At 37.2% G+C, this 144,179-nt stretch overlaps 2 protein-coding genes across 2 annotated transcripts; both read left to right on the top strand.

Moving 5' to 3' along the window:
• The first annotated feature begins 53,203 nt into the window (after positions 1-53,203).
• Positions 53,204-114,298, top strand: LOC140848017 (serine/threonine-protein kinase TAO1-like). The gene is made up of 11 exons (XM_073230073.1): positions 53,204-53,839; positions 80,238-80,444; positions 85,745-85,816; positions 88,423-88,524; positions 89,792-89,837; positions 90,395-90,491; positions 92,016-92,129; positions 94,591-94,682; positions 109,359-109,452; positions 111,002-111,083; positions 113,512-114,298. Exons 2-11 carry the CDS (start codon positions 80,313-80,315, stop codon positions 113,680-113,682), a joined length of 1,002 nt encoding a protein of 333 aa, XP_073086174.1. The 5' UTR covers positions 53,204-53,839; positions 80,238-80,312; the 3' UTR covers positions 113,683-114,298.
• Positions 113,712-137,376, top strand: LOC140845704 (serine/threonine-protein kinase TAO1-like). Its single transcript, XM_073220519.1, has 7 exons — positions 113,712-113,766; positions 115,482-115,685; positions 119,162-119,398; positions 125,214-125,417; positions 127,391-127,630; positions 131,584-131,766; positions 137,050-137,376. Exons 2-7 carry the CDS (start codon positions 115,551-115,553, stop codon positions 137,374-137,376), a joined length of 1,326 nt encoding a protein of 441 aa, XP_073076620.1. The 5' UTR covers positions 113,712-113,766; positions 115,482-115,550.
• The last annotated feature ends 6,803 nt before the right edge of the window (positions 137,377-144,179 follow it).

Genomic DNA, 144,179 nt, shown 5'->3' with positions numbered 1-144,179 from the left:
GATGGACACTTAGGTGGCTTCCATATCTTGGCTATTGTAAATAGTGTTGTGATAAACATAGGGGTGCATATGTCTTTTTGAATCTGGGTTCCTGCATTCTTAGGGTAAATTACTAGGAGTGGAATTCCTGGGTCAAGTGGTATTTCTGTTTTTAGTTTTTTGAGGAATCTCCATACTGCTTTCCACAAAGGTTGAACTAATTCACATTCCCACCAGCAGTGTAGGAGGGTTCCCGTTTCTCCACAACCTCACCAACATTTGTTGTTGTTTGTCTTTTGGATGTTGGCCATCCTAACTGGTGTGAGGTGATACCTCATTGTGGTTTTAAATTGCATTTCTCTGATGATTAGTGATGTGGAGCATCTTTTCATGTGCCTGTTAGCCATCTGAATTTCTTCTTTGGAGAAGTGTCTGTTCAGATCCTCTGCCCATTTTTTAATTGGATTATTTGCTTTTTGTTTGTTGAGGTGCATGAGCTCTTTATATATTTTGGATGTCAACCCTTTATTAGATATGTCATTTATGAATATATTCTCCCATACTGTACAGTGGCTTTTTGTTCTACTGATGGTGTCCTTTGCTGTACAGAAGCTTTTTAGCTTGATATAGTCCTACTTGCTCATTTTTGCTTTTGTTTCCCTTGCCCAGGGAGATATGTTCATGAAGAAGTCACTCAAGATGTTTTTCTTCTAAGAGTTTTATGGTTTCCTGACGTACATTCAGGTCTTTCATCCATTTCGAGTTTACTTTTGTGTATGGGGTTAGACAGTAATCCAGTTTCATTCTCTTACATGTAGTTGTCCAGTTTTGCTAACAGCAGTTGTTGAAGAGGCTGTCATTTTTCCATTGTATATCCATGGTTCCTTTATCGTATATTAGTTGACCATATATGCTTGGGTTAATATCTGGACTCTCTATTTTGTTCCACTGCTCTATGGGTCTGTCTGTTCTTATGCCAGTACCAAATTGTGTTGATTACTGTGGCTTTGTAGTAGAGCTTGAAGTTGGGGAGTGAGATTCCCCCCCCCACCCCCACCCCCACTTTATTTTTCCTTCTCAGGATTGCTTTGGCTATTCTGGGTCTTTTGTCGTTCCATATGAATTTTAGAACTATTTGTTCCAGTTTGTTGAAGAACGCTATTGGTATTTTGATAGGGATTGCACTGAATCTGTAATTGTTTTAGGCAGAATGGCCATTTTGACAATATTAATTCTTACTAGTCAAGAGCATGGGATGAGTTTCCATTTATTAGTGTTCTCTTTAATTTCTCTTAAGAATGTCTTGTCGTTTTCAGGGTGAAGGTCTTTCATTTCCTTAGTTAGGTTTATTCCTAGGTATTTTATTCTTTTTGATGCAGTTGTGAATGGAATTGTTATCCTGATTTCTCTTTCTGCTAATGCATCGTTAGTGTATAGTAACGCAACAGATTTCTGTGTATTAATTTTGTATTCTGCAAGTTTGCTGAATTCAGATATTAGTTCTAATCATTTTGGAGTAGATTCTTTGGGGTTTTTTATGTACAATATCATGTCATCTGCAAACAGTGACAGTTTAATTTTTTCCTTACCAGTCTGGATGCCTTGTATTTCTTTGTTTCATCTGATTGCCATGGCTGGGACCTCCTGTACTATGTTGAATAAAAGCAGGGAGAGTGGTCATTCTTGTCTTGTTCCTGATCTTAGGGTAAAAGCTTTCAGCTTCTCGCTGTTCAGTATGATGTTGGTTGTGGGTTTGTCATATATGACCTTTATTATGTTGAGGTATTTGCCCTCTATACCCATTTTGTTGAGAGTTTTTATCATGAATGAATGTTGAGTTTTGTCGAATACTTTTCAGCATCTATGGAGATGATCATGTGGTTTTTGTCCTTCTTATTGTTGATGTGGTGGATGATGTTGATGGATTTTCGAATGTTCTAACATCTCTGCATCCCTGGGATAAATCCCACTTGGTCATGGTGTATAATCCTTTTGGTGTATTTTTGAATTCGGTTTGCTAATATTTTGTTAAGTATTTTTGAATCTGTGTTCATCAGGGATATTGGTCTGTAGTTTTCCTTTCTTGTGGTGTCTTTGCCTGGTTTTGGTATTAGAGTGCTGCTGGCTTCATAGAATGAATTTGGACGTATTCCCTCTTCTATTTTTTGGAAAACTTTAAGGAGGATGGGTATTATGTCTTCTCTAAATGTCTGATAAAATTCAGTGGTTTTGTGCATGGGTAGTTTTTTGATTACTGACTCAATTTCATTGCTGGTAATTGGTCTGTTTAGATTTTCTGTTTCTTTCTTGGTCAGTCTTGGAAGGTTGTATTTTTCTAGGAAGTTGTCCATTTCTTCTAGGTTATCCAGTTTGTTAGCACATAGAATTTCATAGTATTCTCTAATAATTCTTTGTATTTCTGTGGTGTCTGTCATGTTTTTTCCTTTCTTGTTTCTTCTTCTGTTTATGTGTGTAGATTCTCTTTTTCTTCTAATAAGTCTGGCTGGTGGTTTATCTATTTTGTTTATTTTCTCAAAGAACCAGCTCTTGGTTTCATTGATTTTTTTTTTCTATTGTTTAGTTCTTCTCAATTTTATTTATTTCTTTTCTGATCTTTATTATGTATCCCCTTCTGCTAAGTTTGGGCCTCATTTGTTCTTCTTTGTCCAGTTTCAATAATTGTGACTTTAGACTATTCATTTGGGATTGTTGTTTCTTCTTCAGATAGGCCTGGATTGCTACATACTGTACTCCTAGAACTGACTTTGCTGTGTCCTACAGAAGTTGGGGCATTGGCCTGTTGTTGTCATTTGTCTCCATATATTGCTTGATCTCTGTTTTAGTTTGGTCATTTATCCATTGATTATTTAGGAGCATGTTGTTAAGCCTCCATGTGTTTGTGAACCTTTTTGTTTTCTTTGTACAATTTATTTCTGGTTTTATACCTTTGTGATCTGAGAAGTTGGTTGGTACAATTTCAATCTTTTTGAATTTACTTAGGCTCTTTTTGTGGCCTAGTATATGGTCTAGTCTGGAGAATATTCCATGGGCACTTGAGAAAATGTGTATCCTGCTGCTTTTGGGTGTAGAGTTCTGTAAATATCTGTTAGATTCGTCTGTTCTAGTGTGTTGTTCATTGCCTCTGTATCCTTACTTATTTTCTGTCTGGTTGATCTGTCCTTTGGAGTGAGTGATGTGTTGAAGTCTCCTAGAATAAATGCATTGCATTCTATTTCCTCTTTTAATTCTCTTAGTATTTGTTTCACATATGTAGGTGCTCCTGTGTTGGATGCATATATATTTATAATGGTTATATCCTCTTGTTGGACTGCCCCCTTTATCATTATGTAATGTCCTTCTTTGTCTCTTGTTACTTTCTTTGTTTTGAAGTCTATTTTGTCTGATACTAATACTGCAACACCTGCTTTTTTCTCCCTATTGTTTGTGTGAAATATCTTTTTCCATCCCTTCACTTTTAGTCTGTGTATGTCCTTGGGTTTGATGTGAGTGTCTTCTAGGCAGCATATAGATGGATCTTGCTTTAATATCCACTGTATTACTCTGTATCTTTTGATAGGTGCATTCAGTCCATTTACATTTAGGATGATATTGATAGATATGTACTTATTGCCATTGCAGGCTTTGGATTCATGGTTACCGAAGGTTCAAGGGTAGCATCTTTACTATGTATCTGTCTAAGTTAACTCACTTATTAAGCTATTATAAACACAGTCTGATGATACTTTATTTCTCTCCCTTCTTTTTTTCCTTCTCCTCTTTTTATATGTTAGGTGTTTTATTCTGTACTCTTTTGTGTTTCTGTTGACTGATTTTGTGGATAGGTGACTTCATTTTGCCTTTAGTTAGTATTCTGTTGGTCTGCTTTTTGTGCTGTGCTTTTTTCTCCCGATATGTTAGGTGTTTTATTCTGTACTTTTATGTCTCCCTTGACTGATTTTGTGGATAGGTGACTTCATTTTGCATTTAGTTAGTATTTGGTTGCTCTGCTTTGCATGCTGTGGTTATATTTTCTCTGGTGACATCTATTTAGCCTTAGGAGCCCTTCCGTTTAGAGCAGTCCCTTTAAAATACAATGTAGAGGTGGTTCATGGGAGGTAAATTCCCTCAAGTTTTGCTTATTTAGAAATTGTTTAATCCCTCCTTCAAATGTAAATGATAATCTTGCTGGATACAGTATTCTTGGTTCAAAGCCCTTCTGTTTCATTGCAGTAAATATATCATGCCACTCTCTTCTGGCCTGGAAGGTTTTCTTCTGAGAAGTCTGATGATAGCCTGATAGGTTTTCCTTTGTAAGTCATCTTTTTCCTCTTGTTTGCTGCTTTTAACACTCCATCCTTGTCTTTGCTCTTTGCCATTTTAATTATTATATGTCTTGATATTGTCCTCCTTGGGTCCCTTTTTTTGGGAGATCTGTGTAATTCCATGGTCTGAAAAAATATTTCCTTTTCCAGATTGGGGAAGTTTTCATCAATTATTTCTTCAAAGAGACTCTGTATCCATTTCTCTCACTCTTGTTGTTCTGGTACCCCTATAATGCAAATATTATTCTGTTTTGATTGGTCACACTGTTCTCTTAATATTCTTTCATTCCTAGAGATCCCTTTATCTCTCTGCCTCAGCTTCTCTGTATTCCTGTTCTCTGATTTCTATTCCATTAACAGTCTCTTGCACCTCATCCAGTCTGCTCTTAAATCCTTCCATTGTTTGTTTCATTTGTTATCTCCCTCTGGAATTCATCTCTCAGCTCTTGCACATTTCTATGTAGATCCATCAGCATGCTTATGACTTTTGTTTTGAATTCTTTTTCAGGAAGATTGGTGATTTTGGTTTCACTAGGCCCTCTCTCTGGTGTTTGATGGATTTTGGACTTAACAAGATTCTTCTGCATTTTCATGGTGATACAAGTGATTGCTGGCGAGTGGCACATACATCAGGTGGGAGAACAAAGTCCCTTCCTGCTCATTGGTTTCCTTGCCCGTCTCTGCTGCCTCTGCCAGTCAATCTCACACAGTGAGCAGCCTCTGTGTTAATACCCTGAGCTACCATTGGCAGGGAGGCCCTCAGGATGGCCAGGGCACTGGCAGTAGTTGCAGGTGAGCAGCATGTGTTTGCTGTGAGAACAGAGCCCCTATGTGCCTTCTGGACTCTGCGCTGGCTTCTTCTGCTTGTGTCAGGCAACTGGGTGCCAGGGGCAGCCTCTGGGTGAGTCCCCTGAGCTGCATGGGCAGGTCGGCTCTTGGGATGGCTTAGGGCACTGGTGGGGGTTGTAGGTGAGCAGTGCATGTTTGCCATGAGGATAATGTCCCTTTGTCCCTTCCAGATTCTGCGTCAGTCTCTCCTGTCTGTGCTGGGCAGCTGCGCCTGGCTGTCAGTCTCTGGGTCTGGCCTGGTTAGCTTTGTGCTGGGAGAAGACTCTGTGTAGTTGCTGTGGGTGGGGCTACTCCTTGGCTCCTCCACAGCAATGGCCAGGCAGCGGGTTTGGTTTCAGTGCTGGAAGGGAGCAATGAATGGCAGGCTGCTTATTGCAGTGATGGGCTTCAGAGCTGCATTGCCACCCAGGGGGTTAGGGTGCCTGAATTCCTTAAAGTTTCCAGCCTGCTGGGCTGAGTGTGCCCAGACGATTTTGTTCACCTGTTGAACCCTTGTCCCTTTAAGACTTTGAAAGCACCCGTGTTTCTTTTGTCCCAGGGCAACTGGCTGTGGGGACCTGTTTGCTGTCTTAGTCTCAGATTATGATTTTCTCTTCCTCTAATATCCCGTACACCATGCAGTGTGTCTGTGCTCCCAGTACAGATTAATAGGGCTAGTTATTTAGAAGTCCTGTGCTTCCACTCCTTCCCCACTCTTTCTTTTCCTCCTGTCAGTGAGCTGGACTTGGGGGAGTGCTCAGGTCCTGCAGGTTCATGGCTTTGTACCTTACCCTTTTCTGTGAGATGCTGTGTTCTTGCTGATGTAGATGTAGCTAAGCTGTTGTACTGTATCTTCCGGTCTTTTAGGAATAGTTGTATTTGCTTTATTTTCAAAATATGTATGGTTTTGGGAGAGATTTCAGCCACCCTGCTCACACTGCCATCTTGAGAATCCTCCATATATTTTTTCTTGAAAGTAAAATTGTTGGAGTTTTTATATTTAGTACCTCTTCTTCTTTTTTATTAAGGTATTATTAATATATGCTCTTATGACGGTTTCACATGAAAAACAATGTGTTTACTACATTCACCCATATTATTAAGTCCTCCCCACACCCCACTGCAGTTACTCTTCATCAGTGTAGTAAGATGCCACAGAGTCACAGCTTGTCTTCTCTGTGCTACACTGTCTTCCCCATGATTGCCCCCACACCATGTGTACTGATCATAATAAATCCCTAAATCCCCTTCTTCCTCCCTCTCCCCCACCCACCCCATCCCTCCCCTTTGGTAACCGCTAGTTCCTTCTTGGAGTCTGTGAGTTTTTGCTGATTTGTTCCTTCAGTTTTGCTTTGTTGTTATACTCCACAAATGAGGAAAATCATTTGGCACATGTCTTTCTCTGTCTGGCTTATTTCACTGAGCATAATATCTTCCAGCTCCATCCATGTTGTTGCAAATGGTAGGATTTGTTTTCTTCTTATGGCTGAATAATATTCCATTGTGTGTATGTACCACATCTTCTTTATCCATTCATCTACTGATGAACACTTAGGTTGTTTCCATTTCTTGGCTATTGTGTACCTCTTCTAATGTTTTACTAACTAGCTGAGTCCTAGAGTCAGAGTGATCTTGGATTGAACTCTAGTTCTGCTAAACTCCATTCATATGACCTTGGGTAAGGTGCTCTTTCACAGTCTCAGTTTCTTCCTCTGTAAAAGAGTAATATTTTTGTTTTCTGTTCAATAGCATTGTGTGGGGGAAAATCAAGTAAGGATATAGAATATCTAGTAGAATTTTTGGTACATAATAAACCTCATACATGGTACCTATCATCATGGTTAACATAAAAGGTTCTCACGTCACCTTATTTGTTAATTCAGTCCTACAAGGTAGGCAGAGGTGTTGTTACTTCCACTTTTAATGTTTTTAAATGAAGAAAAAGAAAAAGGAAATAAAGAGACTTGCCACGTATTGCATCCCAATTTGGTAGCAGACCTGAGGCTCCAACTTCTCGCTTTGAACTCCAGGCCATCTCACTATACCACTGATCCAACTTGCCCATGAACACCAAAGCCTCAATTCAGGTGAATTTCAAAACCTTCGTTAACAAGGAAGAGATACTGAGTATGGTATTTCACTAACAGATATGAAAGTGTTTTGCAATTTCAACTACTGCCATGTAGTGTGGCCATCTAAATATCACTTTTACGTATATCATTTCTTATGATGAAGAGCTTCAGGAATTTTAGATAATTTACATTTTCAAGATCTCTGAGTCTCTGGCAAAAGGGTTAATTTCAAGAAATTAACCTTTAGTACCAATGCATTATTGAAAAGTGGAAAATAATACAAAACCAGAAGATTCTTTCCTTTTTCATTTCATCAAGTTTGTCCCATAGAGTGAGTCACAGCCAACACTTCTATCCTCTAGGGCTCTAAGTCACCAACCTACAAAAAGGTGTCCATTCTTTCTCTATACCCTGATCCAAAATAAATTTGTGGAGTGTTACTAAGAACCTTTAAACTCCTCAGTATCATCTGTTTGGATATTTGATGCTTTCACCATTCCTAGTTTTATAGTAAATTTTATAACATTTAGTCCTTAGATCATGTGAAATGGCTAAGAATGATTATGTTTTCTCATGGTGAAAGTAGGGCCCTGCTACTAATGGGGTTACTGTAGGGATTCTAAAAAAAGGCAGAGAGAGAGAAATAGGGAACGCTATCCATGTTAATATTGAAAATAGTTCAAATGTAACCATATGTTCTTCCATATTATCACTATGATAGGTGGTACGATTCCTTCCTCTCCTGTGTGTGTGAACTGCAAGCAAACCTTCTTTGGCTTGGTCCCCTGTCAGTCCCTCCTTTCTGTGATACTGTGATTTATAACAAGAAATACATATTTGATCTTTGTCCCCATTCCTGGCACAGAGCTCCTAAAACCCTTAGGATTTCCTAAATGATAAAAGAGATAAAAGTGTCTTGATATTCATAACAAGCACCTTTCTAGCATACCTGAATTTATGTTAATGAGGTGACTTTTGGAAAGCACATAAGCTTGGGGATTGGTTGCTGGGGGAATTAACCACGTGATTAGAGGGTAGGAACTTTCAGTCTTACGTGCTCCTACTCTGCTCCCCCTCACCCCGGAACTCCAGGGTAGAGGGAAGGGCTGGAGGTTGAATGAATTGCCAATGGCCAATGATTTTATCAATCATGCCCACATAATGAAGCCTCCACAAAAACCCCCAGAAACAGCATTGGGAGAGCTTTGGGTTGGTGAACACATGGAGCTCGGGGGAGTGGTGTCCTCTCAGAGAAAGCATGGATGCTCCAAGCCCTACCTCCACTGCTTGGCCTCTACCTTGCCCAGTTCATTGTATCCTTTATAATACTCTTTATAATAAACTGGCAAACATGAGTAAATGTTTTTCTCAGTTCTGTGAGCTGCTTTAACAAATGAATTCAACCCAAGGAGGAGTCCATGGGTAACCTCGGATTTGTAACCACTGGGTCAGAAGCATGGGTGACACCTAGATTCATGACTGGCATCTGAGGTGGGGAAATCTTGTGGTACTGAGCTTTGCATCATGAGAACTGACACCCATGCCAGGTAGTTTGTATCAGAATTTAATTACTTGCTTGATGGTGTTGGAAAAAACATACATATAAGACTTTCACATAGGGGCTTTGAGTTTAAGGGTAGAATAATACAGGTTTAAGAGTAAAAAAAAATAGATACAGAGTCTTGGCCATAGCAACACTCAATAATTGCTGGAAAAGTATATGGATCAGATTTAAAGAAACTGCTCTCAAATACTGGTAAACACACAAATCTTGATATTTCAGTAGCCATTGAATTATCCTAAATCCACGTGTGAATTTTGAATGTCTTTGTTTAGTGCATGTAGCAGATCATACTATTGTTCCACATATTTATTGTACCTCTCTGGGAGATTTTTTATCCCCACTAATTTCTACCTCATTGATGTTGAATTTGGCCATGAAACTTGTCTGGCCAAGCTACATTCCTTGTGTGAGTGGAAGTGATGTGAAACTTCTTGCAGAACTCTCAGAACCATTCATAGTTCAGCCTTCATTCAGCTTAGACCATGGGGTGAACAGAGTTGCTACCAAAGCATCACCAAAATGTAAGGCATGCAAGAAATAAAATTTTGCCTTCATAAAGACTGTCATTTATGCTGACTAATACACTGATAGTAACAATGAAATAAGAACTTGGAATGCTTCCATTTTTTTCCTGGACAGTTTTTTAAAGAAGACCTGAGCTTTCACTTCATCTTCTATCCAGACTGTTGCATAAATGATGAGACCAGTTTAAATTTATGGCCCTCTGAGACTGGGCAGTCACTGAGCTTATTTCATGAACAAATGATTGGCCGTTTGTCTTATTTTCCCTTTTGTATGGATCCACACATGGTGCAGTAGAGTGATGAGAGCCATATTACTCAGGAAATTAAGCCTTATTAATTGGGCTGTGATCTTGACTTTGATTGGGCTTAGAACTTAACAATTAGAAAATAACCTCAATTAGCCTCAAGTTCATCCTCTGTAAGATAAATATTATTATACATTTCCTACCTCAGCTCTTGGCAGAGGCTGTTCCTGTTGCCTGGCATGCTGTTATTTCAGTGCACCCCTGGCCTGGCTGGCTTCTCACGCTCAGGCATCACCTTGAGGTCCCATCCTTGTCTGATTCTGACCACCTTATTTAACCTAGTTCTCCATGCCTCTTCTGGCTTTGATAGCCCTGTTTGGCTTCTTTACAGCACATATTTCATTTGTAAGTATTTTTTGTTTCCTTAGTTTGTCTGTTTTTCCATGGCTTCATGCCTTGAAAATAGATGTTAATTTTATATTGTGTATTACTGTAATCGATGCTCAGACCAGAGTGCGTGTCATAGAGCAGGCACTCAAATATTTTGAATGCATAAAATTAATGACTCATACTTATATCATGCTTAACACCTGTAGGCACTGATCTAAGCATCTTAGGTACATTACCACCTTTATTCTCAAAGCACCCCTATGAGGCAGCAGCTGTTATCCTCATTTTAGAGATGGAAAGAGAAGCCCAGAGATGTTATGTAACTTTCCTGAGATCACAGAGCAGGGTAGTGGCAGAGTCAGGAATTAAATCCAATAAGTTAGGTTCTGGAGCATGTGTGTGCCCATTGAATATATACTCCTTGTTTCACAGGGCATTGTGAATTAACATTGAAGAAAATAAATATGTGAGAGTAGTTTGATTAAAGGCTAATGCAAGTATTATAAAATACAGTTACTTGTAGCCAACTTATATTTAGCTCCTTTACTTCACCCCAGCTAAAAGCAGAAGATGCTATCTAGAGCTCTTCTTTTAACAATTTGATTTTAAACTTTCTGAATCAAAAATAAAAAAGCCAAGGTTTACTTTGAATGAAGTATGGAATTGTATTGATGCTAACACAGAAAGTAGTTTCTGGTAGCCCTGTTCAACATTTTTAAAAAATGAATGCTAGATATGACACAGGATCAATTCATCTAAAATGTTTTTTTGTACATTAAGTGTGTTGGGTTCTAGAAATTCAGAGCTGAGGAAGTGATAGGGTCTAATGTTAAGGAGTTCACAGTTGAAAATGAAATATTCAAGAATAATGCTCTTCTTACTCAAAGTGTGGTCCATGACCAGCATTATCATCATGACCTGGGAACTTATAGGAAATGCATATTTAGGTCTCACCATCCCAGGCCAAGTTAATCAGAGTCTGGATTTTACAAGATTCCTAAGCGAATTGTATGAACACTAGACTTTGACCAGCTCTGAGTTTTAACTGATCTGAGAAGTGGAGTATTAGGACATACATGTAAATTATCATGGAAGCACAGAGATTGTAAAACCAACCCAAGGTGGGAGGTTGTGCATGTGGGTTTGTCCAGAGAAGGCTTCCCAGAGGAGCTACAGTGCGGCTGAGCTTGAAGGATGAAGAGTGATTATCCAGGGAGACTGAAGAGAGAAGTGCATCCTAAAATGAACTGCAGAGCTAGGCCGCTTGGCAGTGGGTGTTCATGGAGTCGTCAGGACTTATGAATAGTTCAGTACATTTGGAGCTCAGGGAGGATGTCTGGTAGGAGCTGAAGAGGAAACAAACAAGGGGCAAATTGTGAGAGTCCCTGAGTTCCATGCTAGGCTACTTGTCCTGATGGCAAGCCATGTTTAAATTGTGTGTGGGTGGAGAATAAGATCAGATATTGATTTTAGAAAGATCACTGGTTGCCATGTGGTAGATGGGTTGGATAGAGGCATACAGAAAGAGAGGATGTTTGTGAAATTTTCACATGACCTAAAGCTGGGTGGAGTAGTTGGTGTAATAGATGACAGAAGCAAAATTCATAATGATTTCACCAGATTTGGAGATTGAATCCAACAGGATGAAATTCAACAGGAAAAAATCATAAAGTTCAGCATTTGAGTTAAAAAAAAATCAGTTGAGAGAGTGCAAGAGGGAGGCAGAATGGTTTTGACATAGTTTGTAAAAACTTCTCTAGAACTTTTGGAGGTTGATGTGGTCGTGATTTAGTTGACCACAAGTTTAATCAGCGCCAGCAGTGTAACAGAGAGCTGAGTCTTTCTCTGGCCTTTGGGAAGTAACTGTTTCTCTTGCCTGACAACCTTCCCTCATTTGTGCCTTTTCCCACCCTCTATTCTACCACTTTCTCAAAAGGCAGATCTATTAGCCTCTGATGGTCAAGGAGCCAGCATAAGTTTACACTTGGACTGGGTGTCAGGAAAGTGGAAGTTTTCCTCATAAAGACTTTCTTATATTTCAAAGTTCTATACAAGCTTGTGAAAATGCATCCTAATAACATGCTGGCTATTGTCTGCCACCACTAGAGAGAGAACAGAGAACCTCATAAGAAATATATTCAATTCTTTCTTACATATCTAGTTCCCAGCATAGTGCCTGACACAGTCCACACTTTAAGACCAATGAGGGAATCAATGAATGGATGAATAATTGGAATGAGTGAACAATGGGAGTTAAGCAGAACATTCATATGAAAGAATTGAAGAGAAACCTGTAGATTTAAATTCCACGTAAGGGTATGGAGAGCAATTGTATCATGACTTAAAGAGAAAGTGTACAACCTGTTAGTGTCTTTTCTGAGAAGTAAATGGTTCATTAGCAACCCTTTAGTTCTTTCTATAATCTCAAATCTTATGTGTACACCCAGGACAATTTCCTTACTGAGCTCCCTTGCAGCCTTGGCTGCCCTTCTCTGGAGCCTTCCTCCCCTGGGATATGGGAGGGACTTGTGTCCCTCCTGGGGATTGTTCCCTCAGAGAGGTCACTAGAGCAATGCCTCCGGAGTCCATTCACCTGGTGTGGTTACAGCTGGGCATCAGATGTCACAACTCCAGGATGGATAAACATGCGGTCTCTGTCTGTTCAGGTTAGAAAGCTGTGAGTGCCCGTCTGGCAGCCAGAATAAGGGACTGTAATGCAAAAATGCATGATGAAGGGTCTGGTTAAGGGATGAGCCCTGCGGTCCATCCTGAGAGTCAGTGGCATTGCTGTCTGAGAGGCCTTCTCTGCACAGCTTTGTATGGAAGACAAAAGAGGCCTGGAACTGTCTGCTCTCCTGTGCGGGGACAGCCATTTCTGTGTTCTACCATCTTGTCTGAAAAGTGCTTTAATACCAATCAGTCTAATTTCTTATGTTTACTTGATAACATAAAATGAAAGTAGGGAAAGTAAATATATTTTATGTGACATTTTAAAAGCCATGCAAGCAAAATCATAGCCAAGCAAGAGATAATCTCCCAGTGGACATGCAGTGAATTCCTGTTGGTACCAAGAACTGGTATAAAATTCCTTAATGTTTAAAATGATACCATTTCTTTATGAGTGTTCTGACAGTAGAGCATCCCTGCCTTTTTTGCATAGAGGATTAAGAGTGAGGCATTTCTTGGCTTTTAGAATAAGCCAAGCCCATAGACACCAGTACCCCGGGAAGATGGGTTAACTTTGTCCTAAATGAGGCTAGAAAAATGTAGAACTACATTTTGGGAGGATGAATAGACATAGCCACAAAATATATTCTCTACACTTTGACATTGGAGATGTCAGGGAGTTTGTTTTCCTTTTTATTTTTCCACTTGGCCTTCATTTCATTATTTTTTTACAGCCTGTTTTTGCTCATTAAAATAGTAAATATAACTGGTCTCAGTTACCGTATTTGCTGTTGGCAGTAGTAGCATCAATTCCCTGTATTGGGTAGTTACTCTGTGTAAGCAATGTGCCGTGAAACTTAAAACAATCTCACATGACCTTACAAAAATCCTACAGTTAGAGTCTGATCAGACTTACATCATCATAGTACCTCAGTGTGAATATTTTCTACCATAATGTCCACTAGTAGCACAGCGACAGGAGTTTGAAATAATGGGTTTTGCTTGCATGTAAGTAGGATGACATATTGGTTCTGAGTCATCTCTGTTTTCTTTAAAGGGACTATGTCAGACAACTGCCTGCTGGCAGTCAGCCTCAGAGCAACTTTGCTTGACTCCCCTTTGTTCTTCCTGGGATGGAAGCCTGAAAACTACATTTCCTAGATTCTCTTGCCAGTTAGGTATCAATAGTCACAGTTTGCCTGAGACTGAAGGTTTCCAGGGATGCCAAAACCTGAGAAGTATTTGTCATATGGGGATGAGTTGGTCACTTTATCTGACAACTGTATTGCCATGTGTTAGTAAGCTGTTGCATGGCATCAGAAGGCCTGAGGAAGATTGATGCTATTTCTACTACTGGTATTGGCATTGACACGTATATGGACTCGGGGTCTTCTGAGCCATAGCAGTATCCTGAGTGTTATTTGGCATGCCAGCTCCTGCAATCTGTAGTGAAAGCAGAGGCTCCCTGCAGTTACAGACATGTGGGTATCATTCACTTTCTTCTTGTATTTCTCAGCCCTTCTAATATTTTATAAATGAACCCCTGTATTAAATTCCTCTCTGCCCAAAATAACTCAGCTGTTTCTGTTTCCCTGATTGAATACTGACTAATAGACAGCCCCAATGAAAGACTTCTCCTGGATGAAGGGGAAGACATGTATAAGGAGGGAAGTGAAATGCTAATCAGAGAAACTGTAGCCAAATAAAATGGATTTCTCCCAGATGGCAGAAAGTCAGGACATAGGAATGATGTAACTTGGAGAAGACATGGAGAACTAGGTTCCAGCACTGTGGCAGCAATCTATTCCAGTCTTCTTAGGTCTCTAACATAAGCTTTGGTTGTCCTGAGATTGACCAGGAATCCAAAGGGTCTTAGACTGATTATTGGGGCCCACTATCAATTAGAGGTGTGAGAGTAAAAAAGGAATATTAGATTTATTCCACATCTCTGCTTCTTCCACAGTTTAGATATCATTTACTCTGACAGGTCAGTGACCTTCTGAATTGCTCCCTGGAAATAGCCTTAACACAGATTCGTCATATGGAACAATGTTTTGACAACATGCCTGTCTCCAATATTGGACTGTCTGCTCCTTAAGAATGCAGTGTTACATCTTCATGGCCAAGTAGTGCCTGCCTGGTCTTCACGCCTATGGTATGCTGTTCAGTGGTTTCCCATTTCGTTCAGAGTAAAATTCCAAATTCTTACCAAAGGGCCCACATGGCGTGACGTCTGACCACTGCTCTAAACTCATCTACTATTTTTACCTTTAATCACTTTGCTTCAGCCACACGGGTCTCATTGGTATTCCTCAACCATGCCAGCCTTGCTTGCTTTTACTGTGTGTTCTGTGCACTTGTTTTGTGTTCTGTGCACTTGTTTTCTTTTTATCTGCCTGAAATACTTTTAAACCAGATGTTGACATTGCTTCTTCCTTACTTCCTTCTGTACAAATGACATCTTTGTAATGGGTGCTCCCTGACCACCCAATATAAAAAGTAATTAAGTAACCAACTCAACCACAATAATAGTTGCCCTGCTAACTCTCCTGGGGCTGTTTCATTTTTCTCCCAGCACTTTTCAGCATTCAACAGAATGGACATTAGTTACTATTGTTTCTTCCTTTTAGTAGCATATATTCTGCCTCTGAATACAGGTAGGAGATAATTATATAGGTTAGCACTTAGGGGTTAAAGGCAGCTAATTTCCAAACTGAATCTTGTTACAGATAAAAGCAATTATAACTAGCCACTTCTAAGTCATTTAGCACACAAATACAGATTCCTGGAAAGGGCAGTTTAACATTAAATTCTAAAGAAATCGTAAGTACTCTTGATTAAACGCAACTTTCCTTGACACACTAATACTCCTGGCCCCTTAGGTTTTACAGAAATGAGGTGGTATATCCATGGATTCATACATGTATTCTTTCATTCATTCCACAGGAATCTAGTGAGTGCATAGTGTGCTGTGGGTACTGTACATGCTGAACAAGAATAGATGCAATTCCTGCCCGTAAGTCTAGTAGGAGAGACTACTGATCAAATCATCACATAGAGAAACAAGAAACTGATGTTCTAAGAAGTACACTGATGGTGAAGTAGGACATGACCCAGAAGTGGGAAAGGTGTCCCTAAGAGAGTGACATTCCAAGAGATGAATAAGAGATAACTAGATTGAAACAAATCTGACAGCCACTCTCTAAGACAGGAAACACTGGCAGAAAACCAACTCATGTGAAATGATTATAAGTTTAATGCTTTAGATATGTGGGGCAGGTTCTGAGCTGTATTATTGGGGGTGAAAATTAGTGCTCAAATGTTTGAAAAAGCATAATGTGTTAACAAAGAACATGATGCTTTGAAAGAGAAAACAGTAGAAGAAGACAAATATTTTTATAAGATTTAGACTATGATGGTTGGAAAAAAATCCAGTTAGAGGGGTGTAATTTAAATCAATGAAATTTGCAAGACTATGGAGCAACAAAATAGACAAGGAATATATGAGAAAATATCAGAATGAATTAGTGTATATACTGTAAATATAGGGTAAAGAAAATGGAAGTGAGATACTTATTAAAAAAAACTCTGGAAGACTTTCACAAAATTAATATATTATGATGCTCTTCTTCAAATGCTTAGCATCTACTTCAGGACTATTAGGAGGGAACACTTCTCAATTTTTGATATTTCTTTCTAGGTAAAGAAAAATCCTTAATGTCACTTATTTATGTCTTCTTTGTATCTCTTCCTCTGCTCCGGAGGACATGGAGTGATTTACATCACCTATAACTTTGTAATGATAAAAGTCACCAATAAGGTAGACTTGGGCTCTAGGATGCTAGTGGAATAGGCTGTCCCAGGGAAGTACTGCTGAGTAGGTCCTTTTGATTTTGGCTACAGAATTAAGAAGCTGTTTGATTCTGATATTAGAGTACATTCTCCAATGACTCCATAGTATTGTGGCTTCTACATAGGCTTTAAAAAATTTCTGTGTCCTGATAATCTGTATAAGAAGGTATGCTATTAATGAGCTTCGTGTGAGACTGCCTCTGTGCTGGACAAAATAAATTGAAAAAAGGTACAGATACCTAGGCATATTCTCAGTATTTATCAGAATTCTGAAAGTTAAGAGAAGCTCCTAAAATTTTCCAGACTAAAACAAATCACTACTTCCAGAGAACATTATTCAGACTAATATGGTTCTCATCAACAATACTGGATACAGAAATTAACAGAGCAATTTATTCAAATTTATGAGAAAAAAATATTTCAGTGTTGGCACTCTTTGCCTATGTTTGAAGCTGGCACTCTTTGCCTGCATGGTTGAAGCTGGCTCACTGTCATTTGCATGGTCTAGTTTATGAGATTTGAAGGAGAAGAGGACGAATGATTTCTTTTCCCTGAATGGATGCAGAAATTGCCAGTATCACTTGTGTTCATATTCCATTAGTGAGAACTTAGTCATAGGGCAACACAAAACTGCAAAAAAGACTAGGAAATAGGTTCTCTATCTGGGAGACATGTGCCTTTAGAAATCTCATTGTGTGCCACTATAGGAAAGGTGGGCAGGACTCTGGGTTCTTCAGGTGAGAGGCTTCTCTTGACACCCTGCTGTAGGCTGAATTCTGCCCAAGAGAGCCAGGGCCTATGGATTAAGGAGAGGACAAGTGTGAATGGGCACTGTGCAAGGTCTGGAAAGGTTAAGGGATAAAGAAACAAGCCAGCACTGTTTCAACATGGGTCTTTCTCAGTTTAGCTGCTTTCTGCAATTTCATCCTTGCTCCTTCTGTATTTGGAGACAGTATTGCTAACACTCCAGTGGTTGGTTATTGCAACATAACATACCTCAGCTACACAGAGGTGACCTTTGGACATTTGTGTCTGACGTCTATGCATCTCAGGAACTTGGGGTGGGGCATGCATAAGAGAGATACATGGAGCCAAACTGACATTCCAGATAGACAGAATTATAACTTCTTTTTATATAGAATATATTTGTATTTGGAAGAGCAATAACTAAAAGCAATGGGGAATAGAAGGGTTATGCTATATATTTATTAAGAAATGACAAACCACCAATTTTGAGGGGAAAATGAGCCAAAACTTAGTATATTCTCTATTTAGTATTTATTTACTGTTCCTCAGCTTGCAACTTTTCTGAATTGGGTAATATATTATAATAAATAGTGATTATGTTAATGATATTTATGTGATTATATTTAATTTATTCTAATAATACTTATGTTAAGTATATTCATTATTATGTTCATATTTATTATGTGTACATACATATAATTTTTAAAATTTTAGACCTACTAAATGTAGGTCTCTTGGGGTTGGTTCTGCCCATTTTTGTTCAGGAAAAAACTCCACATATGATTCTCTGCATTTATGGAATATGACCACAGATACCTCAAAAAAGCTACAAATGGATTAAGGAGTTAAGTATAAAGTAAAATGAAATCATGGAGTAATTAGTAGAAAATAATTTTGAGTAGTTATCAGATCCCTGGTGAGGCAGCATTTTAAGCAATAAAGTAAAATAAAACAGAGGTTATCTGATCCAGTCACAAAACTTTTAAACTTGCAAAGAACAAAAAGCAATACCTTGTAAATTTATGTAAAATTATAAAGGTTTTGGTTCTGCATTACACAAAACATCAATAAAATTGGTTAGCCTAAAAAACAGGATTTTGATGGTTAAATAAAAAACATGTATGAGGAAAAAGCTAACCTTTTCAAAGAATATTGCTTCTTTCTCAATTACTAACTTTACATTTTCCTGTATGGCCCCGGGAGATGGCTGGTTAGCCAGAGACGGGTAAGATTCCTCAAGGGAGGAACAACCTAAGACAGGCACAGTCGCAGGGGGCCATCAGGTGAGAAATTGGGGATCAACAGAGGTGAGGCTTAGAACCTCACACCCCCTGTTTTGAGAGAAATCTGCATTCGTGGATGTTTTGTTGCCGTTGTCTAGCTTGGATTAACACATAGTCTATAGGCACACACCTGATCATCTACATTTGCTCTCTTACAACACTAAACTATGTTTTCTACCTTTATCTTGCACCTACTTACCACTTCAGCATTTTATTTAAAAATAAATAAGTAAATAAGGGAGAAATGTGGGATTCACATATAAATCAAGTATAAAAATCAAACAAATAATCATATCTGACTTGATTGTTTATAGTTCATGATGCGTGATCAAAACCGAAAGTTTCTGTGATATGACTGCCCTTGCACTGTTCACCATGTAAGAACTTATTCACTATGTAAGAACTTGTTCACCATGTAAGAACTTGTTTGTTATGCTTCAGAAGATTGGAGACTGTTGAGAATTAGGCTTGGGGTTGATTAGTGATTGTGCATTGAGTCCCCTATACAGAATTTTATTGTTATTAACAACTATTTAATCAATAAATATGAGAGATGCCCTCTCAAAAACGAAAAACATGTATGAGGAATTTATGAGAGTACATGCAGTTTAAAGATTTCATTAAAAATATGTCATGCTTTTTATTTTTTTAATATAGCTCATGTACTCACACTTTTGAAATGCATACATTGATGCAGCAGTCTGACAAGGGGTTTGGCAATTATATGACAAATCCTGTCCTCTGACCTACTACTATTGAAAAAAGAGTCATGAAAAATTATGGTCTGTCATTTTTAGTAACAAAAACTTAAAACAATTTAATTATCCAATAATAAGAAAGGAGGTTAAATAAAAAAGGATACCTTAACCTTATGAATAGCATACTACCATTAAAAATGAAAATTGTAAATACCATGTAATCATACATAGTAATGCCTCATATAATTTTTATATTACATATCATTTTGTATAAAAATTTCTAGTCAAAGAGTATAAAAACAGTTTGATGTGTATGAGCTAATTATATGGAAACACAGTTATGAGTATACATTAGAATTGGTAGAGGACTTGAATGAGTGCTGAGATGTTTGGATAGTAAGATAGAGGCCGACTTTCCTCCTTAAAGCATTTTATGATTGTTATAATTTTGTTAGAAAGCCAGAAAAATAGCTAGAGATATTTGTTCAATTGTGAATATTAGGACTCTAATTCAGCTACCTTTTTAAAAACAGAAAAAAGAAAAGTCTGTTAAAAAATATAATGAAATCCTAATCTTGGAGCAGGGAGAGGGAATGAGAGTGACAGAAAGAGACTGGGTAAGACTTGTATAGTGAATGTGTAGGGAGGGGCAGAAGGGTTCAAAGGTGAGTGAAGATTTGAGCAGAATGTTGGGAGAATAGGGGCACCATTCACCAGAAATAGGACTTCTTAAAGACTAAGGCCTGGTATAGAGGTAGCTGTGGTGTCTGCTGTGATTTAATGGGCCTTTTCACCTCTCACCATTACAAACCAGTATCTACAAGTATGGTTGCTGCACAAGTTCATTGTTATCCACAGGACTGAACTAAATGTTTCTGCTTTGAAATGTGGTCTAGAAATCCTATCATACATCTGCCAGCAATTACCATGGGAGTTAACTGAAGTGCACACAGCCCATTGGCCCTCACTAGCATTGTTCTCAAACAATAATGTTGAAAAGAGGCACTTGCTAAACTTTCAAGTTATCTATAATCTCTTAGAAAACTGTCATAGTTAGCTTTTCTTCCCTTTTTTGCTAAATATATTATTGCATTTTTGGCCTTTGACTAGAAAGCAGGTCATTGTTGGTGGATGTGTAGCCTTTCAATTTTACATAAAGCAATATCTGAGCAGGGATTTCACTTTCTTGTTTTGGTCTTTGACACTGAGCTGCAAAATGTCATCTTTAGTTACCTAGAAAAAAGCTACTAGCTTAGAAAAGTGAATGTGTTTGTGTCAAGTCTGAGTGGTTGATTTCTTTGGCTGATGCACTAGAAGCGGCAAGAGCAGCCTCCTGCAGGACTGGGGGAAATACCTCTTATTAGCACTATGGCCAAAATGTCCGTGTTCATAGACAAACACTTGTTTACTCAGAAGGAAATGTTAAAAATAGGAGAACTAAAATGTGAAATCAGTTGCTCTAAACAATGTCTCAGGTATTGATTCTCAAAGCATAGCTGGAAACATTACCTAAAGATTAGAAACTGTCTATGTATCCATAGACTGGATATCATATAAAATTTATTGCAGCCAATGATGCTGTCAGAACTATGCTAGTTGGATGTCACAAACTGATTGATAATTTAGTTGTTCTTACAAACCCATTTACCTTGGCTCATTGTACTTGCAACAGGCACATCACAAAATGTGTAACCTAAGCCTGCATAGTGTCATCATTTGGCCAGCCCACTAAAAGCATCATAAAAATACAAGAGAAAAATAATACTAAATTAAGTGGAAGAGCCCCCAAATTTCAGTCTAACAAAAAAGCTTGTGTTTATTATCCATAAATGAGAGGAAGCATTATATTATGGAAATAACAAAGATTTTGGAGGCAGACCTCTATAAACCCCAGTTTCCTGGAAATTTATGTAATAATACCTACTTCATAATATTGCTTTTATAATCAAATGAAATGCAATGAAATGCTTATATTCAATGAAAGTGTGTCAACCATGTGACTTTGGGTAAGGTACTTAACCACTCACTCTGTGCCTCAGTGTTCTCATCTATAAAATGGATTTCATGCTACCTGCCTCAGAGGATTGAATGAGAATTCGTGACTTAAAAAATGGCACACTGTTAGAATAGTACTGTTAATAGTAAGTGCTCAATAAATGTAATTATTGGTCTCATTATTACTTATTTGTGTGCTAATAGGATATTCCACATGAAAAGAAGGACATAAGTTCAGAATGATTTAAGACGTTATGCACATTTTTTTGTTTGGGGATTCAGAGATACAGAGAAATACACAATATGAAAGAAACAAGAGGTGAACAGTTACAGTTTTAGGAATATTTAATAATCATTAAGAGAAAGGTAGTCTGTCTATAGCATCTTACTACACAGATAGGCAGTGACCACAATGGAGGGGAGAGGACTTGATAATATGGGTGAATATTGAAACCACAGTGTTGTTCATGTGAAACCTTCATAAGATTGTATATCAATTATACTTTAATGGAGAAAAAGAAAAAGGTAGTCTATTCAAAATGTTTGTTTAATGCTGAAAACATGCCAACCCCTTCTTTCTTTCTTTTCTTTATTTTATTTTCTTTCTCTCTCCCTTTCTTTCTCTCTCCCTTTCTTTCTCTCTCCCTTTCTTTCTCTCTTTCTTTCTCTCTTTCTCTCTCCCTTTCTTTCTCTCTCCCTTTCTTTCTCTCTCCCTTTCTTTCTCTCTCCCTTTCTTTCTCTCTCCCTTTCTTTCTCTCTCCCTTTCTTTCTCTCTTTCTCTCTCCCTTTCTTTCTCTCTCCCTTTCTTTCTCTCTCCCTTTCTTTCTCTCTCCCTTTTTTTCTCTCTCCCTTTCTTTCTCTCTCCCTTTCTTTCTTTCTCCCTTTCTTTTTCCCTCCCTTTCTTTCTCTCTCTCTTTCTTTCTCTCTTTCTTTCTCTCTTTCTTTCTCTCTTTCTTTCTCTCTTTCTTTCTCTCTTTCTTTCTCTCTGTCTTTCTCTCTGTCTTTCTTTCTTTCTTTCTTTCTTTCTTTCTTTCTTCTTTCCTTCCTTCCTTCCTTCCTTCCTTCCTTCCTTCCTTCCTTCCTTCCTTCCTTCCTTCCTTCCTTCCTTCCTTCCTTCCTTCCTTCCTTCCTTCCTTCCTTCCTTCCTTTTTTATTTCCTTTCTCTTTCCTTCCCTCCTTCCCTACCTCCCTCTTTCTCTTTCTTTCATTGTTTTTTTTCCCTTTCTTTCTTTCGTTCGTTTTTTTTTTTTCATGTTCTTTCTCCCTATTCCTCAAACACATAGGGTGTTTAGTGCCCTTTGCATTCTCTGTTCTCTGCCAAGCCCTTTGGTTCCTGGATGGTAGGCAGATGATCTAAATGTTATCAAAGGCAAGGTTAGAATAAGATGGGTAATGTATGTGTGTCTGAGTCTAGTGAGCCCTGCCCATAATGATTCAGAACAGATCTTTGTGTGTTGTGTTGAATAAGGACAAAATCTGAGAAACGCAATCCTGTATGTAGAAATGTTTTTCTGTTATAAGTCATTCTTATTTTTTAAATACTTGGATTACTCAATGATTTTTTTCCTACTTATAAGGTGGGGTCATATAAACATGAGCCACAGGAAGAGCTTCCAAATGGGCCAAAGAAACAAATTTTACATGGTCACTTCAGTGAGATAAAGGCTTGGCGAAATTCTATGCCTAAGAGTGATAGTTTTATAATTTGTCTTTTATTCAACTTGCTTAACACTCTACCTGTTCTTTAGTTACTTGCATTAATATTATTATTAATGGCAAACTATAAAATCCTACATACCCTAAATGTCCCTACCCTTTCCAGTTTTGGATTCACATGTAGTCACGTTAATATTAACGACCCAAAGTTTCCTAACTTAGTCCACACCACTCAGCTTCCTACCTTAGCATGTAGGATTTACTTATTCTATAGCATGTGGTCAGCAGGCAGGAGCTACTTAATCTTCCTCTTTTATTCAGATTTGATGTGGGCTGCTTGACCCATTGCCACTGCTTTTCATGCCCATGTGGGAATAACAGTGTCTATGTCTGGGGTGCCATCTCTCAGTTTTGAGGCCACCAGTTCTTAGAATGAATGGCAGAGTGGTCCTAGGTCCTAAGCAGGGTGAGAAAGTTGTCTTTTCTTCCACTGTGTAGTAAGATTTGTCAACTTGGTTCCAGGTGTGCATTGTTTGTGACCAGGGTCTTCAACAGAATATCTCACCCATGTGTTGGTCCACACCCTTGTACATACCAGGGAAGAAGGATGGGAGCACAAGGGATTAGAATGGGATGGAAAGTATTCCATACTTCTCATTATCCTTATTTACTCTTCCTCCAACATGGCCCCCTACTCAGATTCCTCCTCTTCCCTTGGTTGTAAAATGAAAGGTTTATGTATTTCAGTGGTTTAAAATAAGATTCTGGGGTGGAGCTCTCTGCACTAGAAATTTGTTTAAATGCTCTGTTATCCTTGCATAAGTATAAAGAGTTTTAATACATAGATACCGGTATATCTCACTATCCACCCGAATCACCAAAGACCAAGAGCAATTCAATAGGTGCCAAGAGCCATTCCTAAAGCCGAGTGCTTGACTGCCTCTTCGCGGCATAAAACTAGATTGCAAACCAAGTTCTGCTCAATCTTATCCCACTATCCAAGTCTAGGCTGGTATGAAGCAGCAATGTGACTCTTTTGAAAAGTGGTACTTTTATGCTTTCTTGCTGTTCTATATCCTCCCAGGGGAAAGTGTTCTTTTATCTTGCCTTAAGCCAATGGAAAGAATTTTAAGGAGATCACTTAGAGTGGTTCATACAGTTGGATTTTGGTGAACTTAAGTATTAATGAGTCAGGCTTAGAAAGTCTTCATGTCTTAAACCGTGACTGCATTGCTCTAAGGGCAGCCTGGAGAGCAAACTGTATTTCCACCATGGAAAGGAACTAACCTGGGATCAACTGTCCAGTTTCACTGCCTGGAGGACCCTTGTGGCCCCAACAGAGGGGAGGAATGCTGGTCCCCAGGACTGCGAGGGGAGTTGTAGCAGCTACTTGAGGGGGGGCACTGACTAGGTCATGGAGACTACAGGTGGAGGTTCCTGGTGGGGGATCTTCAGGGAGCCCTCACAAGTAGCCAATGAAAGAAAGAGCCAGTAATTGCATCTGGCCCGAAAGGGCACCATGGCAGAGGTTCAAGCCCATAAAATAGTGCTCTTCCTCCGTGAGCCTGGTGAGATGGGAAATAGCAGCTATTGGTGTGGGAAGAGGTAGTAACAAAAGCAAGTTGAAATTAACCATATACCTATTTGGGGGGACATTGTTTATTTTCCTGGTTTCTTGTCCCTACCACAACAAAGTTAAAGAGAGAAAAAGTGTGGGCAACTTCAGAGAGGAGGCGTGTCCTGAAAGATTGAGAGAAAGTTTTATTTAAGGCAAAAAGGTGCACACTCAAAGAAGGGAGTGTAGGCTACCCCAGAGGAGTGCTGGAATATTGGGGGTTCCCCCTCTTAAGGATTTTTCAGGAATGTGACAAAGGGCTAGGGGTGTGGACTTGTCAAGTGGTCCCAAGATGTTTTATCTTTGATGAGAGACATTACGTCTCTTCTCTTCTATTACCAGTCCTCCAGGTAATTCTGCAAAATTAACTTAAGACAAGAAATTTACTAATCCAGTTCCTTCCCAGGATAGCAGCTTCCCTCTGGGAGCACATCAATCAAGACTGCCTGCCCTGCCCCCATGGTGGGCTGAGTTAATTTCTGTTTGTTAAAGAATATGTGAAGAATCTTACTTCTTGACTTCCTGGGTTTAAAATGCAATCTTAGCTTTAAGATGGAATCTTTCCTGTTTTTACTATGATGTTTATATCTGGGCTTCTCTGGAAAATTAATCATGATGCTTGTCTCCTGCCCAGGTTGCAAATTACTTGATTAGGGGCTGGAGGAGGAGGAATAAAACAGCACATAAGTTAAAGAACAAGCTGGGCCTTCGTTGTAGCAGGCTAAGGTAAATCTTACAATGGCATGATCTCATTGACACAATGAAGACACGGGCTGTGCTGGGCCCTGCTCATATCGATTTTTCTGTTTAATACACCTGCCTCCCTACCCAGACTCCAGATTTCCAGGCCTGTGGTAGGACTAACTAGGGAGATTGGAGTAATTAAAACTGAGTATCTGTTAGACGGGTGAAAATATTCATGGGTAGGGATACTTTTTAAAATTACCAAGAAACTGGAAACTATGTGATTTCCAGTCCTGTGTCAGGACTAACTGGGGAGGTAGGAGAAGTTAAAATTGATTATCAGTTAGGAGTGGTGAAAATATTCATGGTGGTGCTTTTTAATATCTGCCAGAACAAGTGCACTCACTGGCTGTCTGCAGAGAAAAATTTTATATAGAGTTGTGCTATTAGTCACACTAGCAAAATGTACTATTGAGCACTTGAAATGTGGCTAGTCTGAATTGAGATGTACTATAGGTATAAGACACACAGTGTGTGTCTGCTACCAAAAAATCAGAATGTAAAATATCTCATTATTTTTAAACTGCTTATATTGCTTAGCTTATATTAATATTTTGGATATGTTGGGTTAAATGACATTTATTGTTAGAATGAATTTCACCTCTTTTTACCTATGAAATGTAGATACTTGGAAATTAAAATTACATATGTGGCTCACATTATATCTCTATTGAACAGTGTTGATAAAGAGAAACCCTCTGGGAATTTTACCGTTATGCTTTACATTTGTATACTCTGTAGCACTTTATACATTTCTCTTATGTAATTCTGTGAACTTAATTCTCTTAGCAATCATGTGTGATGTGTAGGGTATATCTTTTTTTTATTTTGATACCATTAATGCACAGTTACAATTACTTGAACAACATTATGGTAACTAGACTCCCCCTATTATCATGTCCCCACCACATACCCCATTACAGTCACTGTCCATCAGTGTAGTAAGATGCTGTAGAATCACTACTTGTCTTCTCTGTATATACTGCCTTTCCTGTGTTCCCCCCTCTGCTACATTATGTGTGCTAATCGTAATGCCCCGTTTCCCCCTTATCCCTCCCTTCCCAGAGTAGGGTATATCTTAACATTCCTAGTTTTTAAATGTGAAAACCGAGTCAGATAATATTAAAGAACTACTAAAAAATCACGTAAGTAGCAAGTGACAGAGCCAAGACAAAAGCTTGACGCATATTTCAAGTCAACCCTTTTTCCTACTATCCTGCTGTCCCATTCTGGCAGGCCCCCGCGCCTAGCCTAAAGTTTTCATTTTCTCCAGGGAAGAGTTCCTGAAGGGAAGGAGTCCAGAGAATTTGAACTTATGAGAAAAGAGGGCCTTCTGTCTAGCTCAGCCTGCTTCTAGGAGAGCACTCACAGAGCTGGACCTTCTAACCCCCTGTTCCCACAACCTGTTAATGATGACCCATTATAAAAGCATTCTGTAGTCATGTGGGTTTGTGAAGCACTGGATTTAAAGTTGATTTCTTTTAACCTCAGGGCATTTAAATGCATTATTAGTCTCTCAAAGGGAGTAAACCTCAGTTCCAAAACTCATTTACACAGATTGTGGTGCTCTGAAATGGGCCATTTTGAAAATCTGCCCAATGATAAAAGGCCGATTCAAGGACAGGTCTGACTTTCGGCTCCTCACCATGTGGGAACCAGTCTCCGGGGTTGAAAGGGGATCTGAAGAAAGAAGTGGCAGATTGTTCCCCAGATGAGATGCATTTGCTACTTTTGGCAACTGTCCAGGACAAAGATGGATGTTTAAAAGTGATTTTTAAACTATAGAAAATTAGAATCAGTTCAATAAATAATTTGTTTAGCATCTTAATAAGATTTAAATACAGAGCCAGATATCTGTTCTTTTAAACCACAAGAACACGTTTTCAGTGCTTGAAAGTATTCCTTGACATTCCAGTGACTTTCTAAATGAAATTCTCATAAAATGGGAAAAGGACATGTAATGACCAAACGTTCAGGGAGAAACTTTGATATTTGAAACTGCTAGGTTTGCCAGTATTCAGGACTTCAGTCGATAATAAGAAATATGGATTTTGTTTTCCAAAGCAACTTTTCATCAATTAAGTGATAAAAATGTACACCAAAAACCCATATTCATTTACTCTTTTAATTCCTTCAGACTAGTCAGAACCAGATACAAAGACCAGACACATTAGTAAGAACTGAACAGGAATCTGTCCAGCAACATTTGTGCTGGCTTGATTTTAGGTGCTGGGGATTTAGTGGTGATAAAATCTACACCTCCGAGGGAGCCTAGAGTGTTGAGAATTCAAGAATGAAAAAGTATTATTGTGTATTTCCAAGTCATTCATTCATTCATTCATTCAATATTAAGAAAAAAGATGAGCACCCCCTTTGGATCAAACACTGTGCTAGGTGCTGTAGATGTGAAGAGAAAGAAGATAAAGCTTCTGTCTACAATATATAGTGCAGAAAGTAGACAAGAAAACAGTTAATTACCAAATCCTTCCAGTCACATTCTTCCCTTGCTCAGTAATTGGACACTATTCAACCATCTGCCCAGCCTGGGATCTTAGGATCCTTGACTAAGACTTTTTCTTATAATCCTCACCCAAACCATCAGCAAATCCCATTATCCTTCCAAAAAATATATTAAAAAAAAATCCAACCTCTTCTAATTATATCCACAACTGTCAGCATGGTTTGAGCCACTATTACCTTTTGTAATCATTTCCTGACTGGTCTGTCAGCTTCCAGTCTTTCCTCCTAGCATCTGTTATCAGAAGGGCAATAGATCATCATCAAAGAATATTATTTCTGTGTTCAAAAGTTTCCCTGTAGTTTGCCTCAAATCATTTATAACAACCTGCTATGTTCATCTGTTATTTGTGTGTTGTCTGTATCCCTCCTCCTGAATGTAGATTTTTAAGAGGAGTGTGTCTATTTTTAATATGTCAGGCACCATTTACTTTATTCTCTTTAGTAAATTATACTGTGTGGTAAATATTTGTATGACGTAAGCAACAGTGGACCACAGATGAGGGTTTGCTCAGTTTGCTTTGGTTTAGGATGGTGGGAAGATCAAGGGAGGTTTAGCAAAGAAATTATAGCTTGTGTAAGATGCTATCCTCTATCTTCTTTCTTGCCCCTTCCGTTACATGACCAACAATAACCTCCTAATTGATAAATGTTTCCTTTTATCCTAAACAGCTTCTTCCTTAAGTCATCTTCCCTGATTTTTCTGTTCATGTATTTCCCCGTGTGCACACCAGGTAGAATGGAATCATAGGTGAGATAAACATGGAGGCCATTAGGACGCAGTAGGGTAAGGGCCATGAGAAGGCAAGTATAAAGAGGGCCTTCTATTTTCTTTTTCCCCTCCTCATCTTCCTTCTGCTTTCTGCCTAAAGTTTTGTGTTTCTCCAATATACTTTGGCCCCATTTCCAGTAGCATTAATTATTCTCATGTATGTAGATTCTGAGTATAAAATATAGCTATGCCATATATCCCTGCTCAGCTCAGTCCATTTCAGCTGCCTGTGCTGAAGATCACAAACCTATAGGCTCTTCTTTCTTGCTTTTAGGTCCTACTCACAAGAGGTTGGAGCTGGAACCATTTTACTTCACTACCCAATTGTGTGGTGTGATGACCACATAGATACCTCACAGTACTTACATTTGCAAACAGATATTAGTGGAGTAAGGCAGGTCATGTAAACGAGTGAAGCAAGCTGGCTATGATTGGAACAAGTAGCAGGACGTATGATGACGTGAAAAACCCCATGGTCAATGACCACAGATTTGGGAGCTATTGTTGCCACAGGAGGAACAGGCCCATGGGTAGACAGGGAGCCTCTTTCCCCTTTTTCTAAGTGGGGGACCTCCGGACCTCTCTCCATGCTGTCATCCACTCCTATGCAAAAATAAGTGACTGATGAAGTTAGTTAAATTTGGAGGAGGACCGGGACGTGACAGCCCAGCCTCTTTCTTGCCCTGTGTCTCTGGCATTTGCCTGTGTGAGAAGGTGCATGCTTTGACTTGCTCCTCCAAATACCAAGTGTTACAGAGTCAGGCCACACATGAGAAGGCCTGCAGCAGTCCAGTGCTGCCTGTGACAGGGGAGGGACCTGACATTTCTTGGAGTTTGTTAATAAGAAGCCTGTTTTTCTGCCCACTAAGGCACATCTTTCATATTAGACTTCGTCAGTAGTAAGTGAGATATTTTTAGTTCATCTGCCCTGATCGTTTTCATTCTTCAATTTATTCATAAACTCAAGTAAGAAAGGAAGAAGTGTTACTTATTGGAGCCCCACAAATTGCATAAGCAGTGTTGTTTGATATTCTACTTTTTTATGAGAAACCAGAAGTTCAAATTTTTTTGTATGAAAATGTCCTGATTCTGAGATGTTGGTAAAGACCCCACATATTAAAAAATCTTAGGTACCAAATGAAATACATCTGTAGGTCAGTTTTTACAACAGGCCACCAGGCTTGCACTTACACTCTACTCCCTATGGTTTGGGGGCAGAGTGAGTACCTGAGTTTCTGTCCCAATCCCTTCTGATGAATCTAGTTCTTATTTGGAGTCCTGGTCTTTACTTCAGCTAACTAGTGTGGATTCCTGATCTTTCAACCACCCAGTCATCCCTCTCTAGCACCTTCTCTGTTATCTAGAGCCTGGACTCTGTGCTCCTCTCCCTCCTTCTCTCCCCAACCATGAACTAGCACTCTTCTTCAATCTTGCCCCCACCCCAGCTTCCAAAAGGTACTGCTCCTTGGAGATCTCAGTAGTCTTGACTCTTCCACCAGCTCTGACCTGCTGGATCAATGACCCTGAAGCCTTAATCACAAAGACTGATACCACTGGCCATCACCACTCCTTTCCTGTGGAAGAAGAAAGCCCTGTTCACGCATATGCCTTTCCATTCCCTGTAATTCCTATCTCCCAATCTACCTCCCATTGAGATGCCAAAATACATGGTATTTTACATATTGTAAAATTTGGGTAAATTCTGTGCCTTGTTTAATCTCCCTTTCCTACTTGGTGAGTGGCCACTGATTTTTAATTGTTTTTCCTCTTTCTCTTATCAAACAGGAATCACTGATACAAGGAATTCTTGGTTTCTCATTCCCATTTCACTTGGCATCTATTATTATTCTTGCTTTCTTTTCCATTCACTGGCTCCGGTGGCAGTGTCTTTCCCTACGTCCTCATTCAGCCAGTTCAATAGCAGCCCGCAGGAAGGATGATCTGAATCAATTTTTTAAATTGTGGACCATTTTCCAAAACTAGTCAGTAAGACAGCATCTCTGTCCTGTGGGATCCCCCATTTAGCTTTCAGGCCAGCTTCTTTGACTTTAATCCAGCCATCTGTTTTACTTGGGCAAAGAGAGTCAATTTTAATGTCTACATGTTTTTCCTTTCATCTATATTTTTGGCACCTTTAGTTCAGTCATTCAAAGTTAACTCCAGAAAGGAAACATTTACTGTCCCTCAGCATCTGTTCAGTCCTGGAGGAGAAAGTCCTGTTTCTCTTCCCATTGCCCTATTTGGCTTTATTCTGGCCATAGCTATTTCGTCATCTCTGCAATCTAGCCTCCTGCCTGACACCTGGACACACTGACTTTTACTTTGAATGAGAATAATAGCTTCAGGGCTGAATTCATGTCAATTTATTTTTTAATATGCTTGAGTTCTGAATCCCAAGGTCCAAGACTTAGAGTTCAGAGGCTGAGATTCCACCTTTGACTCCACCAATCAGGAAATAAGCCACATCATCAAGTTGGACCTCACTTTCCCTTTGAAAAGAGAGGGCTAATCTCTAACAGAGATCCTGAATTCAAATGTCTTTAGATACATACAGATAGAGGAAGGGTGAAACTACCAAACAGAGAAGCTGTCTGCTGTAAAGCAACTGGGCATGACATGACAGATATTTAAAACCAAGAAGCCATGTCCTACCTAAGATATTTACTGGCTCAGGTAAATCTATCTGCAAGTTCCTTGGCTGAAGACTGACTTGACTGATAATTTGCAAGCAATATGATAACAAGCCCTGACATTCTGTTAACCCTAAATCCCTCCATATTACAGTTCTTTCTCTTGAATGATTTTCCCTTAAATAATATTTAAAACAGAATATTAGATATAGTGAGCAGATACATAAATGCACTGGAGGAAGGATATAACAAAATTTTTGTGGCCTGAAAAAAAATACAAATTCTCAAAACTATTCTTTGCTTATAAGAGCCAGAATTTGGAGAAGGCTGGATAGAATGTGCAAAGAGCAATGACTTCAAGGAAGATGAATATCAGCATCTCCTTTACATTGATCTCCCCCATTATTAGAAGCTCTCTGATGATTTGGAGTGGATTTAACTGGCAGAAAATGCCCTAAAAAAGTATAATGAGTCTTCATTGTAGACAAGGTATCAGGCATAGGCCCAAAGATTTTGGGAGTATGCCAGCTATAATGTGCTGAAGTTATTGCTGCACTGAGGTGGAGGTATGCTTGAGGAACAACGCTAAGGAGGGTAGTGTGAGGAACAATGAATACTCTTAAAACCCAAACCTCAAGAATCATATGGTCAGTACAGGAATCTCCACCAAAAATACTACCACAGATATTTTCAGGATAGTGCTGGTTGTCCTCAGCAGCAACTGATGGCAGCAGGCAGCACCAGCTGTAGTGGGCAGACCTCACTCTACAGAGTCTTATTACCTACATTTGAAAGGACAACTAATCCATCACCACTTAAACCACGAAAGTCCAAATGTTCTTGAAAAATTCAGAGGGGAGAATGCCTCCCGGAGAAAAAGAAAGTGATTTTTGTAACAATGTGGGGATCATAGATCTTGAACAAAAAAGTTTACAACCGCAATGCATTGTATCAGTGAACTGATAGCCACAGTAATGGTCTATAACAAACCATCTTGGTATTTCATTAGCACTTAGTAATAAGCATCCTCACAGATTTATGCACTCACTAGAGTTTGGCTGGCTCTGCTAGGCCGCTCTGCTTCTAATGTGGGTGTCTGTGGCAGCTGCGGCAGCTGTGTTCTATGTCTTATCTTTCTTTCAGCATCAGGCCAACTGTCCATGTTTTTTGAATGGTGGTGGTAGAGGTGCCAGAGCAAATATTCAAATGTACAAGTATACTGTAAGCCCTTGCCTCTCTCATGTTTTCTAACATCCTGTTCGCCAAAGACATTACATGGCTGATCTCAAACTGAAGGGGCAGGAAAGCATATTCCTCCTGTAGAGGAATAAAAACTTTTATGGCAAAGACATGAAGAATCAAGTCCAGTAAATGAATCTACAACAGATGTGAACATGTTTCATATCCTGAATTGAGGGAAAGAGTTTATCAGATAATTATAGATTTGGATGAGCTTCAAGGTTTTATATATTGCCTGTGAAATAAAATACATTGCTTTTTGCCATAGTGATATATGGTTGAGAAATATAAAAACGATCTTGTATGAGATGTGTTTATGAGCATATACTCAAACATGCTTATGTTAAATAATAGTTGAATTCTATGCAGAGAATAGCTGATCATCAAAGATCTTTAATATTTAGACCTGTTGCTAGGAAGTGGCTGCACATTCAGAAACTAGATTTTCCAGTCTTTCTTGCATCTAGCTGATGCCAAGTGACTAGTTACTGTCAATGGAAAAGAACAGAAGAGATGTGGCCTGCAGGCCACGTTGATTGAGAGGTGGATGTCCCCTTTCCACCTGCTCTTCTCCACCTGCCTAGTGAAGGCAGAAGATTCTGAGGCCCAATCTGACAACTCAGACTCAGGATGGAATAGCTGTAGGTCTCTGAATCTTGCAGGAGGCCACCTGCCCCACCAGGAATGCTTACATACTATTACATGATTAAGACATGAACCTCCATTGTATTTGTGTTAGGTCTCTAAGTTGGGGTAATGATTTCTTACAGCAACTGAAAAAATTCAAATAGAGAAGACCCTGAAGTTCCCCTTCTCACTGTAAGGAATGTATAGAGAAGGAAAAATGATCAAGTAGAACCTTACAGTATATGTACCATGTTCATGGCTCACAGCTAATGTATTACACTGTTAAATATCTCAGAACTGTAATATGGTTTCATGAGCTACGGAACTGGAGTAGTAAAAGAAGCATAATCTCCATCATCTGCTTCTTTGGGCTGTGTAAATGGGAAATGAATAAAGGGTAGTAAAACCCTGTATTTTGAAATGGTGAGACATAAATAGAGACTATAGACCCATTTTATGCTAGTGAGTAACAGCAAAGTTAAGACCCTTTGCAATAGTATATGTACATGAACTTGAACAAATGAGGTGCCCATTTATCTCTGGAGCAGTGCAAATGTAAACATACACAAATTCAGTAGTTAGAATTGGGCCACTGGAATCCTGAGACATTCTTTCAGGGTGACCGTTCAACCCTAGACAAAGGGTAGGGATGACCATATTATGGAGGGAAGGTTGTGGGTTATAGGGTTGATGGGGAAAGTTTTAGGACTGGGACAGGTTTTTCAAAAGAAGAGTGATACTGTAAAAAATGTTTATAAGTAGCAGGGATGGTGGTAGTGTTGATAGCCAGATATGCTAGGAAGGAACTGTGTTAAAACTACGTGTAGAGCAAGAAAAGTCCTTAAAGTCGTATTTTTGTGCCTTTAGAAAAAAAGAATTCCCACACTTCCTGAGTTGTCCAAAAGCATGCTTTGAGGGAATTAGTGGTTTGTATAGCAAGAATGCAAAAAGAAAATAGCAATCTTTTCCTATTTTTATTAGCCAGAATAGACTCTTGAAGTCAAAAGAGGAGCCCTAAATAAAGTGAATGGACCTTACAAATATATGAAAGATGTATGTCTACATGAAAAATGTGTACCCACAGCCAGGTCACGGAGGGTCCCTCTTAGGCTGAGAGTTTGGAATTGAATAGGAGATGACTCTGATTTTTGCTTCAAATACATATTTTTCTTAGAATGCAATGTAAGAAATATCTCCCATTTACTCTGTTAGTAACAATTTAAAGCTGAGACTGCTAGGGAAGACCTGGAGATTATCTTCTGTTTTCTAACAAATTAACAGCTAATTCAGGTATTTTGCTGTTAACCATTGCCTCTATGTGCTTTGTCTCTGGAAGAAAACCAGACAGTTTGTAGATTAATGAAATGTTCCTCCACTAAATCCAGACCCAGAGGTTTGCTTGTCCTTAGTTCCCAGGACTCAGATGGTTTCAACATTGTGCTTTACAAGTAAGAAGTCACCCAACCTCATAAAAGGGGATGATGCCATGCCAAAAACAATTTAATGGTGGGCCTTCTCATTTCTCTTTGGTCATATCTTTGGCTTGGAAAACTGTTTTGGAACCTTCAGCAGAAACAAGGTGAGGCTGCCTGTGTCAGAAGAGGCCCGTTTCCTAGTAGCAGATTAAATTTTAAAGCAAATAGCCCAATCCATTTTGCAAGAATTGTGGAACTGGTCCTTTGGAAGATACAAGCAAGTTTACTGAATACTAAAGTATAATGCATATATATCTTGCTAGGAGAAAATTACCGAGTATCCAAATTCTTTCAAGTGGTAAAGATACCTCAAGACGAATGCTGGGCATAGAAGCCACAGGGCATAAATCTGCAAAGAAGAAAAAAGCTAACCTTTTCAAAGAATATTGCTTCTCTCTCACTTACCAACTTTACATTTCCCTGTATGGCCCCGGAAGATGGCTGGTTAGCCAGAGACGGATAAGATTCCTCAAGGGAGGAACAACCTAAGACAGGCACAGTCACAGGGGGGCCATCAGGTGAGAAATTGGGGATCAACAGAGGTTAGGCTTAGAACCTCACACCCCCTGTTTTGAGAGAAATCTGCATTCGTGGATGTTTTGTTGCCGTTGTCTAGCTTAGATTAATACTTAGGCTATAGGCACAGACCTGATCATCTACATTTGCCCTCTTACAGCACTAAATTGTTTTCTACCTTTATCTTGCATCTACCTACCACTTCAGCATTTTATTAAAAAAATACAATAAAATAAGGGAGAAATTTGGGATCCACATATAAAACAAGTATAAAAATCAAATGAATAATCATATCTGACTTGATTGTTTATAGTTCATGATGTGTGATCAAAACTGAAAGTTTCTGTGATATGACTGCCCTTGCACTGTTCACCATGTAAGAATTTATTCACTATGTAAGAACTTGTTCACCATGTAAGAACTTGTTCGTTATGCTTCAGAAGATTGGAGACTGTTGAGAATTAGGCTTGGGTTTGATTAGTGATTGTGCATTGAGTCCCCTATACAGAATTTTATTGTTGTTAACAACCATTTGATCAATAAATATGAGAGATGCCCTCTCAAAAAAAAAAAGTGGCAGGCTTGATATGGCCTGTGTTCTAATAGCCTAGGGACCTCATCATTTCACCCCTGTGTTCCTTGAGTTTGGCAAAAATAATGTACATATTGGAAACTCAACAGATGTTACTTTGTTTAAATGATTTAAGATCTCTCCCTTGGATATAGAGTGGCACATCCTCTCTGGAGGATGATTTGGCAATTGCTCTTAAAATTGGACCAAGCAAACGACTTCTAGGAATTTATGGTCCAGCTGTATTCTGTTGAATTGTCTAAGGAATGTAAACAAAGGTTTTCACTGCACCATTGTGGTCATAGCAAAACATTGGAAATCACCTTAATTTCTTTCACTAAGGGAGTAATTAAATAGTTTCTTAATGCTTTGATCAAGGCGTGAAAACCATATCTTATTTGGGGTTTTTAAAGGATGTTGCATAGATATTTCTATGAACATTAGAATTCTGAAAAGCCATCTGAGTGATTGGTAAGGTTCACTATCTTTGGGTTATTGTTGTTGGTCAGGAATATGGAATTATGTTTTTCTGTACATTTCTCCCTAGGCCAATGTATTTTACAGTGTAAAAAAAAAGTTAAATTTCTCTCATGTAGAATTTTGTGCCATATGCTTATCTTCGCTGTTTCATATGAACTTAAAATATCCACACTCTTGGTTTCAGTAAGTCTACAGCTGGCATTCATAACTATTAAAGGTGATAGGAAAATGAATACTAGTATATTTATTTCAACATTATGATGATTAAAAATAAAAACTTTAATGTTCAGGAGTAGGAGAATAGTAAAGAAAGTGTACATCCATAAAAGGGACATTTTGTCACTTAAAATTTTACAATGGGAATCTTGTAATATGGAAAATACTTGTTACTGAAAGAAAATATACAGAATTATAATTATGACATCATCACAACCATATGAAAGAAAAATGTACCCAGAAAACAGAACACAGAAATACATAACGAATCAAAATAGAGGTGCCTTTATTCAGAAATGGATAATTGTGTGATATGTTTCTTCTTCCCTCTTTCACTTTGCTGCTCCTTTCTCTAATAAATGTTCTGTCTCTAGTATGAGCTACAAGATTATACATCCATTACAAGGTTCAGGTCAATGGATATGTTTTTGATAAATGAGAGAGAAAACACTTAGTATATTTTATACCTCATTAATCCACAGCCATAATGAAACAGGGCATTTTGGGTTGAAAGAAGAGTCACTGTGTTTTACTGATGAGTACCATGTTAAAATAAAAAAATAGATCTTACAGTTACTTTCATTTCCTACAAAACCACACTCTTTAGGGGTGTTTGTAAAACTGAGCATGTTTCAATCTCTTCCTCCAAAGTGTGTTTAAGATTTCCCAATTGAAGGGCAGTAGCAATTTATCTTTGAAGCATGAAATTCAAGAGATAGATACCCTAGAGCAGGGGTGGCTCACACTGTGCTCACGGCCTGTTTTTGTGAATGAAGTTTTATTGGGCCAGGGTCTGTTCATTTGTTAAGATATTGTTCATGACTTTTTTGGGGCTTTAATGGCAGAGCCGAGTAGTGTTATGGTCATCAAAACCAAAAATTCTTACTACCTGCCTTTCATAGAAAAATTTTTTCCAACCCCTATTCTAGAGATTTGGAGGGAGGAGTGAAAAAAAGCTCCAAAACAAACTAAACTCAATGCTACAGCGGAACAAAGTAACCCTGAACTCTTCTTTGTCATATACGATTCTGCCCTACCTTAGTTTGGTTAGGTTCTAGCCAGATACTAGAAAATATTTGGAGTCCAAATCAAAGTCATCCTATATAGAAGTAAGAAGAAGTGCAAATGGACAGTCACTGTTAAAAGATGTTTTTAATGATAAAATAACCACTTTCATACATATATAAAATGAACATGGGTTACAGATTTTAATTAACTCATTAGTTAATAAGATGTTATGACCTGTCCAGAGATGAATCCAAAGAGCACACAAATATAATAAACATCAAGAATATTGCAAAATAAAATAACAAACAGATAGAAAACTGGTAAAATTGTTCGTATTCATAGGCAATAATCAATTGCATTCCACTGAATACAGTTTCTACTTCAATGGACAAAAACCTTAGTCTTATACCAGTTCTTTATCATTTATAGGATTGCAAAATAGCTCCAAGATAATGAAAGACTGAGATCATCTGCAAGCTGAGTAAGACAGGATATTCAATAATCTTTTGATTCATTTTATAATTTTCCCCCATTATGTAAAGCTGAATATAAAATGCAACACTCAACCTAATTATATAAATGTGATGTCTTTCTTCAGGAATATGTGTTGAAAGTAGATAAGGCTTCTGATTGTCATATACCTGAGTGGTGGGGGCTTAGCTTAAGCCTGCCTTGTGAACCCTGCTGAAGACCTAGGGAAATATGGAGAACCCAGTCATACCAAAAATCTTATACTCAGGAACAACTGAGGGCTCTCGTGGGAATGAACTCATCCTATGTAAAAATTAAGCTAAGCAAGACTATAACAGAGAGGTAGGCATTGAAGTAGAGGGCTGATCCTGATTATGGGGAAAAAGTCTGTTTCTCTAATTTGTTTCTGGCTTTTTCCAAAATTATATTCACTTTGGCCCTAATGATAGTGTTCTAAGTAAATTAAAACAAGGAATTTAGTATAAAACTTTGTGATATATGAGACCCAAGTTGTTGATGTTGAATGAAGTCTAACACAAAAAGGAAAAAGACACTCTGCCCACTTCAAATTTTCACGTTAAAGATTCCAGTGAATTGATAGCTGAGAAGGTAAAACATGAGGAGAAGAAAATGTCATTGAATAAAGAAGAGCAGTTTGAAGAAACTATCGGACGTTAGATTCCATAGCCATAGCATCCACTAAGTTGTCTAATATTTTAATTGAGGGAATATTGTATGTTGGAAATGCAGAAGAATGTGGAATATGATACTACATGAAATCAAGCTACCCAAATTGTGAAACACACACTATGGTTAGGTTGGACTCTAATATAAAAATTGCAAATTTAAATATTTCTGAAAATCACTCATTTCTTCCCACTTTCATCATAATCATCCTAGACCAAACCACCATCTTCTCCCACTGGGGCTATGAGGACAAGTCTCCTCGGAGTGAAAAGAAGAAATCGCAGTCTAAAAACTGCTTAAAAGTTTCAGTGGCTTCCTATTGACTTATAAGTAAAGTTGTAACGTATTCTAGAAAACCACGCTTCATCTCACCCAGGCTTGCCTCTCTATTCTTAGCTCATACCACTCTCTCTCTCCCTTAATTCACTGTATGCATCTCTTAGTGACTGGGATCTGCCTTCATTTCTCCTTTCTGGATGACTCGTTTCTCTGTTTCATAGTGAGTAGGAGTTAGCCAACAAAAGAATGGGAAAGAATGTGCTAAGCTAACCCCCCACACCCAGGCTAGATTACATGGTCCCATGAAACTACACTTTACTCTGCAATCCAGGTAATGTTTTTATAATTCAGTTTTCAGTGTCTGTCTCTCTAGACTTTAGGTGTGTAAAGACAGGTAGGTATGCATGACATGTAATAGGCAGAAACTAAATAAAATACACATTAATCGAAAGCAAAGGAAATAATTGAGCACCATCTCTTAGAGATATCCACCATTCTCATATCTAATTATTATATCCCTTCCAACCATTCTCTTATGGGGCAATATTCTGTTTGCTTTCACTTAGGTGTGACTTCCCTGCATTGGGTTATGTGAAAGCTCCTTGAATCAGGTCAGGTGTTTGATGGATGCTCTGTAGTAATAAATTCAATTTCTTCATTCTTCAGTACTGTGCCATACCCTCACCCATTTCTGAACTAAAAGAAATGTTGTAAGTCATCCAATCCTAAAATTACAAACTGAGGTCATGCGAGCAGGGATCAGGCTTCCAGATGTGTTTTGTACGTCTCGTACAGTATTTTAAGCACTCCTCAGTCACATGTAAGAATGTAGCCATTTATTCTTCGAAAAATTAGATGAGCTCGTATTGCCCCAGGGCATCAGTGGGGTGACTGGAGAGTAGTGGCGTCCCTTGCCCGGGTGCCTCACTCTGCTGAATACGTGGAACCCACATAGTTACTTTGCGATGCTTCCTCTAACCCTGTCATCTCATTTCACAATAAAGAAGCCATCTCTTTCTGGGGATGGTTTTGGGGATGAGAAGCAGGGTGAGATGACAGCAGAGTAGTGGCAGAGTTGGGACAAAATCCCAACCCATTGCTCTTTCTACATCATACTGTGGGTATCTCCGCTAGGAATCCAGGGCCTTAGAGGGTAGAGTAGGCAGATGCTCCCACTCAAAGTTATCTCACCAGAGAGGTTAGTACGTGTCCCAAGGTCACACTGCTTATAAACAGATGAGACTGATTCATCCTGTGGTTATTTCTGCATCCCACAGAGTACCTAACAGTGCAACATATCATACTTAGGAACTGAATTGAGTTAGATTGAATGGTGCAAACAATAGTATTTTGGAATTGAATTGAGCTAAATCGAATATCCTCTGTGAAGATGTCTTATCACTGAATTTTCTTCCTTCTCTTTTTCATTTAGTGACATTGAATCCAGCTAAAGGCATTAACCAGATGAGCAGGGTTACACATTGTTTTCACAGGAAATCCTCCCTTCCTCCTTTAGTTTACCTAAAAGGATGGGAAGTGGGGAGGGGAGTTTGCCAGTGTATACACACACATGCCGATGTATATATTTACACACCACACATATCCATACACACATATGTCTGTAAAACAATCTGTGCTCACTGCAGAATCTGGCTTTCTGTGAAGTCTTGACTTCTGCTCCCTCACAGCTGTGTTGGCTCAGAGTTTAGAGTGAGACTTGCAAGGCTCCCTGAAGAACAGATGTTTCTAAGCAGTTTCCTTGCTCTCTGTCCTTTTTTTCTGCAGAAAGAGTCACTAAAGGTTACCACCTAGGACCTTGTTCTGGTAGCCCTGCTTTCCCCAAGGAATTCCTCGTGGTTGTAGGAATCATCCACTCAGGAGAGAGTTGGTGTGAAAAATCATACTCCGTAATCTCCCCAGCTTTCCCACAAAAGAGTTGGTAATGTTTTGCTTTTTAATTGCTTATGATCTTCATGTTGACTGCTTTGTCAGGAAAAAGGAGTTGGCAATTTTGGACAATAATTACCGTTGTTGTTTCAAAGTAGCAGTGAAAGAATTGAGTGGCAATCCAAGATACTCTGATTCTTCTGCAGCACCTTGGCCCTGTGACCTCTATATGTGCTATCTGTGTAGACCTGGGTCTGGCTTGGTGAGTTTTGGGAGGTCCACCTTCATTTAAAATGGACTGCGATATGTTACTTAGTGCAGCCCCTGCACGCAGGTGGGATGCAAACACCAGTGAACAAACAAGTGCTCTGATTTCTGTGGTGCTTTTGTTCAGGGGGAGCATCATATATTTGATGTTTTAAATGGCTATGTGTTAAAATAATGAACTAAAAATATATTTAAGGCGGTGTGCTTTAGGAGGGCACAGCTTGGCCTCCCTGGGTTTTATAAACTAGGTGAGTCTCCTTAACATTGCTTGAGACCTTTGGATTCCACCAGCTGAGAACTAGGCATGACTGGAGGGGAGTGGAAGGAAGTACATCAGTTCTGTGTTCACAGCGTGCTGGATTCTGGACGCTCAACCCGCCTCCTTTCTCCACTCCCAAACATCATCTCCTCTGGTCTTTCCTAGGTCAGTAAAACATTTGGAGGGTTCCTTGGTTTCTCTTTCTCTTAGAAACTGTATCAATTCATTAAAAATATCTACTTGGCTTTATCTGCAAATTATAAACAGGGTAACTTCTTAACAACATTTTGATTTATACCTGCCTTTTACCACAGCTCAGGAGAGACTAACAAAGGAATGAGGAGTCACGTGTAGCTTGGAATTATTGCTGTCACATCCTAACTGATCTTGTTCCTAAGTTACCCTCTTAAAACCTATTCTTCAAACAGTAGCCACAGGGAACCTTTAAAAATGTAAGGTAGATCATGCTTTCCTCTATTCTGAATCCTCCAGTGGTTTCACACACCATTCAGTGCAAAAGTCGAAGTCGCGGTTTACAAGGGTATAGGTGATGAGCCCTCATCTCTTCTGTCACCTTACCTCCCAGGTGTCAGAATGACTTCATTCCTCTCTTGCTTAATCTAGGTCAATATTAAAATACCCCCTTATCAGAAAGATTTCGGACCCACTGAGATACACTTGCCCCCGCTTTGCATACCCCCATCCTGCCTTTTTCTATAGCACTTAACACTATGTGACATATGTTCAATTGCCTGTTTCTTGGTTTCTTGTTTTTTTTTTTAAAGAATGGTATTTATTTGTCAAACAAACTACAAGGTATCATGTTGCCTAAATATTTTTTTTCATTTTGTTATTATTAATCTACAATTACGTGAAGAACATTAGTAGACTCCCCCCTTCACCAAGTTCCTCTCACAAACCCCATTAGTCACTGTCCATCAGCATAGTAAGACGCTGTAGACTCAGTACTTGTCTTCTCTATGTTGCACAGCCCTCCCCCTGCCCTCCCCCCACATTATACATGCTAATTGTAAGGCCCCCTTTCTTTTTTGCCACCTTTATCCCTCCCTTCCCACCCATCCTCCCCAGTCCCTTGCCCTTTGGTAACTATTAGTCTGTTCTTGGGCTCTGTGAGTCTGCTGCTGTTCTTTCAGTTTTTCCTTGTTCTTATACTCCACATATGAGTGCAATCATTTGATACTTGTCTTTCTCTGCCTGGCTTATTTCACTGAGCATAATACCCTCTAGCTCCATCCATGTTGTTGCAAGTGGTAGGATTTGTTTTCTTCTTATGGCTGAATAATATTGCATTGTGTATATGCACCACATCTTCTTTATCCATTCATCCACTGATAGGCACTTAGGTTGCTTCCATTTCTTGGCTATTGTAAATAGTGCTGCGATAAACATAGGGGAGTATCTGTCTTTTTCAAGCTGAGCTACTGCATTCTTAGGGTAAGTTCCTAGAAGTGGAATTTCTGGGTCAAACAGTATCTCTATTCTCTATTTTGAGCTTTTTGAGGAACCTCCACATTCTTTCCACAATGGTTGAACAAATTTACTATACAAATGTTTAGTGTAGTATTCCACAATGGTTGTGGAATTCCACAACTGGTTCCACAAATATTCCACAAATGGTTGAACAACTACATCGGCAGTGTAGGAGGGTTCCCCTTTCTCCACAACCTCGCCAACATTTGTTGTTGTTTATCTTTTGGATGGTGGCGATCCTTACTGGTGTGAGGTGATATCTCATTGTGGTTTTAATTTGCATTTCTCTGATGACAAGTGATGTGGATCATCTTTTGAAGTGTCTGTTGGCCATCTGAATTTCTTCTTTGGAGAACTGTCTGTTCAGGTCCTCTGACCTTTTTTTAATTGGATTATTTGCTTTTTGTTTGTTGAGGTGCATGAGCTCTTTTATATATTTTGGATGTCAACCCTTTATCGGATCTGTCATTTATGAATATGTTCTCCCATACTTAGGGTACCGATTTGTTCTATTGATGGTGTCCTTTGCTGTACAGAAGGTTTTCAGCTTGATATAGTCCCACTTGTTCATTTTTGCTTTTGTTTCCCTTGCCCAGGGAGATATGTTCATGAAGAAGTCGCTAATGTTTATGTCCAAGATATTTTTGCCTATGTTTTTTTCTAAGCGTTTTATGGTTTCATGACTTACATTGAGGTCTTTGGTCCATTTTTTTTTTTTTTGAGAGGGCATTCTCTCATTTATTGATACAATGGTTGTTAACAACAATAAAATTCTGTATAGGGGGGTCAATGCTCAATGCACAATCATTAATCCGTCTCAAGCCTAGTTCTCATCAGTCTCCAATCTTCTGAAGCATAACGAACAATTTCTTACATGGTGAACGAATTTTTACATAATGAGTAAGTTCTTACATGGTGAACAGTACAAGGGCATTCATCACAGAAACTTTCGGTTTTGATCATGCATTATGAACTATAAACAATCAGGTCAAATATGAATATTCGTTTGATTTTTATACTTGATTTATATGTGGATCCCACATTTCTCCCTTTATTATTGTTATTATTATTTTTATTTTTAATAAACTGCTGAAGTGGTAGGCAGATGCAAGATAAAGGTAGAAAACAGTTTAGTGTTGTAAGAGAGCAATTGTAGATGATCAGGTGTGTGCCTGTAGACTATGTGCTAATCTGAGAGAGACAAGGGCAATAAAACATCCATGGATGCAGAAGCTTTCTGTCAAAACAGGGGGTGGTGAGGTTCTAAGCTTCACCACTGTTGTTCCCCAATTTCTCACCTGATGGCCCCCCTGCGACTGTGCCTGTCTTAGGTTGTTCCTCCCTTGAGGAATCTTACCCGTCTCTGGCTAACCAGTCATCTTCCGGGACCATACAGGGAGATGTAAAGTTGGTAAGTGAGAGAGAAGCCATATTGTTTGAAAAGGTTAGCTTTTTACTTCTTTGCAGATTTATGCCCTGTGGCTTCTATGCCCAGCACTTGTCTCGAGGTATCTTTACCACCTGGAGGAATTATGATACTCGGTAAATTCGATATGAGGCACGAATTCTATTTAAGGGTTGTAATTAGGAAGGAAGAAGAAAAGCTATAGAGGTAGCATATGGAAGAAAACATGGGAGGATTGATTATTTCTTTGACATATCTTCTTGTAGAGTACCTTAAGTATGTATAGGCTTTAAACTACTAACTAACTTGCGCACACATATTAACATAATAGGAATACGGTGACATAAACAAAGGAAATCTATAATTACCAGCCATCTCCAGTGAAGGCAAGAAAATCAGGTCTTTGGTCCATTTTGAATTAACTTTTATGTATGGTGTTAGACAGTGATCCAGTTTCATTCTCTTACATGCAGCTGTGCAGTTTTGCCTCTTTGTTGTTTTATGTATATTTTATAAGGAGAGGGACTTTCATTCACTGCTTTACACCCAGTTCATTATATAGTGACTGGCTCCTGGTAATGTTCAGTTAACATATATTGAAATGGATGAATAAGTTGGATTGGCTGCATCACTAAGTGGGGAGTCACAGAGGCTATACCTGAGCTTCCTAGAGAATATATAGGATGCCCATCAGCCCAGGTCTGGAAGGTGGTTAAATGGATGAAATTGAGTCCCAGAGGGGTCAAGCTGGTAAAATTACTACCAAATTAAATGACCAATTCAAGGAAAGCAAAGGAGTCAGCAGAATATAGAGGAAACCCAGCCAATACTGAGGTGACTGGCCCTGAGCACTTACTACACATTTGTATTGGTCTCCTAGGGCTGCCATAATGAAGTACCAGGAGTTTCGTGTCTTAAGACAACCAAATGTAGCTTCTCAGACTTCTGGAGGCTGGAAGTCTGAAATCAAAGTGTTGTCAGGGCCACGCTCCCTCTGAATGCTCTGGGGAAGAACTCTCCGTTGTTCTGTTCAGCTTCTGCTGGCACCAGGCATTGCTCGGCCTGTAGCACCGTAATTCCAATTTCCAGCTCTGTCTTCACATGGCCTTCTTCTGTCCATCCCTGTGTGTCCTCTTCTCTTCTTGTAAGAACAAGAGTTGAATTTAGCTCCTACCCTAATCCAGTGTGACCTCATCTTAACTCAATTATTTCTGCAAAGACCCTGTTTCCAAATAAGGTTTCATTCTGAGGTTCTAGGTGGACATAAATTTTGGTGACACTATTTAAGTCCTTATAACACTCAAACCCTTTATTTGGTCTGTATCCCCACACTTCTGAGATAATATTATAGGCGACATTTTACCAACACAGAAACTGAGGCTCAGAGAACTTCAGTAAATTGCCTAAGGCCACATAGCTAGAAAGTAGATTCAAATCTAAATAACTGACTCCACAACCCATCTATTTTCATACTTTGACTATACTGCATTGACTCCAATCCTTACCACAATAATATGTTTGGAATATATTTGATGGTTAGGAAGTACTTATTTTAGTTGCCCTGTATTTAAAACCGTGGAACTGGGCCACTTTGTAAATACAGCCAACACTTGCAACTTCTCACTGCACTTCTACAAGTCACTGAACAAAAGCCCACAGGTCAGGAAGGTGGGAGAGACCCAAACCCAGGATTCTCAGGCCTGAAATCACTGTCCAGGGAAGTGCTCCCTAGGGTTCTGGGACTAAGGAGAGTTAAAGCCGTTCTCCAAAGGGACACTGAGGACTCAGTGCAAGAACAGACTTCAACTTTGGACAGAGTGTAAAGTCAAAGATGGTTATTAGGTGGACTAGGACCACCTTGGGACCTGCTTGAGGCTTGAATGCACACATCAGGAACTACAGCTCCTTACGGCATGGCAATCGTATCTGCTCAGAATGACATAGTCACTGTGGCTGGGTTTGTTAGTAGTAAGAAGACAAGAAAATGATGCCTTATCATGTTTTTTTTCCCATGACTTTTATAAATAATGTGCATTGAGACTACAAGCAAACTTTTTCATGATTTCTCCTGTGAAATACTCCACAACATTCCAGCCTGGGAATATATTTCCTTCTGTGATTTAAATCCTCACCCTGGTTTGCGTTAGCTTTTACCGAACCTCTGGCCTAGAATTTATCATTGGTTGAAAGCCAGCTGGTCAACATGAACATTTAAGAGTTTTGGCCTGTGTTTAGTTTCCCCTTTCTAGGAATTTAAGCACAAAAGGAAACACTTCACACACTTCACTTTTCTGAATTGACATGTCTCTCTCTCCCTGCTGCTTTTCTCTGCTCCCTTACCCCTTCTTCCCCTAGGCTGCCTCCCTCTCCTCCTCTTCTGTTATTTCTTTTCCCTCATCCCTGTCTTTTTCTTTTCTGTCTCTCCTTCCCACCCCTGCCCAAACCATCTTTCTTTATCTTTATCCCCTGTCTCCAGCCTTTCTTTATCATTTTGATACTTGTCAGATCCTTGTGGCCTTATTAAGCTAGGCAATTTGGTTTTTTTTTTCTAATGTCTTAAAAAAATAATTTCCGCCAACTTCCTAGCTTCCAGTGTTCTTTGGTGCCAAGACCGTCCACAGTGTTTACAATGCTGAGAAAATTAATCTCTGCTTTCAGGCAGAAACATGCTCAACTTCCCTCCTAACTCCTCTGGACTTTTGTGTGGGTCCACACCCATCCCTTCTGTCCTCTCCAGTAGTTCAGAGGCAGAGATGTTTATCTCTTTTTAGCTCCCTCAATCATCTCCTCTTTAAGGTTTTTTTCCTTCTACCTAGAAACATTTCTAATTGTCTTGTACGGTAAAAATATCTCTTAATAGAAAAGACCCTTCCTTTCCTTCCTTCCCTTCACTCCCATCCTTGAAGTTGTAGACTTTACTCGCTGTCCTCTCTCTCCCACTTCCCTGTCAGTCCCTTCTACACTAAATACTGATTTCTGCTATCCCTTCCCAACTCACCATTTTTCAAAATTTGCTTTTACAAGATTAATCAAGTATGTGCTATCAATGAATCTGATGGTCTTTGTTTTATGCCTCCAAAGTTACACCACTTGAATATTCTGCAGTTTAATGCTTTTACTGAGGAATCATTTCAACTTTCTTAAAACTCTTTCCTCTCTCAGCTTGCATGACACAACCCTTTCCTGGTTCTTTGAACGCTATACTTCATAATTCCTGTTCTTCCTCAGGTTCCTACAAGTGCTTCAGTTAATCTGTTCCATTCCCTATGCTTTATTTCTGTTGATGCCGTCCTTGATAGCTTGTTTTCTCTTCTTTCCTTTTCTCCCCTCTTTTCTCCACCTGTCTCCTCCCACTAGTTCGTCTCAGGAGCTTCCAGAACTTCAGTTATTACCGTTGCACTTATGTTTCCTAAATACAAATCTGCCCCGATGTCTGGGAACTTTTGGAAACAGAATTTTCATAGACACCATCTGCCACAGTGGCAATAGATTTCGGTTGTGGTTGGTGATGGGAAATGAGGAAGTTATGTACACTTCAGATATACATGTCACTTTCTAGCACACCCAATGAGAGGTGGGTAGGGATGGCAGGGAATTTTCAGGTGGCTGGAGGTATGTGTTATGCAGATTGGGGCAGGAAGCTTAGAATACTGTGTAAAATATCATCTTACATGGACCTGCAGTTTGGTGAAGTTTGGGTAAAATCAGGTCACACTGGAATTTTTACAGATATGTAAATCAGTGCTCTTGGAGGACTTTAGGCGGCATAAAAGCATCCTGGCTGCAAGCGCAGTGCACAGCTCATAAAGTCCTACAAGGAGAGCCGCTCATTTTCCAGCTGGAACTGCTACATCTAGAAGGCTTGAGACCGTACCAAATCTTGGATGGCAGGATTGTATTTTTCCAGGCCGGTTGAGCCTTGTCCACCATTGAGAGGGAGAGAATGTGGCATGGCGCCTCGGGCCTTCCTAGGAAGTCTGTGCCCAGGTGGATTTATCTGACCTGGACATATCTTCAATTCTGATTTTGTCTTTTTGTCAGTTATTTGTTTTCATCATGGTGGTGATTATTCATTTGATTCTGAATTTTTGTTTTATTTTAATTAGTTTGCTCACTGACACTGACTTGTATCACTAAATGCATTCAGACTTGGTGTCTTCTATAGCTACCTAAGTACACATACTTTAACTTATACCTCAAATGATGATGCTGGAAGATGTTTTTCCAGCAAAAGAACCAGGACTTTGCAGTGTCTTACCACTTGCGATGCAATGTTCCTTATGATCTTTTAACTGTAACTGAAATTTTTCTAGTCCAGTGAACTCAAACTTTAGGGTACATCAGAATCACCTGGAGGATCTGTCAAAACATACATTCTTTGGATTCACCCTGGAATTTCTAAGTCAGTGCATCTCAGATAGTATGTGAAAACCTGCACCTCTAGCAGATTCCCAGGCGATGCTTATGCTGCAGGTATTGGGATCCCACTTTAAGGGAAACTGCTTCAGTATATAACGTCCCTTTGAAGATTACTACATATCATTGTTATCTCAAGTACTAGAGATTAAATATTAAAAATTTAAGCAATTTTTCCTTACTTTCTTTTTTCTTTCCTCATTTTTTTTTGTTCTGTTTTCCCCTCTTTCCCTCTGTCATCTCCTGCCTTCCTTCCTCTGTCCCCAGAGAACATTTTCCTGCTGTCCAGATAATGTCGGTTTTGGGTAAGGAGGAATTAGTATCCATTCATTCCTGGTCTTTGGACCCAGAAATAGAAGACTCTTAGAACTCAGATAAATGATGGATCCAAGTGAAATTCTGAGTTTTTTAGATCCCAAATGAGTTAGTTTGCTTTTCAAAGTCCAAGTAACTGCATAATCTATAGGAGGGTTTTTGCAGTTGAGAACATTTACCCTGTTTCAAAACAACTCATTTCTAGGCTGGGAATCTGAACATACTAAAATTCAGAATGGATCTCCCAAGTTGAAGCACATGTATTGACAGGGAACAATTTCTTGAAAATATTACCCTTTGTCATCTATCTGCCAAGTATAGTAAAGCCTTGATTAATTATATGAAACCCACCCTACTGATCCATTAATTGCCTGGATTTTTTTCATAGCATGTGAAGAAAGTCAATCTAAGCAAACAAACTAATTTCAGACACTTATTAAAGATACAAGAAGATGGACTTTGGGGCCTTTTCACGCTAAGTCACGCTCTTACATCTTCTTCATATATAATTTTGGGCAACATAATTCAGAATTACTAATACTCAGACACACCAAATTAAAGCTTCAAGCATTAAAGAAAAAAAAAATGCATTGGAGTTGACTACTAAAGTCAGGAAGGAAGATGACTCATTGTTAGAACAAATAAACAAAAATAAGTGTCTAAAACAAATGGGAAAAGGGTTTTCCAGTTAATCCTTATCCAGGAAATATAATAACTGGAATTTAACATTTGAGAACATTTTGTTTAACTAAATCTTACTCTGTCATATGTCTTTCAGCTGCTTAGATTGAGATTTAGCTCCTAATTTAGGAGCATTGCTAATCTCAAATCCTGAGCGAGGTACTTTCAAATATATTACGCATTCATCCTGAGAAGAATGCTGAGAGGCTTGGTTGCAGCCACTGGATGGCTCTTGGATATATTGCTGCATCTTCTTTCTAGCTTTGGATTTAATACCATTTGTGAAGTATTTTGAATATCAAAAAAGTACTGTTATTGATGACCCTTTATAAAATGTAAAGCACCATAAAATATTGTGTTCTGACCTCCTTGCATTTATGCCATTGTCTAACTGTTTTCTCTTGTGTGAGCTAGACATAGTGACTGGCTTCTAATAAGTAGAGTATGACAAAGTGATAGGATATGCCAAATTAGGTTACAAAAGACTGTTACTTTTGTCATTCTTTCTCTCACTCTGCTCTTCATGCTTACTCACTGTGATGAAGCGAGCTGCTGTGGTGTAAGCTACCCAGGGAAGTGGCCCATGTGGCAAAGGGTGGCAGGCTTCTTCCAGCCAACCCCCAGCCGAGTCCTGAGGCCCTCAGTCACACAACTCATGAGATATTAAATCCTGCCAGCGACCACATGAGGGAGCTTAAAAATTGAGCCTTGATTTGTCTAGCCGCATTGCAGTCTTGGGAGAGACTTGGTATTTGAGGCAAAGAACCCTTGAAATCCACACCCAGATGATTGATCTGCAGAAATTGTGAGATAATAAATGTGTGTTCTTTTAAGCAACTGTGTTCTCAGGTAATTTGTTATGTAGTGGTAGATAACCAGTTACAGAAATGAAAGGTGTTATCTTTTGAAAATTTACATCTCCTTTTTGGAGAATAAGAAGGGACTAGAAAAGGAAATGAGTATTTACTCATTCCGTGGACACTCTGCAATGAAGAAGTGTGCTAGATATTTAAGCATTACTCTCTTAAGTCATATAGTTACATTACTATCCTCATTCTTCAGACAAGGAAACTGAAATACAGCATGTTGAAGTCATTTAATGAAGTTACAGGTGCAGGCAAGTAGCAGGGCCTTGAATTAACATTTGCACTGGGCTCTCAGATCCACATGTTTTCCGCTACATTCTGTGCTGGAGACAAGTGTGTGTTTACCAAATGAGCTGGCATATCTATCATCAATCAGTCATTCTTTCTATCTATCTATCTATCTATCTATCTATCTATCTATCTATCTATCTATCTGTCTGTCTGTCTGTCTGTCTGTCTGTCTGTCTGTCTATCTATCTATCTATCTATCTATCTATCTATCTATATCTATCTAATCTATCTGTCTGTCTATCTATCTATCTATCTATCTATCTATCTATCTATCTATCTATCTATCTATCTATCATCATTTGTTTGTTTATTTACTGTTAGGAGAGCAAGGCAGAGGCTTTTATTTAGAGATAAAGGGAGAGGACAGGGCTCCTGGCTCAGGCCAGGAGAGGACAAGAGAGTCCCAGTGTGGTGCGTTGTCTAGGGGTTTTATAGGCTGTTGAGAGAAGGGCTAGGGATGTACACCTGCTAAGTGGTCCCAAAATATTTATCTTTGAAAAGAGATTAAGTTTCATATTAGTCGTCTGGTTATTTATAAGAAATTTACTACTTTAATTTCCTCCCAGGGTAGGAGCTTCCTGATCTGGGAGCATATAACTCATGAGCTGGGATATTTAATGCAGTAATACAATGCATCTTTTTTTTTCCTTCCACAAAAGGTGGGCTTCTCAATCAGTCATTCTGTCTTTTGTCTGGAACCAGTTTTGACTTGTCTGATGAGCTACTGAAGGCCAATCATGGATCAGTGATCCTCAGGGGTTATACATATACATCCAGGATATGCTTCCCTGCACGGTGCTCTCATTGCTGGTATGTAGTCAGTTATTTCACAATAGCAACTAGAAAAAAGGTTATCCAAGGTTTGGGGGTGAGTTACAAAGAAATATTATCCAATAGAGTAAAAAATGAGCCCCAATTTAAGCCAGAACTCTGATAACTTCCTGGACGGCTTTAAAAATTGTGTACATCTGAAACTGTAGAGGTGGAAGGGGACTCTATTTTCATTTGTTCCTATTCTGAAATTGAGGCAGGGATCTTCTCCCACAACAGTCCTGGAAAGACGTCCTTGAATATTTCTAGTGATATGGAGTTCTCTGCTGAGCCATGATATCATTCAGTTTGTAGCTGTCTCTGATTGGTATGGGATGCCTTCTTTTTCAGAGCAGCACCTGATTTCTCTTACCAAAACTGCCCATTTGGCAGGTCTAAAAACTGGAGAACAGTAGCATAATCCAGAAGTATTAAGATATATATATATATATATATATAAATCGGTCCTGGTCATTTTTGTGTCTTTGAGGAACAATTTATCTCAAAGGTTAAAAGCCTACTTTTTGTAATGAGAGTAATTTGGATTCAAGTCCTTATTTCAAAATTAACTTAGGTAAGTTATTTCTGAAAAGCTATTGAAGGAGACAATTTAGATAATACAAACTTTAACACTCCGTGAAACAGTCTCTTTTTGGGGAACTGCAAAATGGGGTGAAATGCAGGAAGCTTTTTTTAGGATAAAGAATGAAGAACAAGGGAGACAAAAATAGAAAATATCTGATTTGCTGTGGCCACATAGTCAACCTTCTTTGGGGTAAAAAGGCCCCGTGTTGGCTTGGCGTTTGGGGATTAGCTGACTGGATATACTGTGTTTCTGGTCAAGCACAGGGTTTCTTAGGACAGGAGAGTTATCGAAGTGTCAGTTTGCTGGTCTGGTACCCTGGGCAGGGGCAGCTCTATCCTGAGCATAGGAATTTATTTCAACATTTCTAATATCACCATGAATTTCTTTTGTCATCTTTATAATGGGACAATCATAGCCACTCGGTTGGGATGCTATTAATCTTAAATATAATACCAGTAGTCACACATCAGAAGGGATTACTGTAGTGCCAAAAAGTAGTAAATGTTTGATGATATCCATAGTTTACATGAATTCTCTCTGAAACCTTCTGCTTCAGTGGTGGTCGTCTTATAGATCCGTAGGCTGTAATTTGTATTTGATGCCAGTCAGAGAGACTTTTGCTTTAAGATGGAGTGAAAGGGGTTTTGGGTGGGAATAAATTGTGGACTCTAGTGAGGCTGCTGATGCTTTGAGCTTCCCCTTGTGACCAGAGCGCTGTTTCTCAAAGTGGAGCACAGAAGAGCTACACTTCTTAACATAGAGGTTCTTCAACCTTGCCCCCTTCTATAACCTCTACAGTGGTGTATATATACATGTACACACACACACACACACACACACACACATACATATATAAATTTTTGGTCAAAACTAGTAAGCTTTATTTAAACTTCAAAAAATAAAATGACACACAGAGGCAGCTTTAGCTTTGTTCCTCCCAAGGGTCTGATGTAACAACCCAGAGCAGGTACTATTCCTAAAAGTTAAAATACCTTTTTTCCCAATGAAACCATAGGCAAGGAAGGATCCTCAATTCTGGGACATGCCTGGGGTGGGTGGGGGTGGGAAGGAGAACGCCAGAGCCATGTGTGTGTGTGTGTATATATATATTTATATCTTGGTAGAAGACAATGATTTCAACAGACATGCCATAAAAAAATATATATGTATATAATTAATATATATATTTGGTAAACATTTATATATAACATTAGTTTATAAATACAATATATATAATATATATAAGTATATAATATGTGCTTATATATGAATTATATATAAAATATAAATATATATATGGCTAAACACATGAAAAATACTCAACATCAGTATTTATCAGGACAAGACTAACTGAAATTACAGTGAGATACATACTGATTAGAAAGGCTAAAATGAGCAAGGCTAACCAACTACACCAGGGCTGTCATGGAGGTGGAGAACAGGAATTCTCGTATATTGCTGAAGGAAAGATAGTACAAGTAATACTATGGAATACTAACAGTTTCTTAAAAACAGCAATTAACTTTAACAGTTTAACTTACATTTACGTTATGGTGTAGCAAATCAACTTGTAAGTATTGCTGCAAGAGAAGTAAACCATATGTCCACTTTGGCATAAGAATGTTCATAGCAGCTTTACGCATAATATTAAGAGTCCATCATTAGGAAATGGATAAATAAACTGTAGAATATTCATATACTGCTTAGCATAAAAAAAAGAATTTGTGATACACCTCACAACATGATTCTCAAACACAGTTGGCTGAGTGGAAGAAATGATAGGCAAAAACATTTCTTCTTTTCTTCCTTCCTTTTTATGTGACTACACTGAGATGAAATCCTAGAAGGTGAAACACTTGCATGGTGATAGAAACCAGAACGTGGCTGCTGTTGCATGTGAGTGGAAGGAAGGGTGGAATTGGTTGGGAAGGGGCGGGAAGTAAACTTCTGGGATGATGGACACATTCTGTATCTTAATAGAGATTTGGGACATGTGGGTGTCTGCATTTACCAAAACTGACAGAACTATACATTTAGGACCTGTTTATTTTACTTTATGTAATTTCTATCTAAATGTTAAAGATAATGAGTTGGAGTAAATGCAGGTTTGTGTTAGGTTTTGAGAGGGAAGAGGAGTGTGTGTATGGGGAGGGTGCTTATCTTACAAGCATGGGAGAAACATGATGATGATTATACAATAATGCCCAGTTGGGAGAAGAATCAAAAAAGAAGTCACTAAATAAAACATTCCCTTACTTTAAAATTTTCCCCAAATCCCTAAAAGCACAAAATGTTTTCACTAGGAACACATGAAGATAAGAATATTGCTTTTTACTTTGATCTAGATTCTTACTTGGCAATTATCTATGTCAGGTGTAGTAAACATGACCAGATTTCTCTACATTATAGAGATTGTTCAGCAATCATTTGAAAGTTTTAAACATCCCAAATGTTACCACTATAGGCAAGCCCAAGATGTAGGTGTCATCTTACTATCCTGTGACAGAAGAAAAAAATGCAAACTTTTATTTTTTTACCTTTGACATTAATCTGGTCAGTTATGTAGAGATGCAAAAGAAGTTTTGCTCAATCTGCTTTAGTGGACTGTGTAGATGTAACACTGTTGGTTAAAACCCTATGTGTGAAAAAGTTACGTTTTGCTGATCCACTGATTTCTTCTCTTTATAATCCTAAAATGTTGCATTGGCTGTGGGATTGCTGCTGTGCTTGCACTGATGCTGGTGGTTTACCATTAGTGGAAGCATTCAGATGTGTGTGGGTGGACTTGAGAGAGGATGGCAACAGAGAGCAAGTGGTCAGTAAAAGAAAGCCAATATTGTGCAGTAAAAACCCAAGCCCAACTAAAATAGATCTTTCCATGGAGAAAGTGGGTTTTTTGAGCCTCAGCTGTTATGTTTAGTCTGATTCTGCAAGATATCAAGGAACAATGCTTGGATTATATTCGACTGCGATGGGCATTTGTGGCTTTTGTTTTTCTTGCTAAAGAATTTTTTGGTATTTGCTTACTATTACTACAAGCTCAATTAACTGTGAATTCTGGTAGTAGAACCCAAATTCTAGTTGGATAGGAATTTTAAATGGAAAGCAATCAACCAAGACAAATATTAGAATTCAGTAAGAAAGTTCATTTATTTATTGCTGTTTTATTTTTAGTAGCCTGGAGACAGTGATCAATATTATTCATTGTTTGATTATTGTCCATTCATAGCATTATGGAATTTCGACTATGTCTGTACTGGGAAGTTGAAGAAATAGAATTAGAGCTAATTCTGAGTGTATGGGTAGTAAGTATCTCTGCAAAATGCTAACATAAATTCAGTGTTCACTATTTTGCTAGCATTTGATCCTTCCCACAATATTTTCTACATTTTATATACCATGTACATATAAGGAAATGAGAGCTTAATTGATTTATGCCATGTTCTGTATCTAGTATGTGACAGATTTGGGATTTAATTCTAGGATTTGATTTTGAAAACTCATGATATAATAGAAAGCAACCACTGAAAATTGTAGCATGCCAATGATAATTTGCTCATTCAATCTGCACACTCACAAAACAATGATTAGACTCATATAGTTCTCATCAGAGAGTAAGTAGTTGGGCTATAGGAGCTGAAATATGATTCAGTGAAAACATGAATTAACCATGTGTCTAGGTATGTCCTCTTTCCTTCATGGCTATTATTATTATTATTACATCAATTTACCTTCACACAGCTTTTAAAAGTGTCTTCACAAACATAATATTCCTTTTTGAATGTACCAGCAACCATAGGCAGAAAATAGGATAGGCATTATTACTTGCATATGACTGTTCCTGTTTTACAGATGAGGAAACTGAGGTCCAGAGAGCTTCAGTAACTTCCCAAGATCAAATAACTAGTGAGTGGCAGTTAGAGGTGATACAGGTTAGATCCACTGTCCTCTTTCCACTATACCTCGTTGAGAAAGCCACTACATACAAATGCTGTAGCTGTTTCTTATAATCCCCACATTATTGCAGGTTAAGAGAGCTGTTTCAATAATTCCCATATTAATGCAGGTTAAGTAGCTCTAATGAGCTCTCGTCTCCCGAAAATGTTCATTTCTCATTGTCTGTTGTCATTCACAGTGACAAAATGGAACTGCTTTCTTACATTCTTGGATTTGTGGCAGGGAAAGATCATTTTAGTTAAAATACATGTTTATTTGAATATAGTTAGCTTAAAAAATACCCAAACATTTCGCTAAGTCCAGACATTTTTTTGAGGTAATTAAAATGAGTTTATAGTTGTACTTTAAAGAGAGTCAAGGTAGTAGACATCCTGGTAATGAAAATACTCAATGGGAGGTGTCCTTGGCATTGGGAAATTATTTAAAGCTATTTTCATCCCACCATTTCATTTGGTGTTTCTCTATTCAATGGACCGTTTAAAACTGTCAGATTTGTGAAACCCACTAGGGACAGCCCTTAATGAACTCTCAGTCATGTAATTACCATAGCTTGCCAGATAGCACAGTAATTTATTTTCCTTTAAATCCTCAGGTAAGAGGACCCATAATACAAAACCTTTTTCTCTCTCCTGCAAGAACTGCGATTTGTGTCTGAGGCTCATCTTTAATAAAGGTCCTTAGTTACCAACCACCAGCTGAATGAACTGAGCTTCTCCATCATACAAGCCAAATCAACCCCCAAAGCAAAGGTCCTATTTTTTCCTCTGATTTTTTTCTTCACTTTGTAACCTGTCTTGAAGTTCACATCATCATCATCATTATCAAAACCATGTATTGCTGATGGGCTGTACAGTTACAAAGACAGGGAAATAGGAAACAGATTATTTGGAATGTAAAAGAACATTTGGTTGGCAAAACCTCTAATTGGTTTTCCCTGAAACACCGCACCCTCCCCACCCCCTGCTTGTCCTGCCTTTTTCTAGGGAGCATTTATATGTCCTGATTTTGTTGATTAGTTATTCCCAAAAGGAGAACAATTAATGCCAGAGACTTGTTAGAGATGTGGTAGTACATTCAGGAATGAGCGATTTCTTCAATCAAAGAAATTGAAGTCATAGAGAGAGCCAAGGAGGAAGGACACAGGTGAATAATATGAGTTTCAAAGGAATAATCAAAGACCCAGGACAACAAATGGCTTATGCACATAGATCAGATACAGTAGGCACAGTGCTGAGAAAGAATCTAAAATCTTCATAACTTTTGTGGCAGTCACTGTCTTGATTGATTTTTTTTTTCTCCAGGAGGAAATCAACAGATTCTAAACACAAGGATTAATTACTCTAAATAATGTTACTTAATCCTTGGAAATTAGAATGTGCTGTCCTGCTTCCTCTAAAGCAGTGTTTCTTAATCTTGGCCCTATTGACATTTAAATCCAGTTCATTCTTGGTTGTGGGGCCTGTCCTGTGCTCTGTAGAGGGTTCAGTAGCGTCCCTGGTCTCTACCTCCTAGATGCCCACATAGCTGCTCCCCAGCTGTAACAACGAAAAGTGTCCCCAGCATTGCCAAATGTTCCCTTGAAATGCAAAATTACCCCAGTATAGATATAAAGGAAGAAAATACGAATTGCAAATTACACCAGACCATCTATTCTGTGTGTGACTTTGGGCTCTAAGTGGCGTACACCCGTGGTAATAATTGTTGGACAGTGTAATAATTTACCCAATCACTGAACACATGTGTTGTTCAGGAATCTTTGGTTGAAAGCACAAAAACCATCCTATGGCAAACATAAGCAAAAAGAAAACTTAGAAGTTCAGTCTTATGAAATGAATCATAGGATTGAAGAGCAAGCTAAAGAACCAGGTGTCAGAAAGGACAGGAATCAGTGAAACTCCTGTCCTTTATGAAGTTCTTACCTTGTAAGTCACAGGAAATGATGAATTATCTCAGGGATCATGATCAGGAAGTCATCGCCAACCTTATTTTCAGTCTGTTTTTGTCACTGGTTTTGAAATTCCAATTCCAAGAAGAAAGTCTGATGGGCCTAGACAGCGTGGCACAACACCCACTGCCCAGCAAGATGGTACCTTGATTATCAGTACGTGATGACCTTACCTAATGGGGCAAGTTAAGTCCTATCACCCCAACAAGGTGCAAATGTATTCTGGAAAGAAAAAACAACCCAAATCTCCATATGGCATTGTTGGTATTCCCTTCACAAGGTTGGAGAGTAGGTATTAACACTGTTTACAGATAAGGAGATGGACATTCAGTGTGTAAGTAGCTCATACCTGCTCACCAAATTAGTAAATGGCCAAAACAAGATTGAAACCCAGGTCCATTTGCCTCTGACCTCTCTCCTCCTGCCTGCATAGCTGATTGTTTTTTGTATTTGTGGAAGTTGGTAGTCTCCCATTTATTTGATCATTCACAGTCAGTAAGTAGGTGTTTACTGAGGGCCAATGAGACCCAGCTTCATGATATGCAGGGAAAGTACTATGAACAAATTACTGAATAGTTGCAGCTCCACGCAACCTGCATCCTAGTTGGAGAGACAGTTAACCATGAAGAAAGATTGAATGCCTCAACGCATTGGTTTCACTGAACTCACTGGCCACTTGCAAATCTCAGAATATAGTGGACATTCTATGTTCTAATTGGATATTTTTTTAAATAAGGAGTAGTTGATTCAGTTCTCCCATAAAATGTAAATACCACTGCAAAATAAGATCTGATGTTTAAATGAGCTTTCTTTCTTCAAACGATTATCATTTTCTTATTTGTTCTATTTTTAAATTAGATCAGCATAAAAATAATGCATATTCACTCAACATAGTAACCTATGCTTAGTGATAAACATTTGGCAATTCTTAAACAAACAAAAGGTATTACTCGGACAACTGAAATAACATGAGCTTGAAATATGCCAAGAGGTCATATGCATTGAAAAAGATTGGGAAAAACGAGTCTGTATTGTTTACCCCCACCGTTGTTGGAGTAAACTCTGGATGAGCAATTTTTCCTATAAAGAACTGTGGTTTTGCTAGTGGTTTTTATGAATCTGGACAGCATATAATTGATGGTTTTTCAGTTATGAGGAGAATTAGTAATATGTACCCAAACACACTTTATGAGGGTGAGAACATTTAAGCAAATAGAGTAGAAACTTAGGAAATCAGCAATATAATAAAGAGACTAGAGGAAGAGTTTGCCTTCTTAACATTTAACTTATGCACAGTTTCTAGCATGCTTTAGTTTTTTTATAAGACTTGATTTTTTTTAGAGTACTTTTAGGTTCACCAAAAAAATCAAAAGGTACAGAGATTTCCCTTAAACCCAGAGCTTCCACCAATGCATAGCCTCCCCCATTACCAACGTCCTTCACCAAAAGTGTACGTTTGTTACCCTTGTGTAACTTTTATTGACACATTATAATCATCCAAAATCCATAGTTTACATTAATAACTCTTCATGTACCTTATATAGGTTTGGTTAAATGCATAATGACATGTAGCCACCATTATAGCATCAAACAATGTTATTTTCGTTGCCCTAAAAATCCAATGTTCCACCTATTCGTCCTCCCTTCTCAACCTCTGGCAACCCCTGCTTGTTTTACTGTCATCATAGTTTTGCCTTTTCTAGAACATCATATACTTGGATCAAGGGTCATTTGTAGCAGGGCTCAGCCACAATAAGCACTAGATTTGGGAGCAGGGTTAAGCAATCCACATGAATGCCTCTTAGAAGTTCTGAAACATGTTTGCACTTCTACATTTGAGAGACAAGGTCTGTGTCCCCTTCCTTTCAATTTGGGCTGACCTAAGTGACTCACTTGTCCTAGCAAAATGTACCACAAATGACACTGTGTAACTCCCAAAGCTAGGTCAGAGAAAGCTATAGTTTCCACATGGTTGTCTTGGAGCACTCACCTTTGGAACCGTGAAACAGTCTGTAGAAAAAGTCCACCACCCTAAGGCCACGTGCTGTAAGGAAGCTCAAGCAAGAGAGTCCACTTGTAGGTGCCCCAGCTGACAGCCCCAGCTGTGGTCCCACTTGACAGCATCAGCCACCAGGGATGTGAATTACGATACCTCCTGATAATTCCTGCCCCAGTTGTCCGGTCATCCCTGGCCTTGAGTGTCTTCAACTGAGACCCCAGAGATGGTGGAACCCTCTCTGAATTCCTGACCTTAGGAAGCTTGAAGTTAATAAAATGGTTGTTCCATGTCAAACAGTTTAGGGGCAGTTCATTAAGGAACAATACCAATGGGAATGGTTGACAGACTCTCTTCCCTCCTGTTCCTAACTCTTGTGTTAGTGATAGGTTAGGTGCTTAGGGAAGTACTTAAATTATTAGCACATCAAAGGGGGATCAGTGTACTCTTAGCAGTAGATATTCAATAAGCCTTTATTGAACTCCATAGATGCTATAGTGGATCATGGCTGACTTGGGATGTATCAAGTAAAAAGCAAGACTTTAATATTTGGGCCACAATTTCCTTCTCTACCACATATACTTCTGATATTCTCAGGGCTGAAGAATCAGTGCAAATGACCCATCCAGCTCTATTCTAAGGCATCTTTACTTACCCAATATTCCACTTACCATATCGTCATCAGGAATCAGTCCACACCAGTCTCTTCCAGCTTTCACAGCTACATGTTCTTCCACCTCAACCAACTATTCCTTGTCTTTCCATTTGTTTCTCTGTCTGTCCCCTCCTGCCTTCAGTTACTTTACTAGTCAGCCTAGACTTCATGGTTAATCATTGACACAGCTTGAATGCCAACTCTTGCACTCTTTTATTTCTAAAGCACCTGGTTTGCAAAGTAGGACCCTAGATCAACCCACCATCTGCCTTCTCACCTCCTCCAACTGGGCCAGAAAGAAAACTGCAGGAGAAGAAATCACTATATGACATGAATTGGTGCCACTCTAAATGTATGCTTTTTCAACTTCTCCCAAACATTCATCTCAGCCAGTGAGTCCATCATTTCACTATCCTTAGTCATGCTCCATTTCTTTCCCTCCGCAAATGTTCTAAAGTTCACTTCTTTCCTAAACTTAGCACTTGCACTCCCTTCCTTAGATGTCCTCACCTTCTACACCACCACAAAGATGCACAAATCCTCACTTTGATCTCCTTACTTAAAATTTCATGTCATCTTTATCACCCAGCATCAGACAAGGAAATATCCTGTGTGCATGGATCCAGTTTACATTTATAATCTTATCCTATCTCCACTCATGTCCTTTGGGACTAGCTCTGTACCTGATTTCTTTTTCTTCTATATAATAAGTCATTTTAATTCTACTGGCTCTTGCCCCCTGTACTCTAGCTTATCTTATCCCAACAATAATTTCATAAACCTTCCCTTGATTCTGATCCTAATGCATTCTTTTACTCTCCGCAGTTCTTTTATTAATAAGTCACTGATATTCAATTTTATGAAAGTTTCACAGGAGCAGCATTGTGGTTACTACATTCACACCTATTATCAAGTGCCGCTGCCACCCCATCGCAGGCACTGTCCATCAGTGTAGTAAGATGTAAAGAGTCACTACTTCTCCGTGTTATACTGCCTTCTCCTTGACCCCCCTACATTATGTGTGTTGATCATAATACCTTTTAATCCCCATCTGCCTCCCTCCCTACCCATCCTCACCCACCCCTTCCCTTAGGTAACCACTGGTCTATTCTTGGAGTCTGTGAGTCTGCTGCTGTTCTGCTTCTTCAGTTTTGCTTCATTGTTATACTCCACAAATGAGGGAAATCATTTGGCACTTGTCTTTCTCTGCTTGGCTTATTTCCCTGAGCATAATACCCTCTAACTCCATCCATGTTTTTGCAAATGGTAGGCTTTGTCTTCTTCTTATGGCTGAATAGTATTCCATTGTGTATATGTACCACCTCTTCTTTATCCATTCATCTACTGATGGACACTTAGGTTGCTTCCATATCTTGGCTATTATAAATAGTGCTGTGATAAACATAGGGGTGCATATGTCTTTTTGAATCTGGGATCTTGTTTTCTTTGGGTAAATTCCTAGGAGTGGAATTCCTGTGTAAAATGGTATTTCTATTTTTAGTTTTCTGAGGAACCTCCAGGTTGCTTTCCACAATGGCTGAACTAGTTTACAGTCCCACCAACAATGTTGTGCCCCTTTCTCCACATCCTTGCCAGCATTTGTTGTTTCTTGTCTTTTGAATGTTGGGCACCCTAACTGGTGTGAGGTGATATCTAATTGTGGTTTTAATTTGCACTTCCCTGATAATTATCGATGTATAGCATTTTTTCATGTGTCTGCTAGCCATCTGAATTTCTTCTTTGGAGAAGTATCTGTTCAGAACTTCTGCCCATCTTTTAATTGGGTTATTTGCTTTTTGGGTTTTGAGGCATGTGAGCTCTTTATATATTATGAATGTTAACCCCTTGTCAAATAGTTGCTTACAAATATATTCTCTCATACTGCAGGATGCCTTTTTGTTCTAGTGATGGTGTCCTTTGCTGTACAGAAGCTTTTTAGTTTAATGTAGTCCCATTTGTTCATTTTTGCTTTTTTTCCCTTGCCCTCAGGATATGTGTTCAGGAGAAAGTTGCTCATGTTTATGAGCATTCTTTGCCTATGTTTTCTTCTAAGAGTTTTATGGCTTCATGACTTACATTTAGGTCTTTGATCTATTTTGAGTTTACTTTTGTGTATGGAGTTAGGCAGTAATCCGGTTTCATTCTCTTATATATAGCTGTCCAGTTTTGCCAACACCAGTTGTTGAAGAGGCTGTAATTTCTCCAGTGTATATCCATGGCTCCTTTATCATATATTAATTGATCATATATGCTTGGGTTTATATCTGGGCTCTCTATTCTGTTCCATTGATCTATGGATCTGTTCTTGTGCCAGTCTCAAAGTTTCTCGGTTACTGTTGCTTTGTAGTAGAATTTGACATTGGGAAGCATAATCCTTCCAGTTTTATTGTTTCTTCTCAGGATTGCTCTGGCTATTCAGGGTCTTTTGATCCTAGAACTTTCCATTCCCTGTAGATTAAGCTTCTTAGGAATGTCTTCTAACATCACTATCTCTGTTTCACTTACCATTCATTCCTCCACATTCATTCATTCCCATTCATTTACCCTATCCTAAAATATGAACAAATTTCTGTTTACCATATTTGCCCTGTAAACACGTTCAGTTTCTTTATGCCCATTTATATAAACATTCCTTGAAAGAGTTGTTTCCAGTGAGATTCTCATCACCACCATTCCAGTGAAACTTCTTTTGTCAGGTTCGCTAATTACTTCCATGTTGTAAAATCCAGTTGTCAATTTTCAGGCCACAGCCTGATGTCTTGATAGCATCTTACATATTGAAAATCATTCCTTCTCTCCTTCTACATATACTTTGTACATTCAGCCTATAGAGTTCCATGTTTTCTTGGTTTTCCGCCTTTCTATGTCTTCATTCTGGCTTAGTAGTCCTCCTCTCTCATCTATTCTTGCTGTGTTATTGGTCTAAGCTAGTCTCATGGCTTAAGTACCTTCAATAGCCTCTGACTCCCAAGTTTATAGCTCCAGGCTTGGTCTGTCTCACAAACACCAGACTCATATTACAGCCACCCTCCTGAAATGTCCTTTTGAATATCTAGGGTTTATCTCAATCTTAATGTATCCAAAACAGAATTCTGTACTTCCCTCTAAAATCTGCTCCTCCCTGTAGCCTTTTCCATCTCAGATGATGGTCATTCCATTTTTCAAGTTTCTCTGGCTAAAACCACTTGAATCCTTGACTGTTATCTTTCTGTTACACCTGCATATAATTTACAAGGTGATCCTATTGGCTCTACCTTTAAAATATGTTAACAATTCAACCAGTTCTTAACTCCTCCATTCTTACTACCCTACTTTGAGCCAGCCTTACCTCCTGCCTTAGTCGGGTTCTCACTGGTAACCCTGTGTCTGCTTTTGCCTGCCCTGTAGCCTCTGGTTTCATTCCTCTGCTTAAAACTCTGCCCTGGCATCCCAGTTCACTCAGAGTGAAAGCCAGAGATAAGACAATGGCCTGTAAGCATCTACATGACCCTTTACTATCACTTCTTTGACCTTATTTCTCTCAGTCCCCCACGTTCCCACTCCATCCCAACTGCACTGACCTTGTAGTCCTGCAAACTTTTTTGGCATTTTCCAGGGGCTTTGTATGGTATGTTTCTTAGGCCTGGAATAGCCTTCTCTCAGATACTCACATGGCTAACTCTTTAAATTCTTTAGGTCTTTATTCAATGTTCACCTCCTTAATGCGGCCTCATCTGACTACGCTATTGAAAAGATTCTCTACTCTCTTGACATTTCTGGCTTATTTTAAAGGCTCTTATGTTTTCCCCTCAAGTGTTGGAGCATTTCAGGAGTTCATTCTTGCCCTATTTCTTTTCCTCTCTTCATGCAGTTTCCTGATGCCTCCCAATGCACATGTCTAGCCTGAACATCCTTCCTGTGTTTTAATTATATGCTAAGCATATGGAAAGATCCTTAAGGAGAAGATTGAATTAAATATCCTTCTATCTCCTCCCTCCCTTTCATCTGTATTTTCTACTGCTAGACCACTAATATCTATGATTCCTCCCTCTAATCAATTTGTATCTAGCTTATCTAGCTGAAGTCGTCCTTCATAATACAGAGAGCCTCTCCTGAGAAGCACTTGAGGCTGTGCATATCAAATGGGCGTCCTTATCCTTATGGATATGTGGTAATATTGGAGCTACAAAAAGCCAGAGCATGCCCTTGACACATAGTCGTACAGCATACGTTATTCTCAGGTGCTGGTGAAAAAGCAGTCATTAAAATAGTATTTCTATATTAAAACAGACATAGCAGGTGAATATTGTGCCCAACAATCCTCTGAAAGAAAATCTTATTTTCTTAGGAGTACTTCTCTGTAGAATTAAGAATAATGGAAGAAAAATGGGCTTGTGCTGTTATCCTAGCTGGGGTAATGTGCACAGTAACTTGGGATTGCTATAGAACAGTACACCATGGAAACAACATGAATAAATCTCCATGTTGACAGAATTTCAGGTGCCACAATTAGAAATGGGAGAGAAAAATTTAGTCAGAGTTTTTTCCGCAAAATTTAGGACCCAATTCTTCCTCTGGGCATGTACGATTGACACGTAAAAATAAATAGCAATGACATAAAGTCTTAGGAGTAATCCTAGAGCCCTCTTTCTCTTTCTCTTGTCACTCTGCTATACTCTCATCCAATTCCATGTCTTCAGTGTCTTGTCCCTGTCCTCTCCTGTCTACCCCCATTGCTGCAGTTGTCACCCAAGTTTCCTGGATTTTCCCTGAAACACTGCAATCGTCTCCAACCTCTTTTCTCCTTTTCCAGCATCATCTGCTCTAATTTATTCTCCACACTGATCCAAAATAGATTTTCTAAAATGTCAGTCTGACCATGTAGTCCTTCCTCGAAAGATCTCTCTACGTACAGCGTAGATGCAGTCATCAGTGTCACATACGTTTGCTGCGTGATCTTGTCTCTGCTGTCTCCTTCACACCTTCGACCTCAGCCACAGTGCTCTGCTTCGTCCATCTGTTTTGCAGCCGGGCTTCTTCTCATTTGGTTGGCTATTCACATCCTACTCATGCTGTGTAGAGGGTCCTTTCTTCCTCAGTCCTGTCATTTAATTCATACTTTTCAGGGCTCATATCAAGCATCCCCTTTTTGTGACATTAACATCCCAACTGAGTTGCTTTGTACCCTGACAGAATCGCATGTATATCTTTATTACAGTAAATATTGCTCAATTCTATGGTATGTGATTTTATTTGTACTCTCCTGGACTAGAGCTGTCTGTATTTAGGAGCTACAGTTTTCAACTCTGTACTGCTAGAGCTTAGTGCTGTAATAGCCTAATAAATACAGGGGCCAAATATAAAGGCAGGAAGGTAGGAAGAAATAAAGGAAAAAAGAAAAGAAGGAAGTAAAAGAGGTAAGAAGGCGGAAAGGAAGGAGGGAACAAAGGTAGAGAAGAGGGGGGAAAGAACAGGGAAAAGTTTTATTATAGAGATAATCATGAGAGTTAAATAACTGTGTTCTCTGATCTCAGCTTTTCTGCAGATAATTCAGGCTCCTGTCACTTTACTACTGTGGCATAAGGATTTTTATCTGGACAGTAGAGAAGCTGCAAAGAATTCTGTGGCTTCGGTGGTTGTGGTCATTTCTTTGTAAACACGTAGGAGAGGAATGTCAGCCGCTACACTGTTTGAAGTCCCTGGTGGGGGGATGCTGTATTCCACAGTGGCAATTTGGGGGCCACAAAGAATTGTTTGCTGAACTTGATGTTCTGTTTGGCAAGTTTAACACGTACTCTACTTCCACATAATTGAAATTGTTAGGATCACATCATAACACTAGCCTTGCCATTATTACAGAGGGCTTTTTTCATGGTAAGAAGGCATGGGTAGCTTCCTTACAATTATAATTTGGGCTAGCTTCCCTTTTGCTTAGGCTCAAAGTAACAGTGACATGTTTGAGAAATTCATTTCACTTGGATTTTTTTCTGGGTTTGATATTACTAGCTGCACATCTGCTTAAAGGAGAAACATTGGTTCCGCACTTTCAGCTTCTTGCTGTTGGAAATTCAGTCAGCTTATAATCATTTCATTGTCAGAAATATCTTAGTGATATGAAACATGGAGAGGTAACATTATTTCTTCTATTTAGAGTAAGAAAACTTAAAGAAATCCTGAACATTGCCTGGTTCAAGTTCCTCATATTAATTACTTTTAAGGGATCCGGAAAGCAGAGCAGTTCAGTGACCTGCCTGTAGGCACACATTAATTAGCAGAGGAGCTGAGATTAAGTTTCCCAAATTATTGCTCTTTTCAGCTCTTTGTGTTATAGCCAAAGCTTGTTTAAAACACTCAATGTTTTCTTTTTTTCCCAAAATGAGAATATTCCTTTATAATCCAGTGATGAAAATAATGCATGCCCATTGTAGAGAGATGTCAACATACCTAATGAATGATGATTGAAAGAATGAAGCCACTTTTGAAGATGGGTTCTAGTGATGTGAAACAGGGTTCCATCCTTAGCCTTGTTCTGTTTGACATCACTGGCATTATCTTGGATGAAAGCATGGAAGGTGTGCTTATCAAATATGTCAAGATACTAACCTGAGAAAGGGAGGCAATGCTATGGTTTGCTCTAAATGAGAAGTCAATCAATAGGTAATGAGTAACTACAATGAGCCAGGTATAAATTAATCTCCAAAACAGCCCTATAAGGTAGGTATCCTGTATCAGTCATATTCCAGTCAGGAATCAGAACCAGAAAATTACATTAGGTATTTTGATGGGAAGAATATTGGGAATTGGGAGTCTGCAACAGCAAAAAAGGAAACTCTGAGGTCACATAAGAAGCAGCTTCCATCCCTGGCTAGGAGAAAAAGGGAAGAGGTTGGGGTTTTCAGAACCTAGAAACTCAAATGCCGGGTCTTTCAGAGCCAGTATCTCCATCTCTGGGGAGAGGAAGATAACTGGTTGGTACCACTTGCACTCAGGAGCTCACAGGAGTCCCTGCGGAGCTAAGGACTCAGGCCTCTGGGGAGGGGTGCCACCTGGCTGATGTTTATTCCTCAAGGGCTTGGAGGAGAGGCCTCACAGATTTGGGGCTGCTGCTGTTGAGAGAAGGGTTGAATGGGATGGCAAGCTCAAGGAGGAGGTGCTCTCCCCTCTTCCCCCGTCCAGCTCCCCCTAGTGTCCCCTACTGATAAAACCTGTATGAACCCAACAAGCAAAGGAAAAGGAAGCTTTCACAGTCTCATCTGCACAACACAGCATAAAATGTAGAAGGGAAAGGCGTTGTTGTTCACTTGGACTTTCAACACATTTTGGTGCCTACCATGTGCCAGGAATCACCCTTGGCCCTATACTACAGCCTCAGTTTCCTATTTGTGAAATGGGAATAATCATGCCTGCCTCAGGGAAAGATTAAATGATAGAAAATATTTGAGGACTTTGCATGGTGCCTGATAACTATTTCTACTGCAGCACAGTGAAGTCCATCAAGTCCTTGATGTTCATCAAATATTGCTGATACTCAAGATACAGTAGACCTCCATTTAATTCCACCATGATGTTTAAATGCTGTAATTCTGAATTTCACTAAATGGAGAATACACTCTCCAGTCTCTGTGCCTCCATCTCTCCACATTGCTAACATCTTCCTGTTTCACACATTTAATTCTGGCTTTCAGAGGCTTTTGAGATTTGAGGATCTGCTCTAGAAAGTAATTCCATACTTTGTCTCTTCCCTCTCAGGAAACTATTTCCGTTTTTGAACAGTGTTGGTTATCAATTTTTAAAATTCCTTCGTAGTCCATGTATATCCTTTTTAACCAGTGAAAAATTAAGGAATTGCTCCTACTTTCTTCAGTAGAATAAACCAAAATCCATTGAGTAAAAATCCTGTCGGCATAGTTTTTTGTAAATTTAGAGGTAATAAAGAACTTTAGCATTTTACAGTGTATTTAAACATGAATTTTACGTTATTAGATTTGAGTGTGGTAATAGCTCTAGGAACTTTTTTAGAAGTATTCTCTTTTAATCTTTGCCATATTGTCAATTAATATTTAAATGCTGTCTTGTCAGTGGGTTTCAGCCCGGGGCAAATTTGCTATGGATTCAATGTGACCAAAGAAATTGATAGCAAAACATTCTTTGGGGTGAAAGGGTTTATTACCCGGCTTGTTCTCCCGGCAGTACGTCGAGCACTAGCATCTCTGCCTCCACCCAGAGCACTGGGCCGAGCCCTCTATATAGCACAATAATAGCTTATTGCCTAAAGGTGTGGAAGCGGTAGCCTAGCAACAGGCCAGTTACATCATCTGGTGGTTTAAGTTCAGTGAGGATCCTGGCCATAGGAACCCCAACTTCCCCACAATACCCTGTGGTCCAAATATGTCATTCCTACATTGATTTATTTGGGAGCTGATCTCTAAATTCTTGGCCACTGAAATCATGCTAATAAAGGACTGTATTGAAATGTTCTGTTCTTGTATTTTTGAGGGTTTTTGTTAGTTATTTTTATTTAGGAAACATTTTCGAGAACAGTGAACCATAGAATAATCAGGTGACCTGTAGTTTTCATGAAAAATAAAATGCTTCCAGATGGTGTTGGACACATGGAAAAAGATGTGTTATTCAGCCTACCCAAGAATGTTCTTAAAAAGCCAGTTCTGGTTTTTGTAAGGCAGTGTTTCCAAAGTTTCTACCTGTTCCAAGCATAAGGGGGACAGGCTTATAGGGTATGAAGTGGCTAAGTATTGGGAAGAGCTGGGACTAACTAGACACTATTAACATAACAGATTTAGCAGATCTGTGTGAGAAGAATCCTGCTGTTAAAATAGGCTAACCAGTTCATAGATCAAATTGGGGGAACGCAGGTGCAAACCTTGGGTTTGAGAGGTTTATGTCACAATGTGTCTCTATTTACCTTACAGGGTGTCCACAATCTTGAGCCATTTCTTGAGTACCTGAAGCCATCTTGCTTCTGGAACTGTACTGGCCACAATATGCAAATGTAACATTTTAAGAAACAAAATGAAACTCTCATTATCAGGGATTGAAAAAATAGGCAAATCAAATGGTGCAAAATTCTCCAATTGTACATCAAGTCTTGTGCCTTTAGGTCAGTTGACCTGTTCCCATTCCTTAAAGCCCACACTCAGTTCAAGAGTGAGCCCATGGGCACTTGACTTTTTCCTCATTGTCTGTCTGCTAATCATTTGCTTCCTTCCATCTGTCCCAATTTACTGATTCCAGAAGTTTCTGACTTTTTCAATGCCTGTTCTAAAATACATATTTTTTAAATCACAAGATATTCATGGCAAGTATTGGTAGCAAGATGAACATACCTTATACTTTTGTAACATTACAATACTTGGATTGCAGGACTCCTGGAATTCAGGATACTATCTATACAGATAGGATAAGAATGAGAGAAAAAGACTGAAGTAGAAAATATTGAAAGAGATTAATTGAATAAGAGGTTGGCAAATGCTCAAATCAAAGTTGGCAAACACTGAAATTTTTCCAGAGCTCTCTATCAATAGGATTCTTTTTGGCCATAGCCCTGATTTGGGGTCTGTTTGATTAGATGACATTTGTGGGCAGAAAGCACTGCCATGTGCCCCAATCAGCTAGAAATGGTCTGAGATTCTTTGGGCAAGATCAGCCAAGATGCTTTGAAAAATAAATGAGAGAAATGGAAAACAGTTTAACTATCCTTCTGTTAACTCTGGCAGAGGTTGCTTGTTAACCCTGTATACTGCATTACACCCCAAACACCTCATACTTCCTTTAGACTGTTTGTGGAGGAGAGTTTTTGTGTCTAATCATGGCACAGAGAGCTTTTCCACTCTCACCTGGTGACCTACCACTAACCACTTGATCTCTGGATTGATGTGCATTGTGGAAAACTGCAAACGTACTTTTTCTTAATATGCTACTTTACCAGCGTGGTGGCTCTGGTAAGGGAAGCGTGGGGATCGCTGCATGACTGTCAGTGAAAGTGGTTAACAGTGAAGGTTCAGGTTCAAATTCCAGCTCAGCTCTTTTCTAGCTATGAAACCACAGTCAAAGCATGCAGTCTCTTTGGCCCTTAGTTTCCACAGGAAAAAACGTGGACATAATAAAAGCACCTACCTTCTATGTTTGTTGTGAGAAATATGTTGTATGTATTCACGTATGCTTAGGTAACGTACATCGTAGCTGAGGACAGTGATCAGCACAGCGTGAGCACCTGGTAAGTTTCAGGTATTAGAACTTGCTGACCTGTTCTGTGTGTGGCCAGAGCTTGTGAAGCACGTCTGATATGTGTGATCGACTTGCTTATGAATTTGAGGATGGCGTAAGAACTTAACAAAAGAGAAAAAACTTAAATGTCAGTATTATGTATCATCTCTTCCAAAGTGCAAGTCCCATTCCCTCATGTAGTCATGCAGGCCATCGTTGCCCCAGGCCTACTCATCTCAAACTTCGGACTCCTCTCTCTCCAAGTGTCAAATCAGTGATCCCAAGTTCTCTCTTTTTCTGCCTCTCTCTCCACTTAAAATGCAGAGAAAACAAGAAAACAATAACAGAATATCTCCATGCAAGTAAAACTCCAGTTTGCTTTATTAGGTGGATAAGTTTAGCTTCTACACTTCGCAACTCCATGTTAGGTTTCCATAATCTAAAAGCACATTGATGAATTTTCCCAAACCTAACAGGACTTCACTACCCTCAGGAAATGCTGTAATTATCCTAAATGAAAGAAACTGGCAGTTTTTATGATACCTATCATTGATCTTTCATCTCCTTAGAAACTGGAAAATATAAGAAAGAAAAAGAATTTTAAAAATATTAAAATCATCCTTCAAACCTTAGAACACTATTCGTATTTTCCTGGCCTTGAGAGATTATTATGAGCTTTGGAGTTTGAGAGGCCAGAAACTGAAAAACTGGCTCAGTTATTTATGAGTCATGTGTTGTGGGGAAAAATCTTTTCCTCTTACCCTGCCTCAGTTTCTACTTCTGGGGATAGTAATTCTGACTTCACTGGCTTGTTTTGATAACCAAACAATATAAAATGTGTAAGTAATTGCATGCAGTAGATACTCATAATCTTCCCTTTCCTCTGAAAGGGAGAATTGGTTTTATTTTCTGCCCCTCAAATCTACATGTTAGGAAATCATACTTGGATGTGTCTCAAATTTAAATTACATTTATCGTCGGTGTGATTGAACCCAGTTGACATAATGATGGTTTGTTCTGTTAAGAACGTATTAAAAAGAGAAACACTTCAGGGGATCAGACCCAAGATTCATCTAAATAACACTTCTGAATATTTGGATATTCAAGAGCATTCTCATACTCCTTTAGATTCTTTCTGGTGGTTTCCTTTACTTTGACCTCAGTAAAGTTTAGGAGAAATGTCCCATAATACAGGTAATGATCATTAACTGGAATATTCAGTAGAAATTCCATTCTGTACCTTTAATTTACGTCTCTTAATATTCAAAATTTTATTTAATTATAGTTATGTGGCATGTAGCAAAAGTCCTGGAAATCATAAGTGGTTATTGAATGGATTAATTTTATTCAGATACTTCCACAGAACCCCTTCAGTATTAGAACACAGTGGAGAAGAAACGGAGCTCTTGGCAAAAAGAGAACTGAGTTGGCATCCCACCTCTACTGCTCACTGGCTATTGAACAAAGAACCATTTTTGTGGCCTTTCCACGCATTACTTTTTGTGACTATCAATTGGAGGGAATACTAGTGCCTACTTTTCAGGGTTGTTAGGATTATGTGAGCTATGCAGGAAGCAGAGAGCTCTGGGATGTTAAGTGTGTCTCCTCCTCCTCCTCCTCCTCCTCCTCCTCCTCCTCCTCTTCCTTCTTTTTCAGTCATCTTTCCAAATAGAAGGGCCGCGTTGTATATTTTGGCCCATACAATGGGCTCTTTATGTTGCTGATCATTTAAATTCTGATGATTTCTTTCTTGAAGGAAGTGGGTCTGGCCTACATGTGGTATTCCAGAAGAAGTAATAGGGTGAGAGAATTTTATGCAAGGGGTAGAAAATTTCTTGTGCTCTATTATGATCAGCTTCTCTGTTAAAATGTATAATCTTGCCATTCCTTTCAGGGGGGTATCCTGTCACGTTGCGTTGAGTTTAATGAGATCTGTCCTGAAGGTAGACCCTTTTGAGGTTTGCTTTATGAAACACCAACCCCAGCTGTTTTATATTCTGCAGGTGCTATGTAAATGTCAAATATTGATGTTTTACTATCTAGTAAAAGAGATGAAATAAGATTTCTTTGCTGCTTGTTTCATTGGCTGCAAATAAGACTGGGTCATTGTCCTTTTGGTTATTCAGCTGCAAAGTCTCTTGCTTTAAAAAAACACAGTGAAAATAACTGGCAGGAATTATATTGTATTAATGCCAAGAGTTCACCCAGTTAACTTTCAGGTACCAGGACCTATACTAAGGCCTCTGTGGATTGTATCTTCTCATCATCAAAACACCCTATGGGATGAATAGGAATCTTAACTTCATGTAGAGAAAAAGAAACTCTCATGTAAAACATGAAAGGACTTGTTTGGTAGTATGAGCCAGTGGGTGGCTAAGTGGAGATGTGAGTCCACATCGGTTTGATACCAACAGTCATAGGAAATGATGGAGTCTTCAGGGAACTGGAGAGGGTCTGTGGATTATTGTTATTATTATTTGTTTTCTAATAACCTTTACAGGAGGAAATGGGACAAGAGATCATTAAGTTTTCATGGAAACTGATAAAAGGATTGGGCAGGAGATCTTAGCAGAAAAGCACAGGGTGGGAGACTCCATTTCTGAGCCTTTCGTTAGCCTTCATTAAAATATGTGTCCAGGAGACTGGTCAAGGGTCTGTTCTGCAGAGTGACTAGAGCTTGTACGTCTTAATTCTTACCACAAATAAAGAAGGCAGAGTCAAGAAAAGTACGCTCTTTCAATTAAATAATCCATACGAAGTGTTACTATAAATAAATGAAAATAATGATTCTTACATATTAAAAAAACATATATACATAACATGTATCTCTAAACAAGTGTCGTTATGTACTTGAATCCTTTGGAGACAAATGGTTCTCTCAAAGTGGATTATTTGATGAGGGTCTAACAGGATATAGGGAAACCACAAGTTAAGAGTATAATGTCTTTTGGATGGTAACATCAAAGAGTTGTTACCATCTTAAACCAGTAGTCAAAGAAATCTGGAATGAGCCACATGGGGAGGGCTACCTTGGCAAGAGCTGTGGCTTTCAGTTGAGAGATATAGTCAACCCCTTGGCAATCATTCAAGAAAGTGGTTCAGCTGGGGGGACTATGCCCTGATCTCAATTCCCTTCCAGTCCCTGTCGGTGTTCCCATCTGGCGCCAGAGGACGGAGCACCCATCAGTGTTATCCATACAAGGTCACAGAGCAGGGAGGAGAAAATGGAATGCAGGTTTGGAAGGGCATATCAATTCAAGCTGGTCCTTCTACAACTGACTATGGAGTGGCTCGAGAGGATGCTATGGACTGAATGTGTTCCCCCCAAATTCATATGTTGAACCCTAATATCCAATGTGATGGAATTTGAGGTGAGGCCTTTGGGAGCTGGTTAGGTCCTCAGTGTGGAGCCTTCATGACTGGGGTTAATACCATTTTAAAAGAGGCCTCAGAGAGCTCCCTTGCCCCTTCTAGCATGTGAGGTTACAGTGAAAAGATAGCTGTCTGTGTACTAGGAAGCAAGCTCTCACCAGGCACTGAATCTGCCAGCACCTTGGTCTTAGATTTCCCAGTCTCCAGAGCTGTGAGAAATAAATGCTTGTTGTTTATAAGCCACCCATTCTGTGGTATTATGTGATAGCATTAACAAAGACGGGAGTGAACAGCTCCCCTTTAAAGTGAAAATGCACTTATTAGGAATTCTGGTGTATTTTCTTTCCTTTGCCTCCTAGTGCAGAGATTCAGAATAATGGCAAGTTGCTTTTCCTTCTACAACCCTACCTCCTCCCCATCACCAATTCTGTATCCACCCCTACTCTGCCTAATGTGAATTTCTGATACTTATTACCCAAGCTTAGTTGGCCAAGTTGGAATCCTTCCCTGGTATAAGTTGACATCATGTCCATATTTGCAGGGTACATATCACCTACCATTTTTCTTTTTGCTGCACATAGGTATTAATTGAGGTAAAGAAAAATGATTATTAGATAAATCACTTAATAAATGGAGAGAATGTGATTTAACTATGTGGTCAGTCTTTAGGAATGCACTACATAGTAATAATACTATTTCATAGCATTTTAGAGTTTGTAAAGTGCCCTTCATATTACTTTTACTTCACTTCTAAAACATGATGACCCAAACTTAAAGAGGTTAGGTGGCTCTCCTAATATCACAGAGCTACTATGTAGAAGAATGAGGACTTGAAGTTACACACACAAGCAAATACAGAACTGTATCTACTATACCATATTAGTGTACATGGTGTGGACTGAGGATGGCTGAGCATCTTCTTGCAGTCTACAAAATCTCTCACTTTCATGTGTTCACTTACATGTTTCTTTGAGATAAGGTCTTGATGACTCCTATTAAATTGGCCATGCTGTCAGAGAGTGGAGCTGTCTATGGATTATTGTTATTATTATTTGTTTTCTAATAACCTTTACAGGAGGAAATGGGACAAGAGATCATTAAGTTTGCATGGAGGCTGATAAAAGGATTGGGCAGGAGATCTTAGCAGCCATAGGATGACTTTGTACCCAGACATCTTGGGGAGCTTTGATCAATGAAACCAAAGGGGACCGAGTCATCCTCCTTTATCTGGTACCTTTATATTTTAGCACTGAAAGTCCCACATCCCAGGAAAACCCTCAGACCTAGATAAACAGGGATGTTGGTCACCCTACAGCTAAGTTCTCTATACTTCACTATTTGCAGAGCATTACTTTCATGAAGGAATCAGTACTTCTGTGTGCATTTCCCTGGACAAAGCATATCACATGGACTCACATGGACACTCCTCGGTTCAATAACGTAGAAATAACAAGATCATTCCACTGGGACCAGCAAAGGTGCATTTGGCCAAGGGTAATACAATTCACCATGGCTGGTAAATTGTACATCTCATGATCCAACCGAGAGGGAGTAAGGAGAAAGCATGGGAAAAGCCTCAGAGCTCTACCTGTCATGGAGTCCCAGGTTATTAGTCACCTGCATCCTTTACCAGAATTTAGATTTGGTTTTAGAACTGAAAGGGACCACAGAGAACATCTGGTTCAACCCTGTCTTTGGACTGGTAAGGTGTGACTATCACTGTTTTAAAGGTGAGGCATCTAAGGCCCAAGCAGGTGGATCCTTGGGGTGTTCTTGACAGGAAGTGGTAGAGGTAAGGGGATGGCCCAGTCTTTTGGTTTTCTAATCCCTCTTCCTTTTTCTCTATTTACTGTTCCATGGATTTGAATTTGGCTCAATGTCCTTTTGTTACTTTCCAATTTTTATTCAATAGTTTTCACATTTAAAGTGAGGCCAGCAATATCAAATCTCATAAAAGTAAATAGCCCAAATTATAGCATTCCAAGCAAAGCTCTTTTCTTGGCTTCCTTTTCTTAATTATCCTAGAGATTTTACATGTGAAAACATGACATGATTATGTCATTGGGGTCATCTCCTAGTTAGTATAAGACACATTGCCCCCAAGGAAATGATACCAACTATTGCCCTGATATCATAATTGGCCTTGGACATAAAATTAATTATTGAATATTGCATGAATGTTTTGTTTAGCTATCTCACTTTTTATTGAAAAAAATTCTCCAATTGTATTGCCTTGAATTAGATCCAGGGAAGTAATAGGAAACTCAGGTGGTCAGGACAGAAAGCTGTTGTGAATTCCTGAATCTTAATAGGTGAGGAGAGAGAAGAAAGGCCACTCTTCCATCCTCTGGGCTAGATCTTCAAGCCAAAATAAGATGGCATGCTTACATATTTGGCCTTCAATGTCATCCAAGAACCATGGAAGATATTTTCAAAGATAATAGCTAAGAGCTGTATCATTCTTAAAGTATTTCCGTTTTGATCAATTTGGAAGCTAGAGTGACACAGTGGGAATAAATGACAAACTATGTACTAATAACAGCCCCCAAAGTCTTCTGCCTGCTTACATATTACTGGTTCTCATACCCTTCTACCTGCTCTAATTCCAATTCATTCTTTATTTTTCTTAAAACATTCCTTCGCCAAAGAGCCTAATTGGCTCTTGATTTCATTGTACAATAAAAATAGTATCTATTCTGTGTGCGCTTTGAAACCCTCATAGCTTAATCTCACCCTATTCATCTATCCTTTATCTTGGTGTAGGTAAGAAAGTGTGTGTGTGTGTGTGCACGTCTGCGCTTGTTCCTGGTCTCTCTGTATCACTGCCCTCTACACTAGGGGAACATAGCCTTACCTTATTTAGTGAGGTTTTGGAGGGCCTGGCATTTATTGAGCTGAATTCCATGTGTGTTCAAGGCCTCAAAGCCAGCATGGTTCAGGCAGTCTCCAGTCATTACATCTGGGAATAGAGATGTGGAATCCTCCAGCTGCAATCAGAAAGTCCACTAGAGGTGTGCTGAACACCGTCGGCCTCACTGCTCCATGGGCAGTGTTGAACATCGGGTAAACCCCATTAGACAGGGCCCCCTCTGAGGATGTCGCACCGCCCAGTGACAGCTTCCCCGCTCAGCTCAGCCAGCTCTCCACCGTGCGCTGCCCTGCGTCCCATGCCCCCCATGCCCCTGCTGCACCTCCAGCCCCAGACACCTGTACTGTCACTGTGCCTTATTCTTTTTGGCAGCAATGCGCTGAGGGCCGTGCTGTAGGGACTGAGGCCGTGGAAGCCGGTGCCTCCTTAAGGTCTGAGCTTGAGGCCCTACAGTTTGTTATCTGGGTGGAGAGGCAACTCTCTATTTCTTCTTGAGTGAGTTTTGGTATTTTATAAGTACCACTACCAGGTAATTTAGCTATTTCAACTATTTTGTCAAATTTACGAGTTTAGAGTTGTTTATTGTATTTCCTTTTCCTTTTAACGTCTTTAGGAATATAGTGATATGCCTTCTTTTGGGTAATTTGCTCTTGTTTTCTTTGGTTAGCTTGGCAGAGTTCTTTCAGGTTTATTGACTTTTTTTTCCCTGCAAAGAACTAGCTTTCGATTTAATTGATTTTTTTGTCTAGTTTCATTTATTTCCATTCTGTTCTTTAGTATTTCCTTCTATATTTAGCTTTGGTTTTATTTGCTTTTCTCTTTCTAGATTTTTAAGATGGGAGCTTAGATTATTCATTGGAGTTTTCTTTCTACTATGATTTAGTGCTTGAATTTCTGTGTAAGAATCCTGTATATTTTGTTATATTTCTATTTTCACACAATTCATATTTATTTTCTCTTTGCCCTTGAAATGTCTTTATCGACTCATGGGTTACCTCGAGGTGTATTTAATTTCCACACTTGTGGTTCTGGTTTTTTTTAACTGTTTTGTTACTGATTTTAAGTTTATTACCCTGTTATCAGAAAACATTTTGTATGAATTGAAATTTTTTCCCTTCTTAAGTTTAGCTTTATGACCCGGTATATGATCTCACGGCGTATGTCATAATGCACACTTGGGAAAAATGTTCATTCTGTGGCCAGGCTGCATACTGGAATGTCATTAGGACCTGTTGGTTGGTACTGTTGGTCTGTGGTGGTGGTGTTCTAGTTACAGAATTTTCTCTTCAGTTGTATTAATTTTTCCTTCGTGTATTTCGAAGCTCTTTTGTCAGGTGAGTATACATTTAGAATTTGATGAAGTAAATCATAACATTATGTAATGTCCCTCTTTACTCCTTGGAATTTTCCTAGCTCTGAATATTTTGTGTGGTAGTAATATAGCCTTTAGCTTTCTTTTGTTTAATATTTGACATTTCTGTTAATGGAGGTCAGATCCTCTTAGGTTTCCATCATCTTAAGTGTCTCTTTCTCTCTCTCTCTCTCTCTCTCTCTCTCTCTCTCTCTCTCTATTATTTTTGCATTCATTTCTCAAAACTTTTGCTTAGATAAAGGATTTTCTTCTGGTTTGGCAGTTCTTTCCTCACTTGAACTACTATTGAACATGTTTTTTTCTCTCTCTTCAAAATTTTTACAAAATTTTATGTAAAGTAATGCTTGTAAAAAAGGTACTATAATTTGATAATTCAAAGTTCTTAAATAAGGAATTAGGTACATTGATGGCTTTTTGTTTTTCACAGGTGTATAAATTGAATAGGAGCATTTTGTATTGAATTTAGTTCGATCTCCTCATTTTAGGAGTGATAAGTTAAATGACTTTCCTGTGGTCACATATTCTTGGAAGAATTGTAATTGAAGCATTGTTCCAGGGAACTATATTACAGTGCAGAGTGATTGGTAAAAGTGAAGAATATGGTGCAGCCTTGAAAATGTTAGAAAAAGAATATAAACTCGTAGTTTGAATTTTTCTGCAATGTAGTATTAATTTAAAGAAGTGCAAAAGATATGTAAATGTGTTTTATGTAGTTATAAATTTAATAACAGGCATTATCATTGGTTCAGTTGACTTCAGTAAAAATGAGACAGGCTTTAAAAATTCTCTTGTCATTTAAAAAATTTTTGAAATTAATAAAATTAAAAACATTCAAAAATTAAAAAAATATGCTTTGGGCATGGAAAAAACTGGCTAGAGCTTTATTTTCCCTTATGAGTTTAATGAAATCAATTTCAGGAGTTTTTAATTTTAAGTGGTAAATTTGAGGAGATCATGATAACTAACATTTAATGTACTGCTTACTGCTCCTGAGTACTAGTCTACACTTAACATTTATTAACTCGTTTAACCCTCACAGATACTCTAGGAGGTAGGTTATTTCTTTCATTTTATAGACTTGGAAAATGAGGCTACCCAAGTTCATAGTTGGTAAGTAATTCTTGTCAGGATTCCTCTCTAGGCAGTGTCATTCTAGAAACAGGTTCTGAAGCCTCTCATTTATAGCAGCCATTTTTGACATTTGGTAATCTGATACAAAGGAACTGATACCAGAACCACCAGGGAATTCTGTAGTGTATCTATGTACATAATGAAGCAGATTTGATAAGGCCATATTTTAATATGAATCAGGTTATGGAGGAAACATTTATCTATCTATGTTAAATTCATTATTTTCTCCCATTTCATTTTTCTTAGGAATGTCTGTGTTAGACTTGATTAAACTCTGCCAAGTGGTATCTGAAAGGAAAAGAAATCTTACTGAATAAAATCTATTATCTATTTTCTTGCCTTTGAAGGTCATTAATAGATGGGAATCTTCCTGTTGTTAGAAACATATAATGGGTACATTTTGAGTTGAGTTGTTGGGCATGTTTTTAATGGTCTTCCTACTGTATTATCTCTTTTGCTTACGAGCTTATTGCATCAGAGTTAGATAAATCTTTAAGTACTGATACAGAAAGCCTTCCAGTACATACAGATTTATCTAATCTTTAGAAGTGTATGTATAGTATGTACATACATACTATGTATAGTGGGAATCTTTTTTTAAAGCAGCTCAGGTGATTGTGTTGATGAGCTGGGTTTAAGAGTCCTGCACTAGTAGGCAACACTTTTTCAGTGAAATTCCAAGTCTAAGATTATTTTATGTATGTAGTCAGAAAATGATATACTAATTATTCTTAGCAACTTTTGCTTTTCCTTTTTTCTTTTCTATTTCTCTACAATTATTTATGCCAACGTAGCTTCATTCATACCGATTTCCCAAGGATTAGGAGAGCAGCATAATATTAGAATCAGCCAGCTGATTGCCCAGCAGGATGTTATCAACTATCCAAGCACAGAGCCTGAAGGACCCTGAGATTGCAGAGCTCTTCTCCAAAGAAGATCCAGAGAAGCGCTTCACAAATCTCAGAAAAGTTGGCCAAGGAGGCTTTGGAGCAGTGTTCTTTGTGAGTGTTAAAGGCTTAATGTCAGTGACCAGCATTTATTTAATATCCAGTCCTGGCAGAGTAAAAATCAGTAATACAAAAAGACATAGGCAATAGTCTATTTTATAGTCACTTGCATTAGGTGTATATAAAAAGAGATCATTTTATTTATTGAGCTTCTTAGATTATTGAAAAAATTGGAAAGATATTCAGCTTTAATTTCCATGTTGTTTACACTACTTTAGCAGTTTTATGACTTACATTGTTATTGAATCAAATATTGCAAAACACTGACTTACGTAAAGTCCCATACACACATTTCATTATTATTCATTCATTATTTCTTCCTATTAAGAATGCTTTTTTTTTCTCAGCAACAAGTTTTGTATAGGTGTTTAATATTTTGGTAATATTACAGATTTAGCTTTCTCATTTTAATGGGTACCTTAAGAATAAAAGAGAAAATGTGTTCCAAATTCTTAACAGTTTTAACTTTTCACTTAATTCTCATTTGTAAATTAGAGGTAAAAATAAGGTAGTAGAAACTCCCTCTGGAATTTTCTGACCCAAAGACGGCTGCTGTTAACATGTAGATAAACATCCTTGCAGAATCTTTTTGTGTGCACATGCTTTATGTGTGTGTGTGATGTAGGTTATGTTTGTTTGATTTCTGGATTGGACACAGAATAAGGGAAGAGGCACTCAGAAAGCAGGTATTTCATAAACAACCTTTTTTCTGTGTTACAGTTTTGTCTGAATGTAAGCTTCTCCCATTGTTCTCCTTAATACTACTGTGGAGAAATATAGAATAAAAAAGGAAAAAAAATATACAGCCTCTTAGAAATGGGCCCAATAAGAGAACCCTGTTGAAAAAATCCCTGTCATGTAGCCATTCAATGTGTGTCAGTAGTATTTTTTAGTTGGCTAATTTTATTAATATAATTTATATACAGTAAATGCAGATATGTTAAATGTACAGTTTGATGAAATTAGATAAGTTATATGCCATACAACCAACAATTCAAGATACAGAATGGTGATAGTTGTGGGGAATAGAAAGAGGTAGAAAGAGGATAGAATGATAACTTGTTTTACCTCTTTTGATAATAAATATTTAGTATATTTAAAAGTTAAAATTAAGTCATTATGTATAGGGGGGGAGTCACTAATAGGCAAAATGGAACAATGAATCCAACTGTATTTGGGCTATAACCACACTGGAGTAAAAACCAAAACTAATACGAGTAACTTTCATACACAGTATTTTAGCTGTATACCCTCTGTCTGGTTGGGAAGAGGAAAGTGCAAACAAATCTTCAACTCTTCTCCGTAAACTTGTTTCATATTGGTGTGGGTGTGACAGTTCTGAAACTGTGTGTTAAAAGATTGAGCAGTGAATAATTTTGATGTCATTTCGGACTCAGATCCTAACTGAAAAGAATGATAGAAATAGGAAATTGGCAAATGTAAGGAAGAACCACATGGGACTAGATAGGTATTGGATAGGCATTTGTGGCATTAATATGAACTAATTACGTGACGTATATATTTCCTAGCTCTCTCTTCTGTAAGATTCTAGTTGCGTTCATACCCTAGTAGCAACAAGCATACTTAGCACTCAGATCTTGTATTCCTCACTACATGGATCAAGAGCTCTTGCAGTAATGGTTCATTCTACTGGGGGGACAAGGATCATAAAAGATAAGCTTTATAATAACTTGAACCAGAAATGTAAAAAATGCTTTTAAAATGAAAATTAGGACCTTTCAAGAGGATGCTAGTACCAGCTTGAAGATGCTCCCATTGGCCCCATCTGGAACAATTTGAGTATCAATATAGACATCTATTGATTATAACCCATTGAATATAATAGGAATTCCTAATTTCCATGACAGATATAGGATGGATAGATAGATAGAAAGGGAGGGCTTTTCTTTATAATAGAATGCTGACTGATAAATGTGAAGGGAATGGTAGAGTTGGGAAAAACCAGCATTTTGAAATCATCATTGCAAAAATTGTTTGGGGCTAGAATCTTCAGTGGTTGCTAAACCTAGGGGGAAAGTTTGATGAGCAGAATATTTATATAGTTTAAAAGTATCTCTCCACAGATTGCTTGTTAGATACAAAGTAGGAAACAGTGGTCATAACTATATACATTGGAAAGAAACAGTCAAACACCTTGACTGGGTGATGAAAATTTGTAAGCAGTGATGAGCAGACATTGTATGCATCCAGATATGATACCCTGAAAAGGACACAATATTACTCATGTAGTATTTCAGCCAGAGATATGTAACCAGAATCTAATCTTGAAGAAGTTTCAGACAAACACAAATTTAGTAAGATAAGTACTGCTGTGTAGTCTCAAAAAATGCCAGTGTCATAAAGGATAAGGAAGAGTTGAGGAAATTGCTCCAGATTAGAGGAGATGAAGACATGATAAGTAAGCACAACTCGTAATCCTGAAGGGACAGAGAAACATGACTGTGGACATTAAATATTTTTCTGTTGGTTTGTGTGTGTGTGTGTGTGATAGGCAAAAGTAATCTCATCTTAATCTGATTTAATTCTAATGTAATCATCATTACTAATGAGTTTGGATTTTAATAAATTACAGTCACTTTAATTTACTATTTTAAGGTAATACTAGAGCTGCAGATTTTGCAATAATAATAGAGTTTACCCTATAATCTTCACCCAGATCCTTTAAAGTTTACAAGTTTCATAACCATAGAACCTTTATCAAAACTAATAAATCAACATTGATACACTGATACTATTAACTAAACAACACACTTTATTCAGATTTCCCCAGTCTTTGTGCTCTTTTCTGTTCCGGAATCTAGTCCAGGTGACTGCACTGCATTTAGTATACCCACTTTTGAACTTTATCTTGTGCTAATTAGAAATGCAGCTCTTTAGCAGAACAATGAAATTAGACCCTTACCTCATACCATTTGTGAACATTAAAATTATAAAACTCTTAGGGTAAAACTGCATGACCTTGGTTTTGTCAAAGGATTCTTAGAAATGACAACAAAAGCATGAAAAAAAGAAAAACATAGATATTGGATTTGATCAAAATGTAAAAGTTGTATGCTTCAAAACTGTAAAGACAACAATAGAATAGGAGAAATTGTTTGTAAATCATATGTCTGCTAAGGGACTTGTGTCTAGAATATATAAATAACTCTTACAATTCAATAAAAAAAAAGGCAACCCAATTTTTTAACGGGCAAAGGATCTGAACTGACATTTTTCCAAATATGTACAAATGGCCAGAAAGCACATAAAAAGATGCTCAACATCTTTTTATCTTGAAAACATTATACTAAGTGAAAGAAACCAGTCACAAAAGATGATATATTATATGGTTCCAAAGTGTACAGAATGGGCACATCTCCAGAGACACAGAAAGTGGATTAGTTGTCCTTTAGGGCTGAAGGGGTGAGGAATAGGGATAGGAGAGTGATAGCTAAAGGGTGTGGGGTTTCCTTTTTCTTTTTTTTAATAGGGAAAAAATTTGAGGTAAGGTACACATAATATAAAATTTACCATTTTAACCATTTTTAAATGAAACAATTTGGAGTTTCTCTTTAAGGTGATGAAAGCTCTAAAAATGTAGTTATCGGTAAATTGCATGTATCTGTCATATTGATCAGTATTGCCATGCATCTGTCAGTGTACTAAAAGCTATAGAATTACACACATTCAAATGGGTGAAATGTGTGCTATGTAAATTATACCTCATTAAAACTGTTAGAAAAGAATATAGCTGCTTAGATCTATTGACTAAAATCAAGGGGCTCACAAATTGATGAGTACAGAACATTCTGGAAAAATAAATTTATATTCAAGATCTTATGCATATAGATCCACTTCACCCGTTATGTTAGATGGTGCACGTTTTCCTTAACCAGTCTGCTAGTAATTGAAATTGGAAGGTCATTAGTTGTTTCAAGGACCCACTTAAAAGAATATATATATATATATATATATATTTTAAGGAACTCTAGGTATAATTTACATACCTGCTTATCTAATTTTTAACAGCTTTTTTTAGATTTAAGTTACATACTCTCAGTTCACCAATTTTAAGTGTGCATTTCATAGATTTTTAGTAAGTTAGATTTTTGTAGCCATCACCATAATCTAATTTTAAAACATTTTATCTTTGGGAATTCATTAAAGACTGAATTGAAGATGAATTCTTCCACAGATGACTAGAGATGATTAACCCTTCTTACTGAACTCATATGAAATGTTTTGCAGCTATCCTCTTGTGCCTTCTTTATATATCATCTTTTTTTTTAACACATAATGGGAATTTGGCTCTTACTTTCTAAAGAGTTAACTTTTATGTTTCTGTTATGCTTTTATTTTTTTATCAAAATTCCACGCAGTGGTAAATAGTAATGGTGATAGCATTTTAGCTGTCTTGTCTTAATTCTAGTTAATAGTTGTTTACAATAGACATGATTTATCATGTTGAGGAATTACCTTTCCCATGTGGGTTTTCTAAGAGTTTGGTCTTCCCTGCATTAAATACATTTAGAGTTGGGCTCTTTCTGCATTTTCATCATTTATTAAGCATTTATATGTATAAGTATATATTTTTCTTATTTGGTAAGAAAATATGGCAAATTATGAAATGTTTCTCTGTATCAAAATTTTGCATTTCTGTGATAATATATTTTATCCAAATGAAATACTCTTTTAATGCCCTGTAATATTTGGTTCTAAAATTTTATTTAGAGTTCCCTTGTCTACATTTATAAGTCAGATTGGTACCTAATTTTCTATTTTGTGCTGCTTGTGAGGGTTTAGTTGTTCGGTTAGACTGCCTCCATACAATTAATGGGGTAGCTTTCCTTTTTCTCCCCTTTTATCCTGGCAAGTTCCCCTAGTGAAACTGCTCCACTCACAACAATTTTAAAGACAATTAGTATTCTTTTCAACCTTCCACCACTGTTTTACTCAAATTTTCTTCTCTAGATCAATTTTAGTAGTTCTTTCCTAGAGAATTGTCCATTTCATTGAATTTTGACATTTACAGGCCTAGCATAAACTTGTACTAGTTATTTTTTTGTTTGTTTATAGTTTTATTCAAATTTCTATATTTTTCCTCTCAACTAGCTCATTCAAAGATAAACATGCATTACTTTTATTTCTAAAGTACCAGCTCCTTGATAATTTGATACACTTTTTGCTATCCATTTGCTTGTGTTTTTAATGTTCTTTAAAAGCAGTTTTGGTATCTTTTTGGACATGGTAGTTTATAAATGTTAATTTTTACAATGGTCTTCTGTCTTTTTTAGGCACGAGATGTGCACACCAATAACGTGGTGGCTATCAAGAGAATGCCTTATAGTGGAAAGAAGGCTATGGAGGTAGGTGAAATATATATGTTTGTATTGGCATGTTAAAGAAAGCCATACCATTTTTAATTGGGGATAGGTGGGAATTTTTTGAAAAATGTTGAAAAATATACAAATACTAAGGTTTATCTCAGTGAATTTTCTTCCACAGATTCAATGTGCCCATTTAACCTGTACCTATAGCCATAAACAACATTCCTGACATCCCAGAAACCTCCCAACTGTGTCCCTTACTTTTAATCTTTTTAGATATGTGCTGCTGACATGAGTTTAATTTTTTAAATTGTTGTTCAGCAGATTATTCTATAATAGAGGGATTATCATGTCTGAGAAAGTAAACTAGAATAAGGTACATTTGACAGTAAGTATACTGGATATAAATTTTTAATGGTTGAGAAATTATTTAACGGCTGTTTCAAATAATCATCGGCAGCAATATATCTAGTCTGAAAAATAAGGCAGTGAGTAATAATCTGAAAAATAAAACTACTGATACTGTGTTGCATGTACTTTAGTTCATCAGTGTTCTGATTAGTCCTACCTTAATTGCATAAGTTTATAAAATTACTTTCTAAGTCTGTTCTCTTTGTCTTTCTTTAATTCTTTAAAACATTTATTTACTTTTAATTGTGGTAAAGTACAGAAAACAAATTTACCATCTTAACCACTTTAAGTGTAAGTTCAGTGGTGTTAAGGACATTCACATTGCTGTGCAACAATCACCACCATTCATCTCCAGAATTCTTTCATTTTGCAAAAGTGATATTCTACACCCATCAAACAATAACACCTCATTCCCTCCTCCCCGCAGCCCTTGGAAATCACCTCTCCACTTTCTGTCTCTATCAATTTGACTACTTTAGGTATCTCATGTAATTGAAACTATGCACTATTTTTCCTTTTGTGACTGGCTTGTTTCACTTAATATAGTGTCCTCAAAGTTCATCTATGTTGTAGTGGGTCAGAATTACCTTTCTTTTTAAAGCTGTATAATATTCCTGTGTGTGTGTGTGTAAAAACACCACATTTTGTTCATCTACCATCTGTAAATGGACACTTAGTTGCTTCTACCCCTTGGTTATTGTGAATAATGCTGTTATGCACATCAGTATACAAGTATTTCTTTGAGTTCCCACTTTTAAACTTTAGGGTATATGCCCAGAGGTAGAATTGCTAGATCAGTCTTTAATTTTTAAAGGTTTTGGCTTTCTACATTTCTGTAATCTCTGTTTTGTGGTAAATATTGTTTTTTGTGATAATCGTACTTATGGATATAACACTGTTGTGATTGATCACTGTTCCATTATGTCGATACCTAAAAAAACTCTTAGTTTCTAAAACCCCTAAAAAAACCTCCATTTTTTACAAGTTTAATTTAATTTGCCATTCTACAGTATAACTTTAAAACCAGCTTTCATAGCAGACTTGTGTTGGAGTCTGTTTAATCAGTCATGCCCAGAACAAAAAGTTTCACCTAGGGCATTATCTTCTCTCATCTAATATTGTATCCTTCCTGGAAGTTTTTTTTACATTGAAGAATAAAGGTATTAGCTTGGTTTTGTTTTGAGCGTTTGCCTCCCAGAGCACTCAAATTTGAAATATAAAGCCCATAAAACACTTTCTGAAGTTAGTGTTTTACAGCTTACACATTTTACACTGTGAATATCTTGCTCTATTTTCTTGAGGGCTTATGAAATAACATAGGAGATACAGGATCTTAAATTCTAGTGCAAAACATTTTTTAAAGTTCTGTATTCTAGTTCCCCTACCTTTAGAAATATGATACAAGTCAGTGGTAAAGCTTGGAAAAACTGAAACAAGAACAAAAAACAGATTCTAAGTTCCCATCCCACATCTCCTAAGCCTCCAGAGTCTCTGGGTATGGACCCAAGTACCTGTATTTTCAGTTCCCTGATTGCTTCTGACAAGTCACCCTACTTAGGATATGGCCTAAGTTTCTGAAGTTGTCATAGAGTAGCTTTTATTGCTGAAGGTTTATCTGTTACTTACTAGTAGGCGTCAATGGGAAGGCTCTTCGGGAAATCCTGTAGGAAAATGTTTCCATCCTGCTTGGTTTTTCTGTGAACTTCCCTCTGTTATAACCTAAGTGTTCACTAGCATTTTAGAATATGTGCATTTAGAAATTTAGGTAATTACTTGATTTGAGTTTAAACAGCAGAAAAAACTTAACATTTGGTAGACAATGTAAGCCAAAAAACACAACAGCTGAACTTTAAGGTATGTAAATCATACAACAATAAAGCTGCAAAAAAGAAGGGGGAGGTTGAACTTTTGAAGAAAAATCACTCAATATAGTATATAGTTTTCAACAGGCTTGGTGTGTGGTTGTAAAATTTTTATAAGACTCATTGATAATAAATTTTATGAAAATAAAGATATGTCCTACCGGGAATGAATTTTATGTTATTGAGTTGTAAACTATATGAATGTAATTTCTTTCAAATATATTAGTTTGACATTTAAATATTACAAATAAAGCAAAGTTGTATGTTCTTGTTAACTTTTTAATCAAATAATTACTTTTGTACTTATATAGTTTTCTAAGGAAAGGCAACTGTTCCTAATTCTTTCCTTTATTCTTTTTTTTCTCCGCACAGAGATGGCAGGGTATTATTAAGGAAGTCAGGTTGCTAAGAACATTAAAACATCCCAACATTGTAGAATACAAAGGCTGCTATTTACGTGAGCACAGAGCATGGGTAGGTATCTGCTCTCCCCTTGCTGTAATTTTAGTAGGTTTAGTTTATAATTAATTCGGAAATGTCTCAAAATAGTTGTGTAAAGCCATGCTCAAACACCTTGAAATGTTAGTTCATACTGAGAAAAGAGGAGCAGCTTTTCCTGAAACTCTTAGGCAGTAAGAGATAAGAGAACTTTTGCCAGTTGACTACAGAGATTCAGCTGACCGTTACGTGCACGGGAAAATGTTCTGATGTATGTTAGCAGTGTCATTCTTCAAATGCTTTATCAAACATTTGTTGAGAACAATCCTGTGAAAGGATGAAAATCAGCATTTATTTTTGACATAAATATATTGTAAGCTATTTAACCACAAGGATCTTGGTTGGAATATTGGTGGTGAATCCTGGTGAAATCTGAACTGATTGTGAATCTTTGGCTGAATAATACTGAAGGTAGAAAATTGGAACATTTTATTGCAGAAAATTGAAATTAATTTTACCCCATTGTTGAAACTAAGATAAGGTAGTAATCTTACAACGGTTTAGGCATAGTAATTATGTCTTTTCAGAGAAAGGCTGTTTTCTTTAAACAGGAATGACCTTTTATTTTTAATAAGCTACAGCTGATTATCATTTTAGTATACAGAACTTAGATTTATTTAGACTTGTAATGTTTGGTTTAATTTGATGGTGATGGTACTCCTAAATTTGAGGCTGTGGTAAAAGAAAAAACAGTGGCAGAGAGGGTAGGCTGCCTCTCTGTCTTTCAAGTTTCTCCATCTGTAAAACAAGGATGATAATAGGGTCTCCTTCCAGAGGTGGTTATGAGGATTAAATTAGTTAATATATATAAAATACCTGGCACATAAGAGGTGCCCTGTGTTTGCTTTATAGGAAAGATTTAAACTGTAACCTAAACTTTGTATATATAGTAACAGAGTACGATTTTCTGATTCCTAACAATACCAGTATTGCTACTATAAGTTAATATTAATGGAATATGTATACTCCTTTATAGCTTTAGTTAGTAATTATATGAAACACACATCTTCTACAAGCAGTTATATGTCGGCATTATAAAAGATTAATGTAGCATTGGCTTAACTTCATGTATGCATTTAACAAGTTCCAAAATGTATACTTATATTTAAAGGTAATTGATCACTAGAGTTTGTTTCACTTCCAACTATCTTCTCGATCTCCTTGGTGCATTTATTTTATCTCCTATAGAATCTTTTTATTTTAATCGTGTATTTTAATGTTTTTATCATTTTTTCCCCTGTAGCTTGTAATGCAATATTGTTCAGGATCTGTTTCAGATTTGCTGGAATGTAAGTTTCCTTTATTTATTAAGAAAAGAAAGGTATTAGTATAATAAAATGAGAATTCATTCACTAAGAGATTTTTTTAATAATGTTAAAACTTTCCAGAAAGAGTAAAAACCTTTGTCTTTTCTAGAGTCTCAGCGTGGTATGCACTGTCCTCATTAAATTCTATGTTTTAGCATAACAGATGAGTTTTCTTTCATTATGATTTAACAGGCATTTTTCTGCATTCTTTATCATTAAACTTGATTTGTTCCTTCTGTTCAGAATTAAGATATGTAGGAATTTAAAAAGGGAAAGCTGCTCTTTCATTGTTTTTATAATCATGAAATAATTGTTAAATGTTAACTTAGAGGAAAATTGGCTGTGAACTATAATAACTAAGCACAACTGCGCACTTATTAAGTTCAATTGCTTTGCTTTATTATGTTGGAAAGCAAAAAATTCCTTCTTGCTAAATGTTAGTTTTTAAAAATTTGCCCGTATACTAGATATGTGTATATATATTTTAAAATAAAAATGTTCTATAGAATAATTATTTTCAAATAAAATCTTATTTTAAGTTCACAAAATGCCATTACAAGAAATGGAAATAGCAGCAATTATACATGGTGCTCTTCAGGGATTAGCCTACTTACATTCTCGTGCCATGATCCATAGGTAAGTACTTTAAAAATTACCATATATTAATAAGCAAATTTATCAGACCCAGAATTTATTAATCCTGGAAGCTTTGTTGGTTTTAGCTAAATAAAAGTATTCTGGAGTTTTACACACTCATATTTTTTTAGGTTATCCGTGTCTTAAAATGAATATACTAATTTATTTGATCTCTTTGTTGAGAATAATTTTTATCTTTTTCTACACATGGTGCTGGGCTTTCTGAAGTATGTGCACTTTATAGATTTGTGATAGAAATTTAATTATAGAAAAGTCTAATTTGTGAAGCGGAAAAGATGATAGGGATTATGTATTCTCACTTGTTTCATTTTACAGATGAAGAAACTGATGCCCCTATTTGTGACTCACTTCTCAAAGCTGATGAAGCAAGATAGATTAGACTAGAGCTAACCCAGACCTTTTGTCCTCCTGGTGACTCCTAATGCCAGGTTTGTTCCATTGATTCCATGACAGAGACAAGTAAAAGCTACTTAACACTCTATGCTTTTGAGATAATCCTCGATAATCCTTGATAATGGATAGTAATTTAAAGATTAAACCATCATAAACTATATTTTTAGCATTGGTATTGGTTTTGCCTGTTTTTAGAAGGAAGGTAGCATTTTAAAAATTATCTATGTGAACCAGATAATACATAGTAAACTTATATAGTAGAGTCATTGCAAATTAATGGGTTATCAGTTTTTTAGATGAGGGTAGTAAGGTCCAAGAGAAATCCACATGCATAGTAAATAAGAGAATGAAAGAGTTGGAAGCAGAATCTAAGGTCTTCTCAACTTCAAACAATCTTCCATGTTTTAAAAAAACAAATGGAAGAAAATAGATTGACTTAATATTACATCCATTATAATACAATTAGTATGACTTGACAAGTGCTTAGAAATTTTTTTCCTTTTGAATGTTATGGTGCCCATTGGGCATACAATCCTATTATAATTTTCTTAGTTCACATGTACATTGCTGATTTGGAAAAGAGCTTAAAAGTAAATTTGGGATCATTGATATTACCTTACCCATGTGTTTCAGTTTTCATTTCATATTTAAGTAGGAGAACTATGCTAATATTTGGAATGATATGAGTAATTAAAAAAAAACAAATTTGGGGCATCAGGGTATTTTTTCCCCATTTTATTGTTAAGGGTATACTCAGAAATCTTACAGTCATAAGAATGTTCAGCTAAATTTTTAAAACCATTATTTGTACAAATAAACAGGCACTCAAATATCGAGTCTGTGCTATTAATTACCTAATTTTTTTCTTCTGTTTCTACTGCTATTTATCTTCTCTTTTAGAAAATTGTTACTATATACTTACAGGAATTCTGTTTGTATCATTTCTTAGTTTGGATCTTAATTCTCATTATCCCAACTGAGAGATTATCCAAGGCCTTAATTATTCTGATATCTCCTTCCCTATTTTATAAACTTTTATATTATCTTTATCATTTTCAGTGTAATCTTACAAAGGAAAGACAAATAATTTTCTGTGTTCCTTAAACCCAGAGACATCAAAGCAGGAAATATCCTTCTGACACCACGAGGCCGGGTGAAACTTGCTGACTTTGGATTTGCTTCCATGGCCTCTTCTGCCAAGTCTTTTGTGGGGACGCCGCATTGGTAAGCGTAGTCCTATCTGGTATTGATCCTCATAATTGAAATGGGCAGTGTGTGGTTGTACTTTTATCAGGTGCTTTACGTTTCTCCTGGAAATACAGGGCTGCTTTAGATATTACTCTAAGCACTGTAGTTTCAGATACAGATTTGGAGTGCTGCCCTTGTATCTCTTTTTTATTTTTTTCCTTGTATCTCTTATTGTATCATTTGTCCCCTCTATGTTTCTTTCCTGTTATCATCTACATCATGTATTGGGGGTAGGAGTGAAAAAATTTAAATCTTTAAGAAGGCACAAGATAGAAATGCTAAGTGGAAATTTTCTTTAGATTTATACTTACTGTGTGTCATTATCTTCTGAATAAGAGTACCTGAAGACTGGTAGCTGATTAGGAACTTTTGTTTTCATTTTTTATTGCGGAGAATTTTACGTATACAGGGAAATAGACAAAAATATAACAAAGGCTCACACAGCGGTCAGCTCAGCCTAACAGCACCTCCGCAGGGCCTGGCTGCCCTGTGTACTTGACCTTCTTGCCCTCCCTACCCCCTCCAGTTATCTGAAGCGACTTCTAGACATCATCTAATTTTATTCATAAATAATTCCATATTAATGTCAGCAAGTCTGGAGGGAATTATTTTCCACATCTTCAACTTCCATAGATGTCCTCTCTCTGTATATTTTGAGAAATATCTTAGGTCTACTGCATCTTCTTTTCCACCTACCTTTCAAATCTCCCAACTCCCAGTTTGTTAAAGAAAGGCTTCTCACCCATCCTGAAGAGTAGAGTGATGCATTGTTCTAAGAATTAAAAGCCTCAAACCATCCCCAGAGGGACAATCTGAGAACACGTAACATCTAGAATGTATAGCACCTGAAATATTGAAGAGTTAGGACTCCCAAGTTTTGGCAAAGGGCCTTCTGCCTTCACAGTCATCTCTCTTCAGTTCCTTTTACTCCTTGTTCTTTCTTTTCCCCAATTATCTTTCCTCCCATCTTCTTTTCTAGTGAATCACAAATTATCTCATTTATAACTGGAACAGTTGTCATGAGGACACATTAACATGTTATTTACAATGAAAAATGAAGTTTGGCATTTCCTGACAGAAAATAATTCTGATTTGAATGGTTCATGTGACCGTGCAGACTGGGTTTGCTAAATTAGGTTATTATACAGCAGTGTTTTTAATGAATTGAATGAGCAAGGTCCTCAGCTCCAAGTTGTAAATATCTGTAAAGCACATATACAAAATAATGTATATACATATGTGTGCATTATATCCTATGCAACTATTAAGTTTATAAAATTTAGATACCAACTCAAAAATGTATAGGCGGATACATTTTTTAAATAAATTCATTGGAAGTAAGAAAATAAAATGTTTGAAGACCACTGTTCTGTATGACCAAAAATTTCTTATGTAGAACCCTAGTTTAGAGAGAATCTTCTTCCGCTGTATAAAAAAAGGTTTCTTTGGACAAATAATGCTTCTTAATGGTCCCCCTCATTATAAATCAGTGATCAATATTAGATACTAGAAAGGAGCTAGAAAGTTGTGCATTAAAAAGAAAACTACTTTTTTAACTTTGTTGAACTTAGTGGCTCCCCAAGCTTACTTCAACATCTCAACACATTACAAGCCCTCTATTATAGGCAATTGAAAGTTACATATGTATTAATATATAAATGGTATATTAGGAATACAGCACTGTGTACATATTTACATATTTTTACACACAGGAACACACATACACCTGGTGACAATCTTATTGAGCAGTCAGAAACTGTTCTAAATGTTTGTCTGTGCTTAACAAGTAGAAAGGAAGTATAAGCTAAAGCACCAGTGAGAACATTAGAGTCTAGCTGAAGATGCGAATTAGCGTTTCATTTTATAGCCAAGACACCTCCAAAGTTAATAATTGTATGATTTATTTAGTTATGAGTGGCTGTCCTAGCCACTTTTATCACAGAACACTACTCCTATTTGCAAAGAAGACTGACAAACTGCTTATTCATTGTTGCTTATTATGGCAGATATTTTCTCAGCTAAATGTAGTGAGTTTGTTTACTTCAAGAAAACAAGTGCCAGTGATAAAAATTTAAACTTTTGTAATAAGATGCTGAAACCAAAATGTTTGAGAACCGCTGGCATAAAGGATATACAATATTACAATCTGCAAACTTGAATTGATGTAGAATGCAACCCTGCTCTGGGGAGTCTTTCCTCCAGGATGCTGGTACGTGATCATGACAAATGGTGAGAATAAGTCTAACACTGTGTATGCAATGGTAAATATTTACCTCACAACCTGTAATGCATTTATTTCCCATTATAAGAATTCTTATGTCCAGACATATCATCTGGAATTCACACAGGTATTCTCCATGTGGGTGGTCATTATGTTTTTAAAGAATAGTATACTTTTCTCTTCTTTTTTAACTTTAAGTAACATTTTATGTTTTAGGATGTCCCCAGAAATAATTTTAGGCAGGAATGAAGAACAATATGATAGCAAAGTAGATGTATGGTCTCTGGGGATAACATGTATTGAAATAGGTAAGCATTGCTCTTTATTACTGTGTAGTAAGTTTTGATCAATGTTTCACCTCAATTTCTGTACCAAATTACAGTCTTTTATTTTTATGTCAGTGTTTAAGTGGAGCAATAAATTTATCAAGGTTGTCACTTTGGTTATTTGGCAATTTGTGTGTGTGTGTTTATATATATATATATACACACGCACACACACACATATATGTTAGTTCAGGTATATTGTATTTGCTGTATTAAATTAGGTCTAAAATAGTTTCTACTGTGGTATTAATTTTGAGGTATCTGTGTCTAAAATTTAATGAGTATTTGTTAAACACCTAGAATATGTCTATGGTTATAGATTTACCATCTATGAAGGCACTCTAAAGCATTCATGAATGCTTTAGAGTAGTAGTACCGCTACTGAGGTTACTTAATATTTCATGTTAGGTATGAGGATTAGATTATCAGGTTGCATACCTTATTGTACAGTTTGATTTTTTTAAATTTTGGTATCATTAACCTACAATTACATGAAGAACATTAAGTTTACTAGGCTCCCCCCTTCACCAAGTCCCCCCCACATACCCCTTCACAATCACTGTCCATCACTGTAGTAAGATACTGTAAAATTACTACTTGTCTGCTCTGTGTTGCATAGCCCTCCCCGTGCCCACCCCACACTCTACATGCTAATCATAATGCCTCCTTTCTTTTTTCCTGCCCTTATCCCTCCCTTCCCTCCCATCTTCCCAAGTCCCTTTCCCTTTGGTAACTATTAGTCCATTCTTGGGTTCTGTGATTCTGATGCTGTTTTGCTCCTTCAGTTTTCCTGTTTCTTATACTCCAGAGATGAGTGAAATCATCTGGTACTTGTTTTTCTCCACCTGGCTTCTTTCACTGAGCATAATACCCTCCAGGTCCATCCATGTTGTTGCCAATGGTAGGATCTGTTTTTTCCTTATGGCTGAGAAATATTCCATTGTGTATATGTACCACATCTTCTTTATCCATTCATCTACTGATGGACATTTAGGTTGCTTCCATATCTTGGCTATTGTAAATAGTGCAGTGATAAATGTAGGGGTGCATCTGTCTTTTTCAAACTGGAGTGCTGCATTCTTAGGGTAAATTTCTAGAAGTGGAATTCCTGGTTCAAATGATATTTCTATTTTGAACATTTTGAGGAACCTCCATACTGCTTTCCACAATGGTTGAACTAATTTACATTCCCACCAGCAGTGTAGGAGGGTTCCCCTTTCTCCACAACCTCACCAACATTTGTTGTTGTTTGTCTTTTCGATGATGGCAATCCTTCCTGGTGTGAGGTGATATCTCATTGTGGTTTTAATTTGCATTTGTCTGATGACAAGTGATGTGGAGCATCTTTTCATGTGTCTGTTGGCCATCTGAATTTCTTCTTTAGAGAACTGCCTATTCAGCTCCTCTGCCCATTTTTTAATTTGATTATTTGCTTTTTGTTTGCTGAGGTGTGTGAGCTCTTTATGTATTTTGGATGTCAACCCATTATCGGATCTGTCATTCATGAATATATTCTCCCACACTGTAGGATACCTTTTTGTTCTATTGATGGTGTCCTTTGCTGTACAGAAGCTTTCTTGCTTGATAGAGTCCTGATTTCTCTTTCTATTAGTTCATTGTTAGTGTATCGGAATGCCACAGATTTCTGTGTGTTAATTTTGTATCCTGCAACTTTGCTCAATTCTGATATTAGTTCTAGTAGTTTTGGAGTGGAATCTTTAGGGTTTTTCATGTACAATATCATGTCATCTGCAAATAATAACAGTTTAAATTCTTCTTTACCAATCTGTATTCCTTGTATTTCTTTGTTTTGTCTAATTTCCGTGGCTAGGACCTCCAGTACTATGGTGAAAAACAGTGGGAAGAGTGGGCATCCCTGTCTTGTTCCTGAACTCAGAGGAAAAGCTCTGAGCCTCTTGCTGTTCAGTATGATGTTAGCTGTGGGTTTATCATATATGGCCTTTATTATGTTCAGGTACTTGCCCTCTATGCCCATTTTGTTGAGAGTTTTTATCATGAATGGATGTTGAATTTTGTCAAATGCTTTTTCAGCATCTATGGAGATGATCATGTGTTTTTTTTCCTTCTTTTTGTTGATGTGGTGGATGATATTGATGGATTTTGGAATGTTGTACCATCCTTGCATACCCAGGATGAATCCCACTTGGTCATCATGTATGATCTTTTCATGTATTTTTGAATTAGGTTTGCTAATATTTTGTTGAGTATTTTTGTATCTATGTTCATCAGGGATATTGGCCTGTAGTTTTCTTTTATGATGGGGTCTTTGGCTAGTTTTGGTATTAGGGTGATGTTGGCTTCATAGAATGAGTATGGGAGTATTCCCTCCTCTTCTATTTTTTGGAAAACTTTTAGGAGAATGGGTATTATGTCTTCTCTGTATGTCTGATAAAATTCCAAGGTAAATCCATGTGGCCCAGGGGTTTTGTTCTTGGGTAGTTTTTTGATTACTGCTTCAGTTTTGTTGCTGGTAAGTGGTCTGTTTAGATTTTCTATTTCTTTCTGGGTCAGTCTTGGAAGGCTATTTTTCTAGGAAGTTGTCCACTTCTCCTAGGTTTTCCAGCTTCTTAGCATATAGGTTTTCATAGTATTCTCTAATAATTCTTTGTATTTCTGTGGGGTTCATCCTGATTTTTCCTTTCTCATTTCTGATTCTGTTGATGTGTGTTGACTGTCTTTTTCTCTTAATAAGCCTGGCTAAAGGCTTGTCTATTTTGTTTATTTTCTCGAAGAACCAGCTCTTGGTTTCATTGATTTTTTTCTATTGTTTTATTCTTCTCAATTTTATTTATTTCTTCTCTGGTCTTTATTATGTCCCTCTGTCTGCTGACCTTAGGACTCATTTGTTCTACTTTTTCTGATTTCGATAATTGTGACATTAGACTATTCATTTGGGATTGTTCCTCCTTCTTTAGTTATGCCTGGATTGTTATATACTTGCCTCTTAAGGCTGCTTTTGCTGTGTCCCTCAGAAGTTGGGGCTTTGTGTTGTTGTTGTCACTTGTTTCCATATAGTGCTCTATCTCCTTTTTAATTTGGTCATTGATCCATTGATTATTTAGTAGCGTGTTGTTAAGCCTCCATGTGTTTGTGAGCCTTTTTGCTTTCTTTTACAATTTATTTCTAGTTTTATACCTTTGTAGTCTGACAAGTTGGTTGGTAGGATTTCAATCTTTTGGAATTTACTGAGGCTCTTTTTGTGGCCTAGTGTGTGGACTATTCTGGAGAATGTTCCATGTGCACTTGAGAAGAATGTGTATCCTGTTGCTTTTGGATGTAGAGTTCTATAGATGTCTATTAGGTCCATCTGTTCTAGTATGTTGTTCAGTGCCTCTGTGTCCTTACTTATTTTCTGTCTGGTGGATCTGTCCTTTGGAGTTAGTGGTGTGTTGAAGTCTCCCAAAATGAATGCATTGCATTCTATTCCTCATTAAATTCTGTTAGTATTTGTTTTACATATGTTGGTGCTCCTGTATTGGGTGCATATATGTTTATAATGGTTATATCCTCTTGTTGGATTGAGCCCTTTATCATTATGTAGTGTCCTTCTTTGTCTCTTGTTACTTTCTTTGTTTTGAAGTCTATTTTGTCTGATACTAGTATTGCAGCACCTGCTTTTTTCTCTCTGTTGTTTGCATGAAATATATTTTTCCATCCCTTGACTTTTAGTCTGTGCATGTCTTTGGGTTTGAGGTGAGTCTCTTATAAGCAGCATATAGATGGGTCTTGCTTTTTTATCCTTTCTATTACTCTGTGTCTTTTGATTGGTGCATTCAGTCCATTTACATTTAGGGTGATTATTGAAAGATATGTACTTATTGCCCCTTCAAGCTTTAGATTCGTGGTTACCAAAGGTTCAAGGTTAGCTTCTTTGCTACCTTACTTTCTAACTTAACTCGCTTATTGAGCTATTATAAACACAGTGTGATGATTATTTCTCTCTCTTCCTATTCCTTCTCTTCCATTCTTCATATGTTGGGTGTTTTTTTCTGTGCTTTTTTAAGATTCCCTGTAGAGGTGGTTTGTGGGAGGCAAATTCCCTCAACTTTTGCTTGTCTGGGAATTTTTTAATCCATCCTTCATAGTTAAATGATAATCGTGCTGGATACAGTATCCTTGGTTCAAGGCCCTTCTGTTTCATTGCATTAATATATCATGCCATTCTCTTCTGGCCTGTAAGGTTTCTGTTGAGAAGTCTGATGAATGCCTGATGGGTTTTCCTTTTTAGGTGATCTTTTTTCTCTCTCTGGCTGCCTTTAATACTCTGTCCTTGTCCTTGATCTTTGCCATTTTAATCATTATGTGTCTTGGTGTTGTCCTCTTTGGGTCCCTTGTGTTGGGAGTTCTGTGTGCTTCCATGGTCTGAGAGGCTATTTCCTCCCCCAGTTTGGGGAAGTTTTCAGTAATTATTTCTTCAAAGACACTTTCTATTCGTTTTTCTCTGTCTTCTTCTTCTGGTACCCCTATGGTGCGGATATTGTTCCTTTTGGATTGTTCACACAGTTCTCTTAATATTGTTTCTTTCCTGGAGATCCTTTTATCTCTCTGTGCGTCAGCTTCTATGCATTCCTGTTCTCTGGTTTCTATTCCATCTAGGACCTCTTGTATCTTATCCATTCTGCTTATAAATCCTTCCAGAGATTGTTTCACTTCTGTAATCTCCCTCTGGATGTCATCCCTTAGCTGTTATATATTTCTCTGCAGCTCCGTCAGCATGTTTATGATTTTTATTCTGAGTTCTTTTTCAGGAAGTCTGGTTAGGTCTATCTCCTTCTAGGGGTTGACTCTGTGATTTTGGTCTGTCTCAAATTATGCCTTTTCATGGCGATATAGTATGCAGAGCTGGCACAAATGATGGCTGGGAGAATGTCCCTTCTTGTTGGTTTGTGGCCTTCCTGTCCTGGGAGAACAGCTACATCTAGCAGCTTGTACTGGGAAGCTGCACACAGATGGGGCTTCTTATTCTTGCCCTTCCACTCTGGATTTTAGCTCCATGGTTGCTGTGAGCGTGGACTCCTTTGGGCCGCTGCTCTGATATGGCGGAGTTGCATTAGAGGGGAAACGGCTAGGAGGCTGTTTATCTCCATGAGGGGCCTCCGTGCTGCCCTGCTGTCCAGGGGGTTAGGGTGCCCAGAGTTCTCCGGGATTCCTAGCTGCTAGACTAAGTGTCCTGGCACACTTCCGTCCAGCTGTGGGGTCCTTGTCCCTTTAAGTCTTTCAAAAAGCGCTCGCTTTTCTTTGCCCCTGGGGCACTGGCTGTGGGTTCCACTCACAGATCTTACTGTCCTGTTTCCCTAGTTTCCAGCACCCCACACACTGTGTCTGCCCTCTGGTGTGGATGGCTAGGGCTGGCTATTTAGCAGTCCTGGGCTCCCTCTCCCTCCTCGCTCTGACTCCTCTCCTGCTGGGAGCTGGGGTGAGGGGTGTTCAGGTCCTGCCAGTCTGGGGCTTGTATCTTACCTCCTTCATGAGGCGTTGGGTTCTCGCAGGTGTAGATGTAGTCTGGCTGTTGTCCTGTGTCTTCTGGTCTCTCTTTTAGGAATAGTTGTATTTGTTGTATTTTCAAAAATATATGTGGTTTTGGGAGGAGATTTCCACTGCTCTACTCACGCCGCCATCTTGTCAGTCTCTGTACAGTTTGATTTTTTGCACACATTTTATTCTGTTGCCCTAAGTGGAATTATGCTTAAGGCAGTGGACCATCAACGCTTTGCTAATACTCCCATTGTAAGTGAGCCAGGTGAGTAATTGAACTGTCAGTATAATGGAAGCTGATGGCCATCTTCTTGCTCTTGATTCCCTGCACCAGCGTATAATAGCCTTCACATTTTTTTCTTTAAGCTTTATTTACTATTAAGAAATACTGGGAATATTTAATTGGCCCATTCTAGGAGTGACCAAAGATTGAAAATAACACATTTTAAGTAAAATCCATGTGTCATTTGGATAAATCATCAACCTGGGTTTGTCAGTAGTAAAAAACGCAGAAAGGGAAATTGAGGTAAAATAAAAGTAAAAACTTCCTTATCATTACACAATAAATACTATAATTTCCATTATAACCAGGCTGTTTCTATCTTGCAATCTAATATTTTTCCAAAATAATATAACCTTAAGATTTTTTCACTTTTGTTAGGATTCCTACATTAATCATTCCCTTCGAGCTCTGTATCATCATATATATTTTAAAGCTTGACATCAGTAAAGAGAGATTTGGAGATGACCATGTCATCCTTTTCTGTTATTTTGGTCTCAATTTGAGGTTTTCAAAGTGTTTCTTCTATTTGAAAATATCTTTAGGTATCTTTAACTCTTGTTCTTTTACTCCTGATTCTTCCTCCTAGCAGTACATCCTAATTAATTTCTTAAGAAACTTGGGTGTAAATGTACAGAAGCTGGTTAATATACTCTGGCTATGGGGTATTTTTATGGGGTATGTGTTTGATGCATCTATGTGCCCCTTGGGTTGGTGAAATTGATCCTTTTAGATATCATTGATGTATTTTGATATTCATTTGATTAGAAAGTATTCCTTGACTAATTTTACTGCTCGGAAAGAAATGTATAAACTCCAGAGTTTCTATGGGATGGATTCTTATTTTTACCATGTTTTCTCATTTCTTATTATAGTTTATAAAATAGACTTCCTTCACAGTGAGAGTTTTTACACATAGAATAAAGCAACTGCAGATGTGACTGCCTAAATTTTAAAGGAGTGAGATATTTCAAAGAAGTTCTTAGAGTTTTAGGCATGCATGTGGCATCTTCAACTTTTAGAAACTCTTTCATGATCACTTTTTAAATTTTTACTTACAGATATTTTGAATTCTGTAATGTCATGAACCAGAACGTGACTCTGGTTCCAGGGGAAAGTCTAGAGTAGCACGGGCCAATAAAATGTTCTGTAGTGATAGATATATTCTCTATTTGCATGTCTTTTGAGCACTTGAAATGTGGCTAGTACAACTGTGGAACTGAATTTTAAATTTTATTTCATTTAAATAAGTTTGCATTTATGGGGTATGGAGGAGACTTGATAATATGGGTATAGTAACCACATTGTTTTTCATGTGAAACCTTCATAAGAGTGTATATCAATAATACCTTAATAAAGAAAAATGTATAAAAAATAAGTTTGCATTTAAATAGTAACATGTAGCTGCCCTTTTAGACAAAACAGGTATAGAGGCCTGATTTTTTTTAATGCAAATTAGATTTGCTGTCTTGGGAAATATATGTTATGTGCTTTTCTACTTTAAAATAATTAAGGATAATGAATTAAAGCAAACATTTCTTACAGGGTAGGTAAAAGAACAAAACTTAAGTCATTTGTACTGTCTTTGGTTTTGAGAAATACAGTTCTAAATAAATATGACTTTCATTCCCTATTATCGTAGAGGTTGAAATAAGTTGAATTTTTTCATAGGTGACTTTATGTGTTTGTTCACAATTTGATGAAAAAGATCCCAATTTTGTTGCTTTTCAGGCTATGTGCATGATTGCACAGTTGTGTTTATAAAAATAAAATGTGCCATTTTTTCTGATTATAAAAGTACATGTTGAGAGTATAAAATATCAGAAATATAAAAGGTGTAAAAGTAACTACAGTCACTTGTTAAAGGATACACAAAATAAAAAGATGTAAATTATGACATCAAAAATATAAAACATGGTGGGAAATAACAATGTAGAACTTCAAAATGCTTTCTAAATCAGCAATTTAAAATAGATAATTATAAATATTAGTTTCATGTAAGCTTCATGGTAACCACAATGTTAAAAGCTCTAGTAGATACACAAAAAATAAAAAGGGATCTACGAATACCACTACCAAAAAAATCAAATCAGAAAGAAAGAGAGCAAGAGGAAAAGGAAAGGAACAAAGGAATTACAAAACAACCAGAAAGCAATGAACAAAATGGCAGTAAGTACATACTTATGTAAAGTTACTTTAATTATAAATAAACTAAATTCTCCAGTCAAAAGACAGAGTGGCTGAATGGATTAAAAATAATAAGACCCATGTATATGATGCCTACAAGAGACGCACTTTAGATGTAAGGATACGTACACACTGAAAGTAAAAGGATAGAAACAGATATTCCGTGCAAATGGAAATCAAAAGAAAGCTGGGGTAGCTGTACTTACAAAAGACAAAATAGACTTGCAAACAGACTAACAAGAAACAAGGACATTACGTATTGATAAAGAGGTCAGTCCAACAAGAGGATATAACGTGTAAATATTTATGCACCCAACTGGTAGCACCTAAGATTATAAAGCAATATTAATAGACCTAAAGGGATAAATAGACAGCAATACAATAATAGTAGGGGACTTTAACATCCCACTTTCATCAATGCATAGATTATTCAGACAAAACAATCAATATGGAAACATTGTCCTTTAATAACACACTGGACCAGATGAATTTAACAGACATATACAGAACATGCCATCCCAAAATAACAAAATGCACATACTTCTGAAGCACCCATGGAACATTCTACAGGATAGATCATATCTTAGGACACAAAACAGATCTTAATAAATTTAAGAAGATGGAAATTATATCAAACATATTTTCCAGACACAATGGTATGAAACTTGTAATCAGTTACAAGAAGAAAAATGGGAAATTCACAACTATGTGAGATTAAACAACATGCTATTGTAACAACCAATGCATCAAAGAAGAAATAAAAATATATAAGGAGACAGATACTGGAAGTACAACATACCAAAACACATTGGATGTACAAAGAGCAGTTCTAAGAGGGAAGTTTGTAGCAATAAATGCCTACATTAAAACACTAGGAAATTTCTCAAGTAAACAACCTTAGGTAAAACCTCAGGAAATGAGAAAAAACAAGAATTAACCAGTCCCAAAGTTAGGAGAAGAAAGGAAATAACAAAAATGAGAGCAGAAATAAATGAAATAAAAAACTAAAAAGTTAACAGAACAGATCAATGAAACTAAGAGCTGGTGTTTTGAAAAGATAAAAAGAATAGACATATCTCTAGTTAGAATTAACCATGATAAAAAGGACTGAAAATCAGAAATGAAAGAAGAGGCATAACAACTGTTATTGCAGAAATATAAAGGATCACAAGAGACTACTATTTACAATTAATATGCCAACATATTGGACATCATAGAAGAAATGGATAAATTGTTGGAAACATACAACCTATTAAGACTGAATAATGAAGGTATAAAAATTCTAAACAGACTGATTACTAGTAAAGAGATCTAATCAGTAATCAAAAACCTCCCAGAAAACAAAATCGAGGACCAGATGGCTTCAGTATTGCAGTCTAACACACATGTAAAGAAGTAATACCAGTCCTTCTCAAACTCTTCCAAAAAACTGAAGAGGAGGGAATACTTCCAAACTCATTTTATGAAGCCAGCATTACCTTGACAAACAGAACCAGACAGGGACACTACAAGAAAAGAAAGTTACAGGCCAGTGTCCCTGAGGAACATAGGTGCAAAAATTTTCAGTGAAGCACTGGCAAATGTAATTCAACAATACAGTAAAAGAATCGTACACCATGATTAACTGTGACATATCCCAGGGATGCAAATATGGGATCAGTGTCTGCAGATCAGTGTGATCCACCACATTAACAAAATGAAGGCTGAAAATATGATTATGTCATTAGACACAGAAAAACATTTGACTAAATTCAGCATCCATTTGTGATAAAAACTCTTAGCATAAGTGTGGAGGGAAGATAGCTCAACATAATAAAGTCCATATATTGCAAGCCCACTCCTAATATCCTACCAAGTAGCTAAAAGCTTAAAGGCTTTCCTCTAAGATTGGGAACAAGACAAGGATATCCCCTCACCACTTTTATTCAACATAGTATTGGAAATACCATCCAAAGCAATTAGACAAGAAAAAAAATTAGACAAGAAAAAGAAACAAAAGGCATCCAGATCAGGAAGGAAGAAGTAAAACTATCACTGTCTACAGATGACATGATATTATTACATAAAGAAAACCCTAAAGACTCCAACACAATGGTTAGAACTAATAACTAAATTCAGCAAAGTTGCAGGAGATAAAATTAATACACAGAAATCCATTGCATTCCTATATTCTAACAACAAACTAGCAGAAACAGAAATCAGGAAAACAATTCTATTTAAAACTGCATCAAAAAGAATGAAATACCTAGAAATAAACCTTGCCAAGGTGGTGAAAGACCTATACTTTCTTCATGAGAGAAATTAACCAATAAATGGAAATAATGCCCTGTTCATGGATAGGAAGAATTAATATTGTCAAAATGGCCATCCTGCCCAAAGCAATTTACAGAGTCAGTAAATTCTGTAAAAATTCTATAAAAATTATCAATGGTATTTTTCAATGAGCTAGAACAAATTGTTCTAAAATTCCTGTGGAACCACAAAAGACCCCCATGTAACCAAAGCAATTCTGAGAAAGAACAAAGCTGGGGTGATTATCCTCCCTGACTTCAAACTCTATTATCAATCTTTAGTAATCAAAACAGTATGGCACTGGCACAAGAACAGATCCATAGATGAATGAAACAAAATAGCCTAGATATAAACACATGCATATATGGTCAACTAATACAATAATATAAAGAAGCCATGAATATATAGTGGGGAAAAGATAGCCTCTTCAACAGCTCATTTGGGAAAACTGGACAGGTCCATGTAAGAGAATGAAACTGGAAGCAATCCACATTTATAGATATACATATTTGAGAAACATGTATATAAGATAATAAGGACTAGGATCTCTAACTTTTAAAAAATTAAATTTTATTTAAATCACATTAGTTTAGTAGTAGTAGCTTAGAAGAATTTGAAATGGGGGATAATATGTTCTCTGACTTCAGGCTATACTACAAAGTAACTCTAATCAAAACTATATGGTACTGGCACAGGAACAGACCCATAGATCAGTGGAACAAAATAGCCCAGATATAAACCCATGCATATATGGTCACTTAATATATAATAAAGGAGCCATGAATATACAATGGTGAAAGGACAGACTCTTCAACAACTGATGTTGGCAAAACTGGACAGGTACATGCAAGAGAAAGAAGCTACATTACTGTCTATAACTCTCTACACAGGAAAGTAAACTCGAAATAGATCAAAGATCTAGATGTACGACATGAAACCATAAAACTCTTAGAAGAAAACATTGGCAAAAATCTCTCAAACATAAGTGTGAGCAGTTTTTTCCTGTACACAACTGCTCAGGAAATGGAAACAAAATAACAAATGAACAAGTGGGAGTATATAACAAACCAAAATGCTTCTGTACAGCAAATGACACCATCAGCAGAACAAAAATGTAACCTACAGTATGGGAGAGTATACTTGTAAATGATTTGTCCTTTTAAGGGTTAACATCCAAAATATATAAAGGACTCATACTACTAAACACCAAAAAGAAAAAAAAAAACAACAAAAAATGGGCAGATGAACAGAACAGACATTTTTCCAAAGTAGAAATACAGATGGACAACAGGCACATGAAAAGATGCTTCACATCACTAATTATCAGGGAAATGCAACTTAAAATGACAGTAATATATCACCTCAGACCAGTTAGAATGGCCTCTGTCCAAGAGAAAAGAAAAAACAATGTGGAGAAAGGGGAACCCTTCTACCCTCTTGGTGGGAATGTAAATTGGAGCAGCCACTGTGGAAAGCAGTGTGTAGGTTACTAAAAAAACTAAAAATAGAAATGCCATATGACCCAGTAATTCCACTTCTAGGAATTTACCTGAAGAAAACAAAATCCCTTATTCAAAAAGATAGATGCACCCCTGTGTTTATTGTTGTATTACAGTAGCCAAGTTATGGAAACAGCCTAACTGTCCATCAGTAGATAAGTGGATAAAGAAGAGGTGATACATATACACAATGGAATATTATTCAGCCATAAGAAGAAAAGAAATCCTGCCATTTGCAACAACATGGATCAACCTAGAGGGTATTATGCTAAGTGAAATAAGCCAAGCAGAGACAAAATGCCATATCATTTCACTTATTTGTGGAATCTAAACACAAAACAAAAGGAACACAATAGCAGTAGACTTATAGACAGTAGTGACTGGTGGTTACTGTGCAGGAGGGATTGGGGTGAGTAGTTGAGGGTGAGGGCAATAAAAGGGCACAAAAATTTTCAGTCATAAGTTGGTCACCAGGATAGTAGAATAGCATGGAAAATATACGCACTGCTTCTGTAACATTTTCCTATGTTGACAGTAACTGCAGTAGTGGGGGTGAGGATTTAATATGGGTGACTGTAGAACCACTGTGTTGTATACTTGAAACCAATATAAGATTGAATATCAATGATACTTCAAGTAAAAAAATATTTGAAATGGAAAATATCCTTTGAATCCACTGAAGGCTACCGCAGTCTAGATTTAGTAAATCTCTATGGTTTTTAGCTAACTTCAGTATTCTTTGACTAAATAGAGATGTTCAGCTTTATAGTAAATGACAGATCAAAAATCACACTCTGGTTTGATACATCGATGGTACACCACTTAGAATTTTTGAATACTTTAATAAATCACAGTAGAAACGAGTTATTTTATTCATTAAGAATTTCTTCAGTAATCCCTTCCCCTTCTTGGATCAAACTACTCATTCTTAAAGCTGTTGGGAGGACAGTATAAAGTACGTGTCCATGTCACCTGCTGAGCCATGTCAGAGTCCTGTGAGGAGAGGAGGGAGTTCCCACAGACAGAATGCCTTGTACGTGGAAGCAGAACCTGTGCAGGGAGGGCGGTAGTCAAGTTTGGAGATTCAGAGTCCTGGTGGGGTAACCAAAGCATTCAGACCTGGAAGTAGCCCAGCATGGGGTGTCAGAGGCCAAGGAGCACGTCCACATTTGGGGTTGGGTCACGTGACACAGTGGCAGTGCCTGATTGAAAGGAAGGGGGCTTCCCTCCTGAGGGCTGATGAGGAGGGCCTCACTGCAGAAAGTGATCCAGTTTAGATGGGGTGTCAGAAACTGAGTGGATGAAGTGGACATTCACACTGTAGACAGGCTTGGAATGGGATTTGAAAACTTGAAGGGGAAAAAGGGAAAGGGTGGTGGCCAAGATGGGAGACTGGCTATGTACAGGGGCGAGTCATCAAATATATTAAGGATAATGAGAGTGAGGTTTCTTACTGTCCGAGAAGGGTGCTACAAATAATGGAAAGAGAAGGCTCGAATAAATAGTACTGTAGCATTGGATTTGAGATATTGTAGTGAACTCAGTTGTTTTCAATAAACAACTAAAGATATTTAATGTGCAAGTATGAATACAAATAGATGAGGGACGTGTGTGTTCCCTTCCTTTATCCACTGACAGGATCTAAGAGAAGTGACACGGGCAGTAGCAGTGAGCACACTGCCTGCCACAGCTCCTTGGAGCTGTGTGTACAGTAGGGAAAGCATAAGATGATCCTGGAACATCTTAGTGGGCCAGAGAGCAAGGAGCTGAGCAGGGAATGATGGAGCCATGCCGGAAAGGCAGAAGTCGGCTAAAAAGATTCTCAACTGCTCAAAAATGAAACAATTTCAACATCAAAATAAATGATAGTAGCAGGTTATAAATTATTAAATGAAGAATCTAAATCTATAGAATAAGAGAATTAAATGATCTTTATGCAAAACAGAATATTTATATAGACTCAAGTACCTTTTCACAAATACTTAATAATTACAAAGGAAAAAAGTGAAACTTCACCATGAAACCGTGTGGAATGGCCTTAAGTGATCAAAGTGATCACCATCAATGACAAGACGATCTGAAACCATGGACCTGTTCCATAGGATCATCATAGAATACACTGAGGAAAGCATGACACTTGCTTCTGTGATATTCCTGCCAGAGATGTGGAAACTAAATTTAATAACAGCACAAAGCCAAACTGAGGGATATTCGAGAGTCAAAATTGTATACTTGTGAATTGTCAAGGTCATGACTTCAACTGTCACCTTAAGACTAGAAAAAGAAGGGCAAATTCAATCCACAGTAAACAGAACAAAGAGACCCAGAAAAGATGAAAACAAATCAATTAAATAGAAAATGAAAACAATAGAGAAAATCAATGAGATCACAAATTAGTTCTTTGGGAAAATTAACGAAATTAATAAACCTCTGGCTAGATCAAACAGAAAGAAGACACAAACAACCAATATCAGGAATGACAGGGGACATGACTCCAGATTTTACACATATTGAAAGGATTATAGGGATATTTTATGTAAGTTTAAAACTTAGAAAAAATGGACAATTTCCTTTAAGGATGCAGATGATTGAAGGTCATTTTTGCTACAAAGGACATTATTGGGACATTTGATTGAAACTACAATGGAGCTTAAGATTAGATAATAGTCATGTATTCATATTAATGGTCTGATTTAATGACTATTAGGTTCTCTTAGAATGTTCTTGTTGGAAAAATACACTATTTAGAGATGTGCATCAGGGCTGCAATTTTCTTTCTATTGACTCACTTTACTAGCAACTTTTTTCCTAAGTTGGGGTTTATTTAAAAAAAAAAACTCACAGTGCTTCCATGCTCCTATATAACAGGCACATATTTAACAGGAAGTTTTCTTTCTTTTATAGCGGAAAGGGAGCCTCCTTTATTTGCTATGAATGCAATGCGTGCCTTATATCTCATTACCAGAAATAACCCCCCTACACTGCAGTCTAATGAATGGTGAGTATGGCTGAGAGATATATTGTTCAACATGGTAAAATTTAAATACTTTTTCATAATGTTATCAAAATGATTTCATTTCAAATAGGTGAAGTGTATATAACCTGAAGAAATATTAAAATAGCTTTATTTTATCCTTACATCATATTTATCCTTTATTATCTCTACTTTTCATAGCATGTATGTAACTCAGTTCAGAAATAAAAGATAGATGATGCTACATGGGAGCAAAAAGTATGGCTTTTGTATAAAAAGTAATATATTTTTTGTACCTTAGCAACACATACAACCCTGATTATATAATAAATAACATGATTTAAACGTTCATATTTTAAAACTGCAGTATATAGATTGCCACAACCTGTACAGATTTTAATTGGGGAATGGTTTATAATTGATATAGTATAAAACTTAGGTAAAAATGATTTGATAATTTATCAGAATTACAGATAATTCATAATTTTTGGATGATTCTAATTGTTATTATTTATTATTCAGAATGTGCTTTGATGTTGTATCTCCTAATGCTTCTTTGATAATACTGTTATTCATGTAAAGAAGCTTATTGAGAACAGATGGACAATTTTAGGAAAGAAGGATTTTTATCAGTGATAGAAAATTTTAATGGAAAGTCTTCAGGTGTATCTAGCATTTGAAAAATTCTATGGGTCTACCTACCGTACTTAAATACTTTAAAATTCACAAGTAAGATGCATAAATTAGCAATAATTTATTTTTTATCATTACATTATTAAGTCAAGTTCACAGGTCTTTGCTGCTTCTGTAGAGATGTTTTGAAGAAATCTTGGCTCAGAGTTTATTATGGTACATCTGAATAATAAATACATGAAACACAGGCTGTCTTTACACAGTTTGATACTTTGGGGATTCAAAAAATAATTCTTGTATAAAAGAATTAAATCTTATTTGAAGATTGATGACAAACATTGATGGAATATTTTTTACTTACTGCCTTACTGAACTCTCATCAATAACACTATACAATAGTATGTTACAGAATTCTAATTTTTAAAAAAAATTTAATTGTTTTCTGGAACTTTTGTCCATTTGCTCAAGGACACTAAATACTTAGGTATAAAAATTGTTCTTTCCAAAACAAATAGCGTGATGTTCTGAAACATGCTATATGGAAGATGATTCAAAGGTCAAGCAAGAAAGAGACATGGCTAGAGAAAAGAAAAAAAATTACTAAGAAGAATATTATCTTAGATTTGAATGCAAAAAGGAAAATGACTGACTTCCATAATTTACCACAACGTAGAATGAGTTGTGATACTTAAGTATGTGAGAGCAGGATTTTAAAATAATGCATGCAAAAATACCATTTTCTGTTGAAAATGGTAAAGATTCATTAGTTGCTTTTCATAGCTTTTTATAGACTTACATGATGAAATATTTAGTGAATTGTGTCTGCTTTTTTTTTTATGATTTCTATTCTCCCTCCCACCCATAGGGACATGCCTTGATTTGTGGATGTGTTTTTAAAGGAAATAGCAATATGTTCACTTAATACTTTCCTTTACAATAGGTCCAGTCCTTTTCGCAACTTTGTAGAGTCTTGCCTCCAGAAAAACCCTAAAGATCGCCCTACATCAAAGAAACTTTTAAAGGTCAGTTATACTCTGTTTTGTACACCTAAGAAATTATTTTAAAGAATGTGTTTTATTCCTCTTTGATTCCGAATCAATATTAAGTATGCAGTACTGGGTTTTGCTAAAATACTAATTTCATAATACCATTCTTTCTTGGAAATTTTCTTAGTTGCTAAGGTTTTCGTTTTTTTTTCAAAATTAACTGCTGTTACTATGTCTGAATAGAATATATAGTTAAATATTCAGTATAGTAGTACTAAATGACTTAATTTTTATACGTGCAAGAATATATTCATGAATTACAACTTCAAATTTTAACTCATGTGGAACAATGGCATTTCAGAGGTGGCAAAGCATAGTTTAACTTTGGATTTAATTTTTGTATCTCCCATACTTTATATATCGATCTGTCCTATATAAAGTAATATGAAAGGAAGAGAAATGATGTGTAATACATTTACATAAATACTGTGGGAGAAAAGAGATTTCAAAAGAACTGTAAAAAATGGATATCACATTTTTGTTTCCTTTTGAGAAATATGTTTTTGCAACTTAGCAATGAAAATATTTTAAAAGTAATGTGAATTCTATTCATTTTTCAATAGTTTTGGTTATCTAATTTAAGTAAATTATTAGTATATGCTTTCTGTTCGCAAAAATGTTTTCATTTAGAGGTTGATATCTTATTAATAGCAATAATAGTATTGTTCGACTTAATATAGTTCTTAAAACATCTAGATAAGGCATTAGTGAGTAGCAGTTGACTATCTTTTTGTGACCCTAAGGAATTTTGTGGATTTTTCACTAGAAAATTAGACTTTCAGCATGAATGTTTTAGAATTTCAAAGAAGTTCAGTTTATTCTCACCAACACGCAGTTCAATATGGAAGGATATTGAAAGGATCATGTACATATTCAGTAGGGTTATTTGCAACTACAGTATGTAGAAGAGCAGTATAAAGTTTCAGTAACACTTAGGGAATTCTAGGCCTTAAGCACACTTACAGTCTCAAATGAAAGCCCAAAAACTAGGTATTCGCAATAGCAACAAAAGGTTTAGTATAGCTATGAATTACAGCTATACTATAGTAAGTGAAAAATAAGCAGGATCCATTTGTAGAAAACTATTAAATAACTTAGAATTACAAGATATATTATTTTCGGATAAAAAAGACCGAATATTATAAATAGTGGTACATACCATGCTAAGGCTCAGGAAAAGGAAGAATGTGACTGGCTTCTTACATTTGCCTAGTGAAGGCGAAAGAAGCTCTTTTGGTAATAACCCAACCCACCAGGAATGGATACTTGACCTTGGGTGGTCCCAAACCTGCATATGTATTCATGTACCTGGTCCATTTTGTATGTTGACATTATGGGAAGTGATAGGAAGAATCTGTCAAGTGCATCCTTCCCTTTGGCCTAATCACATTTCTGTTACAGTCTGTCATAAGGAAAAAAATAAAATGAAAAAAAGTGACTTACTGTATGAAGGTATTTATCTGAGAATGAGAAATTGAAAATAATTATCCAGAATTAGAATAATGGTTATGTAATTTTGGCATGAACATTTGATGAAATAGTCTGTAGGCATTATGAGTTGAAATAACATAATACTTATAGCAATAAAAAGAGAATAATATATAGTTACAACTCTTCAGAGAAGAAATAAATTTGAGCTAATAAAGGAGGTAAAAGTCTGAAAAGAGTTCAAGATCATCTCCTGAACTCCAGTGTACAAGTCATCTTTCTGCAGTCTGTGTGCTAACTACAAAACAAAATCTATATACAGAAAATTTCTGAGAAGAAATAAATATCCAAAAAATACCAAATGTAACAATGATAATCTTATAGTAGAATTGTTCTTTCTACTTTTCTGTATTGGATAATGTTAAGCTTTATTAAATATTAATGGTAAAAATCACTAATACGTAATGTCTTTTAATCAACTGCTAGTGTTTTATGAAGTTTCATTTAAGCAACATAAAAACCCATTATACCCAAGTAGTATGTTATGTAATTCACCATCAGTAAATACATTCCTGTTGAAATCTAATGTAATTCAGAACTGATAGTGTCTCCTCTATGAGACCAGTTCTAAGAATTTGTAAGCGTTTACTTAGGGCTCTATTTGGACTAATTCTTAATGTTTACTTAGACTCTGATTATTTCAACTCTGCCCTTTCATTTGGCCAACAAAGGTGTCATGTTCAAAGTTTTCATGAAAAGTACAGGGGAAGTTATGTAGGCACAGAGTGTACACATGTAAATTAAATTTTATGAATATAAGAAGTAAAAAGCATAGCAGAATTAGATAACTATAGATTACATGCATTATCTATAACTATTTAGGATAGTAACTCTAGGGTCCAAGAAGGGATTCATTTGTTCTGAATGAAAAAATATATAAGTCTCAACCTGACTTTTGCCTTCTACTCTTAAGCAGCACCCATTTCTTCTTCGGGAGCGCCCTACAACAGTGGTAACAGATCTCCTTCAAAGAGCAAAGGAAGAAAAAAAAAGAGTGCTGGACAATCTGCGCAATCGAAAGACGAAGAAGGTCCTTTCCCAGGAGGCACATCAAGGGCCAGCAGCAGAAGCACAGGAAGAAAGCTAATAACTTAGAAACTTTTCTTGCCAGGAATCTTTTCTATCAGTGGTTTCCAGATTGTGTCTTCACAGTGATTCTCTAAGGTCCCAGGTGGAGAAAAAGATTTTGCATTTTTTAAACCAACCTCTTGGTAGTGTACATTAGCTAGTAAAGCTCTGTGAAGTCTTTTATTAGAGAAACCTGTTCAACTTTAATTTAATCTAGTCCCTCTCAAAATTCTGGTCTACTGAACACATTTTTGCCTGATTGTCTGATGGCATGGGACACGCTTTTGGAAGTATTTGAAATTACAGGCTTTGGAAGTTGACGGTGCTCACAGAGAAGTCATTAGAATTACCAACCATTCTCCTTATCTTGTTTATTGTATAAACCTTTCCCCCAGTGCCTTTTGTGTAATGTTTGATAATTGTTTATTAAATTGGAAATTTCTTGCTTTTTTAAAAATAAGTAAGTAAATAAATAAAATAAACATGTGACTTAGCTAAATTTATCCTGGGGGGAAAAAATTACCAAGCATTCTTATTCTGTTACTAAGAACACTTCATTCTTTTCAGTTGTGTATAGGGATTCATTCCTCTACATGGTTCTAAAATACTCATTTTATAGGTGAGGAAAGTAATGCTCAGAGTGGTTAACTAACTTACTGTAGAAGCAGATGGGTTCGGATTCATATATTACTCTTGAGACCAAGTTGTTTAAAAGTTGCCATGTTTCCAGATTTGCAGTAGAAATGTTACAGAACTTCCTCAAAGGAAAATACAAAGCTTATGATTTGTGGAGCTATCTTTTTTAGTCTAAGTATTTTGTTTTCTTCTTTGCTCATGACCCAATGCCAAAGCTTTGATTCTTTTTTATTGCTTTCTATTGAGAAAGATCCCTGCATTTTGAAAACAGGAGTAGTAGTTACTTTTCTTTTTAATAACACTACATAATTAATGACCTATAAAATAGAAGACTTTCTTACATACAGTTTTGGTATTTTTGATATTGTTTTTTAGTTCTAACAGTAGTCACTAGAAAATTGGGGCTATTTTAGGTATAGGAAATGCTTTAGTAAAGTGAAATTAATAAAATTCTAATGTCATTAAACATTAGAATAACAGCAACTTTTTAAGGCTGTGGATGTAAGAAAAGATCCTCTATATACCATGGGTCTGTATTTATTATCCTGCATATCTTAAAGAGGTTTGGTATGGTAAGACTATAATATTAGTGCCCAGATACCAAAGCTTGCCGGGTTTCTTGGGAAGAACAGTCTTCCAATTATGATTAAATATATATACAATTTTTAATTTTACATAAAAATAGATAGGAATTAATATTAAATTACTTAGTGGAAGAAGTTTAGGCTAAAGACTATATTCTGAGAAGAAAAGAAATATAAAAGGCTTCAATAAAAAATAACTAAAAGGGATGTTTATAGGATTAAAAAAAAGGTTGGTGTTTGTTTTCACCATTAGAATCATTGAGAAATGAGCAGTATCTCTGTGTATACCCCATGAGATGTGTAGGAGAAATGGATTTCAAAGTAATGTAAAAAATTTTAGAAAAAGACTACACTTTGGAAATAATTCTGATTAACTTTTTCACAGAGTTGGTTTGGCTTTTTGGTGTTTACTCGGTGGTCACATTTTTAATCTGCCATCTAACAACTGATAAACTTTCTGTTCTTGGTAAATACAAGGAATTTCTCAAAATAGACCACTGAGATTCTGAAGACTGTGTGTGCCAAGCGGTGTGCTAGGTGCTAATAATCAAGAATTCAGGAGATAAAGATAGTTGAATCTAATACTCTTTTCCCTCAGGACCAAGATCACGGTGTTGGACAGACAGGAGCAGTGCACAATATTGGAAGTCATCAATCTGTACCCTGTATGTCCAACAGGACCAGGAGTCAAAGAAGTAGGGTTAACATTCTTCAGGATGCCTCAGATAACAAGGATGAGCTACATGTGATGGAGGGAATTGAAACCATTATGTCTAATAATTCTGCCATCCATTCACGACCTGTGAGTATTTGGATTTCAGTGAAAAAAATTTCAACTTTGGTAACTAATTTTCCTAGTCTTGTTAGTTTAAGAGTTTGGGGTTTTTGTCCTTTGATGTATCAGAAGTTTGGAACATAATTTAGGCAACTTATTTTAAAATGGCAAAAGGCTTTTTAATTCCCAGTTTAATATCTGCCTTTAGGAAACATGTTTTGAGAATGCAAAAAGAATATTTTAAAAATCTTACAATAAATAAATAAATAAATACCATATAATGTATTATTTGAAGTTACTTAGATGAAAACCAAGGTATTTAAAAATAGTAAGTATACAACATGATATTAATGATAATGGTTGCCTTTGGGATGTGGAAAAAGTTTTAAGGTGCGTGATAATGAAAAGTGATTTTTGCATTTCCATAATGTTTACATTTTAAAAATAAAACTGGGTGTAATTGTACAAAATTACAACTTCTCAGTTTGGGAAATATGGATGTTTGCTACACTTTCATGTGTAAGATTTTAAATTTTCTTGAAAACATTGGAAGGTCAGGTAACTCCTTTTCACAATTGATAGGAATGTTTCCTTTTTAACTTCACTGCTTTCAGTATCACCAAAAGTTACTAGGCACAATAGCTAAAAGATGGAAACAACCCAAGTGTTCATCAACACATGAATGGATAAACAAACCATAGTGTGTGTGTGTGTGTGTGTGTGTGTGTGTGTGTGTATACACACAATGGAATATTATTCAGCTGTGAAAAGGAATGGTGTTCTGATATGTGCTACAATGTGAGTGAACCTTGAGAAAACGCTAAATGATATAAGCCAGACACAAAAGGAAAAATATTATTAGAATTCCACTTATATGAAATATCTAAAATAGGCAAATTCATAGAAAGTAGATTAGAGGTTGCTAACGGGCAAGTGGAAAATGAAATAAATACTTTTATTTATTATTTTATCATTTTGGTGTCATTAATGTACAATTACATCAGCAACACTATGGTTATTAGACTCCCCCTATTACCACGTCCCCACTACATACCCCAGTACAGTCACTGTCCATCAGCATACTAAGATGCTACAAACATGTATATGTCTGTGAACATGATGTTTTAATTTCTGTGACAAATACATAGGATAAAATGGCTGATTCATAGGGCATATTTATGTTTAACTTTCATAAGAAACATACAGATATTTTACCTCAGATATGTCCTGCAAATATTTTTTCTCCATCTGTGATAAATTAAAATTTTTAGTTTTAAAATCCAATTTAAACAACCCACTAAAAATGAGTAAAGGCCATGAAAAAGCTAAAAACTTTTCCTCTAAAATCAGGAAACAGACAGGGATGCCTACTCACAACACTTATTCAACAGAGTATTGGAAGTCCTAGCTGCATTATCAGGCAAGAAAAAGATAAAAAAGGCACCCACACTAGTAAGGAAGAAGTGAAATTGTCATTGTTTGGAGATGACCTGATACTACATAAAAAAAGCCCTAAAGACTCCACCAAAATCTATTCAAATTAATATATAAACTATACCCCAGTTTTAAAAAATGTGTTAAAGATTTGAATAGATACTCATCCAGAGAATATATACAAATGGCCAACAGCACATGAAAAAATACTCAATGTAATTAGTCATTAGGGAAACGCAAATCAATACTACAATGAGTACCACCTTACAGCCACTAGGATGGCCGGCTATTTTGTTGTTGTTGTTGGTAAGGTATCATTGATATACAATCTTATGAAGGTTTCACATGAGCAACACTGGTTACTACATTCACCCATACTATTGAGTTCCCACCTAACACCCCATTGAAGTCACTGTCCATCAGCATAGTAAGATGCTATAGAATCACTGCTTGTCTTCTCTGTGCTATTACTGCCTTCCCCGTCTCCCCCCTCTACACTATGTATAGTAATCATAATGCTCCTTAGTCCTCTTCTCCCTCCCTTCCCACCCACCCTTCCCACCCCTTTCCCTTTGGTAACTGCTAGTTCCTTCTTGGACTCTGTGAGTCTGCTGCTGTTTTGTTAGATGGCTAGCTATTAAAAGAGAAAAACAAAAACAAAGATGTAAAATAACAAATAGGGAGCACGTGGAGAAATTGGAACTCCTGCTGTATATTGCTAGTAAGAATGTAAAATGTCAGCTGCTGTGGTAAACAGTTGATGGTTTCTCAAAAAGTTAAACATAGCATTTCCCCATGACTCAGCAATTCTACTCCTAGATATATACCCAAAACAATTGAAAGCAGGTACTTAAACAAATGCATATGCACAAATGTTCATAAAAGCAGTATTCACAATAGCCAAAAGGTGGAAACCACACAGAGGTCCAGCGACAAATAAATAGATAAACAAATGAGGGCATGTGCATACAGTGAAATATTATTCAGCTATAAAAAGAAACGAAGTAGTGTTACATCCTATACAATATGGATGAACCTTGGAAACATGCTAGGTGAAAAAAGCCATACACAACAGGTCACATGTTATATGAAACATCCAAAATAGGTAAATCCATAGACAGAAAATAGATTGGTGGTTACCAGAAGGGGAGATTAGGGAGCAACTGCTTAAAACATACAGGGTTTTCTTCTGAAGTATTATATATGGTTTGTAACCAGATACGGGCAGTCTTGAAGAACATCACAAATATACTAAATACTACTGAATTGTTTACTTTAAATCATTAATCATACATTATGTGAATTTTGTGTCTAAGAATCCAGTTTATACATTTTTTTCTTTACAATGGGGCAGTGGTTGTAGAATATCATGAATATACTAAATGCTACTGAATTGTTCACTTTAAATGAGTAATCTTACATTATCTGAATTTTGCCTCTATTCAAGAATCCAGTTTGTACATTTTTTTCATTATAATCAGTGTTTTTTGTGTTGTACCCAAGAAATATTTGCTGACCCCAAGGTCATGACAATATTCTGTGTTATCCTCTGCTCCATGATTCTGGATTTTAGGTTTAGGTCAAGTGACTCTTTTCAAATTAATTTCTGTGTATAGCATGATTAGGCATTTATTTATTTTGAATACAGAGAACCAGTTGTTACAGCAGGATTTGTTAAAAACACTTTCCTTTCCTCTTTAAATTAACTTGACATTTTGGTAGCAAACCAATTGACTGAATATATGTGGGTCTGTTTCCAGATTTTACTGTGTTCCTTTGCTCTATTCAGCCTGTCCTTATACCAATACCACACTGTTTTGATTACTGAAGTTTACATCTACCAACTTTTCATAACCCCTCAAAACTTTGGCTATTCTAGGTCCTTTCCATTCCCACTTAAATTTTAGAACCAGCTAGCTTGTCTGCTTTTTCAGATGAAATTTTATTAGAAGCTGTTGAGTGGGATCTCCTACATGAATTACCTACTTAGTTGATAGTAGATTGGTCTAAGATGGTTTTGAAAGGAAAAGGTTTTGCTTTATTTTATTCTTTCCTCTCCATTGTTGTAGGATACAAGGGAAATGCCAGAACATGAGCAGGAAAGTCAGCTCAGAGAACAAATGTCTGGCTGTAAGAGAATGACACAGCAACATCAGAAACAGCTCATGAATCTGGAAAAAAAGTTAAAGGCTAAGATGGATGAGCATCACCTCAGATTAGAGAAAGACCTTGAAATGCAGCGTAACACCTTTGCTGCCAAAATGAAGAAGCTTCTCAAGAAACATCAGGCAGCAGTGGAAAAACAGGTAGCTGACCAGTATTACTAATGTGTTTATTCTCCCTTGTGACGATTTCAGAATTAACCAAGATGGCATTTTGATGTTAGGTTATCTGTTCCCCAGAACTAGCAAGTCAATTGGGGAAAGGGAGAAATATTTATATAATAGGTAAAATATCAAGTGCTGAGTCGGGAACCAGTAGATATGGATTTACGTCCTTATAAGTTGATAATTTTATCATGTAACAGTGGTTAAGTCAGATCAGATTAAACATGACGATGTGAGAGGTGAGACCGAGGCCTCCTCCCAAAACCACATATAATACAAAAATATAGTTAATACTTCTGACCCTAAAAGATCAACAGGAAAGAAGGCAGCACCAGACTGCTTACACCTGGAGAAAAAAACAGATCTCAAAAAGGGTAACATACCAAAGCTGTGATCTGGGGCTACCCATGCACTTCCCCCACACCAGCTCACTGGGAGAAGGAAAAGAAATGGAGTAGAGATAGGGTGGAGGCCTAGGACTGCTGAACACCCAGCCCTGGAGATCTGCTGTGGGAGCAAGAACCTATATTGCATGGTGCTCAAGATTAGTGGGGTTGGAAAGCTAAGACAGGAGGAATAGTTGGACAGACTGAGATTCCAGCTGTTGTGGAAAATGGATTCACATCCAGCTGCTCTGGGACAAAAGAAAGGCATGCAGTATGAGAGACTTCCTAACAGTGAGAGGGCTACTAAATGGACAAGGGTTGCACAGGGCTTGCTGCTCAGGAGAAAGGACAGGTAGACAAAATTGTCCAGATGCACTCTGCCCAGCAGGTTGGGAACTTTTCAGGCACTTCAGGCGCTCCATCCCCCTGGCTGGCTACACAGCTCTGAAGCCTTCCATCATGATATGCAGCCTACTGCACCTACTGGCCAGCTGGCACTGGCTTTCAAACCAGCTGCCTCTGCCCTGGTGTCAGTCCATCCAGAGGGAGGTCCTGCCTACAGCAGCTACTAATGCAAGGCATAGAGGGTTACACCTGTGTACTCAGCTGACTAGTCTGGCTGTGGAGAGATGCACAGTAGCCAGGAAGCAGGAAACAGCTCTTCCCAGCCCCCAGTCAGCTGTGTCACTCTGCTGAGACCCTGACATCACTCCAAGGGCTAAGTAACTCCAGGGAGGATGCCTTCAGGGTCCTAGAGGTGCCACATACAAATATGAAGTGCCAAAGGAACCTGGTTCAAACCAAAATCCCCAAAACACCAGAAAAGAGGTCAAGTGAAAATGAACTCATCAATCTTCCTAAAAGAGATTTTTAAAAAATCATAAACACATCCATGTAGGTACAGAAAAATATTCAAGAATGCAGGAACGAATCCAGAACAGAGATCCATTCATTACGGAATACAATGTGGGGATTTAAAAGCAGATTAGATATGGTGGAGGAGATGATAAATGAAAAAAAATTTAAGAAGAGGAATGCAAAGAAGCTGAGGCACAGAAAAAAAGATCTCTAGGAATGAAAGAATATTGAGAGAACTGTGTGACCAATCCAACTGGAACAATATTTGTATTATGGGGGCATCAGAAGAAGAAGAGAGAGGAAAAGGCAAAGTGTCTTTGAAGAGGTAATTGCTGAAAACTTCCCCAATCTGGGGAAGGATATAGTCTCTCAGGCCATGGAGGTGCACAGATCTCCCAACACAAGGGACCCAAGGAAGACAACACCAAAACATATAATAATTAAAATGGCGAAGATCAAGGATAAGGACAAAATATTAAAAGCCAGAGAGAGGGAAAAGATCACATACAGAGGAAAACCCATCAGGCTATCATCAGACTTCTCAGCAGAAAACTTACAGGCCAGAAAGGCGTGGCAAGATATATTTAATGCAATGAAGCAGAAGCAAGAATACTCTACCTGGCAAGATTATCATTTAACATTGAAGGAGGGATCAAACAATTTCCAGATAAGCAAAAGCTGAGAGTATTTACCTCCCACAGACTGTCTCTGCAGTGTATCTTGGATGGACTGCTATAGATGGAAGTGTTCCTAAGGGTAAATAGCTGTCACCAGAGGTAATAAAATCACATTAAAGAAAGCAGAACAATTAATTACTAAGCAAATGCAAAATTAAATCAGCTATCACAAAGTAGCTTAAGGGATAGACAAAGAGTACAGAATATGATACTTAATATATAAACAATGGAGGAGGAAGAAAAAGGAGGAGAAAAAAAAGAATCTTTAGATTGTGTTTGTAATAGCATACTACGTGAGCTTAGACTCTTAGATAGTAAGGAAGTTTCCCTGGAACCTTTGGTAACCACGAATCTAAAACCTGCAATGGCAATAAGTACATACCTATTGATAATCACCCTAAATGTAAATGGACTGAATGCACCAATCAAAGGACACAGGGCAATAGAATGGATAAAACAACACCCATCTATATGCCACTTAAAAGAGACTCACCTCAAACCCAAAGGCATACACAGACTAAAAGTGAAGGGATGGAGAAAGATATTTCATGAAAACAATAGGGAGACAAAAGAAGGAGTTACAGTACTTGTATCAGACAAAGTAGACTTCAAAACAAAGAAAGCCACAAGAGCAAAGGAAGACATTACATAATGATAAAGGGGTCAGTCCAACAAGAGGATATAACCATTATAAATATCTATGCACACAACACAGGAGCACCTACATATGTGAAACAAATACTAACAGAATTAAACATGGAAATAGAATGCAATGCATTCGTTTTAGGAGACTTCAACACACCAATCACTCCAAAGTACAGGTCAACCAGACAGAAAATAAGTAAGGAAACAGAGGCCCTGAACAGCACATTAGAACAGTTGTACCTAACATATCTACAGAACACTCCACCCAAAAGCTGCAGGATACACATTCTTCTCAGGTGCACATGGAACGTTTTCAAGAATAGATTATATACTAGACTACAAAAAAGAATGTCAGTAAATACAAAAATATTGAAATTGAACTATCTTCTCAGACCACAAACATGAAACTAGAAATAAATTACTTAAAGAAAATGAAAAGACCCACAAACCCATTAGAAGCTTAACAACATGCTCCTAAATAATCAATGGATCAATGACCAAATAAAAACAGATCAAGCAATGCAAAATCTGTGGGATGCAGCTAGGGCTGTGCTAAGAAGGAAGCATATTGCAATACAGGCCTGCCTCAGGAAAGAAGAGAAATCCGATATGAACAGTCTAAACTCAAAATTAACAAAACTAGAAAAAGCAGAACAAATGAGGCCCAGAGTTAGTAGAAGAGGGATATAATAAAGATTAGAGCAGGCTTAAATAAAATCGAGAAGAATAAAACAATAGAATCAATGAGAGCAGGAGCTGGTTCTCTGTGATAATAAGCAAAATAGAAAAACCCCTAGCCAGACTTATCAAGAAAAAAAGAGTGTCTAGAAATGAGAAAGGAAAAATCACTACTTTTCAATGGCTGAGATCCTCAGTTGAGTGGGATCTAAAAAGAGTGATCTCTTGAAAATGTGAATTATTTTATGAAGCTATTATTTAGTAGCTTTCCTAAGCACTTCTTAAGTAATTGAGTCACTAGAAATAAAAATATTTAGCTGTGAAAAAGAGCCATACATCTCTTCCTTTAAAAGTAAATCATACCTTCTTTCTTTGGGCTCAGATTACAATAATTTGTTCTTATTCTGATTTTAACACAGAAGAAGGATAAGAGGCATTTCTTCTCATCCCATTTTCTTTAATAGGAAAGCATGCTAATTATGTCGTTATGGCTACAGGATTTCATGTGTGTTTGCCCTTTATGTGCTGCTTTCTTGAACTTATTTTTATCGCAGATCTAGTCTAACTGTGAGGAAAGCCATGTTGTCCTAAGGCAATTTTTGAAAGGGGATTATTATTCAGGATAGTGGTCAGGACAGGAAAATGATATGTGTCAACTATAGCATATTTATTATATTGCAGAGAATATAAATCAGCCGTCTTTTGTAGGTATAAGATGATTTTTCAGAGACTATTGACCTTATGGTTCTTCACTTGTTATTCAAGAAAGAAACCAATTCTTTATTACTTTTGTGGATAAGATACTCAAACACATAAATATAAAAAGCACATGAACTTGTAGTTCTCAACTGAAGGATGTCAATGAGAAGACAGAGAGAATACAGGCATATACACAAAGAATCATTTGACTATGCTTTTCAAAATCTCTTGCCAAGGAAATTCCCCACCCACCAAGACTTCCCCAGTTTACACCCTCTTTTACAGACTGATGGACTGAAATTTTTAGTCCATGTAATTAAATATTAGCACACAGATAAATTAATCTTGATAAAATAACCATAATCTCTTTTGTATAGTGCTTTTATGTGTGTAGGAATTTGACCTATAATTAGACAAATAAAGTCTTATTAAGGACATTGGTGGCACAAAGCCTTGCTATATATACCCTGCCGAGTGAGGTTCATTGATAAGATTTTTCCAACTTTAAAGAATATAACCTGCTATGTATTCCCATTACTGTAATCTAAAAGCTAAACCCAATACTAGAACATGGGATTTGAAAAGATGGTAAATAGGATTCCCAACTGTAAATAAATATCCAACAAAATGCAGTTCTATAGTTGTTTCCTAGTGAAATCAGGTTTTAGTTTTATAAATGAATATGTTATTTTAGATAATCCTTTAAGCATATAATTCAGTCTATTAAGTTCGTTTTCTTTTAGAAGGTAGTTTTGTGTCTGTGTATGTGTGTATGTGTGTGTGTGTGTGTGTGTGTGTGTGTGTGTTCATTTAGAATGATTATTATCACTAAAGAGGAAGGGACATAGTATAGTCTTTGTGGGTGGGAAATGTCCTTGGCCAAAGATTTTGAAAAACATAGCCAAGTGATTTTGTATATGCCTGTATTGTCACTGTCTTCTCATTGACATCCTTAACTTGAGAACTACAAACTTATGTGTTTTTTATTTTTATGCGTTTGAATATCTTATCAATGAAAGTAATGAATAATTGTTTTCTTTCTTGAACAACAGGTGAAGAACCATAGGTTAACAGCCTCTAAAAAATCATCTTAGACCTGGGAAAGATGGCTGATGTATATTCTCTGCAAGGTTGATGCATTTTAGGTTGAAATATGCTAGTATTAATTAACATCCTCGGGTTTGCATCATTGAATGTATTGTCAATATTCTCATCTTGTCCAGTATAAATACATTTTTTTAGGTAGTTTGTGAGATGATATTTAAAATGCTGTAGAAAAACATTGGTCTTGCCTTGTTCAGTGGTTATAGTGCTGAATATTAAATCTATTCTAAAAGGTCTCTATTTTCCTTTGGTTTTGTTGATTTTCCATTTAATTTTCAGTCTGTTATACTGAACCCGTCCTTAACTTTGCCAAAAACTTAGTATTTCTATTATTGAAAACAAGGAGTGAGACATAACTATATTTTAACCTTAATTTTAATTCATGTGTGATTTTAACTTGAAAGCACTGTCTTCCTCCCCTTTTTGGGAGGACTTTAAAGAAAGATGTTTTACTTCATTCACCAATCATTGTGTGCTTTCAAAGCTACGAGCCATCCTAAATATAGCTGTGCAAAGCTAAAAAGTATGCGTGTTTTCTAGTGTATGTTTTCTCTTTTCTTGTCCTACTTCATGGATAACTCCAGAAACAGAAAAATACTACCTACCTCCTTTAAGGTCATTGCCCTGCCTGCCCATGAGAGAGGGCACAAATTAAGTACTTCTACTGAAGATTACCAGCCACCAAATAGTATATTCATGTGGTTAATTTTTATGTATTTTGATCTCAGTTGTTTTTTATCTTGCCAGGAGCTGAATGAAAACAAGAGCACCCCAAGAAAAGAAAAACAGGAATGGCTTTCAAAGCAGAAAGAGAACATACAGCATTTCCAAGAAGAGGAAAAGACCAATCTTCTTCAGCGTCAGAGACGGTACCTAGAGCTGCAATGCCGTCGCTTCAAAAGAAAGTTGTTACTCGGGTGCCATAACTTGGAGCAGGACCTTGTCAGGGAGGTATGTGTAAATGGTGTGAAATCAGAATCTTCCTGAAAATATGTCAGTCACATCCCACCCTCAGGGCCTTAGAGCGCCTCTGCTTGCCTTTGCCTAAGTCCTTCTTCCCTGGAAACCCAACCCACACAGTTCACCTTCTCCCTCACTTCATATCTCCTCAGTTCTGATCTCCAAATCCTCCTCCCTTCTTTAAATATTCTTGCACTCCTCTCTCTCTCTCTCTCTCTCACACACCACACACATACACACGTACGTGCACACACTTTTTATTGGGATCTCTCTCTCCCCAAGTGGAATGGAAATTAGATGAAGTCCCAGGTTCTGTTCAGGGCTCTTATATCCAGTGGCTACATATCTCCAGGCCTTGTAGCTAGTGGCTGGCCCATAATAGGTATTCAATAAATATGTATTAAGTAAATATATAATAAATATTAATTCCATGAATGAAAGAACTGTTAATTTTTAAATATGAGAAAATTAATTGGATAACTTATGCCTTTTCATCTGAAATGGGTGCCATGAAAGTATATACTACCATTTAACAGTTTTATAATCATGAAATTATTCATTGGGAATATGTAGAAACTTATGCTAATGAAAACAACGGTTCTCATTATCAGGTGTACCTATGAGGATAGATCAATTTATTTCCAAGAGTGGCTTAAAATAAACTTCAAATATAACATAATTATTCAAATTCACTAATAATTAAAGAAATTCAAATTAAAACAATTGCATCAATTAGATAAGATCAGTCTAAAAAATTTTGTAAGTCCTAGTAGTGGCATGGGAAAGTGGTCAATGTTGGTAAGAATATAAACTGACACTGCCATTTTAGAGCATAATTCAGCAACTTTAACAATTTAATTTGCATGTATCTTCTACCCATCGAATCCGCTTCTAGAATTCTATCCTAAAGAAATAGTAACATAATTATATGGTGTATCATGTGTAGATGTTTATTGAAAATTTGTCCTAAAATAAAAAATAGAAAAACTATGGCATCAGATAGCACAAGCTTCCTATAAAAAATTTTTTAAAAATCTGTATTTGTCCATTATATTTTTAGGTAAAGAAAGCATATGCCTATAATATATATTGTTATTCAATTTTGAAACTATGTTTTTGTGTAATAGTTGTGTCACAATAAGCGTGGGGAAGGTTGGGAAACATATGCACCAAATGTTGGTCCCTGGAGAAGGGGCAGCAGAGGCAAAGGGGGCACGTCTGACTTCCTTCTACATAGAAAAAGAGAGAGAGAGAGAGTGTGTGTGTGTGTGTGTGTGTGTGTGTGTGTGTGTGTGTGTGTGTGTGTTGTACATTTGATCTTTTAAACTGTAAATAATTGTAGTAACATTTATTGATCATGAGGTAGGTATTCTGACAGCTTTCCACTTATGAACTCATTTCACCCTCACTTTAATTTTATGAAACAGCTATGTTATGGTCTCCATTTGAGAAGTAATGAAATGGAAGCACAGAGAGTTTAAGTAATTAACCCATGAACTCACTGCTTGTCAGTAGCAGAGCCAGGATTCAGAAAGCAGGCAGCCTAGCCCTAGAGTCTTGTGTTCTTAACCACTGCACTATACTGGCTGTAGTGCATGTAATAGAATTGAATGTATACTCTGAAGAAATTTAAAGGATGACTTAGAAATCCTGTTCAATACAAAATTAAGAAACATAAATGATGGGAAGAGAGTGGAAAGGACATTAAGTCTCTTGGGACAGATTTGATATGTCTTAAGCTTTTGCTAAAAGTAGTATAAATAGTAAATGAACAGATAAGGCATTTGTACTACTATTTGCCCATTTTCTACAGTTGCAGTAATAAAAGTCTAATATTCACTGTGCAGCCATTATTAAATCAGAGGATTTCATCTATATATCCTGGTTATTCTGTTTCTTAGGATTTTTTTTCTCCTGGCATTGTACATCAGCAAATTATACCTTTGTCTTTTTTTATGGATTAGGAATTAAATAAAAGACAGACTCAAAAGGACTTAGAGCATGCAATGCTACTGCGACAGCATGAGTCCATGAAAGAACTGGAGTTCCGCCACCTCAACACAGTGCAGAAGATGCGCTGTGAGTTGATGAGTCTGCAGCATCAAACCGAGCTCAGTGACCAGCTGGAGAGTAATAAACGGAGAGAGCAAGAACTAAGGTGGAAGCATGTCATGCAGGTTCGACAGCAGCCTCAGAGTCTGAAGGTACCTTTAGCCTAAGCTTCTTGGCAAAGGAGAACAGATAAAAGGCATCATGTAAACAGTAAAAGTCTAAGCCAGATGTCTGTCATCAAGAAATTGAATAAGCTCTTTTTCTTTTCATTTTAAGCATGTTTCGTCAGTGTTGGTGTAGAGGGTCTATGGCTACAGACTTCTGCTTGTGTATTTCTCAGCAGAGTACCAAAAAATGGCCAGAACTTTTTAACTGTGGAACGTGTCATAAATAAGATTCAAAATTCCCATTTTAAGTGCACCCAAATGTCCAGTGTTGATACTACAGTCTACATATCAACATACTAACCTGCTGGCTTCTCTCTGTTGTTCCAAGTTTTATAGTTTTGGAATCTTATTTCTCTGAATGTGATTTGTATCCAAAAGAGGCACTAAGTTCTTAATTAGTACAGAAACCAGTGAATGAAAAATGCCTTTTTACCCCCTCTCCCTTCATTGTCAATACTCATCTTTAGAGGAATAGTGGAATTATCACACTGTTACTCCCATTCTTTCTGTGTTTGGTAACATAGGTAAGACCAGGGCATGTGTAGTTGGAGTGTATTTTTAATTAGTACATCAGAGTGAAGCCAGGTATTATATGCTGTCTTGTAGACAAATAAGGAAAGACAAGTGTTGGTGATATATAATATCAAAGGACTTTAAATTTTGTATTTGCTTTGATAGAGAAATTTATTTATATGATACAAAATTCAAAAGATGCCAAAGTGTATTTATTATAAAGTTAAAGGTTTCCCTCTCCTTGTTTTTTAGGCCACCTGGTCCGGCCCCCTCTACCAAAATCAACCAGAGTTAACAATTCCAAGGAATTTTCAAATTTTATAACTTGTAATGAATATGTGAAGTATAACCACATGAATCTTAATAAACAAAAAACCAAAATGACCCACTATATATGTTGTCACCCACAGTAGTACCTCAGTTAATTTGTACATGTCTGCCCATTGTAAACTTGTATTTACATCCAATAAGGCCCCGGTTCCACACTATCTTCTTTATCCCCTTTTTCAAACTCTTTGACAATTTAACTATAAAACTATGAGGTAACAACACTTACCTGAATAACTCTCCTAAAGTGAAGTGAAATTCACTCACAGAAGTAATCTGTGTCCAAACCAGAAGCTAAACCACACCTAGTGGTGTCTCTGATTCCTATTCAACTCCATTCATACAAGTTGTCCTGAACAAAACACAGAACCAAAGCTAAGATTTACCCTTTCCTTGTAAATCTAAGTCAAATTTTATACTTTGCTGTATCTTCAAAACAGCTAATGAACATCGTTTACAGAGTGGCTCGTACGTTGACTACCCTCATAACCGTCATTAGTTAATGCTTATCACAGTCAGAATTCATAATGATTTTCCAGATTTATTTTGTCTTTGTAGTGGGTACATAGTAGGGTTTCCCACCAAAAGATATTTAAAGCATGTCTATAAAATGAATTACAGTTTTAAAGTGAGCAGCACCCAGAAGTAAACCAAACTGAAAGCTTGTTTAGCGTCTTTCGTCAGACCATAAATCTGATACGACTTCATTTCTCTGGGGCTTGGGAGAGGTTAGTTGTTTCCTGTTTAGCCCTTCCTTTTGGTTGCCTGCTGTGGCAGCCTTCTCAGTCTGAAAGCTTGTAGACACTAGTCTGATTTTCACAGATACTTTTAAAAAATCAAGGGGAAAATAATGTCTCACAGTCACAGTCAGACTTCAGATAGAAAGCGTCCTTCTCATGATACATAAGGTCAAGATTTTCTGTAAAAGAAATTGTTCTGTTACTTTAGTGGGAAAGAAAATCACCATGTTCCTCTTAGTTGTATATATCTACCTACTTGCACAATTTGAACAAAAAGACTATTTTTTTTAAATTAAGGTATCATTGGTAAATAATCTTAAGAAGGTTTCACTTGAGCAACATTGTGGTTTCAACATTCATTCATACAATCCAGTCCCCCTCAACCCACTGCAGTCACTGTCCATCAGCGTAGTAAGACACTATAGAGTCATTGCTGTCTTCTCCGTGCTGTGCTGCATTCCCCGTGACCCCACTATATTGTGAGTGCTAATAATAGTGCCCCCTAATCCCCTTCTCCCTTTGTCCCCACCCACGCTCCCCAACCCCTTCCCTTTGGTAACCCTACTCCCTTCTTGGAGAAAACAGACTCTATTTTAACATCATGTCATTTCATTTACATAAGCAATAGTTGCAACTTTTTTAGGTAAATTTGTACTTTCTAAGTAGTAGTTGAACTTCAATAGTTGCAACTATTCCAACTTTCTCCAAGACTTTAAGGGGGATAGGAGGACTTCAGTTTGCACACTTAGGTAAGCTGACAGTATTTGTAGACATTGGGGCACCATTTCTGAGGAATAACTTGGGTAAACACCTATTGTTTATCTGCCATTTCTTCATCTGCCATTAGGTGACGTTTTGTCAGTATTAAGTGATTAAGAAACAACTGGAACATGTTTATCCTGTTTTCACTTGAGTGAAACATTGAGGAATATAGTTTGTTCTTGGTATAAGTATTAATCTTGTTGAAAAAATTTTTCAGGGCATTCTTTTTGTCATTAGCTAGTGATATGGAGTGACTATAGTTTTCTTGGCAATATATTTGAATATTTAAAAGTTTTTTAAAGAATGGAGGCTGTTACACAAAGTCAGAAGAGAATTCTAAATTTCATTGTTCCATTTCTTGCTAGCTTGGAGGAATTTTATTAACCAAGGGCAGTATTTAAGAGCAGTGCTAAGAGTAACTAAACCAAGAGTTTGTCTTTCTAGCTAGACATTTCTTGACCCTTCACAGAATAAAGGTACATGACTATGACTTACTACCTCAATTGTTGTAAAATGCAGAAAAGGATATATATTTGATTTTGTAGTATGGGAGCAAAGAGTGTGTACTAGTTCCCTGACAAGAGTGTTTGGACGTGCATGCATTTGCACAGTCAGCCATTCAATATCTGGCAGTATATATATTGAGGTAAATAACTTCAACTATAGGTTCTGCCTTTGTGTAGCAAATGAGTGTTGTTACTTGTTGGCTTGATGGGTACTCCTTATAAAATAGATCTCATCTTGCTAAGTTTGGTTGATAGATTTGTAGATAGATATATACAACAATTGAAATATTAAGTTGGAAATGAAAACTCTGCTGCACCTTGGGAAATAGTGATGGTGGCCCATATTCTTCTTGTTCTCAGCATTGCTTGGAAATATGCATGATGCATATGTAATTCTCCTTGATACATTTGGACATGAGGCTCCACATAGGCTCTCTGCTGGTGCCTTGCAGAGGTTCAGTACATATACCAACAGCGCATCAAGATTGGAGAAGCAACTTTGTTAAGCAGTGTTCAAAAAGTAGTACTTTATCGGGAATCCAGATGGTCACATTTGAGTGCAGCTACAAAATAGTTGCTATGTAAGTTTACAGACTATTTTCTTAATGGGCCAGATAGTAAATAGTTTAGGAGGAAAAATTAAGATTATTATGTGGGTATTTACATAGCCATTTAAAATGTGACCATTTTAGAATGTAAAAAACCATTCATAAGTATTGAAAAACAAAAACAAAAGATCAGGTAGCTGTTCAGATTTGGCCCATAAGCTGTGGCGTGCTTGTCCCTGTTGTGTAGTTATTTCCATTGGAGAGAAGAGATTCACAGTCTTATATCAATCAGATTTTATGTTTTTCCTTAAAAAATAATAATTATTTAGGTATCATCCTAAAAGCTTATGATAGCTTTATTCTTATAATGCCGTCATTGGTTACTGTGTTTTCGTTTTCCAGAGATGTTTACTCCAAGATGTAATAGAGAACAGTTGTGCCCTATAGAAGAGTAGTCTGTCTTCACTTACACCTCCTCCTTTCCATAGGTCATGAGAAGGTAGCTCACAGGAGGATATATCTGTTTTCTTTCTCTCTTTCAGCCACATTTGGATGAAACACAGGAGGCAGAATGCCAGGCTTTGAACATGCAGCTGCAGCAGGAACTGGAGCTGTTGTCTGAACTTCAGATCAAGATCAGAATGCAGGCTGAGGCACAACACGCTCAAGAGCTTCGGGAGCTTGAACAGAGGGTCTCCCTCCGCAATGCACTCTTAAAACAACAGGTATATGTAATAGAAAAAAGTAATTGTGCCAGTATTTGCTTTCATCAAAATCATTTCGTAAATATATTTTCATGATGACAGAGGTGGCATTAGAGTGTTTTCACAATACCATATTTCCTTAATTCTAGTTTTGGTAGTGTTTTCTTTTTCTTTAAAATTACTGATTCAGTAATGAACCTTAAAATTAATGAGTGTGATATATTAAAGGTATATACTTAAGTAGTAATTGCTAGAGGAATGGTGTGGAGTTATGTGAAGACAGTTGAATTGTCAAAAGATAGCTCTGGCTCCGTCTTACTTCTTTTGTGTACCTTGTTTTACCTAAAGAAATTGGAGAGAAACTTGGATAGTGAAGGAAAAAACTTTAGTAATTGCTTGAGAGAGACAAGGAAAAGGGATCAGGAATATACTTTATTCATTCATCCCTGGTCTCAAACTCTACAGATTGATGCATTACTAGAAAAGAGAAGGTAGAACCAGTTTTACACAGTTGAAGAGTCAGGCTGAAAATATTATTTCTAGATGTAGCTTTATTTATTTTACTTATTCTTTGTCACATATATTAGAATTAGAATCCCTAAATTCACTTGTGTCCTTTAAGGTACTGAGGCTGTATGTGTGTGTGTGTGTGTGTTGGAGAAAGAACAATAGGTAGAAGCTTTTGAGAAAGAAAGAGAGGAAAGGCATTTGTCCTGAGTAGTAGTAGAATATCAGTTGTATCCAGGATTGAATGCTATGTTCCAGAATTCCAGAGCCATAAGTTCCCAGCAGCTGGCACGGTCTTAGGTCCATTGTAAGTTAACACATGCCTAATGGTTTTGTCTATTAAAAATTGTCATTGCTTCTGGACCATTAATTGGCCCATAGATTTTCCTCTACTTTCTACAGTTCTTGTGATAAAAATAGAATACCTCATTTCTATTAAAAAAAATATGTTCTTAAAAACTCCACCTAAATAAGGTGTTGCTATTTCTCTGGCACAGCTGTCTTTATTACTGGCTCTTTAAGAGTTACTTGCCTCTAAAAATTATCTCAATTGTGTTTCTCATTCAAGATGGGAACACAGAAACACATACAAATTTTTAGAAAAATGTAGTTGTCCCATGTACAGAATTCATCTGCCTGATTTCAACTTGTATATTTAAAATTTAATCTAAAGTTCCATCTCTTATGCTTCAAAATTATCACTAAAAGAGAAACCTATAGTATTTCAGTAACAGTGTTATGAGAGAAATATTGGTACTGTTTTATTTGTATTTTTAGCTCCACCTAGTGGCTCCGAGTTAAAGAGTGCTAATTAGTATCTTAGGTGTAGTCTTATTTCAATATATGAACTAAGGCCTTTATGTTCTACAAAATCAGGTAAAATGTTGGCATAGGGCTGATACCATTGCCAGAAGTGCAGTGGCACTCTCATACATTGTTAATGCATTTTGGAAAGGAATTTGGAAGTATATATTGATCTTTGAAAATATTAAGCGAAGAATTTAGAGAATTTAGAGAAAAGAAATCCTGAATACAGGAAAAGCAATACGCATCAATATGTTAATTATGGCATAGTTTATAATGGTTTGAAACACTTAACTATCTAAAATAATTAAGTGCTTATGACCAAGCCACTTAATAAAATCTTACTCAACCATTTAAATAATGGCTATAAAGATAGTATTAATGTGGAAAAATTCTTATGAGGCGTTGAATAAAATAAAGACAAATCACACTTAAAGTGAGTTGAACTAATACTTATAATGGCTATATTAATATGGTAGATTGGTTTTGGTGGTTTGTATTTGATAATAGACATGCATAAAATTATTTAGTATTAAAAATAATAAAAGAAACAGTGGAATGAATCTACAGTGCTTTGAGTTGCTACTTGATTTTTAAGGCTCATGTTTATTTTTTAAGTGAGGCGCATCACTATAAAGTAGTTTGGGATCAGTCAGTTGGCAACTACCAAGGCAGTGATATACCCATGGTATGATTTGAAAAAATTGTAACATACGTATTTTCTGTACGTTGTGCCTACTGGTTGTACAGATAAGAAACAGTCATGTGACAATAGAGGTGGAACCAGAGAGAATGTTAGTTGTTTCTAGATGTATAATAATTCTGTTTGAAGATTGCTTTCAGCCTCCAAATGAACCAAGAATTGTCCTCCAGGTCTGGACACCAACAGAGGACGCCTCAGTTGAGACTCACATGAGGTCTTACTGCAACTTTCCTTGTGCTTCATTTACATTAAAGTTTCAGCAAAGTGACAACATAACCATGTGCATTTCATACATGCATAAAAAGTGGCAGTATTTCCAAAGTATAAATGGGCTTTTTTTTGTCTTTACATTTCCTTTAATTTTCCCTGAATATTTCACTTAATATCAGCAAGATGGTTGGTAGGTTTTAAAAAAGAATTGACAATTGGAATATCTTACAGGACCTTCCAAACTGAAAATATTCACACATTTGATTTCAGAGAAGATAGGTTAGGAGAGAAGTCTCAGAAGTCTTATATCCAGTGAAACCACCTTTCTTATTTACAGTAATAAATAAGATATTTTCAAAGAAATGGGGGTTAATATAACCTATCACAAATCTTAGTTTTAATTTTTATTGAAAAATATTCTGAGTTTCTTAAATGACAAAACTAATTCAGGAAACATAATTGAAGCTGTGCTTACTGGAAAAAAGTGAATAAGCATTAATGTGTTTAATATTTTTATCATGAGTTTCCTTCAAATAATATACAGGGCATTCAAATTAGTTAAATACTCGGTACAAGCCTATCCTTTATTAGGTCCTTTGAATTAAATGTTCTTAATAAATGGATATTTGAAATTTTAAAATAGAAAAGATTTAAAAGAAAAATTTGAAGTTATTTGAATCCTTACAGATACATAAATTTAATTCTATATGAATTGGGTATTTTATATGTAGATATTAAAAGAGTGGAAAAGTTATTTTATAAATACATGTTTTTTAAAACTTGGCAATTACAGAGAAACAAGTAGAAATTAAAATGTCTTTAATCTCACCACCCAGAAATCACCAGTTAACAATTTGATATCTTTCCCTTAGAAGAAGCATTTGTCTAATCTAGGTTCTCTTTCAACCTTCATTAGGAAGTGCCCTCTCTAAACCTTTGTAACACTTTAGTACTTAGAGTTTAATAATTTTCAAAATCACCCTACCAAAGCCCATTCTGGCCTATTTGTAATTCCCCACACACATTTTATCATTTTGCATGTCTTTGCCCATGTTCCCTCTGCTGAAAATATCTTTCCCTTCCCTTGTCTTCTGGTAAACTTGTGCTTTTCTTTCCAAATCCAGTTTCTGTCACCTTCTCTGAGAATAATTCTTTGCCCTACTCCTCTTCTCCTATAGAGTGAAGTACTCCATCCCTTTGTATTTCTGCTTTACCTTATAAGTCTGTTATTAAATCTTATCATATTATGTGGCAGTTTCTTATTTGCATTTGTTTCCATGCTAAATTGTGTGTTTTTAAAAGGGCACTTTAAAAAATGATACATAAGAGGGGACTTGATAATATGGGTGAATGTTGTAACCAGAGTGTTGCTCATGTGAAACCTTCATAAGATTGTATATAAATGATAACTTAGTAAAAAAAAAGATACATAAAAATTAAGCACATTTGTTGAGCTAGATTTCTGTGTAGAGAACAATGACTATTGGCTTAAGTCCTCAAGTATCTTGAAACCTAATTTAATACTTCTTTACCAATACTCTTTATTTCCTATTTTTTAAAAACTTTGTATCATGGAAAGTTTCAAACATACACAAAAAGTATTAGTGAAATTATTAAGAACTAGTACAATGAAGTCCCCAAATACTCATTACCCAACTTCAACAGTTATCAGTATCTTGCTTATATTTCATCGGTTTCCCGACTCCACATGTGGCTTTTTAGGGGAGCAGAATAGGGGGCAGAGTATCTGAAATATTTTAAAGCAAATCCCAGCATAGAATCATTTCACTCCCAACACAGATAAGGGAATAAGGACTCTTTTACTTCAACATAGTCATAATTCCATTGTGTTAACTGACAAAATTATAATAAATGTTTAAGATTACCTAATACTCAGTCCATACTTAGATTTCCCTTTGTATCTAAAAAAAGGTCATATTGGTTTATTTAGATTGGGGCCCAAACATGGCGTAGACATTGCACTTGATTGTCTTTTAAGCCTTTTAGTCTCCCGTGCCCTTTTTTTTTATTATAGTGGACTGGCTCACTTGCTTTGTAGGAATTCTCGCATTTGAATTTTGCTGATTACATCCTCATGGTGTCATTTAATACATTCCTCTTTACATTTCCTGTAAACTGGTAATTAGATCTAGGGGCATGATTATATTTACTTTAATTTTTTTTCCTTTTAAAAATTTTTGCGAGGAATTTTCATAAGGATTACTGTGTTACACTTCCTTTTGCATCACATCAAAAGATATATAATGTCTAGTCCCACTTTGAAGTCATATTTGATGAGTGGGCTCAGATATTCTCATTCATTAACAATTTCTCCAACTTCTTCCCATTGTCATTGACTTTATTGTGTATTTTTTCACACTAAAAACTATTTCTAGTCAGCTATATATATTTGTAAACCTTTGAGTTCTCCAAAACTGATTCTGACGGCTACCCAACCACTGATTTCTAAGTACATAGAGTCTCCTAACTTTCTAATGGAAACTTTATGTTTTTTGTTTGTTTTTCACTTAATGCTCTGATCTTTCTGGAATATGGTATCAGATGAGCTTCCATTTTTATTTTCTTCCAGATGGTTAGCCACTTGTGCCTGTGTTGTTTTTCCCATTAAATTAATTGGTGCTTTTGTCCTGCATTAAAAACTTACAAACTTCATTCTGTTTCTATTTTACAAAATACTGGTTCCTATACCAATACCATATTTATTATATTAGAGTGACCTTATGGTGTATCTAATAAGGCTAGATTCTCCTTACACATTTTCTTTTTCAATCTTTTTACCTAGTGGATTTGGTAGCCATTGATAATAATTGCCTTGATTTATTATTTCAATAGAGATTATTATCTTTGATTTTAAGAACTTGATTACACATTTTAGCAGTATAAGTTATATATGATTCCTACAGTACATCTCTTTGATTTTAAATGTACATCCTTTAAAATAGCCACAGTGGACATTTTTATGATTCACTTTAAATCAGAATAATTATTGTTTCTGTAGTTTATAGATTTTTTAAAATAAATGAGCTTTCTTTTTGCTTCTCCCCACCAACCCACAACAGATGGAAGAAGAGATATTGACATTACAGAATGAGTGCACTGAAAGGATACTAAGCCTGCTGGAGCGTCGAGCAAAAGAGATGAATGCTTTCAAATCTGAAAATGAGGGACTAGGCTTTAGAAACGTCCTTTCTAACCTTGCCCCTGAGGCATTCAGCCACAGCTCCCCTGGAGCTCCTCACAGGGGGCATCCCATAGGTGGCCTACCACAAGCCTGGGGCCATCCAGTACATGGTGGGTCCCCAGCCATGCAGGTCACCCTTCTGAGTCAATGCATGGGGTACCCTGAAGTAGCAGTATGGGAGTTCGCAATAGCCTTCGGGTTTTGAGCTGGACAGCTGCCAGGGGATGGATGGAACAGCACATGAACAGAAGCACCAGTGTCACTTGAAAAATATCCAATGGGTCACACATGTCTTACACATAACTTAGTAATTGAGAATGGTGAGGAGGAGCCAAGATGGCAGCATGAGTAGGACAGTGGAAATCTCCTCCCAAAAACATATATATTTTTGAAAATACAACAAATACAACCATTCCTAAAACAGAGACCAGAAGATACAGTACAACAGCCAGGCTACATCTACATCTGCGAGAACCCAGTGCATCGCGAAGGGGGTAAAATACAAGCTGCGGCCTGGCAGGACCCAGGCGACCCCCACCCCAGCTCCTGGCGGGAGGAGAGGAGTCAGAGCAGGGAGGGAGAGGGAGCCCAGGACTGCTAAATACCCAGCCCTAGCCATCTGCACCAGAGCACGGACACACAGTGTGTGGTGTGCTGGATACTAGGAAAACTGAACAGTAAAACCTGTGAGCGGGTCCCCTCAGCTGGCGCACCTGGGGCAAAAGAAAAGCGAGTGCTTTTTGAAGGTCTTAAAAGGACAGGGCCTCACAGCTGGATGGAGGCCTCCCAGCACACTCAGCCCAGTAGCTGGGAATCCCGGGGCACTCCAGGCGTCTCGACCCCCTGGGAAACAACAGAGCTTGGAGGCCCCTCACAGTGATAAATGGCCTCCCACCTGTTCCCCCTCTGGCATGGCCCCGCCAGAGCAGAGCAGCAGCCTAAAATGGCTATGCCCACAGCAACCGCACGGAGCTTACTCCGCAGTAGCGGGGCAAGAATCAAAGACCCCGTCTGCATGCAGCTGCCCAGTAAAAGCTGCTAGGGGTCACCGTTCTCCCAGGAAAGGAAGGCCAGGAGCAAGTGGAAAGGGACTTTGATCTCCCAGCTGACGCACATGCCAACTGCCTATGACTACCTCTATCACCATGAAAAGGCAGAAGAATTTGATACAGACCAGACTAACCCAAATATCCTCCCCTGAGAGGGAATCTGAAGAGATAGATTTAACCAATTTTCCTGAAAAAGAATTCAAAATAGAGGTCATAACCATGCTGATGGACTTGCAGAGAAATATGCAAGAGCTAAGGAGGGAGAATACAGAAATAAAACAATCTCTGGAAGGACATGAAAGCAGAATGGACGAGATGCAAGAGGCCATTAATGGAATAGAAATCAGTGAACAGGAACGCAGAGAAGCTGACACAGAGAGATAAAAGGATCTCCAGAAATGAAACAATATTAAGAGAACTGTGTGACCAATCAAAATGGAACAATATCCACTTTATAGGGGTACCAGAAGAAGAGAGAGAAAAAGGGATAGAAAGTGTCTTTGAAGAATTAATTGCTGAAAACTTCCCCAAACAGGGAGGAAATAGCCTCTCAGACCATGGAAGCACACAGAACTCCCAACACAAGGGACCCAAAGAGGACAACACCAAGACACATAATGATTAAAATGGCAAAGATCAAGGACAAGGACAGAGTATTAAAGGCAGCCAGAGAGAGAAAAAAGGTCACCTACAAAGGAAAACCCATCAGGTAATTATCAGACTTCTCAACAGAAACCATACAGGCCAGAAGAGAATGGCATGATATATTTAATGCAATGAAGCAGAAGGGCCTTGAATGAAGGATCCTGTATCCAGCACAATTATCATTTAAATATGAAGGAGAGATTAAACAATTCCCAGACAAGCAAAAGTTGAGGGAATTTACCTCCCACAAACCACCTCTACAGGGTATTTTAGAGGGACTGCTCTAGATGGAAGCACTCCTAAGACTAAACAGATGTCACCAGAGAAAATGAAATCACAGCAAAGAAAGAGAACCAATGAAATACTAACTAAAGGCAAAAAATAAAATCAACTACCCACAAAAGCAGTCAAAGGAAACACAAAAGAGCACACACACACAAAAAAAACACCTAACATACAAAGAATGGAGGAGGAGGAATAAGAAGGGAGAGAAATAAAGAATCATCAGACTGTGTTTATAATAGCTTAATAAGTGAGTGAAGTTAGACAGTAAGATAGTAAAGAAGCTAACCTTGAACCTTTGGTAACTAAAACCTAAAGCCTGCAATGGCAATAAGTACATGTCTTTCAATAATCACCCTAAATGTAAATGGACTGAATGCACCAATCAAAAGACACAGAGTAATAGAATGGACAAAAAAGCTAGACCCATCTATATGCTGCTTAAAAGAGACTCACCTCAAACCCAAAGACATGCACAGACTAAAAGTCAAGGGATGGAGAAAGATATTTCATGCAAACAAGGAGAAAACAGGTGTTGCAGTACTAGTATCAGACAGAATAGACTTCAAAACAAAGTCACAAGAGATAAAGAAGGACATTATATAATGCTAAAGGGCTAAGTCCATCAAGAGGATATAACCATTATAAATATATATGCACCCAATATAGGAGCACCAACATATGTGAAACAAATACTAACAGAATTAAAGGAGGAAATAGAATGCAATGCATTCATTTTAGGAGACTTCAACAAACCACTCACTCCAAAGGACAGATCCACCAGACAGAAAACAAGGACACAGAGGCACTGAAGAACACACTAGAACAGATGGCCCTAATAGACATCTATAGAACTCTACACACAAAAGCAACAGGATACACATTCTTCTCAAGTGCACATGGAACATTCTCCAAAATAGACCACATACCAGGCCACAAAAAGAGCCTCAGTAAATTCAAAAAGATTGAAATTCTACCAACCAACTTTTCAGACCACAAAGGCATAAAACTAGGAATAAATTGCACAAAGAAACCAAAAAGGCTCACAAGCACATGGAGGCTTAACAACATGCTCCTAAATGGATCAACAACCAAATCAAAATAATTGAGAATGGCCATTCTGCTGAAACAGTCCACCAAAAGAAACTCCCTATAGACATCATCACAAGCAGCCTCCTCGCTTGGGTGCTACCATGTGGAAGCTGAGTACATATGGTATATTTTACTCATTTTTGTAAAGCGTTCTGTTTTGTGTTTACTGATTGGGATGTCATAGTATTTAGCTGTCAGGTTTTCTGTTTTGTTTTGGTTTTAACTTTGGGGGAAATTTTATGTAAAGGAGAATTGGTGTGTATGTGTGTTTATCAAATACGCACACACACACACACACATACAGTGCATGTGGTAAAAAGAAACTGGTTAGATGGGGGTATTTTCTGAAAACTGCAAAAACAATTCAGCAACGTGCCTTGAGTCATCACTTCTGGACAACTCTGTCCTAAGAAATTTGTGAAAAGATCTAAAGCCTTTCTCTGTATATCCCAGGTTCTTATGAGCCGCTCACAGCAGGCAGCATGTGCTAAAACAAGTTATTATGGAAACACACCTGTATCCCCTCACCAATGTATTTTGTTTATTAAATAAATGTATTTTGTCTGACTTTTGTTGATTAAATTGGACTCATTTGGATTAGGACAAAAGTGGAAATCTATGAACGCTAAAGGGTTGCACTGACTCAGAGAGTAGAAGACAACCTAATTCTTTTTCTGCATGCTGCAAGCTTGTCAGTGATTTTTTTTTTTTTTGGTCCGTTCAATTGTGCCTTCTTTGTGGCATGGTGAGATGGAGGTGCTTCAGGAGACCACAAGTTTTGTGGAAATTGCATCATCAAACCTGTGAGCCTCCAAAGGGGAAGACAAAAAGGGTGAGAGGGGCCCCTGAAAGCTCATATGATGGGTTTGTTCAGTAGCAGAGTGTGGACATGAAGCCTATATATATGCTGACGTTTTGTTGCTTATGCTGTGATATGTCATCCTAGCTGAGCTAAGCTCTGTTAACTTCCAAGACCCCAAACAGTACTTTTACTTTGTTTATACAAAAACAAAGACATATAGCAGGCAATAAAAATCAAATGCCAGAGGTATGTGAATGATGCTGTATTTACAGACCGCCATCTCCTGGAATTCTCATCACACTACTTAGACATTATTCGATTACCCCCTTTTGGTTTATGGGGTTTCCTGTTTACAAGTAGAATAGCCCGTTATTTAAGTGCTTACTTGCCATAGTGAGCCAGGAGTCACTGAGCCTGTGACTTTACCAGCTGCTGACTAACCCTCAGCACCGCTGTAGGTTTTGCTGCACGTGCAGGTCCTCTTCTTTTTTTTTAATTGCTGTTTTTGTTGCTGCAATACTTTACAAACTTCCAGTTCCTTGAGACTTAGTGATTGCTTGGCATCATGTGAACATCACACGACAGAAAACGCCACTTCCAGAAGTCTAAAGCCTCGGTGCTAAAGTACTACTGAAAAGTAACCAGCACATTTGGTAAATTAAAAAAAAAGAAAAGCTATAGTGAGTTATGGTGGTCAGGAAATCTCTTGACAAAAGCTAACTTCTCTTTTCCAGAGAGGGGTATGTTTTGTTTTGTTTTGTTTTGCAATGAAGAATCCACCCGATGGTGACAGTCAGGTGTGACTTGGGGTCCCTCCGCCAGTGTGGAGACTGAGCTGCAGGCGGGTGGGGAGCCATGAGTATGACTTGAAGGGAAAAAATGTCCTTCCCAGTGAGCGCTCAAAGTTCCTTTAGGTCACTGTCCTGCCCTCTCCCCAGTTGTCTTGAAGAACCGGGAGCCCTGCTGCTGACAGATTCCTGCTTTTCACAGAGGGCTCCCAGGTCGAATTCTCCACGGCCTCTCAGTGATGCTCTCCGCCTAGAGCAGACTAATCACCATTGAAATCTTGGTTTTCTCAACCAATGTAAGTTTTCTCCAGGCACGTCAGTCCAGTCTGCCTGAATCCACCCCTTTAGGAGTTTCTAGCATTCCTTTAAAGGGAACTGGGAGAAAAATTAATATTTTAGTGTTAATATTTTTTAAAACCAAGATCACAGTAGAATTCACTCACAATCAAAGGCAGTGTTCCATGTAGCGCTCTGGTCCGTCGTCTTCTTGGCCACAGTTCAGATGACCAGTTTTTACGTGGACATAACATGTACTTGATTCTACTGATAGGGACTTTTAATTATTTCAATAGCTCTTCTGCATTCAAATATTGTACAGTATCTCAGACAAATTGAGATATCTACATGTTTAGAGGAAAATGATAGGACCAACCTTTAGAATTTATAAAATGTCCAAAAATATAATGGAATTTGATACCTTTTAAAAAATTCTTACTAGCTCTGGCTCCTTTACACTACTGAAGCAGACCAGTTTTGCATAGAAAACTCTAAAATCGAAATGGACTTAAATCAGTCAAACTGAATTACTGAGGTCATGCAGACTGTATATATGTACTTGTAACATCGTGATTGAATACTGAGCCCAAATGTCTGTCCAGTAGGGCTTTGTTTTTGCCACACAAATCAGATTAAATTGTGTGGCAACCAGTTTTACATCACTATACCTGGATTATTCCATTAAGTTAATTTGAATTAAAATATATATAGTTTGCAAAAAGATTCAAATTAGTTCAGATTGGTTTGTGTGTTTGTAAGATTAACTTCTGAGGAATCTCGATCATGGTAGAAATCATCAAAGAGTAAAAGCAGGAAAATTTGAAGGATTTTGAAAGATCCTGAAGAAAGAAGCAAGCACTTTCTCAATCAGCGTACAAATGTCAGCCTTTGTTTAAACTAATACTACCTCCTCCCCGGTGTTGGTGTTCACTTAATATATATGTGTTTAAGAAAAAAATATGGGAAATTTGTCCAGCATATCAGAAATTTGTAAATGCTATATCTGGTATCCAGAACTTGGCAGTGAAAAGTTTCCTGTGTTCACTATCTCTCTCCCTTTTTTTAAGTTAACATTTTGAAAATGTAAAACCTCATACCTTGAGATAATCCTTAATTGGGTTCCCTTCCTTCCACACATATTTTCTCTCCCTTTATTAAAATCAGCTGTATCCCCAAATTACACTGTCTACAGGTATTTTCATTGGTACGTAAGGTTAGCTGGAAAATGTATTTATATTATTTTTATTCAGAGCTGCCTTTCATTTTTAGTAATTTCTATACCTGGAGATGACTAGCCCTGCATTTAAAGCCACACCTACAGGTATAATATGCTTAGTACTCTAAGCCAAGGATTTACCATAAATTGAAATTTTTAGTGTAATCATCATGATCTTCACCTGCCTAGACATCAGGTAAACACCACTCAGCACACTGAGAAACTGTCCTTGACACTCCTTCCCACTCCCGCCTGTTTTCTCACCCCCTTTTCAAAAACCAAAAACTCTGTTATGAGTGTCTTTTTCAGACCATAAGGTAGACTTTAGCAACTTTCTAATTTAAGTACTAAATGTCTGGCATTTTAAACTTTCATAGAGTACATTGTGTTGGACACTGGAATAATACTCTTTATTTTCATTTTCACCTGTGAAATATGACTTTATTGTACTTGAAACACTTGTTTTGCATTTCTCCATATGTGCCATTCACTAGTGGAAATAAATTGTATTATACCATGATCTACTGGCTTTTTAAAAAGCTGTTAAGTATGCACATTTTTGGTATAGCTATTATCATTTGTATGTATATAGGCACTATTCAATGAGTGCCTATATGTGTGTATACATAGGTAGATGTATCTCATACTGTACATTACCATCAGGGCACTTAAGATTCTGTTACTTGGTTATTTCTCTCCTCAGTTAAGGCAAGAATGCATATGTTTCTTAAGAGTGAGTACTCTGCATTGATATTTATGAAAAGATGGTCATTAGATGCTATCTTTTCTTTTTTAATACCCTCTTAGCACTTGTGTGGGTGGAAAGAAAGTTGGGTAAAATGTTGATCCATAAGTTGC

This window comes from Manis javanica, chromosome 2, assembly GCF_040802235.1.
Source record: "Manis javanica isolate MJ-LG chromosome 2, MJ_LKY, whole genome shotgun sequence".
Classification (NCBI taxonomy): domain Eukaryota; kingdom Metazoa; phylum Chordata; class Mammalia; order Pholidota; family Manidae; genus Manis; species Manis javanica.
This window is presented reverse-complemented; position numbering and strand designations above follow the sequence as displayed.

Excerpts from the sequence above, each read along its gene's own strand:
- LOC140845704 (XM_073220519.1), top strand. The coding sequence starts at position 115,551 with ATGTCCAACAGGACCAGGAGTCAAAGAAGTAGGGTTAACATTCTTCAG. Across the intron at positions 119,399-125,213 it reads AGGCAGCAGTGGAAAAACAG|GAGCTGAATGAAAACAAGAG; the intron begins GTAGCTGACCAG and ends TTATCTTGCCAG. Across the intron at positions 131,767-137,049 it reads ATGCACTCTTAAAACAACAG|ATGGAAGAAGAGATATTGAC; the intron begins GTATATGTAATA and ends AACCCACAACAG.
- LOC140848017 (XM_073230073.1), top strand. The coding sequence starts at position 80,313 with ATGTTATCAACTATCCAAGCACAGAGCCTGAAGGACCCTGAGATTGCA. Across the intron at positions 88,525-89,791 it reads TACGTGAGCACAGAGCATGG|CTTGTAATGCAATATTGTTC; the intron begins GTAGGTATCTGC and ends TTTCCCCTGTAG. Across the intron at positions 92,130-94,590 it reads TTTGTGGGGACGCCGCATTG|GATGTCCCCAGAAATAATTT; the intron begins GTAAGCGTAGTC and ends TTTATGTTTTAG.